Consider the following 144179-nt stretch of genomic DNA (forward strand, 5'->3'; position numbering starts at 1 on the left):
AAGGCTGATGTAGGGATGACAAGGCCTTGAGCATCCTGCCCATCGTCAGGGGTAGGGGTCAGCTGGCTGCTAGTTCCTAACACTATGGTCCTTGGTGACCTCTGCCTCCTGGTATTCCTGTCTCATGTGATCCACTTGCCTTACATTTGAACTAGGCTTTGCAACATGCTCCTGGCAGATAAACTATGGTAAAGGTAACATGTTTCCAAATTAAGTTTTAAGAACCTGTGCCTGCCATCCCACGGGCATTCTCTGGCTATCTCGTTCTTACATGCTTAGCTTGTCCTCCATTCTCAAGTTGCGCTGTGGAAAGGTCAGCATGACAAAGAATCCAAAGAGGTGTCCAGTCACTGGTGACCTCCAGCAGCAGATACAACAGTGAGTAAGGACATAGACATCTTCAAATGGAAGCCTTAAGAGATTCAGAGACACAGGGCACATCTAACTCACGCTTTGAATCATGGCCCATGGAAACAATGAGGGGTTGGCAGAATGGTTCAGGCTGAGGCCCCGGGGCTCTCTCTGCAGCCCCACAAGTAGGTGAAGAGATAAGGTGAATATATTAAAATAAGAAAACGGTGAGATATTATTGTGCTCTACAACCATCTGTAACTCCAGCTTCAGGGGATTTAATGCCATTTTTGGCATTCACTAGCATTGTATGGGCATGCTACACAGACATACATGTAGATCCATACATACACACATTAAAAAAAAAGTAAATACATCTTTAAAAAGAAAGAGAGATATGGAAGGGGATTAACTGCAAGGAGGTGGGGGAGAACCTTCCAGAATGATGAGATGGTTCTTTATCCTGACCATGATAGTAAATACATGAGCATATAGGTTTATTAACAACTCATCAAAGTACACATTTAAAAATTAGTGAATTTCATATAGATAAATCTTCCATTAAGCTGATAATAAAGGGAATGAGAGTAACATTTAAAAGTGATTGCAGCTTCTCTGTTTAATCTGTGTTAGGCCTAGAATCATGAGCAAATTTGCATTGGTTAGAATAGTTCCTCCCAGATGTTTGATGTTATTTTGAAGATTTCTAATTATCTGATACTGAATGGAAATTATTTTTGCTTCTGGAGCCCCAGAAGTAACACACCATGGATGAAGCTGTCAAATACTTTGATTTTTGAGATTCTTCAAACTTTCTTGAAAGAAAATAATGAATCAACAGAAACAAATAAACAACACTTATTGAGGGATAACACTTCACATTTGTTCTTTTATTAATGGGTCCAGCAAATCTGTAAAGTCGGGGCCTATTGTCTTTATGCCTTACTGTCTGAGTGTATATAGAACAGTCAACACTCAACACCGAACAGACTGGATAACTTTTTCTTAAATTAAAAACAATCTTGTTTTACATACCACTCCCAGTTCCCTCTCCCTCCTGTCCTCCCATTCCCCCTCCAACCTCCATCCCCCCCATTCACTCCTCAGGGATGGTGAGGCCTTGCTTGGGGGATTATCAAAGTCTATCATATCATTTGGGGCAGGACCTAGGCCCTCCCCCATGTATCTAGGCTGAGAGTGCATTCCTCCATAGATTCCTCCTTGTTTCTTAGCTTTTCTGAGATTGTGGATTGTAGGCTGGCTATTCTTTGTTCTATGTCTAATATCCACTTACAAGAGAGTACATACCATGTTTTTCTTTCTGTGTCTGGGTTACCTCATTCAGGCTGGTTTCTTCTAGTTCCATACATTTGACTGTGAATTTCAAGGTTTCATTTTTCCCCCCGCTGAGTAGTATACCATTGTGTAAATGTACTACATTTTCTTTATCCATTCTTGGGTTGAGGGGCATCTAGGTTGTTTCCAGGTTGTGGCTGTTACAAATAATGCTGCTCTAAACATAGTTGAACAGATGTCCTTGTGGTATGAATGTGCACCCTTTGGATATATGCCTAAGAGCAGAATTGCTGGATCTTGAGGTAGACTGATTCCCATTTTCCTGAGAAACTGCCATACTGATTTCCAAGTGGTGTACAAGTTTGCACTGCCACCAGCAATGGAGGAATGTTCCCCTTTCTCCACATCCTCTCCAGCATAAACTGTCATTGATGATTTTGATTTTAGCCATTTTGACAGGTGTAAGATGGTATCTCAGCATTGTTTTGATTTTCATTTCCCTGATGGATAAGGATGTTGAGAAATTTCTTAAGTGCCTTTCAGCCATTAAGTTCAAATGGATCAAAGACATAGATTCAGCCACATTGAATCTCTTAGAAGAGAAAGTGGGAGGTACCCTTGAACGAATTGGCACAGGATACCACTTCCTGAATGTAACAACAGTAGTACAGACACTGAGGATCCACAGTTAATAAATAGGACCTCGTGAAACTGAGAAGCTTCTGTAAGGTTGAAGGGATCAGACCCTCACTCTGCCCCTTGCTTTGGCAGCCATGACAAGCTACAGAACACATGTTGCTTAGTTTCCAGCTTTCTGCCCTAGTCCCTAGGAGGTCATATACCCTCCACATGGCAAGGAATCAATCAGAAGTTAGCTGGCAGCCTCTGGATGTGCTTTACAGTGCTTTATGGTAAAAGTGGTGTAACAGTGGTGTGCAGAGCAATAGCAACTGCCCTGGGTGGGCCTATAGGCCATAGCAACCAGTTGATCAATCAATACAGAATAGGTCGCCCAAACCCAGAAGACCGACAATCCTGAAATGTTGCATATCCTTAGACACTCCCCTTGCACAGCTCAATAAATTTCCTATCTCGCAGTTTCCCTAGGTCCTTCTCACGACACTTGCCACGTGGAACGGGCAGAGGGCCCAAGTTAATGGAGTTAACTCATTAAATACTGACTGACTCTTTGTTTTTACATTGGAATGGGTCTCTTGGTGATTTGGGGGTTCAGAATTTGGGCACAACAAGGCAAAGGACAACAAGAAAAAATGTCAGTCCATGGGATGGGCAAAGATCTTCACCAACTCCATATTTGACAGAGAACTGATCTCCAAAATATACAAAGAACTCAAGAAGCTAGTCACCAAAACACCAAATTATCCAATTAAAAAATGGGGTACAGATCTAAATAGAGAATTCTCAATAGAGGAATCTCAGACTGGATAACTTATTCAAGTGAAAACTGGCACTTGGTTTTGGACGCTCTAACACCAAAGCCTGTACTCTTTCTCTTTACTCTCCCATTTATTCCTTTTGGTTTGATTTTTTGAGACAGCTTTGGAGCCTTTCCTGGAACTCCCTCTGGAGACCTGGCCTGCCTCTGCCTCCTGATTGCTGGGATTAAAGTCGTGTGCCATCACCTCCCTACTCTCCCATCTATTCTAAACTACTACTGCCTCACTTGTTCAGACCCTGAATTGGATTTTCCCTAAATTGCTAGCTTAGGATCTACGTTGATCTCTTCTGGGAACTTGTGAGTCACAGAATCCTTTCAATTTCTGGAGATTTAGGGTGTCAAGTCCCTCTACTTACAGAAAGCCCACAAAAGTTTCCGATCACATTGAGCAATTAGTACCAGAGGAAGGATTTGCTTTAAAAATGAGAAACTGTTTTCTCTAGTTTCTAGAACTGTGAAATGGTGGATTGAGCAGAGCCATGTGGGGGTGGAGGGTCAAGGACTTGGCACTGCTGTGGCTATGAGACTTCCTCAGGGGAAGCCCTTAATAGCCTCAGGGCTGGTGGCTATACAGAACAAATGCTTAGTGATGATGCAAAGGAAAGGCATAGTGTGTGTGTGTGTGTGTGTGTGTGTGTGTGTGTGTGTGTGCGTGTGCGCACACACACACACACGCGCTCATACTGGGAATTAGTGTAAAGTTGGCCACCAAATATCTGGTTGCAGAAAGCACTGTCCAGCCATAAACCTTGGAATGGCTATAAATGATGGGTGGCTTTCTGCCAGACAATAGGAACCTACTTTAATTTTAAAGTATGACCAGAAGATTCCGAGTTTGTTAGATTTCTTCTGCTGTTAGGCACACAGAAGGGCTGCTTGCTCTGCAGTGCAAAGGGACCTAGTATTCCTTAGTAGGCCACTGTCCCCCAGGACTTCCTCCAAGTGCCTGACTCAGAACCACATTGAAGGAATAATTCTTACCAAAGCACCAGGCAGGGAGATGTTAATGAGCAAATGCTTAGAAAAGACTCTGGCATTCCTAAGAAGTGAAAGTGAGGCTGTTCGCACCTCCTAGGGGGACTTTAGATGCAGCTAGAGAGCTCAGCACTACCCCAGGCAGCCCAAGCGTGGAGGACTGCTGCAGATAGAGTATTCCTGACAGAGATGGTAGCAGCTGGCATGTCTGCTATTGGTGGAGACAAACTAAGGCCAGTCTATGGCAAGAGGTCACCACCAGGTGGCCAGATAGAGAAGAAACCTTCATTCCCCAAATTTCTAATTTGTAGCTTTGAAGCCACTGCTTGGTAAATATGGACTTCACATTCTGTTTTCTTTCCAGAAACATTTTTCTGAGCTTGCAGGGAGGCATGGTCTATGTGAAAAGATATCCTCATGCAGAATGTACTTTTCAAAATGAAAACATTAATGCTTCCTCCTGGTTAAGAAACTCAAATCTCCCCCAAATCCAAACTGCACAAATCACTACTAACAATAACAGCTGTAGCTCCCAGGCATTCAGGAAGCTAAGGCAGGGGGATCACAAGCTCAAGCTATAGTGAGTTAAAAAGCAAGCCCATGTAACTTATGAAGTTATATCTTGAAATATAAAAATTTAAGAATAACTAGAGGTATGATTTATTGGTAGTGTACTTGTTGCCCATATGCGAGGCCTTAGGTTCAATTCCTTAATACCCTCAAAAAGTATGGTGTATATACTGGAACCCGGCATTATGCTGACCCCGCCCCCTGACAATGGGCAGGGGATGCATACCTGCATTCAGGCAGATTCTCAAAGGGCCCTTTGTGGCATGGCCATGTCATGGCTGCAGAAGGACTCAGTACGCATGTGCAAGCTTCCCATTTAAGTGAGCACCTCCACCTGTTTGCCCCTTCTCTGCTTCCTCCCCCTCCCCCCTTTTCTTTTTCCCTTCTCTTTTCTTCCTCCTTCCCCTTCCCCATCCATCCCCCTCCCCCCCAATAAACTCCACATGGGTTTGATGAGCCTCACGGTTCATGTTCCATCTAGTGAAACTGAATCAAAGGAACAACATATGTCCTCCCAAACTTGTTATGTATACACACACTACCACTTACATTTTATGGCCTCAAACTCTGCAAGTAGCTGAGAATGACCTTGAATGTCTTATCCTCCTGCCTTTTATTTTCACATTGGGATTATGGTTATGCACCATTATGCCTAGTTTATTCAGGGCTGGGGGGCTGAGTCCATGCCTGTGTACACACTAGGCAAACACTATCAACAGAGCTACATCCCCAGCTCATAGCCCAGTGGCACTTAGCTAATGCATTTCCTATAGAGAGACATATAGGGTGTTTGTAAATGATAGTTAAAATAATGGTGACTGTTTTTATTACTGCATTATTTTACTTGTCTGTAGGTGTACATGTGTGTACTTATGTGGAGATTACAGTCGACATCAGGTACATTCTTTTTCTTCCCTCTATCTTAATTTTTTGAGACAGGTCCTTTCACAACCTGGAGCTTGCAAATTCGGCTGTATTTGCAGCTAATTAGCCACTGAGCTCTTTCTGCCCTTCTGCTCCTCAGCACTGGGTTTACAGACACACATATCACCATGCCCAACTTTTATTTGGGTGCTGAGGACCTGAACTCAGGTGCTGTTGTGTGTAGAACATACACTTTATCTGTGGGGTCATTTACCCAAATCCTGATAATCGCTTCTGACCATTAGTCTTCACATGCTTTGTCCTTTCTGATGGACAGATTCTTGGATGTGGACTGGCTGAAGCAGAGAATAGATACATTAAGTTTCATAATTTTGTCAGAATGTCATATATCGATTGACCAGCTCTCACTGTTTTTGGTATGTGAAAGAGTACCCTTTCCCTCAAGTCAGCACCAGCTGTGGACAGTAACTAATCTTTGCTGACAAAGAAAATGAACTTAAGTTAGTTTGATTATACATGTTTACTAAATAATGTATTAGGTTTGCTGTCATGGTTCCTGGACACATGCATTTTATTCTTCTGGAAATTCAATGTTTTCAGAAGAAGTATTTATTATTTTTTACCTACTGAATGATTTAGAGTTGCTCATCATTACAATCATTGTCACATTTTACATATGTTTAAGTCATTCTGATAACAGTAGAAAACTGTCCCCATGTTAAGTTCTATGACCCCTACCTACCCTCAATACAATTCCATGGAACACAGAGTTACCTACTTGATATTAGTACACTAGGGATATCAGAACCAAGTATCACAGCCTGGGTTGCTTGGAATAACAGAAATATATCCTGCCACAGTACTGGAGGCCAGAAGTACAAAATCAAAATGTTGGCAGGGCCATGTATCCTTGGAAGGGTCTAAGGGAGGATTCTTCCACATCTTTTCCAGCTTCAATTACCTCCACATATTTCTTGGCCTGTGGAAGCTTCATCCCAAACTTGTGCTTGCCCTGTATGTCACTTCTCCTCATTTAATGATTCCAGTCATTGGACCTCATCTTAATTTGATTGTATATGTATAAAATCTATTTCCAAATAAGGTTATACTCAAAGATAGTGCAGCTAGGATTTCAATGTTTTGGAGGTGGGACACAATTCAAGTTGCAACAAACCTACTAAGAAATAGATTGCTCTCTAGAACATTTGGAAGCTTAAACACCAAAAGATACACACGTTGTCAAATTGTTTTTTTTATTTAAATTAAAACTTGTAATTAAAATACAAGAGACCATCTTAGCTGCCAGATAGGGCCGGCTATGCATGTGGTGTAGAATCCTCTAGCACATGTCCTGAGATGAGCCTTTGAAAGCACAAGAACAAGCACTAGGACTGGGATCCAGTGTGTTCAACAGAATTGTTAGGTGGATAAAACTGGAAATCAGTTAACAGAATCTTTAAGAAATCCTTGCTTATTTTATTTTCTTCATATTGCTAAACATAATTGCCAGTTTTGGAAAACAGAAAAGTATTTTAATTTCAGAAATGTGTTTTCTAATATGTTTAAAAAATACAATCAATTGCCATTAATATAGGACTAACAGCTCCTAAAAGATGCTACAGAACTCCCTTAGTTGATCCTAAATGACTTGTTATACCCATAGGTCAGTATATCTCTGAATCCACATCAGAATGTGTCTCTTTGCAGTAGATGACGATTACCATAGAGACTGCACATGGCCATGGTGCAGAGATTAACAGCTTGCAGAATATTCAGCCCTAAATGGAATAGTTATACTGCGCCATCTCCTCTAGGCTCAGTGATCACACGAAGAGGGACCAGAGGGACCGTAAGAGACAAGATGGTGAACAAACACAAGAAAAGAGTGTCCTCTGGACATGGCAGGGTCACTGCACTGTGAACTTGAGACAGGTATGACTAGTCCCATGAAAGTTCAAGCCAGACCTAATCCCAGCAGGGAGAGCAGAGGTAGGTACAAGCCCCACCCCAGCCAGGAACTATTAGCAATTAATAGTTGCTGGGAGAGGAAAAGTTTGTTTTCTTTAAGAGTGTTGCCATGGATGGGCAAAAGAAAAAAAAAAAAAAAAAAAAAAAAAGAAAGAAAGAAAGAATATAAGTTGGGTGGATAAGGAAGTGGGGTGAATCTGGTAGAAGATGAGGGAGTGAGTGAATATGGCCAAAACTCATTGTACACAATTCTCAACAAACTAATAAAAATAAAACAAGCAATCTCCTGAAAATGATAGACTTACTATACTTAATTTGTTTTTAAATCAAGAGGTTTTTTCTAGTTGATATATTTTATCCATAATGACTTTTTTGCTTTTAAAGAGCATCACCAAAGCCAGCAAAGTGCAGTTGTATTGGACTAAGTCTACAATAGCTGCTTTGTGTCTTTTTTTTTTTTTTTCAGTCTTAGATACACATATAAGTTGTTTTGGCTTGACCCATCTGACCTGTGATCTGTGTTTTCTTCACTGAGCACTGAAGATAGAGATGTTGGAATTTACCCAGAGGCAGGAGGACCTCAGGTCTAGAATATTTTCAAAGGTGTGGAAATCACTGAAATAGATCATTTGCAAGAACTACGTGAAGGAAGCAAACATGCGAAGGTGAATTTTGCTTGTCTGCAAGTCTACGGAGTCGAAATTACATTCTTTGGAAAATGGAAGAACGAAACCCAATATGTGGTGTCATGTATTTCAGTTTTATAAAAAAGCTGGCTCAGTTAAAGAACTAATTTGTGTGCATGTGTGTCAAAAGCTTAATATAGATATACTGTGTAACTGATTTATCAATGACCATTTCAGCAATTCAAATTAAAGACAAAGTCTGTGCAAAATCTGCATGGCTCTTCTTTGGAAGCAAGCACAGGAATGACTTATGGTTGGAGTTAGAACACACCACTCTTCCTGCTCTTAGATTAGCAGGAACCGTGGTATGGAAATACCATAAAACACCTAACCTCCATCATAAAGAGAATACAGTTTCAGCATGGGGCATGGTCCTCTGCATAGGATACAGCATGATTTTAAAGGGTTAGTTGCCAGGAATAGGGGGTATTTTTGTAGATAGCTATGAGCCACAGAAGGCTCAGGGAGCAAGGAGAGTTACATACAGCTTCATGGGATGCATAAGGCTTCTTCTCCTGCGCGGTCAGATTCAACTGGAGTATGTAGAAAATGATGCCCAGGCTCATCTCACACTAATGAAATCCGAGAATGGGGTGATTTAAAAATGCAAGGGCATTTTTTTTAATTGTCCACGATGATGATTTTTATTTGAAGCAGAATTAGGTGCTACTTGGCTTCTGCAAACACATAAGAAAGGTTGGGCTCCATCTAAGTGAAGTAGCAATTTTGAAATTTTAAAAAATCAGAAAAAGTTGTATTTGATTATATTTAAACATGGACACCAATGACATAGTACTTTTTATGGAATTAATGATAGGTAAAGATATTTGATTATGTAACTTATTGATCTCTCTCTAAGGTAGATCAACACTAACAACAAACAGCATTAATATTTAAGAAATGAAAAAATACTTTAAAGGAAGATAGTTCAATTGTGTTTATGAACCCCAGAATGTCTCAATTGAACTGAAAAATGAATATGCAAGTGTGTTATAAGCTTAGAATGCATTGAAAGCAGTATCTTATTCCATTAAAAAAACAAAAACTGTTCAGATTCAAATGTAAAATTAAAGTGTTTAGAAACAAATACTTTCTGGAACCCATCTTTTAATAATATATATTTTTTTAAAATTCCATGCAGCAGTTCCAAAGGGTCCATTTAGTAACTTCCTGTTTCTGTGCCAGAGAAGATGACACTGATTGTATTAGGTTATTCACTCTTGGGAAAATGTCTTACTTCAGTTTTTCATACCCATAACCCAAGAGCCACACCAGCAGGGCAGAGTCAAGGCTCAGGCTTGGAGTTTGCTTTGAGCACCTGTGCATCCCAGTTGCACTCAGTAAGACCAATTGCTAAGGCACTCAGAAGGCTAACTTGCATTCCTTGCTTCTAATACACCACCAGCATCTGTGGGCATGGAGGGAAGAACGTAGTGGAGCTTGGCAATGCTTGCACTCCTTTCTGTCAGGAAAATGCATAGTAAACACGTGTGACAATCACCAATTATTCTACTAACGAACCTCAGGGATACTCAATACAAGATCATCAGGCATAATAAGCAAGTCAACAGTCTATTTAAACTTAGAATATTGGTCAACATTATGAAGACTGAGAGGGAGAAAAAAAATCAGCAAAGAAGCCACATGCTGAATATTAACCAAACCCATTAATGCCAACGTTTTTCCTCTGGTGAAGAAAGAGTTCAGCTGGGGGAAAAAACTGTATTTCTGAAGTGCCAGTGTTCAGAGTGTCCTATTGCATTTTAAATCTAAGTCTGATGACTGACACATACGGATTTCAAAGCTTTTGAATACAAAATTGCTTTTGGCTCTAGCACCGAATATTAAGCAGAGTGTTTCTCTCCTTGTTTGATGCCAAGAACGAGATGTAGGAACCAGTTAAACTGCACTGTCCATCCTTTGTCTCTACAAACTTCAATCTGATCCAGGAAATACTTCTTAGCATCCTCCTCATTCTTCCCCACCGTGAGAGCATCCCGGATATATTCAATGTCTTCTTTGCTTGTTAACTGGGGCATTCCTGTCATTAGCATCATGGAGAACAGGATGATCAGCAGGTTTGTGTGATGTCGAAGAGCTAGATAAGCCTTGACACAGACATCCTAGACAAAGAAGAGAAAGATGCTGTTATCAGTGTTCCCAGCTGGGGCTTCAATGTTCCAGTTTGATGATGCCTTTTGCTTTGGTCAAGGGTGATTTCTGAAGAACCTTAAGCTGAGTTGGAATTTATATGTTACTGTTCATGCAAAGGATTCTTTGTGAACAAGGCAGGTCTCTGCTTCAGGAAAAATCGTGGGGAAAACACGAACTACTGTAATCTTGTAAACATACCAGTGTGTTGCAGCTAGTGTGCTCAAGGTAAAGGGACTGACTCAGACATATCTCATGCTATTTGTTAGTGCACCTTTCAGAGTCAAGTTCTTCCCTGGGAAATTAAGGGTAGAAACACCTGTCCTTCCTAAAGAGACATGAGTCACTTTTGAATACCATATTGGAATCAATAGGCTTTATGTAAGCAAAAGTAATGTTTGCCAAGAGTTGCTGAAATCCAAAGACATATAGGAGATGTGTTCAATTTAGCCATCATATCTATTTTTTAACACTTTGTTGTATTTTAAAAGCAGAAGGATTTGCTTTTTACCATCTGATTTTCTAAATCGTTGAATGAATTTATAAATTTTAATACAAATTCCCAACACCGAGTGAAAGAGAGTGCTTTGAAAACTGATGGTGAGCCAAGCATGGTGGCTTAGGCCTGTCATCCCAGCACTCTGGAGGCTGAGGCAGGAGGATCATTGTGAGTTCTAGGTAAGCCTAGGCTACAAGGTAAGTTCCAGGTAAGCCTGGTCTACAGTTAGATCCTGCCTCAAGAAACCAAAAGGAAGGAAAGAAGGAGGAAAGGAGAAAGGGAGGGGAAAGAAAGAAGGGAAGGATGGGAGGGAGGGAGGAAGGGAGGGAGGGAGCAAAGGTTGCTGCCTCCATAAACACCTTTGGAGCAGGCAATGAGTCAGGCCTACCTAGTAAGCAACAGGCTTGTCTGTGCTGAGGCATATGAAAAGGTAGAGGATACTTATTCCTGTAAAATCAGTACTCAATCTTAACAGAATGACCTGGAAGACAGCATGTGCAGGAAACTAATGCTAATGATTATAGATATAAATATTTCATATAAGATACTGAAAAAAAGTAAAAAAAAAAAACCCTCTCACAGAATACTAAATAGGATTTATGTTCAAACTGCAAGATATGCTGACCAAACTATATTAACATCAGTTTCTGATTTTTATAAAATATGAAAATTAATATGACATTAAAATATAACTGTGAAATGCTGGATGTTATAAAAATAATTTAAAATTTTAAAATGCCAGAAAACATAAAATAGAAAAAGAAATAGTGTGTAAAATCAGAAAAGGGGAGATAAAATTATTACTATTTATAAATAATATGCTCTTTTCCCTGGAACTGTGAGGGAAAGAAAATTCAAATATTATTGTAACCAGCTTTTTGGTAAATTATGTTTTGTGTGTGTGTGTGTGTGTGTGTGTGTGTGTGTGTGTGTTGTGTATGGGGGCCAGATGTCAATGTCAAGGCATTGGGTGGCTTCCTCAGTCACTCCTGGTTTTACTGTTTGAGGCAAAGTCTTTCACTGTTTGGTCCTGGGGCTCAGCAATTCATCACTACTAGTTGGCCAGTGGACCCTAGGATCTACCCATCTCTGCCTTCTGAACACTGGGAAGTTACAGGTTTGTGCTACCATGCTTGCCTTTTATGTGGGTATCAGGAGTTGAACTTGGGTCCTTATGCTTGTAAATAATAGCCACCAGTTGGCAAGTATGATGAAAAACAAAAACAGTAGCTGTTGTGTGTATTGATAAGAAGAATACCATACCTAGAATAAACATATCACAAAAACATGCTGAACCCACTTAAAGAAATGTAGAATTCTACTGTGCTACATAAAGGAAAATTTATACATGGGATAACATAGCATGTTCCTCAGGGAGAAAACTCCTCTCAGTATATCTATTATTCTTGGGTTAATCTACAAACAGTGATATTTCAGTAAAATTTCTCACTAATTAAATTTAGGTATGGGTTTTAGTTTAACATAGTTAGGATCTGAGGAGACATTTTGATAGATTATACTAATGAGAATATGTGCTTGCTGCAGCAGATATTAAAGCATCTTATGCAGCTATAACACGGAGAAGGGTGAAGTTGTGTCTATTGTTTAAAAAAAAGACAAGAAAATTTGTGGGATAGAATAAAAAGTGGGGAGACACAACTAAGCAAATAATAAATGTGAGATGCAATTAAGACAAGTTCTGAAATCAATGAGGAAAAACTATTTTTTATGAATGTGATCTGGATAACTGGTTCATTACTTGAGGAAAATGAAGTTAAAAATTCACTCCCTGGGGCATGCCAAAAGGAATTCCAGATAAATCAAAGTTCATTCATGAAAAGGGCAAATACTGGACTAATCAGGCATTAAGAAGGCACTTTACAAGGGTAGAAGCAATGCAGAAATTATAGAAATGTAAATGCATGTGGTGAGAGCTACAAGCAATTGTTAAGAGGGAATAACAAAGAAAACATCTATGCAATGTGACAGACCACTCTCCTATCTTAATGCACAAGCCAGGATATGTGAAAATTCACACTGTCAGACACAAGAGCAGACAATAAATCTTGGAGACTATGAACATTATTAGTAAGCCAATGAACAAAGTGTAAAGCAAGACAGAAGCATTCGTAAACACAATGGATAAGTTTTGCTCTTTTAGTTTCTTACAGATAGATCCTGCTTGATCATCACAGACAGTCTGAGGGCAGAGAGTGGCTTTACAGCAGATCACTTGTTAACATAGCTGCTGCTATGATAGGACTTAGCTGTGGTGTGCATGTCATATTTGTCAAAACTCAGAATTGTACACTTAAAGTAGGTGAAAATTTCTGTCTGAAATAAGTTTCAAAAGCCCGACTCTTAAAAGAATCTATGTGCTTCCCCAGACACTTCTATTCTAGGAATTGAACTTTTACAAGGTTGGACTCCATTTCGATTGATTTACATTTAAGAGAAAGTTTTTGAGAGCATCATTCAAGGAGGTGGCAACCTCAGTGGCCCATAATTGGAGACAGAATAGAAGGCTGAAGAAAACTACCTTAGTCACCTATTCTAAGGCTCCAAGAACGGCTCCATAGGAGAATAAATAAACACGTGACAGCCTGTTATGAAGGAAAGATGTAGAACATATGTATCTTCCCATCTTCATCCTTTAACACAAGATAGCCTTTTCTGTACCTACTATTTTCCCTCTCCTCAAGAGTGTGAGAAAATGCCTGCAACTTAAGGGAGAGAGGCTTTGTTTTGGCTCCTGGATTCACAAGGTGATAGTCTATCACAGTGGGCAAGACAGCACAGCAGGAGCTTGTGATGGCTGCTAGCTCACAAAGCAGTAGACAGGAAGCAGAGAACTCTGGTTGGAATCAGAAGCAGATATAACTTCAGAGAGCCTGTGTCCTGTGTCCACTATCTGTACCTGTGTCCTCAGGTTCTACAATTTCCCCAACACTGCCATTACCTGGGGCTAAGTGTTCAGACACACGCAGATGGGGGACTTCTCAGTCTCAGACCACAGCACTGTATCATTTGCATGTAGTACAGCAGTAACCACGATGATAATAGAGGTCAGGCCTTTGTCACACCGGACAGGGGAGGGAGGACATATTATACTATAAGTAATTTTGATACTAGAAAGAAAGGCAACTTATATAAAACAGGCACAGAAGACTGCCCTGACTGAGGATGCAGGGTGTGTCAGTTCTCTTCCTTTCTGACCAGAACTCTGCATCTTTTTTTCTGATCACCATGGAGGAGGAGGCAACAGCAGTCCCCAGAGCTTGTCTGGGTTGTTCCAGCTGCAGCCCAGACTTCTCCAGTACATTAGTGCCCTTGCATTCTAAATGATGCCGTGGATGTCCGGAAATCATTTTCTTTGCTTATCCCCAACCCACTGAGGCATTTCGAGTTTCTTAGTAATTACAGAGGCTAAGTGCAGACATCACCTTGGGCTACAGACTCATTAATTTGCCAACTCCTACGATTTTCACACAGACTTAGGGAGACAACTTTTTATTTGGAACCAGAGTACGTTCTGATTTTTAATTATTTTCTATCCTTCTATACACTGGGGGCTCTGGGCAAATTTCCTGCTATGTGAGCCCACTGTGGGTTCAATCTCTTTTTAATGGAATATTTTCAAGGAGGGAAATTGACCCCAGGCAAAGTTATTGTCACACCAATCCATAGGTGCTCAGTAAATACTTTCAGGTGATGACACAACCATCCCTGTGTCCAAAGAGATACACAAAGGGAAAGGAGGGCCTGCTTCTCTTAAATGCTACCCCACCCTGACGACTTAGCATCTTCCTGTGGATGCTGAAGAGTGGACTCAGGGCCTTATATGTGCCTGGTGAGCACGCTACCACTGACCTGCATGAATAATTTTTGTTGGTTCTAGCTTATTCGAGTAGTTCTGACTTTCACATGCAGGCTCTTCTTTGAGAAAGAAGCATCTTCCCTAAAATTAACTGAATGTTCCAGACTTCGTAGGCTGGCTGCATAGATTTACAATGAGAGTAGATGTTACTGTTCTATGTGGAAGGGAGAGTGGAGTGGTTGCTAACAGCAGGTTCACACCTAGTTGTATGGACACATAGTTTGGCTTTCTTATTGACAATCAGAGAAGTCATTTAACTCCTCTGGACCTCAGTGTTTTCATCTGTAGGATGAGAACAATAGTAACAGCAATAGGCATTTCCTATGGTTGTGGTGAGATTTGAATGCTACATCACTGACTTTTACTCCATAAATACTTCATAAATACTATGAAGAGTTGCATCGTTGAACACAGTTCTCATCAGGGCATCAGTTTCTTATATAAATCATCTATCCAAAATGATTTCTTAGACAGTTGAGAGTTAGTGGCTGAAAGATGTGAGAATGGGTAATTAGGTTTTTATTTTTGTTTTTTGTTTTTTTCCAATGTGTATGAGCTGTCTTCACACTGGCCCGCTGAGGAAGGGTACATAGGATGTCATACACTGGGCATCTACAGCTGATTCTTTTGCTTTGGGGGTCATGATTGGTACTACTCCACCCACTGTAGCCCTAGAAGTTTCGTATCTGTCCTTTGTACTCAGTGACAATGCTTGTGAGCATGTCCTGGTCACACTACTTCAGCCCAGAGGACTATGGCTTGAGTGGCTACAAGTATGTGGCTTGGGAGCTCAGGGGAAAACCCAGAACACAGAAGTTACTGGCTGTTGAAAGTGGGTTTTTTTTTTTTTTTTTTTTTTTTTTTGTTTTCAGGGCTCAAACACTGTTCTAAACTGCCTGTGAGAAGTTGTGTGTTATTGAGTGAAGAAGGGAAATAGTCTGATTAGGGAATTGGTTTCATAAACTACTTAATGTGGAAAACATTCCATTACCACTGAGGACATTAGCTGGAGCACTCTCTATCAGTAGCTAATAAATAGGTTGAGCCTGCATAGTATATGTGCTCTTAATTTCATTGTTGTTTAAATGCCTTAATTGTAGCATCTAAACCCTGAAAGAAAGGAATGTTTTTTATAGGCTACCACCTCCACACATCTTAGAAACAAAGGGATTCATTACCATTTCAGTACCCCAACCTTGCCTCCATTTATTAACCACCCCAGCTGCTGGTTCATTAAGCCAACTAATTTTATACATGCCATCAAATAATTCTTAACCACTGAAGAATAGTTCTAGACTGCTGAAGATCATATGGATACTCTTTTAACAGCCAAAACCCTTGATTCTCCCCTAGGAATGAACTGGAAATGTTCCCTGAAGAAGTGACGTCAGGCTGGGAGGTGGGCGAGAAAAAGTGACAAATATTCATCTCTGAACAACAACAAACTGTTGTCTCTGCCAGCCAAAGGGTCAATAAAAAAAATTGTCCAGTCCAAGCATGCATTACATATATTTTAAAATAAAAGTCAAGGCATTGGCCAGCCAAAATTTTTAGTACTTATCTTGACAAACCAGAAAAGATTATTAATTTGTAGACCTAACCATGCAGGAAGAAGTATTCTATGGTGAGTTTGAACAGAGAGAGTATCTGACTCTTAGCTACTCATTTATTGAGATAGAATTAGTAGTTTCATTGACTCTCAAATTAGCTTCTTGCCAGGGAAAGGGATATACCATTGTCTCTCAAATATTTATATAAAAATTCATTAGTTATAAAAAGACTATAATTGTTTTCTTTTAGTCTGTATTAAGAATGGCCTCTCTATCTCTGTCTGTCTGCTCTATGTGTGTGTTATGTATATATCTTTCAGCCTTGTACCAAAAAGATTTGAGGTGGTCCATCTAGGTATATAAAAGTAAAGATAACTTGTAACAAAGGTAGATGGAAAAGGGGAAGAATTCACAATAGGCCACAGAAAGAAAACAAATAAACAAACAAAACTACCCACAGATGCCATAAATTTACAAAAAGTGATCTTCAACTTCATTTCTTGCCAAAGGGACTATCTAAGCCATTTCACTATGCAACTTTGAGAAGTTAAAAGCAAAGCACAACCTCATTTATGGGAAGCAGCACTTTTATAGAATCTGAGACCTTTGAAAATTTCCCCAGAGTGTTATTGTGGAGGGCACACTTTGAAGATAATGAAACACGTACCTCATAATGTTGCTACAGTACACACAGAAATCCTTTAAATGAAACTAAACATGTAGAGGATGACTTTCTTGACATGTTGAGTAGTGTTTAAAAGTAACAGGGTGCTAGTATCTTGGGTGTTGAATAACAGTCCATGTGGGTGGTGGAATAAGCCATAAATGTATTTATGGGTGTTCCAATACTACACTTCCAGTCTTAGATTTGTATATTTCCCAGATTAAGTTCAACAGATAAGCCAAGTCCTAAGAATATGAAAACCCCCTTTGTCTGAGGGAGATAGCACATCAACATATTTAAAGTCGTAGCCTTTTTTGCATACATCTTCCATGGAAAGATGGAAGTTCTCTGTCTTCATGCTGGGATGGGAGAGGCTGAGCTGACCTAGTTAATTGGCCAGAGTGAAAATCCCAAGAGGAATCCCTTGCCAGCTCTGCACATATAATGTAATAGATACACTTGTCATCTCCTACTTGACCTATATTAGGCATTAATTAGGGTAATTCGCTCTTAACCAATTGTGTTCCAAATGGCTTTTCTTTGCTTTGCTCTTTCTCTCTCTGTCCAGTCCAGGGCCTTGTTTCAAGTTGATGCACATTTCCTTTCTCAACTCAGATTCCAAGACTCACTCCACAGAGACCTATGTTGCATCCTAGCCTTCAGGGAGTTGTACTTCTTGCGTGCACTTCCCCCAATGTACGTCCTTGTTCATGATGTCTTTTATGCGTGGATGTTCCTTCTCCTCCCTGCATCTACCAGATAAGATGAAACTGAGTTCATTCCCAAGGGCCCAAGGGCTTCCTTCTAGGAACAGCCTCCTTCCTTCCTTCCTTCCTTCCTTCCTTCCTTCCTTCCTTCCTATCTATCATCTATCTATGTATCTATCTATCTATGTATCTATCTATCTATGTATCTATCCATCTATCTATCTATCTATCTATCTATCTCTATCAATTATCTATCTATCTATCTATCATCTATCTATCTATCTATCTATCTATCTATCTATCTATCTATCTATATATCTATCTATTTCATCTATCAATTATCTATGTATCTATCTATCTTTCATCTATAGCTATCTATCTATCATCTATCTATCTATCTATCATCTATCTATCTATCTCTATCAATTATCTATTTATCATCTATCTATCTATCTATCTATCTATCATCTATCTCATCTATCAATTATCTATGTATCTATCTATCTTTCATCTATTCTATCTATCTATCTATTTATCATCTATCTATCTATCTATCTATCTCATCTATCAATTATCTATGTATCTATCTTTCATCTATATCTATCTATCTATCTACCTACCTACCTACCTATCTATCTATCTATCTATCTATCATCTATCTATCTATCTATCTATCTATCTATCTATCTATCTATCATTTATCTCATCTATCAATTATCTCTGTATCTATCTTTCATCTATATCTATCTATCTATCTATCTATCTATCTATCTATCTATCTATCTATCTATCACCTTCCAGGCAGGATTAATTGTCCCCTCTGCAAACCACTGGCAGCACTCTCTTCACACAAAGTATTCCTTGGCCTGGAGTGGAGTGGTGCTAATCTGTTTCTTGGGCTGCTGTGCCTTTGCTTTGGATCACCTGTATGCAGCACAGTGTTTCATACACACAGAGAATCTGCCCCTGTGACATGACTGAGAACTTTCTGGGCAGAAGCCGAGTTAGGTCTTGGGCAAGGGTTACTGCTTTAAAATGACCAGGAATTGGAGAATAGTTCTATTTGAAGGCGATTAAACTGGACTGATCTCCTAGTCCTTTAAGAATGATACTGGCCTGGCCCAGTGCTCTGAAGCATACATAGCAGGGATTTAATAAGTGCATATTGAGTCCATGTCCTGTCTTACACAAGGTGAACACAGTTTGATGAAGCAGCAGGCTAGGGAAGTGTAGTCATCAAGTAATAGACATAATCAGGGATCAGACCTCCCATGCAAAGGAAAAGAAGTTCAAGAGGAGTAAGATGACCACACAGAAGACTGCCTGAGGGAGGGCAAGGTCTCCAGCCTGTCTGTGGCTGGCTTAGCGAGGACAGTTGTGTCTCCAGAGAAGCAAAGCAAGTAGTCAGCCTTTCCCTCCTAGAGCCTCATTGCTATACCAACATTTTCTGGGAGCCTTAAACAAGACTATGTGCGGACTTTGTCTAGAGTGAAGAGGCCCTGACTTCCAGTATATTCTAGACTTTTAGCCATTGCATCAACAACTCAGGAGCCATCCTGTGACCCGAGGCTCCTTAGCAACCTCAGAACTCAGCAGCAGCTGTGTATATGTTTATAAAGACCATGAAGGCCAGCTCTTAGGCCCACACCTGTGTCTCAGGAACGTGTCTTACATTCATTACGGCACCTTTCTTTTTCTTAATGGCCGTGCTTAAAAATCTACATTAAAATATCTTTAATTAACTTCAACTCTGCTTCATAGTTGCTTGTCCTCAGAATATTTCTGCACTGAAGCCAAAGGTCTGCTTTTGTCCGAGTTGCAGCCCCTGAAAGATGGAAGGAGTGTGGGAGAGATGGCTAAGTGCGTGAAGGTGCTGGCCCTGCAAGCCTGGTAACCTGAGTTTGATTCCAGAACCCTCATGAAGATGGGAGGACAGACCTGGCTCCCAGGAGCTGTTCTCTGAACATCATACACATGCCATGGCACAGATATATACACAATAATAACAAGTAAAATAACACCTAAGGGCTAAGGTAACTTCTTAAGCCGTTCTTTAGCACGACACTGTACTTCTGTCCCTGCCATTGCTGCCAGTATAAAACAAGTCACCAATGTGCTGAAAGCTGTTTGCTTTGTTTTAAAAACTATCTGGTCAGCCAAAGAGATGGACATTGTCATCACTAAAATACATTTGACCCCTGCCTGTGGGAGGCTGCCCTGGAGGCTGCAGATGTTCATGGATTCAAATGCTGAGCCTCAGTTTCATGTCTCTGCCTAACCACAGTTTGTCCCTAATGCCCCCTTCTCACCAGCTGCCCCGCTGAGGTAACTGGTGGATACGAGCCCAGGTTAGGCTCTGCCTTGGACAGAAGGGAGTGGGGCAGACGGAGCTCTGCTGTCCCCCATGGTTTCCCATTGCTCACATGTTTGTGTTGTGTATGAGGAAGGCTCACCTCACTCTTAACAAAAAGTGGGTCCTCTTTTCTCTACCCTGACTAATGGATTATTCATCATGCGGTTGAAACTAACAAAGGGACTTTTAGCTCAAAATGCAAATGTGTACATTTCCTTGTTTGCCTAAGCATGATGGCTTTCTTACACCAGACTCTGAGATATTGCTGACAGAATTTATGGATGTAGTTCCTGGGATAGAACAGCTTTTTTTTTTTTTTTTCAGTAACAAGTATAAAATAAAGAAACACAAAACCCTGAATTATCAGTATGAGAAAAAAGGAAGAAAGAGAAGAAAAGAAAGAAAGAAAAAAGTAAAACAAAAGCAAATTTGCTCAAGTCCAGAGTTAAGGATGAAGCTCGGTTGTTGGTCTGTATCAAGCATTGGAAATTCTTCATGTGGGTAATTTCCTGCTTCAATGGACAGCGTTCTCTTGATGTGAGTGAAGAGGGTGAATGGGGGTGGGGTGAGAACAGGTAGAGGTGGAGGAAGAGGGTGAATGGGGGGTGGGGTGAGAACAGGCAGAGGTGGGTGAAGAACCATCTTTAACCATAACAGGCTACTTTGTCATGTTTTATATATTGTCTGTGACTTCATTTCAAAAACGTTTCAACATTTCCAAAGTGTGATCATTTGTCAATAGAGTTTGTGCTGTTGTCGATCTAGCCATTCTGCAGCTTTCCCTGAAATAATGCTGAACAGCTGGCTCTGACACATGCTCCCATCATTGCTGCATCCACAGTGCTCTAGGGCTGATGGTCTTGGTCTGGGACCTTCAGAACTGTGAACTAAATAATAGCTTTCTCTTTATAAAGTTAACTAAATACATAATACCTAGAAAAGCCATAAGTAGGCCATGCTCCTTCTTTACAGATGAGAAAGCAAGGCTCTGAAAGGAGAGTAACTGTCATCCTGGACACAGCTGGGAAGCATACTCAAGTCTGCCTGATGCAAAGGCTACCTGTGATCCCTGTGTTATGGACATTGTGCAGGTAATACTCACAAGTGTGTAAAATGCTGGCCAGTCTTCTAAACACAGAGGTGTAAAGTACAGCACAATTCGCAGAGGAATGCTTTAGGTGATACACACTATATCAATATCATGTGACTTAGAGGGTAGAGGTTAATGGTTAAGAAACATGCGTTGGCCACAAGAGATGAAGAAATGTTCTTAGACCAAAGAGCACAAACTTGAGGAAACTTCCTGCACAGGTGCTGCATTGAGTAAATTGCTTGGAGGGGCAGGGAGCCTCTCCTTGGCTTCCTCATTATAAAAATCTTTTCATCACAAATGTTTTTTAAACTGAAAATCCATGGCAGAAGCAACAAAGAAAGCTAAAGGGAAGTGCTGCTGGGATTTGGTGGAGTGGAACTCTGTGTGGGTTCATAAAGATATCATCAACTGGACCAAGGGTCAGTCTCCTAGGGAACATCACTCACAGGCAAATACACAGGCTGTATATTTATAGGAAAGAAGAGACCCACCATGAAGGCAAAATTCCATGCATTTGTTTGATGCTCTGAGCTACTATTTGCTGTTGTCATGTCCTGCCCAAAGATAGTCAGATCAATTCTATTCTCAAGACAGCAAAACAGTGTTTTCCCTTCTTTAAATAGTGAAATTCTTCTACCATTCTCCTCCAAAATGTGTCCAGTTCCTGAAAACTGTCTGAAGCCCAACTGTATACAGAAAAGAACATACCCACATTCCTAAAGCCGTCTGACCAGAAGGGGTGCATCTCATCATTACCAATCAGACAACCAGGCAGTGGATCACAAACACTAGTTACAGATCAGCACATGAGTAGCTATTCCCCTGAAGTTCAAGGCTCATGGCATCTTCCACGAGTCATACTGGACTCTAAGGAAGCCTCATAGAAAGTTTTGCCCTTGAGATGTGGAGTGGAAATCAAACCACATTGAAGGCACATTAAGGAAAGTGGCTATGTGCAGACTACCCAAGGCAAAGGGACTTCTTAAGTAATCACTCTTGGTTTCTGTTTTGTGTTTGTATTGTTATAAAGTAGGTGTACTTATAACTTTTCTGAGTTGTGTTCATTTACACTTATTATATTTGCATGTATAAAATGCTCTCCTTGTGTGTTTGAATCTGAACATTCTCAAGTACACTCCTGTAGGTCTACTTGCAGGTAAGTGGAACCAGAGCTCACACTAAGAACCTGTGGTCAGCTGATGAGATGGCCAATGAAAAAGTGACTACCCTTTATGCAAACAAAACTGGTATGTGCAACAAGAATTCCCTGTTGGTAATACGATAAATGCACACACAGTAGCAAAAACCAAGTGAAACTCATACTTGTTGGTGAGCCCTGAAACATACTTGAAGTTTGAGCCTTCTAGTCAGTCTCGAGTGGTTCAATCTCCATCACTGCCCTTTCTTGAAGCTGTCCTCAGCACCAGCACCACCTTATGGGACAGTTTGGTTTGCTGATGGTTTTGATGAGCTGGTCCCTGGGAGCTTTGTGTGTACTCGAGGGAATAAACGGAGGTAAGGAGGAGGAGGAAGTAGGGTGATCACATCATGAGGGGAGGAAGAGGTGAGTTCTACAGTGAGTATGTTTGGTTGATATTGACAGTAGGTGTGGTAGACAGGGGTGACATACCTGAAATTTCTGGAAGTGAGGGCTTGTTTTCTTTCCAGAAGTTCCCATCACAAACAAGAAGTCTGGGGTTAGGACAAATGGCACTCTCTCTTTATTAATGCCCAGGAAACTTTTGTAATTCCCCAGAATGTGTCCAAAGTCTATGTGAAATAGGTTTCCTTAAGAGAAGAAATGCCCGACATCATTACATGGCCTAAGTGCTTACAAACATTTTGGTTTTTTGAAATAATTTTGCAGTTTCCTGGAAATGAACTATTTTGAGTGAAAACATTTTATACATTTATTAGCCTTTGGTACTTTCAGTCTTAGCCGGTGTATGGAAGCAGCAGCCACAAGCATACTTTAATAGGCTTGTTCTTTAGATGACACCAAATGTCATTAAAAAAATACGTGTTTCCAAAGCATTCTGGACAGATCAACTAACCTCTAGCTAATATATGAAGATCATGTTTAAGGGATGCCATGTTCTTCACGTAACTGACAGACTGATGTTGTATTTCATACAGAAAGTAGGATGTTAGCTTTTTACTTTTAAGTAGTGATATAGAAATGTCATTTTGGATCCCTTTTGGGTCACTTTCTACCACTACTATTATCATCAACAGTAGGGCCACATTAGTTTGTGTTTATTTTGTCTTTCATCAATTCCATAATCCACAAATGTACCATTATTTTATGTTTACCCTGTTCTTGCAAAGAATAAGTAATTAGCTCTAAGATCTAGTGCTCTATAATACTCTACTCTTAATAAAAATGTCTGTCACAGAATCTATATAGCACAGGCTAACTTTGAACTTCTAATCTTTCTCCTTCAGTCTCTGGAGTGTTGGACTTGCAGGAATTGATCACCATGCCAGGGAGACTATAAAAATGTGTTCAACTTCCACATATGAGCATCTTATTGTATGGTTGCCATTACTGGCTACTGTCAGAGTACCATGAACCAGTAAAGCTAAGGGTTGGGGACTCGGGTGTTTTAGACCGGAGGATCTCTCATGTGTTTTATTATGTGTTCTAGTTGCTTTTTGCAACATTTGGCAGTGTTGATCCCTCCTACCATTACCAGGTTCTACGATACACTCCCCACTCTCTGTTTCTACCTCTCAATGGAACTTCCTCTCTCTTTTAGTTTCACTTCCTGTCCCTTCTTCCCTCACCCATCAATCCTCTGTCTAAAGTGACCAGTGGCCCTATTCGAAATGGCTTCTAGACCTGGGCTCCACTTGGACTCTTACTCTGTGATGGGGGATGGGGTAGCATGGAGGCAATGTTTAATGAGGACAAGTGGTTCAGATGGACAGCAGTGATGGCTGCAAAATAATAGGACCATACTTAATGTCCCTTACTTAACCGAACACTTAGGAATGCTTAAAACAGACAGTTTTATGTTTATATGTATTTTACTACAATAAAATTTTTACTTTCCTGTGGGCAAACTCACCTGTCTCTGAAATCATAATGTTGTCATTGTGTCTGTCACCTATTCCAAGAACAAATGTCGCCACACAGTAGCCGGCACAGGAATAAACGAACCTCTCTACTGCTGCCTGAAACTGATGAGAATGATATGGATGTCAATTGCTTTCCAACTACAGATAGCAGCCAGAATCAACTACACATGTCCGCCAGAAAGACAGCATTCCAGGAGCCACTTCAGATAGCAAGTTAAGTCCATTCTCATTAGTTTTCTGTCAAGGAGGTGCCAACAGTCACATTGTTCTGCTTGTATTTTCAGCAGATAGTTAACTGAACACCATGGTATGAGGGAGACCCAAGAAGCAAAAGGCCATAGTAATTTATTCAAAGTTCCCAGCCTCTCCTTTTCTGCAACTGTACAGAACTCACAGGAATTTTTGCAATTGTGCTCTGCTTGTGACCACTTAAATGGATGGATGGTTTCACAAGTCTTCATGTGTAACAGATTAACAAAGGCTACTAATTATATTCCCTCCACCAAAGGCTGCTAGCCATGCTAATCTCGTGCAGTAGAACTTTAAGCAGCACCCAGACAGCTCAACTGGTTTGTGAAGGAAACAGCATATACACTTCAGCAAGATGGGCCCTTTTCACATCCATAATTTACTGTTTGGATCCATAGACACAAACTGCAAATTATTTTGTTTGGTATGAAAGAATGTATATATTTTGTGTTGAACCACAAAAATAGCCACAAAAGTGCTAACAAACTATTTCACAGAAACAAATTCTATGCAAAGCCTGACTGGTAATCAAAACTGAAGCAATGTTCCCTGGGTCTAGAACCAGGCACTCTGTCTCACAGATCAGCTGTGTCCTCGGGGGGAAAACCCTTGAAACCACCACTTCTTCAGCAGCAAAAGACTGCACCAATGTGCTAGGAAACAGAAACATCCATCGGGAGAGCCTGCCCAGACCAGAAGTCATGACTGTCAGACAGAGGGCAGGCTGGGGAGGGGAGAGCATACTCACCTTTTCTTCAATGGGGCATTTTTCCTTGAGCCAGTGGTTCAGGACTTCATCTTTGAATGCCCCTGTGTTACCCACTGTGCTTTGCTGAATCTGAGCGATGGTTGTGGCGTCCTTCACTATCTCGATCATTCCTACGGGGAGAGTCATAGTGTTCAATGGAGGCTGATTCTGCTGAGTCTTGGCTGAGTGCAAGAGGCTTTTTCTTTTATTTGATGCTCTTTTTGGGCAAAAGTCTGTTTTCCAGGTCTGATCTATTTTGTTGTTTGTTTGTGTTTTTAGAAAAGGTGATAACAGACAACAGCTACAGAAGTTATATGGGCTACTTTCTCAATATCCCTGGATAAGGAGAGGAAATGGCTGCTTTTGAGGAGTAACAAATTAAGACATTTATGTGCCAAGTTTAGCTTTTTGTTTTTTTCTTTTCCTAGTGATTGGTACCTTTTAAGGTAACATGGCCAAATGTTTTTTATGCGGTTCTCATAACAGAACCTTGAATAAAAATGAGTGTGATTGAAACGAAGATGTTCAATGCCTATAAAAGTACCTGAGTGGAGTATGTAATAGCTTCAGTAATGTGAATTCTGGAATTTAAAAAGAAGTGACAGCTCTTCCTGTCTAATTTTAAATGTTATCCACGAGAGAAAAGCTTAATGTGCAATGAGATGAGCACCTTTTCACGAGAGGTGGAGAGGAGTTAGAGGACAGAGCGAGTTCTTGGGTCGGCCGTTCCCATGTGTGGTCACAGGTCTGAGTCAGGTATCCACGTGTCTTCAACATGTCACTGTTGAACTGAGTTGCGTTCAGCAGCCTGGGGACACCTTTTGATTTAACTCTAACTTCCCAGCTAAGGAGAGCTTTCACTGAGCGTGTGTGCTCATTGCACTGGTGATGTAACTACCTACCTATTTTGTCACCAGTTGAGATGCAGCCATATGGCAGAAGGCACAGGTCCAGACATTCAGTCTCCCAAATGGACTCCATGATGCGTAGAATCTGGGAAACAAAGCACAGACACTTCCACTATACACAGCTGTTGGTCAATGCATTTTTCTTCTCTCTTAATAAGCCAGGAATCTTACCTGATTACACATAATATATGAGTAAATGTAAAATATATATCAACAACTCAACTTTTATTGATCAGCCTGATATTCAAAAATTTGCTGCCATTGCAAATGTGTCAATTTCAGCCCCTAGGTAGGATATATGTTGAAGAAACAGATGAAGAGTTTTCACTTGGGGGGAGGTTATTTTTTATTTGTTTTGTTTTTGCCACATTTCTCTATCTTATCAAACATTCCACTTTGTTATGTATGTTTCCCCACAACAACTGTAATGTCCTTTTACATGTTGACTGTTCTGTTATCTGCAAAACCATCTGCTACAACCAAGGCAGTAAAGTCAGTAATGATGGCATTAATACCAAACATTAGCTGGTTGTTCTTCTATGTGTGATTCTCGTATTAACCTTATATCTGGAATATAATTATTGTTTCCATTCAGAGGGTAAAGGAACAAAGGCTTAGAGAGCTTCAGTAAACACTGACCTTCAACACTCTAAGCAGTCTAAGCACAAATTGCCCCTCAGAATTAGAGGAACAGGAAAGCAACTTTTTTTTTTGTGACTTTGAAATGCTCAATTTTGCAAATTCAAAAGATTCCACAGATTTAATCAAAACTAAGTTCACATTTTAAAAGATTAAATAATTTATTTCTTTTTTCTTTCAAAAATCTTTCTTGGACAGAAAACAAAAACAAAACAAGACAACAACAATAAAACAACCCATTCTTGGAAAGAAAGCTGAGTACTATATTAGAAATAAGTCAAAACAGAATCTTAAGGAAAATTGAAACTATTATTTTTAGATAGCCTGCCTTTAACTTAGTATGCTTTGTCTTTTCTAAATAATAATAGGTTTCAGAAACTTTTACCTCTTCTATGATGAGGCACTAGAAGCTGGAGAGCATAGCTTTAAAGACATGTGAAGCTGAAGTCTACACAGAAATGTTTAAAAAATTCTGAAAAGGATGGGTGTTGATACCTTCACCATTCACTATCTCCCCTCATCATTCATCAGTGTGATCACGCCATTACCTGTCTGCTCATTTTTTCCTCCTTTGTATAAATCCTTCTTGAGCTTGTGTATGAATACCAAAGGGAATGTATTTAAGGAATATGCCTACTGGTGGGTTGGTAAGTCTGTGAACAGGGATAAACTGGGTACTGTAAACAGGTCGTACCACAGCCTATGTCACCATGCACAGAATGGAGTGCTTAAAGAGCCTACGTGATGTAGGTGTATCTGACTATTAGGGAATGTTGAATACTCATATTTGAAAGGATGGAGAGAACTATGGTGCTCATTAGATGGCATGTCTAATGATCCACATCTACATCCACCAAGTAAAACTTGTCTATTTAGTACCCTTTGATTGCTGTTTATCATATGGGAAAAATGGAAAGGAAGGCATATTTCGGACCAATACAGAATTCTTTCTGCAGATAATTGCAAAAAACCCAGTCCCTTCAAATCAGCCTACCTGTAAGATCAACATGTCTTGTCGAAGATCATCACCGTGTTTAAAGATGATTCCAATGGTTTCATTGGATAGGGCTGTAGGATCAGCACATTTAAACTCAAGCCACAGGGGCTTTTTCTTGGAGGCCATTACTTTACATTTTTCAATCTGCAAGGAAGTGATTGCAATATTACATACATTGAATACACATGGAGGGGGCACTGATTTTTTTTTTTTTTGTAGAGCATTTCTGTACACAAGTGCAAAGCCCTGGTTGGGAAATGATTTTCAATATTTGGATAAAAATATGGAAGTTGTTCTCATCTAAACAGAAAATGCTATCCATGTGTGAGAAAACTCACAATCCTTCAAACAATGGCTCTCAGAATATACTCCAAGGAACTCTAAGGGTCTGTGGAAAGCCCATGGATGCTGCAGGGACCGCCTCACCTCCAAGGGACAGTGGTACTCCCACACCACCATTAGCTCTGAGCACTTATGCTAGTATCTGTTTCTGCATTCTCTTCCTGAGATTTAATTTGAAAAAAAAAATGAGTTCTAGAGAGCGACCACAGGTCTGAAATATTATTACTCAGGAATCAGATGTAGGTCAAACCTAACTTAGGAAAATTTAGCAGCAGTAGATGGAAAATCTGGCACTTGGGCACAGGACTTGCAGTCCACTCCTCCCCCCCCCCCCAATATCAAAACAAAGCAGTATGACAAAAGTCCTAGCACCAAACCCAACCCTTTTCTGTGTGTATTTTTTTTATTGATAAAAGTGAATGCATGAATCAGAAATATAATGCAGGGGCTGGAGAGATGGCTCAGCAGTTAAGAGCACTACTCTTGCAGAGGATCTGGGACTGGTTCATGGCACCCACACAGGGCTGCTCACAAGAGCCTGTAATTCCAATTTCAGGGGGTCCACCACTCTGTTCTGGTCTCCTCAGGCAATGCACATACATGGAAAGCAGGCAAAAATACTCATACACATAAAATAAAAAGATAGATATAAAATATGATTTTTTAAAGTCACAGTTGGCAAGCTGCATCAAATATCATAATTTCTACTGATACCTAATCAATGACAGTGGATTGTATGTGCTTTTGCTATGAGGCCACCATACTAGTGACTGTTTATAAACTTAGAGATGTGAAGGAGATGTTTCTTCTTCTTTCCATGGGAGTTAACTGCTACAAGTATTTCTGTACTGTAAGCAACTAGACCAGAAAAAACACATGGACAACTCTTGTCAGACATCAGATGGCAGACAATGGAACTCTGTGGTCCCTGAGCAAAGAAGACAGGTGAAGGTATCCTAGCAGCTGCTTCAGCTTACTGTTGCAGCCATTTCCTGGTTAAAGTATGGAGAAAAGGCACAGATACTGAGTTTATGTCCTAGCAGTCTAGAGTGTAACAAAGAGAAGAGAGAAGGGGGTGGCAGGAAGTAATAATAGTTGAACAGTCTCCAAGTGTAATAGAGCTGATGCCCACAAGTCCAAGGAACAAAATAGCCTCACACTTTATACAAGAAACCTGTGCAAACACACACCATAATCAACCTGCTGAAACCCAGTGAAAGAAATCTGAAAAGAAACACAGGGAAAAGGACATATTATAAATGGAGCATCAAAGACAAAGCCAGAGTATTCTCATCGGGTCATAGGCAAACCAGAAGAAAATGGTACTGCAAGAGAAATATGGTAAGTTAGGTTTCTCTGTCTAGTGAAAACATTGCTCAAAAAAGAAATAAATGCATAGTAAACATTTTCAGCTAAGTTAGTCCTGAAAGATTGTATTGCCAACAGCTTGTAGAATTAATTGTTAAAGATCCAAGAAAAGTGGTATTGAGACAGTACCTAACATAATATGTGGGTAAATGTATAAAATGGTTAAATCTATTTAACTATACATATATATTTGTTTAAAGCAAAAATAATATATTATGTGGTTTATAATACATGTAGAAAGATGGATTAGTAGAGATATACTGCTGTAAGATTCTTATATGCATTCAAAGTCATTTGTCACTACAATGTGTGGTATTGATATGCACACAGACACTTAGACCAATAGAAGATATCAGAGAGCAAGGCATAGACCCACCTACAATATGGTCAGCTGATAGTGACTTGAAGAACGACTGTAACATTTTTAGAACAATGTTGAGTAACTTGATTTTGCTGGTAGTTGAACAGAAGCACTTATGTGTAAAAACACACTGAATTCATACTATAGACAACTGTTTATGTAAAGAATATACCAATAAGCTGATTTAAAATGCGACAGAAGGGGAATTATTAAGCAATGGGGTATTGGGTGCTAGTAATTACAGAAGGGCTTGACAGAAGCCCATCCAGGGGTGCTCCAGCTTCCTGTGTCTTCAGAAGATCTGGGTGAAGGCCCTGACTCTGGAAAGCATGCTAGACACTTGTAAGACATAAGGAATACAGATATCCCATTGATACCTACCACCAGGGTACCTGCTTTCAGTCCAGGATCATAGGGAACTCTAAAGCTCTTGGGGAGACTGGAATTCTGCAGGTTTTCAAGCTTTTGCTTGAGCTGTGAAATAACTGCAATTGTCAAAAGCATACAGAAGTTAAGTGAGCACGAGACATCAGCACTATCTCAACATCACCTGAGGTCGCATTTCCCAAGTATTCTACATATTTGGTTTGGAAAGTAGTAGTAGGAAAGGGGCTACAGAGCTCTGCCTTTGGGGATCTAATCATGAACAGACCAAGTAAGTCAGGATTACTGTCAGTAACTTAACTAGAAATGCCCCGTGCACAGGCAGAAGATACATGTGAACACACATGGGAAAACCTCCTCTGCCATAGCAGAGGAGGATACTCTGAGAATGAGTCTAGGGTGCTAACAATGTCGTTGTTTTCCAGCCTTAAGCTTTCAACGGCCATCTGGTTTTTAGAGTAGATGTTTGAACACTAAAAAGAGTTGGGTTGGACAGAGTTCTGTAAATTCTTCTCAAAAGAGGAAGTTAGGTTATTCACAAAAGATGTGGCAACCTCAAAATTCTCAAGGCAAAACACATAGAGTGCAGATTACTGCCTGGATAACAGGAAGAGGCCAGTCCAAATATAAGATTTTGGAGGGTAGCACGATCGATGTACTAGAAAAGAATCAAGAGGGAAGAGTAGAAATTTAAAACATCCAAAAGGCAGGGATGTTAGTGTCTATTTTAGGCTGTAGTGCTGGGTCCAGGCTTACTAAGTAAGTAAAATATATTTTCTAGGTATAAGCTTCATAAAGTTTATCATGCCAGAAAGATGTGTTAATGATGACAATTTCATGTGGTATCAAAACCTTGCAGGAGTGATAATTTTCCTAGAGCAGAGAGAAGGTATTGGAAATGGCTACAGAAAGGAGGCATGTGTGCATGAGTGTGTGTGTGTGTGTGTGTGTGTGTGTGTGTGTGGGTGTCTGTCTGTGTCTGTGTGTGAGTGTCTGTGTCTGTGTGTGAGAGAGACATTTACATTTGAGTATTATTCTGATATACAAATATATGTATGTGATAAAGTTTTAAAATCAACCTCCCCTCTCAATATTCTGACAATCTGAGACCAACAAGAACAGGTTCAAAGGTAGGGAAAGGAGGGTATTTGGAAATAACCTTTCATGATTTTTTAAATTTCTCCAAATTTCACATGTGTAACTTCTTTTTAAGAACATATAAATATATGGTCTTAAAACACCACATTATTGCAGAAGTAGAGCTTTAAATCTACTTCATGCAGACAAGAGACCCCCCTAATTGATTTCTTGGCTACCTTTAGCAAAGTACAACTATGATTCCAGAAAGAATCATAGTGATCGTAGCATTCAGAAAGAGAACTGAGAAAATGTAGCGGCTGTACCTTGGGAACTGACGTCATACTTCTCAGCAGAGAGTGACTTGATATCAATGGTGACTTTCTGTAACATCTCGATCACTTGGACCTGCTGTGTGAAGTCCTGCAGCATGGCCATGCCACAGCCCCGCAGGTATGCTTCCAGGATCACAGCAAACCTCTGCTGATAGTGTCTGGACTGGGCTATCTCACTTCGCAAGAACCAGAACAAGAAGTGACCAATTCTTTTGTTCTGAGATGGGCACAAGACGGTTGAGATCATCATGACTAATGCTGTAGGTTTATCAGAAGGATCCTGGTAGCCTAAAATTGTCATGCTGCTATCAAAGTGGAAATACTTACTCTCAAGCCACGCTTCAGTAAGAATCTGGCCAGAGCACTGTCGTGGTATGGTTCAAATTTCACAGCCTAAAGGAAGAGCACATCAGCATTTGAAGGATTATAGTCTGTGGTGGTCAGTCAGGAAAAAGGGAATGGAGAAAAGGCATGGTTCTGTGCAAGGGGCTCTTCCCAGTTAGGTGTCAAGAATCTCCCCAGCCACTCCCATCCAGTCCCACCTTTAGTGGACACTGGGGATGGAGTAACTGCTTAGCTCCTAGAATAAAAGAGGGCCAAATGGGCTGAAGGACTCCTGATGCTCAGTGCTGTGATCATGGCAAAGCTGAAGTTGCAAAGGCTTTTGTTCCAAGTTAGAACAAACTGGGTTTTTCCTTTAAATGAGAGAGCTCATTTAAAGGAAATGGACAGTGTCAATACAGTACTTAACAAAGAACATTAGATTCGAAGAAGTGGCAAATGTGAAGGTCCTAACGGCCTGCAGCCTCCCTTTGGGGGTAACCCTCCTTCTCACTATGGGTAAATCATACCCTACCCTGCCACTCCATGTACAGAGCTTTTGTCAGATATTCCTGGTTGTCTATGCTCCCTCAGGCAGAACTTGATCTTCACTATTAGTGTTTGATCGTAACACGGTGTTGGTTCTGGGTTGGATATTGACAAGTAAAATGACAGCTTTATTGCTGAAGAACAATAACCAATAAAAAGGGAAAAGTAAACTAAATCTTTGTGGGTTCATGTTTATTTTCATGTTTTATTTTCCAGTAAGCTTGAAATAGTTAATAGATTTAAAGGCAACAAATATTATTCAATTATCAATATTATTTAATTATCAATTAAGTTAGAATGTAGGTAATGTATATAACTCTAAAATTATTATAGTTCCTTTATAAGTAGGAATGGTCATTCTTTTCTCCCAAAGAATAGAAGATGCTTCCACCCCAGCATGTATTTTGGAGTCTGAAGTCTTCTTAGTATGTTCACAGTTCTCACTGTGGGTTCCCAGTCTGATCTAATCAATTCTGACCTTATAATGTTTTAATCTTACCCCCCCCCTTCAAATATGCTTCTCTTGGGTGTGATCAAGTATACTGGTGCCATAGAAGCTGAGTTTAAGTCGAGTTCTGAGAATGTGGTTTCTCAGTCAACAGAACTCTTTTTAAATGTGTTAAGTTTCTAACCCTCGAGCTGGTCTTTCTTCATTTGTGTTTCACTTCTTGGTTGCAGGTTGCAAACAAGAGACCATTTTAGCCAACAGGGAGTCATTCAGTTGGAGCCGATGTTTGAAATCGCTGCACAACAAACACTACTCTTCAAATTTAAGCCCACACATCTAATATTAATAAGACTGATTGACCTCTTTCACCCAAAAGTTCTTCCAAGAAAAACGTTATTTTTTGAATCCTACAAAGTTTATCTTGGAAAATGACAATTAAAAAATTGTCAAATCAAGTATTACCTACTCAGAACTTTCCCTAGATACATTAATCAAAATTGTTACCTGAGCCCCCACTTACTCATAGTGCTCTATGGCTTTCCCTGTGTGTGTGTGTGTGTGTGTGTGTGTGTGTGTGTGTGTGTGTGTGTGTGTGTGCACTGCAGCAAATCTGGAGGATTTGTTTTCTTACTGAAGAAATTGTTGAACGAACGAATGAGCACATTTATGCTGTACTATACCATTCCTATCTCATCTTTTTCTTTCCTTTCCTTTGTCGAGTAATAAAACATAAGTTGAGAACTACTAATGTGAGCAGAACTGTTGCTCCTTATTTTTTTTTTTTTTTTAACCAACTCAGCTACACTGCAAGCATATTGTTGATCCCACAGGATTACAGGAAGCATCATGGGAACTGAGTGAAACACAGTCCTATACCTGCTTAAAGAAGGCAGCTGTCAACAGTCTGCCAAGCACAACCATTTAACAAAACAATAGCAAGCTCTACCCTATGGCCTGTGACTTCCCCAGCTCTAGGCTTTTGACCAGGATCACAGCACCAAGCATGACATTTCCCCCGTGGAGCAGGCCTCAAAGCCATAGGATCTCACAGTGACTGTGGTTATCTGAACTGAAGTTCTGTCATAGGTGGGGTAGAGGATTTCTAGGCCCATTGCTTACTGTGGAGCTGTTGGCAGTGGAGAGTTGCTAGCAGAGAAAAGTCATGCTTTCTGGAAGATGTGGCCACTGGTAAGATTCCCATGCTCCAGTGGATGGCCCCACATCCACACACGTGGACAGTGATAATTTGGCTTTCAGTTATTACAAAAAAGAGACATTAAATCTGAGAAGGACATATATTAATAAGGACAGGAAGATAATTTGAAGAGGAACTAGGGGGTATATATGACCATATTTCAATATAGACCTGTGTAAAATTCTCAACAATAAAGAAAAACTTTTAAAAGTTTCTTCCCAGATATGACATGTTGTTCTATGAATTGTGACAAACACAGGCAGAGATTAACATTTTTCTAGCCTGAATTATCCTGCTACTAGATTTATGCAGGATATTTGTTGGCTGTGAAAATGATAAAGCTTGGGTTAGTCAGACCTCTAATTCTGGTCTATTTTTAAAAAAATACGTAGTCTTGAAGACATAATTTAGTCTCCTTGTATCTCAATTTCCATATGCATAAAATGCAAATCCAAATTCTAATTTGACCACCATCATAGTTATTGGTGCAATCAAATAACACAACACAACACACACACACACACACACACACACACCTAAATCATTGGAGCCTTGGCACAAGGATGCTTGCAACAAGTTCAGTCCATCACTAAAATAATTAATAAGGACAATTTGATTCCCATTGGGGCAATTCTGCTAAAATGTGAATAATAGCACTGGTGTCTTTTAAATTCTTGCTAGCAAACCCTCAAAGACATTAAAAAAAAAAAAAAAGTCAGCAGGAACGTTTACTGCTTTCTGACATGTGTTCATCAGCTCTAGTCTGACTGGTCATGAAACTGAACAAAGGATATGGGATGATTACTGAAGGGGTTCCTGTGAACATGCAAATAAGTTCTCTGAGATGGCAGTTGCTGTTGACAGCACCAGCGCCTACCTGCACCAGCTGGAGAAGGTAATGTAAAACATCATCGTCCTCCAAGCTCTCCAGTTTCTGAACTGCAATGGCTCTTACGTTTTCATCTGAAAAGTTGCAGTCCAAGAGCTGCATGGTTAAGCCAACATCCAAAGCACTTTGATCCCAGACCTCCCTTTTGGCTATCAGCTGGTATGTTTTGGCCACAATTTCTTGCTGTCCCCATTTCACTGAACTGAATAGCTTAGGGTATGCTTTCGGATGCTTCAGGCTTTCATATCTAAAGTGCCAGAGCAGTTCTTTGTCCTCTGCTGTGAGGGGGTTAAGGGGATCTGTGGCTATGATTGCCTCCAGTTGCTTGCGAAGCTGATTGGGCATTTCAGCTCTGACCCTGTCTCCTTCCGGGTCAGGAGTGGGCTGATGCTTAGGCAGGGCTATGGGGTGACAGTAGTTGTCCAGCAGGATGGAGATGGACATTGAGTTCTCCTTGTCAGGATTGGTTGCAGACGTGAGCTTGTCAGCATTGAAGCTGCCTTGTTCTTCTACCTTCCCAGATATTTGCCACATACAGAGCACATAGTCCCCATGGCGCAGAAGGAACCGGTGGTCTATTAACAGTAAGTTTACATAATAGAGAAGCTGGGCTTTGCCCTTGGACTCGGAGCCTGGCGCCTCTACAGAAGCCTTGCTGGACAGTGTTGGCGTTTTGCAGCAGTAGATCTGGAGGTTCAATAGGGCCCCTTTGGGCAAGTCTTTGATTTTGATGCCAAACTCTAGCCACACATTCCAGAGCACCTCTTCCGTGAAGGGCTTAGGGCTGGTTCTCCTTTGGCAAAGGACCTGTTGTCCATGCTGGATGTTTGCTTCCACAAAAACAGTGAGGTCGGTGTTCCGGGGCAGGACAGGGATGTCAATGCCTCTGATCTTGACCCTGAACTTTCGGTCACAGTCCCACAAAGACACTGTGAATACACTCTCATGGTCCTTGCCGTGGATGGTCAGCTGCTCGTGGTAGCCGGTGACTCCTGTGCAGTCATCTACCAGCGGCCACTCTTCCTTCCTCACCTCGTCTAGGGCTGGGTCTGGAGGCGTGTCGAGCACCAGGTGTATTTCGTCTCCGTTCTTGAGGCACTGCCTCACCCACTGGAAGTTTTTGAGGGGCGTTTCACCCACCAGGTACTCATCACGGCCACAGACCCGCAGCACAAAATCCTGCTCACTTTGGCTTTCTGGGATATTCATCAGGGACTTCTTCTTGGCCATCTTGGTGAAGAAGTTCTGGAGGATGGCACCAGGAGTATCATCTGCGGAGACCTTGATGGTTTGACTGGTGGTGCTGCGGTGGATGACGATGAAGATGCAATTGTTGGCAATCTTTTTGGACAGGTAGTCTGGGAGAGGTTTGGATGTCACCCAGGGGTGCATAGCATATAGTTTGGCATCACGGCCAGCCACCTCTGCCATGCGAGGTGTGACCAGGCGGCGGCGGGTGAACTCTAGCTCATCGTCGTGCACGTTGCTGATGTCAGTGACGTCGTAGCCAATCAGGGAGGTAAGCTGCTTCTGGAAAGCTACGGTCTCCTCAGAAGGTGCGTGTCGCTGTACCAAGTGAATCTGGCCCGGGCTCTTGTGCATCATCTTCCAGTAGTGCAGGCAGTCTAGGGTTTGTACCACCTGGTATCTGTCATAGATCTCATACCACTGACCTTTCTTCTGGTAGAGTAGGAGGAAGTGGTCTGGGCCCAACCGGTGGTAGAATTCCGCAGCCACGCTGGTCTCCAGTGCACGCAGCCACACCTGGGCTTTCATCTGCTCCACATTGCCATGGCCAGCCACGTGCAGCAGCGCTGTTTCTGGAGTCTTGCTGATGCGCTGGCTGGTGGGCAGTATGAACTCAATGGGGATGAGCTCCATGGAGGACAGACTGCCTGCTGCGCTGCGCGGCTTCATCCTCCGGCGCCGGCGGAGGTTGTCCTCTCTTAGAACCACCGGCTGTTCATGGTTGCCCAGCTCCATACTCTAAGCGACCTGGGAGTAGAGAAACAGCTTTGTCAGGAGACTGTATATTCCTGTATGATGGCTGAGAGAAGGTGTAATCGGTTGTGAGCCTAGAGGGACCAAGTATGCTGGAGACAGCGCTGTCTTGAACAGCATAGCTCTCGGCCAGTCACTTACTGTCTAGGTGACATGGCCTACTTGATCTCTGAGCCTGTTCCTTATCTGTCAATTTGGTTGCTTAACACATAGGGGGTGGAGGCAAAAGTTAAATAAGGCAGTATACTTCTTTTGATTGGGTGATGCTTACATGTTGGCACAGGCACATTTTCTCGTGTGTGTGTGTGTGTGTGTGTGTGTGTGTGTGTGTGATGTTTAATTAGCAAATGTGAAGTTTGCTAAGTACCATGGGACTGTAGAGATGGCTTAAAGGTTAAAAGTGCTTGCTGTACAAACATGAGGTCCTGAGTTCACATCCTACCACCCCCATAAGCCCCCACGAGCCGGTAACTCTATATATATCAGAATATATATATATATATATATATATATATATATATATATATATATATATGTGTGTGTGTGTGTGTGTGTGTATATATATATATATATATATATCTCAGAAGGAAGGAGAGCAGAGATGGGGGAAATGATTGGACCTTGTTGGTCATCAGCTTAGCTCCAGGCTCAGTGACAGACACTGTCAGAAAGGAAGAGAGTGGAGCGTGTCTTCTCTGCTGGTGTACCTGCACACGTGTGCCACACTTACACACATGTGCACAAAAACATGTAAAACATTCATCTACCATAGTGGTCAACATTTACTGGCTGAAAATGGTAACTGCTTGTAAGCACTCTGAAACACATGGGTAGGTAAAGCAATACAATCAAGGATGAAGTCCTAGTTTCCTGGGTGCAGTGTGAGAGTCTGAATATCACTTTGAAAATAAGCCAGCGTATTTCCCTTTTCAGTCTCACACTTCTTTAACTCAGGCACCCAATCTTGCTTCATCTTCTCTATTTTCAAGCTGTCTGAACCCAGAATCTTCTCCCTAGTCAACTTCCTGTCTTTTTTTCCTTTTCATTTTTTTTTTCTTTCTATTTAAGAGAGCCAGTCGTTTCATTCATAAAACCCAAAAATAGCTTGCTTGGCAAAGGCTGTTATCAAAGACATTTGGAGACACATACCATTTTGAATCATGGAATGTGGAACATTCTAGCTATCAATGCTATATTAGTGTGGAACAGTTGCCACACCTGGACTTCCACAATGTGACTTTTGGGCCATTTTTACTGAGCCCTTGGTTTGACCTGCCTCTGCTTTAAACAGAGGAACCACCCGTATAAGACATGAGTTCTGCCTTCCAATGACCTGCTGTTTAGACCCTAAACAATAATTCATTTTCCTTTTTGTTCTTCTTTGTGTCAGAAATTCAAAATTTATTTTCATCATATTACCCACTCTGCAAATATTTAATAAGTACTTGTCCTTATTTAATATTTAACAATTAACAAGTATTTACAAAGCATTTATGTAAGTATTATCTCTCCTATTAAGGAACTTATCAATAATGACTGAAATGCTTAGAGTACTAAAATTGAAAAATTATTCATAAAACACTTTACTATTAAGCATTGCTACATTGATACTACATTATACTTTAAACCACATTCAAATATTGTAACAAAATATTTCAGGATTATCATTTACTGATGTCAATGAGATCTATAATTAGTTTCCTCCTAAGGAACAGTGAAATATTTGTTATGTCTCCAAAAGGAGAATTTGATTAAAAGTTATAAAAGACAGATTCGTTGGATCTCAACTTATGCTCAATTCTTAAGTTGTTATTTTTAAAATCAATAATCACTCCTCTGAAAATACATTGATGTTATACTTAGTAAATAAATGAAATCAACTGTCCCAAACAACTGTTTCTGTAGCTTAAAGAATTACCATGGCAGTAAAATAAAAAAGTAATAAATTAATAAATAAAGAATTACTGTGGTCTTTTGGTACATTATAGAATAACTAACAAAAGAACCATAGGCTATCTTGATACTGACATAAACTTAAAATAAAACGTCGTATTTAAGTGTACAAATATAATTTAGTAAGTATCTGCAACAGTGACACCAAGAAATCATACTATATCATGACACAAAGTACAGAATAAGAGAGACTGACCAAATACTCACTGGTTTTCCTCATGGCTGGGACTAAGCAGCTTTGTCCTCTTAAGACAAAACAAAACAAAACAAAAAAACAAAGCACTGTCTGTATAGTACTCCTTAGTCAAGTACTTGTAAGACTATGAACCCTGCCTGTTATAGGGAAGCCACCCCCTTCCTCACAAACAAAACCAGAAAGAGCCTGTGCACCTGCGAGCCCTTGCCGGAACCTTGTGGATACACAGTCTAAACTGAGTGAGACAATGAAACCCAGACTTTCAGGGGTGGGCTCATCTTGAACTGGTAACGGTTCCAGATAAAAATATTCTAGCTGAGAAGGAAGTGTGGCTGTTCCGAGTCCGACCGAACAAAGAGCAAACAATAGAAAGCAGCAATACCTGATACAGCGCTGGAGGTGGTGGTGCTGAAAGGTCATTTGTTTACTTTATAAAAACAAAACAAATTCAAACCTACCCAGGGCACCTCTCGACTCTTCTTCCGCTTTTCTGGGGCTCCCTTCATATCCAGATGCAGAGGAAGTGTTACAGTTACCAGGAAGGAAGTTTTAACCAAGTTGATTATACATGTGATTGCTCATTTTCAAAGTGTCAGAAATGCATTTCCTGATTTCCCGCTGAAACACACACACACACACACACACACACACACACACACCACACACACACACACACACAGAGAGAGAGAGAGAGAGAGAGAGAGAGAGAGAGAGAGAGAGAGAGAGAGAGAGAGAGAGAGAGAGAGAGAGAGAGAGAGGACAGACAGCAGCCTTTACCTCACTGTTTCTTCTCACTCTTTGGATTAATTTTTCAGAAGCGGAGGGAGACTCTCACAAATGATGGAGATCCAAACCAAAAATACACAAATGAAGCATGCGTGTAACTCTATGTAGAAGAAGGGGCCCGCACACCCACAATAGCACATAACTTGCTAAGAAGAGTTAATAGCCAAGTGAAACTGGTTACCCTCTGAGAATTCATGCAGACCTTGGTGTGTGCTGAGACAGGCAGGGTGAGGAAGAACCCATGGACTGTTGGGCTCAGTCTGGATATTTGCAAAAGCACTGTCTGTGAGCTCCTCCTTACCTCTGTGGGGGATACTTCCCTCCCTCCCTCCCTGTTTCTGCTTGTGATACCATTTGGGTCTCAAAATATCAAAGGCTCAAACCGAAACTCCTGCGGTTTGCTTGTGCCTGTGGTTGCTGTGTTGGGGTGTGTGTACTGGTGTATGCTGAAGGTTGGGCTTACTGTGAGCACTGATTAATCAGATAAAATAGGAGGAGGCTGCTATCCTGGGCATACCGGGGAACAGAAAACTGTCAGCATCAGGTGGTAATTACTGAGAGATGGCTCCCCGTTCCCACAGGCTTAGAGAACATGGAGGAGATCAGTTCTGAAATGGTTTTATAGCAGTCCTGTATTTTCCAAGTACCCCCAATTCCTTCTAGAACCTTAAGCATAGCCAACTCTCCTGTTTCAGAGTCTCTCTATACCAGAGCTTACTCTCCCCACTAGACTGTCATGTTGGGTCCCAGGAACAGCCTCACCCGCCCCTCGGAAGCACAGCATTGTGAGTTTCTCTGAACTAGTCTGATATCAAGATAAATGAGTCCCTGATCTGTTGTCTCCTTTCCTTGTGATTTTTAACTTGATAGGATCTAGAATTCAGGAGACAAACCTCTTGACACAGCTATAACCCAGTCTCTAGATTTGGTTAAATGAAATGTGGGAAAACCTGCTCTAAACATGGGTGGGAACCATCAATGGATTGGAGAAAGTCAATGGAGTGCCAGCCATCTATCACTCTCTATTTCCTGGTGGTAGATGCAACATGAGCAGCTGCTATACTGGCCTGCCACCATGCCTTTCCTGCTGTGATGCACTGTGCCCTCAAACTGGGAGCCCAAATCAACCCTTTCCTCCTTAAATTGCTTCTGTTGGGTATTTTGTCACAGCAACAAGAAGAATAGTACAGGCCCGTTAGGTCTTAGCTTTTAAAACAGTGGTCTAAGAGTTAATATCAGCAGGCAAGTCTTAATTCAAAGGGTGCCTTCAGATATGTAGAGGGGGCATTCAGCTTCCCAAGCATATTTCTCTGTAAGAATACATCCTTGGGAGGTTGGTGTCTTTAGAAGCCTCAAGGTAGCCTTATTTGTTCAGAGGAGAAGACTTGCCAAGCTAGGCTTCACCCTCAGTATGTGTGGACTCATGGCTGCAGGTGGGGTGAGCAGGGCTTCTTCAGTGGGAATGTTGACCCGAGGGGATTGTCAGCTGACCAGTTCTTCACTGTGGGGGCCCTCACTCATATGCACTAGCACATGTGCAATTTCAGAAATGCTAGACTCCCCTGGGTCCCTTTCCATTGATTATTCAATTAAGTTCACTTGTACAAATTTTGTCAATTCTGTGACTAAACTACAGAATACTTGAGGCTTATTTGTGGTTTGAAATTAAAAGTACCCCGATCTTCCTCAATTCCTCATATAGCCACAAACATTTTACTATCTGTGGTTCTTAGGCTGAAGAATGAGGCATGTCTCATGCCTCCTTCCTTGTGGGCACTTCTCCACTCAAAGCCCAATTTTCCTAATAAGGGTATTTTGTCCTCGGAGTTTTTAGGTCAGCAGATCCCCAGGCTTCCTCCTTATTCTACTAGCATGCTGTGGCCTTGTCCGTTCTGTAAGTCTCACGCATCCAGCCCTGTGTTATAAATGTAGCAATCAAACAAGTAAGAAAATGCAGAGACCCCGTCCTACATAACATCCAGCTATCACAGGAATGACAAGATAGAACAGATTCAAAACAGAAAACATGGCGGCGGGGGGGTGGGGTGTTCATTGAGAAACAGATTAAGAAGTAGTTGTTCAATATGAGGAATGTTTTTTTGCACTTGGCCTTCAGAGATTCTTTATAGTATTGCTGGAGAGGTGGAACGTCATGCAGAAGGAAGGAGTGTATGTAGTGTCATTGGTACAGTTGTGTAGTTATCATCCTAGTACCATAGAAGCACTGATAGTTCTGGGATATAGATTTATTCCCGCTCTTCCTTTGGGGATAATATATGCCAATACATCTCTCTTAGCTTTCTAATCTGCTCAAAATGTCACAGTCCCCCTTTTTATATTTTAGGAAGCTTCTAGAAATCTTCAACTTTCAACAGAACAAAGCTAATCTAACTATACCTATGTAATATTTTACATGTTTTGGATGTGCTAGAGGACATGTGATTCTGGGAGTTGTAGTAGAGCTAGAAAGAAAAAGATCATGACATCTTGTGTTTTGTTTTCAATGAGGCACACTTTTCACCAAGTGTTCCCTCATGTTTCTGGTCAGAGTTTTGGCAAGGGCCCATCCATACTTCAGCCAGTCATTGGGGAGCTGGAAGAAATATTAAAATAGTTTGAGTTAATAAGGGGCTGAGTGATTGCTGTCCAGAACATCAGAGTATGACATTGTCACTGGAAAAGCAGACTATTATCATGGCATCTGGGCTGAGGGAAGCCACTTCAAATCCCAGCAACAACAACATCCATAGGAAAGCAGTTACTGTCAACCAAACCCCAGAGATCTGCAGTAGCCAAGGCCAAGTGCCTATGGGCATCAATCATACTTAATTTTCTGTTCTGATTGGCAGACATTGACAATGAAATGGCCTTCCCTTTGTTTCTTTGTCCAGTTCAATTTTGCTACCACAGCTTAAGGTTCAGTTCAGAAATATCCAGAAATAATTCTTTTATGAATGGATTTTAAAAATCCAAATTCCTTAACATGATCCACTGGACTCTTTATGATTTACCCTTAACTGTTAGGAGTAGGTTTTCCCTGCCGGTCTAGTCCCACTATTGCGCCAGCTCCAAATAACACAGAGACTTTGTATTAGATATAATTCTGTTGGCCTATTACTACTTTCTTATCAGCTAGCTCTGTCTTAATTAGTAACCCATTTCTATTAATCTAAGTACTTCCACATGGTCTTATCTTACCAGAGAGAGGGACTGGCATTCTCTCTCTGTCCTCCATCTTGGATCTCCTCCCTACTCCTACCTCTCTCCTCCTAGTCTCCTAGTCCCACTTGTCTTTCTTTCCTATTGGCCAACAGTGCTTTATTCATTATCCAATAAGGGAAACATATTTACAGAATGACATCTCCCATCACTTAACATATTACCTCCTTCTACTTTATTGCTGCCATCCTTCCATCTCCTCCAGACACTCAAGCTTTTTAAGAGGAATGATTGCATGTTCACAACTGTTCCCAGGGTTTGATACAAAGCATTAAAGGACCCAGATAAACGTTTGCTTGATGGGTAGTTTGTATTTCTGTACTTAAAAGAATGTTAAGGCCCAGTAAGGGATATTCCCACATCTTTTCAGATCAATCAAAATACAGATAGTTCTTTCTTTCCTTCTAGCCATCTGATGGAAGCCCTGCTCTGCATCCTCTTTCCAATGTCAGAACATGGAACTCAGGAAGAGTGTGGAATTAGGAGGGAACCCAAGTTCTAACACTTGAGGAGCCAAAAGCCTTTCAGAGCCTTTCAGTTGATGTCACCTGACAATCCTCAGTGTCATTCTCTTGTTAATGATGGATGAATTTAAAGACACCAGACTGCTGCTCCCGTATCCCTGTGAACAAGAACATCTCCTCTAAAAGGCTTCACTATAGACTCCCCTGGGACCTTGCCTTCAAGATCATCTGCAGAGTACTAAGGATTTTATCTGTCTGCTTACACACCTCTCTAAACCACTTCTTACCTACCTCTCCCTCTCTCACACACTCCCTGACAGAAAAAACTGCAGGAAGGGGCACTATAGTTTCCAAATCAGCTGTGGTTCCTTCACATGTGTTTTTTTTTTTTTTTTTTTTTTTTTTTTTTTTTTCCTATTCATGGACATTGGCAGAAGGAGGACAGGATGAAGCCTGCTCCCAGAGCTCTGGTAGCATTGTAACAGCAGCTCCTGCGCAGGCCTTTCTGCTTTCTGAGTGTTGTTCTTTCTAAACCCCTAGATTCTCTCTCTCTCTCTCTCTCTCTCTCTCTCTCTCTCTCTCTCTCTCTCTCTCTCTCATTATAGCAGGAGTCACATCACACTAAAAGGAAGCCAGAAGGACACTCAACCTCTCCAGGTTCAGAGGAAGGGCTCTAGAGAGTGGCTGAGGCTGGGGCTGAGGTGTGGGGGATGGTGCTGGCCAGAGCTGCAGTACCCTAGCTTTGAGAAGGTGACAGCCCCCTTCCTCCACAATTCCATAGCCAGCTTGGTCTTCTTCAACAGAGCTGGCAACACAGTAGACCCACCCTGAATGATAAACTTATTGAGGGGGTAACTAAGGGCCAAAAGGGCCAAGGCCTTGTCTGTACTTGCTAGCTTTGTGCTGTATCTAGGAGAAGTACTCTTTGTGCCCAAGCACAGCTTGGAGATACCCTTTCTCTATCTAATTACATGAGGAAGCTGTGAAGATCAGGGAATAGCCCACAAATGTGTGTGTGTGTGCACGTGCGTGTGTGTGTGTGTGTGTGTGTGTGTGTGTGTGTGTGTGTGCATACTTCAGTTCCCCAGAGTGGACATCTTGCAACTATGGTCCCTCTTCTCTCTTTGTAATGCTTGCTCTCCTTTCTCTTCCCTTCTTGCTGCTCTTCCTTTCCTTTTAAAATGGTGTGTTCTGACTTGAAGGGGAGGCCCTCTGGGCTCTGTGGTTTCCTGATGGGGCTACCTTCACTGGTGTTAAGTGAGTAAGATACATCTGACCGCAGTCACAATGGTCACTTTTCGCTATGAGTATTAGACACAAAGTCATTTTACTTGCAGCTGCCTAATCAGTAAGCTACTTCCAAACTTCCTTAAACATCCAAGTAACTACTGTTCTTGCAGATTCCTTTATGAGTTCTATTTCAACCAACTTTGACCTCTACACAGTTGCTACATTTTGTGTTAGCTGTAGACCCATGTGTTTAAGAAGGGTATCATAAAGGAAACAGGGGTTCATCTGGAGGGAAAGGGGATATTCCATTCAAACACATGCTGGAGAGCTCCACCCACTTATCCACTGGCCTATGCATCATTTCCTTTTGTTCATGCATTTTTAAACATTGATCATTGAACACCTTTAATGTGTTGATATATTTTTGCAAAGAACTGTGACTCAGCAGGTCAGAGATGATATTATTGTCTCATTGTCACCCAGTGTAGAGCATAAGATGTGTCCTTGGAGTGCCACAGGAAAGGGCTGGGGAGTGCATAGCAGGGTGCTATCCTTTTCAGCCAATCCCTCCAGAGGGAAATCCTCAGTGGGGAGGCAAAGAAAGCAGAATAGGAGTAGGCAGAGGTGATGGGAAGGAACATTCTGGCAGAGTGAATCATGAAAGAGTAATTTTCTGAAAGAAAGAAATCCATAATCTAAGAGAAGCTAAACGAGACTGGACTACAGCCAATTATTGTATTTTTAATTATGTTTACATGTGTGGATATGTGCATATGAGTGAAGCTCCCTGTGAATGCAGCAGAGGCTGTCAGAGACCCTGGAGCTGGAGTTACAGGAAGCCATCTGTAACACCCGGACATTCTCTCAGCTGCCTGTCATGAGTCTGGGAACTGATCTTGGGTTCTTAGGAAGAACAGTATACGCTCTTGGCCATTGAGCCATTGCTCCAGTCCAGGCCATAAGTTCTTGACAAAGCCATGACAAGAACTGTGAACTTCACATTGTAGGATACAGGGATCCATAGAATTCCCTGGCTGGCCCATGTTTATCTCATCCATGAGCAAAAAAACATATTTGAGTGGGTTGAGCTACTGAAATCTTAGGTCGTTTTGAAACTATTGTCCAATTTAACATGACACAATAGGTTTGAATAGGCTTGAAGAAGAAGGCCGTTTTTTCTTTTTATAAGGCTTCTTCAACATTTATAAGGTAAATTTTCCCTTGGTGAGATTTAAAGGTTAATTTTGTCTATGTGAAATTTAAAGCCTTTTTGGTGGAGGTTTGCTGAAATTGGCACTAAGGGATATAAAAATGTTTATTTACTCATTAAATACAACACTTCATCTCAAATACTCAGAAAGTACTATAAATGTCTTTATTATTTGACAGTTATAGTGGAGAAACAAACATTTTATGTGGTGTTTAATGTAAACGCTTTTGTAAAAATATTTAGCAAATGTCTCTCACTAGTGGCTTTTTTCAAAAGAGTAGACATTTCCAGATTTTGACAACTTTTTAGCAAAATTAAGTTATACCAAATTAAATTTTCTTTTCTTCGTGATATCTGTTCCCCTTCCTTACAAGGATTCTGTGTGTGGCTTTTCTTAGAACCTCCTCCTCCTGGCCTTTCTCCTTTTGGTTCCTTAGTTCTGCTTCGAAAGTCCTACTGCTGCCTGCAAGTTGCAGTATCAGAGGTGAGCAAGATGGCAGCTAAGGAAGAGCCTCTCTGTGGAAGCTGCAAGTTCATCTGCTTATGCACAAACAACCTCTGCTGAGAAAATCAGGGCTGCAGTGCTCAGTTCCAGTAGAAGAAAATGCAAGGACATACAGAATAAGACAGAAAGGATTGCCTGCGTAGGCAGTCCTGCATGCCACTTAGGGAGAGGGGGAACTGAGTTCAGGCTTTACACTTGAAATTCATTTCCAGGCCACCATTAGAACTTTTGCCAGTACTTGGGAGACTCTGGAACCGGCCCACTGTAGTTGCATTAGGGCTCCTCCATCTTGGTAGAAGAGCTGGGGGAGCAGGGCATTAAAGCTAGCCTATGCTTTGTTTTGGAGCTCACTGCTAGGCTTATCACAGGAAGGTTGGGTTCCAGTAGAAACTATGGACCTGTGTGCAGGGTAGACTTCACAGAAGGAGTTTCAGCTCTCCTAGCATAATGCAGAGACCTGTGTGACAACAGGGCAGGCCTGGGTACTGTTCTCCTAAATTCTGACTTTACCTAAGTCTGGGCCATAGCTACTCTATGTATGACTTCTGTGACAGTGAAAATGACCCAGTATAGTTTCAGCCTTGATGACTAAGCAACTGTCTTCACAACCTGTCATCCAATCTCAAGCAGCAGAGTTATTGCCAGTTAGGGTCTCCAAGTGAGCCTCTAGAACTGCATCAGTATTGGTCAGATGACTGCAACCAATGCAACTGACTAATTTCAAGCTGTTTCACATCTAGTGACTGGACAAGTCCCCCTGAGGCTCAGATGTAACCCAGTAGGGGTCAGCCTAGCATGGCAAGGATCTGACTGTCCAAGCCTTAGGAATCTTAGAATGATATAAAACCCTGTGCACTGTGGATAGAGCACTCAGCACCAGGCTTCACCCTGAAATGAGTGCCAGGCTGGTGAAAACTAATGGCCTCAGTTCCCAGGGATGCCTGGGTACCAAACTTCTGGAACAGATCCAGGACCTGAAGAAGAAACACAGATGCAGTTTACCAGGCTCCCATTCCAGATAGCATCACCTGTGACTGGCTTCAAAAGTCCTGGTTCACACCACTCAGCCCACACCAGCCTGAACCTTCCTTACAATCAGTGCTAAGCTGCTCATAGTGACTTGTCAGCCACTCACTGAAATCGACCTTCTCAATTTACCGTGTCTCCATATAAATTCAGGGGCATAAGAACAGAAACTACTGCTGAGGTTCTGTGGGCCTTGGGAGGGGACATCTCTCCACACCCATTCATAACTGGTAGTGGAACAATACAGGTTCCTCAGAGACAGGCCAATGAACTCCACCTGTGGCAGAGACCATTATGCCTCTGGGCTCTTCTGGTCTTTGGCAAAGACTCTGTTCACCTCTTCCAGCTTCCCAGTAGTCTCGTCCTAAATGCACTGTGTCTTCAGCTGTGCTGGCTACAGGATGCCTGCTTTTCCCTCGGCTTGTCCTCCTTTGCCACCACCTATAACCCCAGTCTCAGTCCTCATTCCCACCTAGTTTGTCTGTTTCACTTCCTCTTTTTGGACTTGAGGGCTGCTGACTTCCTGTCTCATGTGGCTGTTCTCTTTGTACCCAGAGACAATCCTACGTGACTAAGTCCTTCTCAGCTTGATCAGGTCAGACACCATATCCCACAGAGATCAGATGAAAAGCTGGCCAGACCCCTGGCTAGCTTGCAGACCACCCATAGGGGACAGCCTTAATATCCCTCTCCTGTTTAGAACCGGGGATGAAGATCTTTGTCTCCATCCTTTGATGACAAGGCTCTGGCACATGTCTTCCAGCTTCAGGAGTGTTGACTGTGGCTGGAATTTTCCAGTTTAACTAAAAGCAACATGGCTGTTAAACAGTATCTGGCTTTCATGAAGCATAGTGATTTGGTATAAAATTGTGAAAGTGCAGTACAACTAAAAGTCCACTCTGTTGGATGGCAGTCAGTATGCTCAGGGTGACATTTTGATGTACAAGATAATAATGAACGGACCTTTCAAACATTGCCACATCTTGTTAACCTGACCTGGGTAACACAGGTTATTAATGTGAGCCTTCTGAAATCCTTTCCTCTCTCTCTTCCTCTGTAAGGTTTTATCCTTCAAGAAGAAAATGCTCATTGTGGGCAAAAGAAGGCCTCCCATTGTTCTTCAGATGCTGACTATGCAGTGTTCCTGAGGATTCTAGAAAAACCTTGTGCAGTTTCAATTTCTTCTCCTTTAGACTACAGGTTATTCTGGGCCCGTGAGACTCAGCTGGGCAAGAAGGGTGTTTGCACAGTTGCCACAAGCATGTCACCAGGTCTACTCAATGCCCACGTGGTTCACAGAAGTGATACAGAGACCCTGGACTCTACCACCTTGATGGGCAACCCCACAGTGTGGTTTCAGCACCCAAGATATCATCAGTCAAGTGTAGGGCCTAGCAGCACCCTGACCAGTTCCAGGAGCTCTGGGTGCTTTGTTCAGATTGTACAGTTTCTTCTCTGACTTTTCATGCAGAAACAAACAAACAAACAAAACAACAACAACAACAAAATAGTTCAAAGTTGCCACCTGGAATTTCCAACAGATCTTGACTCTTGAAGAACTCATCTCAACAGCTCCCACAGTTGAGGCAGTCTGGAACAAGAGTTACTTTTTGAGTGTAATTATCCCTGTGGGCTGATGGGTTGAATTTGTGGCCTTTGGATGGAGGCACTGTTTCATAGTTCTGGGAGCTGTAAGGATGTGGGACGTATCTAGAAGATATAAATAACTGGTGTCTGTAACGGTCCTCTCTGTGTGTCTCTCTGCTTCCTCTCCTCTATGAGGCAAGTAGCCTTCACATCTACAGGACAGCCTGATATGTTTGAAACAACAAGCTGGTAAATTCTTTTATTCTGTTCATAATAGGTATCTGGTCAAAATGACAATAAAACTAATATATCCCTCCTCAGCAAAGGAAATCAGAAAGAACACATAAATGACCTGTAAAATAGGTAAAAAAAATATTTGGAAACTATGTATCTAAGAGGAGTTTGGTATCCAGACTGTATAAAGAACTTATAAACTTAAATAGAAAGCTAATAAAACCTAATTTGAAATGGGCATAGGTCTAAGCAAACATACTAGGAGCCAGTAGTATATGAAAAATGCAAATAAAACCACAATGAAACATTACACCCCAGTAAAAATGGCTATTCTTAAAAAGATCAATGATAATAAGTGTGGGCAAAGGCATAGAGAAAAGGGAACCCTATACCCCATTGGTGGGGATGTAAATTAGTATAGCTGCTATGGAAAGCATATGGAAATTCCATAAAGATTAAAATATAACTATCTTATGATTCAGCAATGCATATATATATAATGTATATATATATATATATATATTCATATATATGAAATTCAACTGTATGTCAAAGAGATATCTACATGCACATGTTCAGTGCAACACCATAATAGCCAAGATGTGGAATAAACCTAGCTGTTTATCAATAGATAAGCAAGCAGAAAAAGTCTATACTGTGTGGTGTTTGTGTACAATGGAATATTATCCAGCCATAAGAAGGATGAAATTCCGTGCTGGGGAGATAGCTTGGTTGGTAAAGTGTTTGACATCCAAGCTTGAAGTCATGAATTTTATCACCAGAGCCAATGTAAAAGGCTGGGGTTCAATGGCCAGCCTGCCTAGCCTAATTGTCTAGTCCTACTGACAGATTCTGTCTCAAAAACAAGGCAGATGGATCATAAGTACTGGCACCTGAAATTGACTTCTGGTTTACATACATGTGCACACATACATATGCATCTGAAGACAGACAAACATCCTAAAATAAAAGTAAGGATAAAGTCCTATAGTCTTCAACAACATGGATGGAATGAGAAATCGTTATCATGAATTAAAGACACATGTTTCATCATCTCGCTTACTGGTATCTCAAAATACTGATCCCATAGATATGGAGAGTAGGATGGTGATTCCTAGGGGCTGGAAGACCCATTGCTTGGGCAAGCAGGGAGATCTACCAATGGGCACTAATCATAGTTGGTTAACCGTCACATAGGAGGTTGGTTGCCTATAGACTACAGAAAAGGACTGTGCATTTCCAAAAGCCAGAGGAAACATTTCTCAGCATGGAAAGATGATTAATATTTGAGGAGATGAATATGTATAACCTGATTTAATGTATATACATATAGTAACAACACATGATGTCCCATTAAGATATACATATTTTATGGGTAAAGTTTTTAAAAAAGGAAAAAAAATCAGTTGCAGTATTACTATGCTTGCCAATGGTGAAAAGGTTCATCATGGATGGATGCCTTACATCCTGGACCCCAATAGGCCTCAGTCAGTACATGTGACAACAATACTAAGGATAGGAATCTTCTTTGGGTTAATAGAGCAGGAAGCTCTGAGCTTGATAAGGGACAGAATGGGCTATAGTAGTGGTTCAGGTTACTATGATCTCAGGTTTCATTACAGTCTCAAATCAAAACACCTGAAGAAGTATAAGGGTCTGAGTTGTCTAGACACAACTACTGGACACTGGATCTTTCTCAGCAAAGGCTATTGTGTCTGTATTAATTGCTAGGATGAAATACTTGAGGCTATATCACTGTACAAAGAGATTTATTTATCTAAAGTTGCAGAAAGTTCAGAGGCCTTGTCTTCAGCAGAACAAATCAGATATGAATGGTGAGTATGAAGGTAGGATATGACAAGAAGCCAGAGAATGCCTCAGAGTTGGGACTAGAGGTTCTATAACAACAGCGTTCATGAAAGTATAGCCCAAGTCCTACAAGGGCTACTCGAATCAATTCTGAGGCCATCAGTGGCCTAGTGACCCAAGGACCTCCCATTGGAGTCCATCCGCTGAGATTCTACCTGTGCTCTATGTGAGGGATGACCTGTAAAACATGAATTCTGTAGCTATATCGAACCCTGCAGAGTCACACCAGCCACAGAAGACTTCCCAGGAGTCAGAGCACTTGCCCTCCAGCTCTTCGTCCCTGAGAATCCACACATTCACCCATCCAAAGCCACCAGGTGGTAGGAGCCATGAGAGGAAAGAAACAGTTCTGGTGAACATTTGAACTTTGAATTAGTGAGATAGTGTTCCAAAGAGACTCTTCAAAGTTCCTAAGGCTAAAGTTCTCTAGCTAGTGATTTTAATCTTCTCTGTCAATAGGATCAAGAGCCAGATGAGACCAGTGACAGATGATGGCATTTTGTCTCTAAACAAAAGAATCATGGAACACACAGTTCAGTCTTTCACTCCTCAGGCAGCCTTGCTTTTCCAACATTTCTTTAGAATTAGGGTAATACTTTAGTTAAGAGTGAATAAAATTTTGTGGGAATGACTGTTTCCTAGAATATGTTTGGAAAAATATTGTTCCAGATTATTGCCCCCTCCCCGTGTGTGTTTACGTACACATCCCCACTTAATGGTGGTTTTGCTTTTTGTGTTTTCAGCTATTCATGGCCAACCATGGTTTGAAAAAGATAGTTAAAATTTCCAGAAGCAAACAATTTCTAAGTTTTAAGTTGCACACCTTCTGAGCAGTGTGAACTTTCCCCTGGTTCATTTCTGTCTGGGAATGAATCATCCCTGTGTCCAGCATAGCAAAGCCATACCTGTCACCCCCTTGCAGAAATGGAGAGGAAAGAACAGAGAGATGGGGCTACTGGTATTTACATGGCAGCATATTATTATAATTGTTTCACTATCATTGTTCATCCTTACTGTGTCTGATTTATAAATTAAACTTTATCATAGGTATGTTTATGTGGGAAACAATATAGTGTATAATAGGTTTGATACTATTCACAGTTTCATGCATTCACAAGAATACATGAATAATGAAGACTTGGGTGATTATAGAATCATATAAATTGTTACCATACAATAGGTGGCTTCCCCAAGGTCAGAGTCTTGACTATCTCTTAGCTGCTCTGATGGATATGCTAATTTGGGGTGCAGCTCTGAAAACTGGGGTGTAGGATTGAACAAATAGAATGGAAGGCTTGGAGGACTAGTTTGGATTCCAACCAAACAGTGAAGATGAAAACAGAGGGAAAGGATTTGAATGGAGGTAGTTTATCTGGGAGATGATTTCAGGGAACATTGTAGACAATTAAGATGATGATGGAGAGAACTGGGCAAAGTTGATCAAGAGCATATTGGCATGGTGGGGGGCTCAGTCCTTCTGGGATATTTCAAGACAATATGCAAAATATGTCTGAGAATCATCTTAATTGAGGAGGAAGCTGGTGTTTATCCTTCACTGGCAGGGAGTGAGTCCAGTGGTTGTGCCAGTTATTTATTCATGTTTGCCTGTGCTACTTGAATCATGCCATGCCCTTGGGCAAAAAGGCAGAAGTTGCGGGGGCTACACACAGATACAACCCAATGGCATGGGTTAGAACTATTTCCTGAAAACTTCTGGGGCAGTACCAAAGTAAAGGAGCTGGTTATTGAAATGATTTCAGTTATCCCCTGCCATGGTTTATATAGATTGCCAACTTGACCAGACCTAGAATTACGATGTAAGTTTCAAGCTTCCAAGAACGCTAGTGAGGGTTCTCTTGATTAGACTGAGGTGGGAAAACTAATCCTAAAGTGAACCATTCTCCAGCTTAGACTACATAGGAAGGACCAATTTTCATTGCTATCTGCTTCCTAATTGCAGATGCAATGTGACCAGCTGCCTCAAGCTCTTGCAGTCATGACTTCTCCCATCATGACTGAGAGCCCAAAATAAATCCTTTCTCCCTTAAGTCGCTTTTGGGAGGTTATTTTTATTACAGCAACTGGAAAATTAGCTAACCCAGCTCTCACATTCTAAATTTCAGTTTCTGTTCCTTTTGGCAGCTCTCTCACTGCCCCCCCTTTATTCTTTAGGGTTGTATTATCCTGTGCCACTGTTTTTTTCCTCTGTGCGGTTACTGTTACTATTTGATGCATTTTTAAAGACCTTGTCCTAGAAACTAATTCTAGAAATGTCTAGAAATGTTAGTGTTAGCATCCAAGCACATGCACCGGCCTCCCCTCCCTCCTTTCCCATTCCCTTCCCCCAGTAAAAAGCTCTCCACACAAGCTCTATCACCTCTCTCCTGCCATTTAAAAAATTATGGCATTGGTGTTGTGACTTGGATTAGATCTTCTTTTTCTACCTCACTTGTGCCCACTCAATCTTCTTCTGCCTCAGCCTTGTGAACTGCGACATACACCTCCTCAGTTCCACTGGGATGTATTTTGGAGACCCACTGACCATTCCTTCCAAATCAAATCAGAATTCCTTGGACCAGACAAAAATTCTCCAGTCTTTCTTTCTCTTTGCTCACAAACCTGCTTGTGTCTGCCTGTTGTCCCTCCTTAAATGCACTGTCTATGTCTGCTGCAATGTGCGAGTCAGAGATGGAGAAGCCAGCTTTATCTTGCTCAGCACTCAGTGCTTTTCCCTTTCTTTTAATTTATTCTACTCCTGTTTAAGATATATGTGTCTGTACTTGGTCTCTCACAGAAGGGGAAAGGGACAAGACCTGAGCAAATTGTGAACAGGCTGGGGGACAGGGAGAAGAAGTTAGGAGGAAGAGAAGAGGAGAAGAGGAGGGGAGAAGAGAACATGTGGGAACAGAAAAATTGAGCTAGGAGAAGAATAGAAAAGAACAAGAAGAGAGATGCCATAATAGAAGGAGCCATTATAGGTTTAAAGAGAAATCTCACACTAGGGAAATGTTCACAGATCTATTAGGACGATACCAACTAAGAATCTAAGCAATAGTGGAGAGGCTATCTTAAGTGCTCTTCCTCAGTAATGAGATTGATGACTACCTTATATGCCATCCTAGAGCCTTCATCCAGTAGCTGATGGAAGCAGAAGCAAACACACACAGCTGAACACTGAGCTGAATTCCTGGAATCCAGTTGCAGAGAGGGAGAATGAGCAAAGGGGTCAAGACCAGGCTGCAGAAACCCACAGAGACAGCTGACCTGAACAAGGGGAAGCTCATGGACCCCAGACTGATAGCTGGGAAACCAGCATAAGACCGACTCAGACTCCTGAATGTGGCTCTCAGTTAGGAGGTCTGGGAAATCTATGGACCTCTGACAATGGAACCAGGATGTATCTCTAGTGCAGTAATGGACTTCAGATCCCCATGGAGGGATACTCCCTTAGCCCTAGAGACATGGGGGAGGGCCTAGGTCCTAACCCAAATAATTTGACAGACTTTGATGATCCTTCATGGAAGGCCTCATGCTCCCTGTGGAGTGGATGGGGGAATGGGATGGGGGATGGGAGGGGATTTGTGGGAGGCATGGGAGGATGGGAGGGAGAGGGAACTGGGATCGATATGTAAATAAGAAAAAATATTAAATAAAAAATTAAAAAAAGATATGTGTCTCTGTAGGTGTATACATATGTGATTTGGATTTAATTCTGTGTGTGAATTTAAGCTAGCTTTAACTCTGCAAGTATGTGTATGTAACTTGGATTCAACAGTGCAAATAAACACATGTAAATATTGTTTAGAAAAACATGTTTTAAACAACAGCCATGTGGCTCTCCTCCATCTTGGCTGGTGACCTCATTATGATACAGGCAGCCATGTGCCTGGCAGCCATCTTTTTCTAAGGTTAAAGAGTAAACATCTTAGTCTTGATGAGCTCTCTGATCATTGTATCTCCTAGACTAAGGAAGCAACAAGTCTCAAATAGTTTGATTGCTATGAACTTTTGGATGATGATAAAAATATATGGTTGGACTTGTTACAACATATTGTATATGCGATTCAACTTTGCTTTAAAATATATTCTATATGATGACAAACATTTAAGGTTATGAAGATCTATTCAGATTAACAAAGGCTAACCTAGAGATTTATACCTAAGTACTTATGTCATTGCCAAGTGTTCAATACCAAATTTCTAGAGGACTTAAATAAGTTCTCTAGATGTTTGATAAATAAGGTATTTAATAAATACGATATGTATTCTTTAATGGGATGTCTGGTCCCCTGAGAGGCCTTTTTCCCTGAGTTGGGCAGAGGCCCCCATCATCTATCAAGGGCAGTGCTGGCCTCTGTGCTCCCCCAGTCCCTGCTCATGGGTCACACCCCAACTCACAAGCTCCCTTTCTCCTGTTCTCATTTTGACCTGGGATCCTTTCCCATGTCACCATTCCTTGCCATCCCAGGAGACAGCCTTAATGGCTTGGTTCAAACTTGTTTTGTCTTTACCCACAGAATGGCTATCTTGGTTTTTTTACTGAGCCCATTATCTATGATTAAAAGGTTTTATCTTGATGTTAAAGTTTCAATTCAAAATCATTATTTTCAAAGCTAAACCTGACAAAAATGTAAAGTTCTAGGCTTATGGAAGCTTCTAACTTATTGCAGACTGTTAAGAAACATAGTAAATAGTCAGTCATCCTTATAATGATCCAGTTCTTTAATTGTAGTCATGCTAGGTACTGATGTAATTAATTATAGGGATAAGCCTTACTTAGTCTTCTATATATATTTTCAGGGTTGAGCGTAGAGCAAGTAACTAAAAACAAAGTCTGTCTACTCAGATATACCTAATGGACAAATCTCATATGTTCAGAGGTCTGTAGAATATGATATTTAAAACATTTAATTAAAACGCTTTTCATGGTAGAGAGACATGCCAGCTCCTGGCATCACCCCTATTTCCTCCAAAGAAAAACCACCACTTGGAACTTGCTTCAAAAGTGGCGATGCCAGCCACTGCGCAAAACCTGCCTTTCACCTCAGCTGCTGCCAAGACCCTGCCCAGACCAGACAACAGGGCACTGCCTGGACAAGGCAGGTTGGACATTCCACAAGTTCCCACTCCACAAGAAAGTCTGTTGGGCCTTCTGGTGCCTAACAAGTGAAGACTGATGTTGTTCTGAGGCCTCTTCCCTCAATGACTATGGATGACCATGAGGTAGAGCTGTCTAGGTAGCCAGCAAGTTTCTGTCATTTTTAATCTCTAATATGGAAAACATTTATCCTTCTCAGAATCTGATGCTGTTTGATGACTAGGCTAGGGTAGCTTTCTCAGTTTAACAGCAGCAACCAAGGCTTCAGTTGCTGTTATGAGCAATTTTTCTGTCAGCCTGGTCCCATAGCCACGGCAGCTCCAAATAACACACAGAGATGCTCGCTGTATTAGATATAAAGCTGTTGGCTTGTTACTAGCATTTCTTATTGGCTAGCTCTGTCTTAAATATTTCTATTAATCTAAGTGTTTCCACATGGTCTTATCTTACTGGAGAGAGGGTCTGGACCTCTTCCTCTCAAGTCTCTACATCTTGACTCTCTCTACTACATCTCCCAGAATCCTCCTTATTTCCTAGTCCTGCCTATCTTGCTTTCCTATTGGCCAACAGGGCTTTATTCATTAACCAATAAGAGAAATATATTTACAGAATGACGTCTTCCATCAAGCTGCCTTCTCAGTTCTCTGTGTAAAGTCCAGGTCACAGGCCTTAGTCTCCTAGAGCTAATACTAAGTCTAGACACAATTTATCTTATCACCAGACTCAGAAAACAGATAACTCACCAAACAGATTTCAGTATAACTTCTTACCTTTCCTTTGTTTAAAGGAACTTACTTTGCATTGACTACTCTCAATGCCACCTGGATCTCCTGGTGAATTAGATAGAAGGTACTTTAAGTTTTGTTTATGTGAAGATAGGAAAGCTGAATTGATGATAAGGAGAAAGGGATTTGAGATTATAAGAGAATGAAACATGTCCAGACAAGTAGTCTGGACGTGAGAAAGTATGGAGCAAACAGAAGTGTTAAGTCTGTGATCAAGGAAATTATGGTACTTTGAACAGAACCGAGAAAGCTGGAAAATGAGCCCCCTAAAGGCAACTGAATTTGGGCTCAAGATTTTTACATTCTCTAAATTCAGTTTTATTTTAGACATGGTTTCACTATGTAGCCCTGTATAGCCTAGAACTTGCTATGCAGACCAGACTGGCTTCAGACACTCAGAGATCTACCTGCCCTGTCTCCCAGGTGCACCACCATACCTAGCTTGTTCATTTTGTTTTTTAACTGCTTTCAACTGACTCCACCCATCCTCCAACTAACATCACCTATCCTTCATTCCTTCAAACACTTTTTACTTATACTCCAGAGTCTACAATTTTTATATAGTCCCTTTAGGGTCTTATCACTCAAAGACATAAAGTTCAGGCATGTAGCAAAATAAGCATGTGTCATTCTCATTAAAGAAAATGTCTGAGCTAAATAGTGAAGTTGCTACCTTTGCTATGATTTCTCTGTAAATAGTGTTAATTAGCTTTAGTATGGCTGCCTTTTTAAATATGTAACTTCACACCCAGCATGGTGTCCAAAAGTTGGCTATTTAATTTTAATGTAATTTTACTTGAATTAATATTTTCTTAGTCAAATTAGCTTAGAAATGTTCTTAATCTGAATTAATTAACCAATCCTCAAATATTTCCCTCCAAATGCTTTGCTGATCTGGATCCCAAGGCAGATTTAATGTGAAAGTGTCTCCTAATGTGATGACTGATTTAATGGGCCAGGTGCATTATGTGTGAACTTCTGTACATGAGTATATTCTGCATCTAGTCAAAGGAGGTAGGAGGTTTTTGAAAACAAGAATAGAATGAACAAGGAACACTCAGTAGAGAGACATGAGGATGAAGAAGAGACAATAACAGTTAGGGGTATTTAGGAAGATCCAGCTGTTCACAGAAATTATAAAGCTAATAGAGACAGAAGAGCCCTATCTATACATCTAGGGTACCACACAACACAACATCCTAAGCTGGGAACCTTCAGAAATAAATTTGTTTCTCATGGTTATAGAGGCTGTGAAGTTCAAGATCAAGATCAAGCCAGTGGCAAATATGGTTCTAGGGGCTGATGGCAGTTTGACACTTTATCCTTAAACCAGGAAAGGGCCAAGTGAGCTCTCTATTTCTTTTATAAAGGTACCAGTCTGGAGTAGGGAGATGGCTCAGATGATAAAGTGCTTGCTGCCTAAGCAAGAGGACCAGAGTTTGATCCTGCAGAACCTATGTGAAAAAGTCAAAGCTGAGCAGAGCAGAATGCACATATAATCTATTGCTGGGGATGCAAAAACAGGAGGGGTCCCCGGGCTATGCAATGTAGCTATTCTAACAGAATTTGTGAACTTCTGCTTAAGTGAGAGACCCTGTCATAAAATCTCAGGTGTGAAGGAAGATGTAAGGAGTAAGGTTTTTCCGCCCGCAGCTGGTCTTGTCCTGCCATAGTGCCAGCCCCAATTAATGCACTGTGACACTGTATTTGATATACTTCTGTTGGCCAGGTACTAGTTTCTTATTGGCTAGCTCTGCCTTAATTATTAAACCATTTCTGTTATTCTAAGTATTTCCACGTGGTCTCATCTTACCGGGGAGCCGGCTGGCGTCCTCCTCTCTCCCAACTCTCCCTGTTGACCCTCCTTACTACTTCCTCTTTCCTCTTTGTCTCCTAGTCCCGCCTGTCTTGCTTTCCTATTGGCCAACAGTGCTTTATTCATTAACCAGTATGAGAAACATATTTACAGAATGACATCTCCCATCAAGAAGATATTCTTGTTAAATATCTGGCATGTGAACGCACACACACAAAGATCAACCCCATTGTGAGAAACCTTCTATTGCACCTGAAATTGTTGGTATACACATATAATCCCAGCATGGCAGAGGCAGAGGCAGAGGTAGAGGCAGAGGGCAGAGGGCAGAGGGCGAGGGCAGAGGGCAGAGGGCAGGCAGGTGGGACTCTGTGAGGACAGCCTTGTCTACAGAGCTAGGTCCAGGACAGCCAGTGCTGTATAGAGACACTCTATCTTGAAAAACAAAGAAAGAGAAGAAGAAAGGAAGAAAGAAAGGGAGAGAAAAAGAAAGGAAGAAAGGAAGGAAACACATTGCCTTGTTTCAGTGAGTACCAGGGTGTCTCTGGTTCCTTCCTTTCTGATGCCTCCATTAAGTCCCCTTGGCTCTTTTCTCTGCTGGATCCTCAGAGGGAACTTCCTTCCTGCTGGCATAGTCACAGCTTTCTTCTCACTTCAAGCATATTTCCAGAACATCACATAGCTTTGACTAGAATCTGAACTCAGGTGATCTCTATATGGCTAGTTTTATAGTCCCTGTGGAGCATGGTTGTACACACTTGTAATTTCACAACTTGAGTGATAGAAATGTGGAATTAGAAATTCAAGCTCTTTTTCTGATACATAATGATTTCAAAGCCAGTCTGAGCTATGTGAAACCGCTGCAAAACACTAAACCAGCAATATCAACACCCCCTAACCTATCTATTACTAGCTGTGCAGTGAGCCACTCACCTAAAAGTAGCCTGAATTTAAGTCCTAGGCAAGTCTCTCTGATTACCCAATGCTTCATTTCCTCCCAAACCTACAATGCCAAGTTGTGCCTAATTGGCTTTAATATTTCCCAACAGCTGTCTTTGTATCGGTATGTCATCTATCTGTATCGGTATGTCATATCTCATATGCACAGCTGTAGAAAATGTTAAAGCTCTATAAATATATCTATCTATCTATCCATCCATCCATCCATCCATCCATCTGTCTACACACACACACATACACACACATACACACAGAGGAAAATTCTAGGAAGAAAAACAAACCAGCAAGAGGGCACAAAGACAATGATAGAAGGGGTCTGTCATTTCTAATCAGATGAATTGATTAGAAAAGACCTCTCTGATGAGTTCCCACATGGAGATGTGTATGTTGAGTGAGGTAGTGATGCCTGTGAGCCTTTGTAACTCGGCTCCAGCATTGGTGTTGCCCCTGCTTTCCCCTACTAGATTTCAGGATGTGTGCTTCAGACTTCATACCTCTTGGTGTCCAGTGGCCTCTCACTCCTTTTTTCTGCCCTAGAACATACACCATGACACCCAGTGTGCTGAACTCTCCATGGTTTCCTGAATATGCCATCTGTTTTCATTTCCTGTGTGTGTTATTTTTGCTTGCAATGTCCCTTCATCAATACCTCTGTCTAGATAATCCTTATACACCTTTTCCAAATCCTTGTAAATTTCCTTAAATCTTTTCTTAAACCATTGTATTGCTAACAACAGCAGAGACATCTCTCATAGTAACCAAGTTAAGCTTGTGATACTAGTACACAAGGAAAGAGATTGATATGGTGCCAACACATTCACTTTGAAGTGAGTTAATAGAAGAGACACTGTTGCTTACTTCGAACCTGATGGTTATTGATCAATCAAATTGTCCTATTCATGATTGTAACACCCAGATATTGATAGCCTTTCCCCACTAGAACACCATCACAAGTAATTGTCATTGTGAGGACATATGCCCACACAATGACCATTGCTGTTGAGGATGTGACATGCAACATTATGCACACCACTTATTAATCAACATTAATCAACATTAATCACATCTCTTCTCTCATTTGTATTACAAGGTATACCAGGCTCAACCCAGCTCAGGGTTTAGAATTATAGCTTGAGAGGTGCAGGTGGATTAGTGTACATTGTCAAGGTGAAACCACCTAAGATCCATGAATTACTACGAGTTCTGATATCGGCTTGGGATAATCACTATATCCATTCCCTTGAGTGCCATTTTGTTTTGCTTCTCATGCTACTGAAAGACAAATTTTGATTTGCAAATTATCTTGGATGTGAAATTGACCTTTGTCTGTATTGCTGCGAAGTGTTCTGAGATTCTATAGCTACTCCATGGGAGATGTACAGGTTATAGCTAAACAATAACATGGCATGACACAATGGCATGAGTTTTCCTGTTTTATTTGTGGGCCTGGGTTGTGATGGGAAAGGAGGGCACTTTCCTGCCTCTTCAGAACCCCCTCACCTTTGCTGAGCTTAGTTAATACTATCATCATGCAGGGAAGGTTCCCTTTTCCTTCAGCGCCAGCTTTTCTAACACATGCTCCTCAGATATGTAACTCTCAGGGAGATAGGGTTCCTCAGGGGGAAAAAAAAATCACTGTAGACACGAGGCACATAGCTGGAAGGAAGATGTGTGCCAGAAAATGAAAGAAGTAAGCAGCTGTTGTTAGATTTGTAAAAAGGAAAAAAAGATTAAAAAGAACAATGTGATTAAAAATATTTATGTGGCACTGGGACTTGCCATTTTACTGTCTCTTCTGAGTCAATGTGTTCTTCACAAGCTTTAAGAGCTGTGGTATACTTTGTGAGGGGTCTGGATATTTTTAGTTAGTGTTTGTCAAATTACTAGAAGAGTGAGTAAAACTAAAACATTGGTGTTTTGCTGTATCTTGTGACTTGGTTTCCTGAAGATGCCTCCATCAAGTCTTAAGTCTATATATCTTGCTTATAGGCCCACTCAATTATGAGAACCTTAAGGGTAATACTAAGATTGTCTGTAAGTGTGGGATAGATAATACCTACTTTTTGCCTTATTAATGGCTGTTTATACAATATGCATATATGTATACAATATGCAATATGCATATATAGATTGCTATATGTGACATACAACAGTCATTATTTCTAGGTGTACTTTTAAACTTCCAGTTCATTATTTGTGCGTGCGTGTGTGTGTGTGTGTGTGTGTGTGTGTGTGTGTATGTGTGTGTCTGTGTGTGTGTGCATGTGCATGCATGAGTGTGTGTGTGTGTGCGCGCATGTGTGTGTGTGTGTGTGTGTGTGTTCATGCGGGTATGCATATGTGCATATGTGGCTGCTGCTTCTGCCATGGATGTCAAAGGAAAACTTTGCAGAGTTGGTTCTCTCCTTTACTTACATGGGTTCCAGGAATCAAAATATAAAAGTCAAAGTGTCAGGCTCAATCAGGAAGAGCCTTTACTCACTCAGCTATCTGGCTGACCTACTCATAACTTTGGTGTTCATGAGAAATTATGTAGAAAAAACATCACAAACAAAATATGTATACACTATTGTAAGCATTTCCTTCCAAACCACTCCCTTTAGTCCAGGATCCCTAATACTATGACACTACTGCTAATCTGGCTCAGTTTAGTTCTCAGTTCCAGGCAGCTTCTCACATTGCATCACAAAGGAGTCAGAGACTGCCCCACCTGATGGTAGAGAAGTCCCTGAGCCTCACTGGCTGTGAATTGTGGCTCTCCATTGCATGTCTCCATGGACCAATAGATAAGGATGGTTCTTCCCAGAAGAAATGCATTTAACTGAAATTAAATAAAAGCCAAGGAAAGATATTTTGAATCATCTGAATTACTGGGAGAAGTTTGGAGCTATAGTAAGTATCTGGGAAACTCTTGAATAAAATGTAAGCCATTGTGAACTGGTGGGACAATGCAAATCTAGAGATGACATTTGCAAAGCAAACATGGTATTCAGAGATAGTGCCATTTAATCAGTTAGCCATGTAAATGTGTGTGCAAGTTTGCTAGTGGCTCTCTGAAGAACACAAAGTGAACTTATTTTTACCTACATTTTTACTGAGAAATGAAGGTATCAGTGTTGTGAGAAGCAGACAAATGTACTTAAAAATGTTCTGTGTTATAGTTCTGTTGGTGAAAGAGAAAGCTTCTCAAATCAAAAGCATAGCTCAAAGAAGCCTTACTCTTCCCCTACTGGTTTATAATTACTGTTTTTGAAATTACTGATGAAGCTGAGCCCCTTCTAGAGTGTTCTCTTGGTATTTAATTGTAGCACATATTCAGGTGGTAAATCTCAATCTGTTACTGCTTTGAATAGAATCGAGAGAAAGGAGATGGAAGTATTCATTATTATTGAGGCATTTTCAAGGGATAATTTGTGTGTGTGTGAACTATTATTGTGTACTCACTCAGTGTCTTAGATAAGACTCCTCAGAGCAGAGCAGAATATGTGGGCAAGAGAGCGGAGTTCTTAGACTCCTAAATCAGTGGTTTGGCTGCAGGGGGCCCAGTGGAGATGTAAGTGTCCTGGGACTCTGTGAGAGGCAGCAAATAGTTCCAGTAGCCTCAGAGTTGAGTTACTAAAATGAACTGGAGGGTAGGGAGAGGCTTTGCAACCAAATAATGAAGGAAGGGACACAGTGATGTTGCAAGGGGAACATGACATGGCACAGTCAAGAATGAGGACTGAGGGCATTTCGTGGATTCAATAATCACACAGTTCTCAGTAGCCATGGATTCTTCACCCTCGTATTTCATCAGTCTGAGCCAAAAATGTTTAGAAAAAAAATGGCATTAGTACTGAACATGTGTAGACCTCTTTCCCGTCACTATTCCTCAAATCATACAGCTAATTATATTGCGTTAAGTACTATAAATAAAGCAGAGATGATGTGTGTATAAAGGAGAGTGTGTATAGGTTATAAGTGATTGCCATACCATGTTACACAGGCACTTGCACATCCTTGATCTTTTGATGTCTGTCTGAGGTCATGGAACTAAACACCCACCAAGGGAGGTAAGGCATGACTGTGTCAAGCACCTTCTATGTGTTGGCTACTGTTCAAAACTCTGGGAATTCAGTGGAAATGTAAGACAAGAGTTCCCATGCTCATGGAATAGACAGGTGATACATAAGAAGTTTAATAAAGGAATGACATATACCAGGACAGTCTGTGCCGAGATGAGCAATCAGGGGAGGGAAGAAAGAATGGTTAGAGGTACTAGGTTACAGAGTAATTAGAGAGGATCGAATAAACAAATTCTATAAAAAGTACTTCAGGCTTCCATGGGGAATTTCTGGCATTGTGTATTGTTCCTCCTGAGCCCTGGGAACTTCTCTACTAGAGATGGTGGAAGGGAAATGAACCTTCCACTTGAATAAAGCCTTCACAATAGGTATTCTTGACATGGAACAACAAACACGAAATTTATAACACCCACATCCACACACACTTGTTTCTAAATGTTTAGATATTTTGGGAAAGCAAGGGAAAAAGAAAACATGTGAAATTTTCTGAAAATACACAGTAGTGGTGATCCCAGTCTTGTTTAGGAACACACAAAAAGTGTGTTATGTGACAGGAAGTATCAACAAACAGCAAAGAGGAACATACAAATATCTTTTTTTTCCCCTGGGGGTTGGGCTTAATGGGGATTGGACCCAGGGCATTGTGTACACTAGGCAAACACTTTCCCACTGAACTGAATCCACAACTCTGTTTTTGATGTTTTTGAATTGAAAATCTAAGATTCCCATTGACAGACAAGACTTTAAGAAAGGTATATTGTTGCAGAAATGACAGCCAAGCCCAATCTTGGAGCTTTTTTCAGAGGTGACTTGACTCACTAAATGATTGCCAGTCCTTTTGCTTCTGGGTATTTTTGTGGGGCATTTTACTGCAAAGTGCTATTTGAGATTTTTTTCCCTCCACATTATTTTATCAGTCTGGTAACTTCAGGCAATAATTTCCTTATTACTTCCTAATTTCTCTTTGACTTTGGGTCAGGAAATGAACAAGGAGTAGTTACTGTCAGAACTAACAGGACCTGAGAGTGGGGGCAGGTACTGGCTCATCTCTCCCCTATGCTTTAGGACCCGTCTAGCAAGAAAAGAAGATGAGGCATAGGCAAAATTGTTTCACCATGTAATGTTTCATAGGTAACTTTTTGCAGCTTTTCTTTTTAAACATACATACTATGTTATAGAACATTCTCTGTTTCAACTACTCTGCTATTGAGGCAGGAAAATAGTGCTGGACAATACATGAATGAAGGCTCATGGCTGTGTTTCAATAATACTTTATTAATATTATAAAACAAAAAATAAAATCTCATCCTGTGGTGATAGCTCAACAGGTTAAGTGATTTTAAACCTCATCAATAAAAATTCATTATCGCTATCAACATATTAATAATTCATAATTCTAAAATTAAGTAGCATCTGATTAATCTATATAATCAAGCCTTAGATTGAGAGGAATTTTCAGGCAATGCAACCATCCTAAAAAAAATCACAATAAAAGGAGGCTGACATGTACAAGAGCACGGATCTCTGTTTAGTGCTTCTATGACAGAGTAATTGAAATTAAGTTGTTAGTGCAAAGCCAAAACTTACTTTTCCACTGTTTGGGAGCCAGAGTGGGCAGGAACAATGCACTGACAGGTATGCATGTCTGCTGTGCTTCCTGCTTCCAGGGAAAGTAGAAGGCATGCTAGCCAATGCAGAGTAAGTGGCTTGTACACCAGCCTGAACAGCCTTCTTCTTTTTTTACTTAAAGTAAAAACAATCTTATTTTATGTATCAATTCCAGTTCCCTCTTCCTCCCATTCTCCCATGACCCCACCAACTCCCATCCCATCCCTATTCTGCTCCATAGAAAGGGTGAGGTCTTCTATGGAGGATCATCAAAGTCTGTCACATCATTTGGGGCAGGGCCTAGGCCCTCCCCCATGTGTCTAGGCTGAGAGAGTACCTTTCTATGGGGAGTGGGCTCCCAATGTCCATTTGTATACCAGGGGACCAATGGCCTTCTTGAATCACCTTCTTGAGAGCAGAGCCTCATAACCTAGCCACCACTTACAGGCTTCATCTTTTTATAAATCAGTAACTGCTGCACACTGGACCTCCTACATTCACATCCTAACTGGAAAGGGTTAGATAACTGCCCTCTTTGTCTGTCTAACTCTTTGAATATGGGAAATTGCTGGAGGTTTTGAAGTTAGAATAAATTGAATCAGTTATCCCTCAACAAGTGTTTACCAACCACCTACTGATGAAGGTCCTGTACTTCCAGTGGTAAAGATATATCAATCACCTACGGATGAAGGTGCTATACATCCAGTGGTGGAAACTTATTGATCATCTACTGATCAAGATGCTGTACATCCAAGGGTGAAAAGTGCAGACAAAATAGCTAAGAAAAGGTGAATGTTGTCAGACTCAAAAAGGAGTCTCTGTCAGCCCTAACTACAGCATCCAAAGAAGAGACAAAGTTGAGATGTTATGATGGACAGGCTTCTACATGGTTGCCAGACATAATGCTCACAAAAGGCTGCTGTAGCCATAGTCTATACAGATACCACCACATCCTTCCACAAAAGGACACCTGTCCAGTAACTGCTTAATCTTGGGTCAACACTTCTCTTGTTACTAGTCACGGTGCCCAAGGATTATTGTTTCTATCTGACGCAAGCCTCTACCCATCTCTGAAAGGTCCCCATGACTCAATCTCTTTGATATACCCACAGTTTCCATGTCATGTCTTCCCATTGCAATGCCTTCTAGTCCCATTGTACCACTATTCCCAAGTGCCACTATTCTTTGGATATTATCTCGAAGACAGTTTTTTATTAGATCATCAAAACCCTATTGTCATGGAGCTTACGTTCCAGAACTAAGATATAGACACTCATGTAAGTTATGGCAAGTACTGTGATGGAAATAAATAAAATAATAGAATGAGCCTCGCAAACTTTGCCTATTAAGGGCCAGGCAGTAAGTATCCAGGTTTCTGGTCCTACATTCTCTGTTTCAATTACTCAGCAACTGAGACAGGAACACTATTGATGTTTAATAAGAATCAGGAGAAACAAATAGGCTGAATAGATGTTTATTCAGGGAGAAATAACTCACAACGTAGATGAACACCAGCAGTTTCCTGGTCCCAAGGATGCCTTCGGAAGTGCTCCTGTCCCTGTGCTGCAAGCAAGAGAGCTCTTTGAGCCCCCTCCTCAGCCTTAATTCCCCCAGGTCACGTCTGGCCCTGTCTCCACCTCCCATGGGTGTGGTCTATGCCACAGGTGCGGACAAGGTGAATATCTCACTAGAGAACACAATTATGGACAATACATTAATGAATGCTCATGCTTATGTTCCAATAATATTTTCATCAAATAATCTTTAAAATCCTGGAGAGACAGCTCAATAGGTTGATTGCACTATGAGCACCAGGACCTGTGTATGATCTCCAAAATTAAAAAAAAAAAAAAACAACAAGCAAGCAGAGGTGGCATTGTACGCTGGTAATCCTAGCACTGGGGATGGAGAAATAGACATATCCCATGGGCTTGCCAGCCAACTGCTCTAGTTTAACCAGCATGTTCCAGGTCAGTAAAAGAGCATGTCTCAGACAGTAAGGTGCACAGAGTCTAAAGCTTGAGGTTGACCTCTGGCCTCTGCATGCATATACACATGCACCCATGGGCTCTAGTACCTGAACACGCACACACACACACACACACACACACACACACACACACACACACACACACCTCAGATTTTGCCTGAATGTTGAATTTTTTGACTCCTAAAGTGGGAGTACATGTGGTTCTTAAAGTCACTATACTGTATGCCTGAGAGAGAGCACATTAGCACATGATAAATTCAAATGTAAAGTACACTTGATAGACAAAACTACTTGAATTTCAATTGACGATTAACACTGTATACTAGAAGATTGTCATGCTGGTGACATTAGGATGTTAGCTAGGACAATAGACAAGGATGTATGTACTCAGGGATATAAGTTGGCTGCACTGCTGGAATTGAACACTAAGGCTCCGACTTTATTGACAGTAAGGTCAGTCCTGGCAAATGACACAGGATAACTTACTACTTGAACCCAAGAAGGCAGAGTGAGTTATTGGCCTCCAAGGTAGATAGCCAGAAAACATGCCTGCATTTTGACTGTCCTCCCAAAGGAGAGCCTTTTCCTTGACACAAGCTAACTCCAAGGAGAACATGAATTCATTAGCAGAATGAAATGCAATTCAAAATGATGTCTAGCTTAGGTGATGCTGATTAGAAGACAGAGCCATGAGCAAGAGCTTACCTTGATAGCCATGGTCTATTTCTGTTCATTGATTTGACATGAAACCCACATAAATCCCCATTTTGAAAACTGCAATTTCTATGATCAGTCATCACAAACACTTCCCTCCATATCTCTCTTGATTCACACTTCCTGCACAGAAAAACCACAGCCCTGAATGGCTTCAACCCTACACATAACACACACAGACACACAGACACACAGACACACACACAGACACACACACACACACACACACACACACACACACACACACACACGAGGTAAGTACTGTTTTGATTTTTATCCAGAGTGGTTCCTCACTTCACACAGTGAAAAGAAATATTCTGTACCAATGCTGACTTTAAAAAGTGATGTGGGAATTGGCTAGATTCACAGTACCAGTCATGGCTTCCCTCTTGTTGATTGGATCACAAGTCTAATTAGAGGGTTGTTGGTTACTTCCAAGTTATACACACCACTACTGCACCCTCAATGTTATTGCTCCATGCTTGTCGTCGTTGTGGTTCATAGGCACCATACCTCGGCAGCTTTCCTCTTTGGAAGCTTGCTTGGTACCTTCTGGTAATCCTCAGGGAGAGGCTCTCAGGTCAGATCCAGCTGGGGTTGGGGAGGGACTATGGCCTCTATGTCTGAAGTACATGTTGTCCTCAGTGATAGGAATTTACTTTCTGCCTCTGGGAGACAATAGAGGACAATAGCAATACTTTTAATGTTAGGGGGTGGCGTCTCTTGGACAATCTTGTTCCACAACTCAAATGAGATTTTTCATTCCTAGTGTTGAAGTTTTATTAGATAATCTATGACTCTTGGAGGGAGCATTGTCAGGACAGATGGGAAAATTTCAATATATATACCGATGTAAGTATAGGTATTTGTAGATAGACGATTAGTAGTCTGCTTCCTTGCAACTTTTTCAGATATATTTATCTCCTCTTTCCATCTTCTGTATGTATCTCCCTCCTCTCTCTCTCTCTAATTAGAGTTCCACTGTTTTCCCCATTTCCCCTTCAGATATTCTGTTCCCGTTATTCCTCTCCTGTCCCCCAACTATGGTGCCTTTTTACTTTCCTGGCTTCTGCAGCTACTCAGGGTATATCCTCACTTCCAAAAATCTGGAGCTAGGAGCCTCTAATGAGAAAGAATATGTGATGCTTGTATTTCTGAGTTACCTCACTCAATAGGATCTTTTCTAGTTCCATTCATTTTTCCTGAGAGTTTCATATTTTTTTCTCTAAAGCTGAATAATATTGCACAGTACATACACAGCGCATTGTCACTTTCCAGTCATAGGCTGGAAAACATCTAGGTTGTTTCCGTGTCTGCTGTTGTCAATAGAGCAGCAATGAACACAGCTGAGTAAGGATCTGTGAAGTGGATTGTCCTGTCCTTTGGGCAGATGTCAAGGAATGGTAGGGGAGGGTCATATTGTAGATCTAAATGTAAAACCTGAAATGCTAAAACCATCAGAAGAAAACACAAGTGGCACCCCACAGGATATTGGTATAGGAAGGACTTTCTGAATAGACGTTCATATGTTCAAGAATTAAGACCAACGATTGACGGGCAGTATTTCATAAAACTAAAAAGCGCCTGCACGGCTGAAGAAACAATTAATTGAGTACAAATGAAACCCCCAGAATGGGAGGGAATCTTTGTCAGCTATACACCTGACAGAGGATTAATATCCAGAATATATAAAGAACATACAAAAAAACAAAGAGTCAAAAACTAAACAACCCTTGGGACCTGGGATTTGAACAAAGGGTTAGAAGGAGGAGACTCAGATAAGATGAAGATAAAGAAGAAAAGACAGGAGGATGGAGAAAAAGTGTCTAAGAAATATCTCAACCTCCCCCCCTAAAAAAAGTTCAGCATCCCTAGTAATTAGAGGGATACAAATTTGAGATTTCATTTTACTTACGAAGGCCAAGATCACCATACACACAACAACAAACTCACTGTTGGTGGGATTGCAAACTGCTGTAGCCACGCTAGATGTCGGTATGGAGAATCCTTGCTAGGCTAAACCTATGCTACTTTTAAAGTCACCCTGTCAGTTCTTCTTGAAGAACCCTTTTGTGGGTCAAATGTACTGGGGATATTTTGTTGAATATTGTCCTAGTTTGCTTTCTGTTGCTGTGATAAAACACTGACGAAAAGCAACCTGGGAAGAAAAAGGCTCATTTACAGATTATGGCCCTGTCATCAATGGAAGACAAAGCAAGGACTTGGGGACAAGAGCTGGAGCAGAGAACACCATAGAAGAAATCACTTGCTGCTTGCTTTCTCTGGCTTGTTCAGCTACCTTTTTAATCCAGCCCAGGCCCATCTGCTTCAGAATGGTACCTTCTGCAGTGGGCTGGGCCCTCCTATATCAATTACCAACTAAGAAAGTGCTTCAGAGGCATGGCCATGGGCTAATCGGATGGAGAACATTATTCAGTTAAGACTCCCTCTTCCCAGGTGTGTCCAGTTGCCAACTGAGATTAGCCATCACAAACAAGGAGACACAGACAGCAGGCCTGCCCATTTCTATTGTCCAGAATGGCTACAGCCTGAAGCCAAGGCATTTGTCTTTTAACCAGGCACATGAGTAATTCTTGGGAACAGTTCACACTGTGAGAATCCCTGCTACTATGTGAGTGCTATGTGAATTAAAATTGGAATTACTTTTGGTCCACATGGTGATGGGGACAGATAGTTTCATGGGGGAGAATTTGAACTGAGGCTTTAGTTGGTTTTACTAAGTAGGGCAGCAACCAGGAAGCATTCCAGAAGGGGAGGCTGGCTAGGTGACAAAGCACAGAACCTTGGTATCAATGAAGATCTGTCCAGGTTTCAAGCAGCCACCTACTTCAGGACCTGCCAGGGCTGTGTCTTCCTTTCCTCATGGCCTCTTCTGCTGTCTCTCACCCCACCTTCTCATGCGATGCTGGAGCGGGACTGAAGCATGCAAAGCTGATTTTTCTTTCTGCTCTCTTGTTACGGAGTGAGCTAACCTCCCTGGCTTTCTGCCTTCTGTCAAGTCTGCTGTTCTCTGAATCCAAGCAGAAGTATGAGTTTTTTTTTTTTGCTACTCTGGCTGGAATTCTGCTGTTCTCACTACTTTGAGAAAGCCACAAACTGACTCAATTTCCAAATGAAAAGCAGCACTCTCCACAGTACCCAGCAGGCCAGCATATGGCTTAAACAGCCCCTTTTGTAGTTCTGTAACCCTTGGGGTGAGTGTGTGGCACATAGTGGTTAGGTTGTCACATAACTCACATGCCTGAACCAGCTGTTGCACCTGGAAGTGGGTTCCTAACGCCCTTTCTAGGCCACGGGGAGGCTGCCATTAAAGTAAAAGCAAGTGCTTAATGGTTGGCTTCTTAGCCTTTGTTATTTCTAGCTGATGCTATGTGAGGCATTGAAGGAAGGTAGAGACACTCTTGAAGTCTGGGGACTGGCTTCACCATGCTGCAAACCTATCTTACCCTACTCTATAACACCATTAAGAATTGCTGCTTCCCCGACAGCCCTCCCTCCACGCATGGGCAGCATCAGGAAGCCCATGGTGAGCTTGGATGGGCTAAGATGCAGACACCAGTGTGATGGACATGGTGGTGTGCTGCTGGCTGCTCTCCCAGGAAGTGCAGCCAGTTATCAGCTGCCAGCTCTGTGAGGGTTCCTAAGCTCTATGCCCTGACCCCTGCCACTCACTTTGTGTCCATAGCCAGAAATGGATTGAGGCACAAGGGGGACCTTGATACATCCCATGGTGGGTGAGATGGGCGAGAGACAGATATGCCAGGCAGGCAGAACTTATATGGGGAGTTTATTGGGGAAAGGGAAGGGAGTAGGGGAAAGGAAGTGAGAGAGGGAGAGAAAACAGAGAGAGAGAGAGGCAGAGAGAGAGACAGAGACAGAAACAGAGAGAGGCAGAAACCTGCCTGTCTCCTCAGAGAAATAGAGGAAGTAAGTGGAGCTTGTCTCTTAAAGGGAACTTTTGTGCCTCTAGAGCTAGGGTAGTGCTCACCATTCAGAGGGATGATGCTTTCTGCCAGGTCTCCAAGGAGCAGGGCCAAGGTGTGGCTGGATGATAACAAAGTGGCGCAAAGCCTGGCCTTTTGGCCAATGTCATTGAGCCTCTGGTCCTGCTTCCCACCCTTGCTTCATAGGTGCTAATCCCACCAAAATGACCGTCTATATATAACCCTGGCTTGCAGAGAGTCTGACCCCTGACAACTTTATATTGAAGCTAGCAGGTTTACTAGTTGGTGACCCAGGGAGCAGTATCTTAATGCCCTCATTTTCAAAGTGGGAATACTAATTCCCAGATTGGCTCACTATGGATGTGTATGATTGGCATTTTGTGCAGAATAATCTTTCATGGATATTACACACTATGATTCCTGGCCAAGTTATCTAACTTTTTTAACCCTCTTTATCCCAAACTCGCAAATATTCTGGTAGTTCAGTGACAGAGCACTTGGCTAGTGTGCATGAGGCCTTAGAGTCAATGCCTATATCGGAAATAAAACTCAAAGCTGCAAACAGTGCCACTTACATCTGAAGATTTTAGTAAGGGTCGTATGGCATAACGCATGGCTATGTCACACTCCCTGTACCTTTATGTGTGTCACACTCTGAACAGACACACTCCTCCACCCTTATCCCTTTAGAACACCAGCAATAACTCTGAATAGTGAAGTTTTGAAATTTTCTGATTTTTCTCTTTATTTTTAAAATCTGAATAGACACAGGGCATTTGTATTTGACAAAGGAGCTCTGGATACAGAGAAGACATAAGGGGTCAGTTCTGTGCCTTTGTTCACTTTCTTTGTCAGGCATGTGGCCAATTCCTTCAGGAAGCTCTCCCTCGACACACACACAAACTGTTCTTACACTACTGATTGCCTTCTTATTTTCCTTAATTTGCTTTTATGATCCCAGGAGTGGTATATTTAATGGGTTTCTGTTTTCATATTGCAAGCGACCGAGAAGGAAAGACTCTTTTTATTCCTTAAAAAAGAAAACTGTACCTTGCATAGCTAAAATAGACAGAAACATCTGCCCTCCCTCCTAAGGTCCCACCAAGAAAGGAAAGCTTATCTGCTCCAAAGTTCACTCTTGGCTACTAATGGCTTTATTGAGCTTCCTTACAGAGCATAGGCCCACTCACAAGGTTGTGGGTATGCCTGCCTCCCCTCAACGGGCCCCACCTGGGAAGTCTTTGCCGAGCAGAAATGAGGGCTTCTCCAGAGCAGCACAGACGAGCCCTCCCCTAGGTTCCCTGGCCTAGGTACTAGTCCCTTTCAAGGTCACATGCAATTAGAGTAGGGTGGCAAATAACAGGTGATAAAGTGGTTGGATGCTGAGGAGAGGGTTTCATGATGCCCATTGACCCTTGCTGGGATAATTCATTTGCAAGAGGGCACAGCTGTTGCCAGGGGCTAAAGACAGACACTCACACATTTGCTATATACTCACCCCCTGGGCATGTTCACTAGTTACTATTCTGTCATTCCTTGCTGTTCTTGAGCACTGGGATACCTCAACCCCCATGACACCTAAACCTGTGGATGATATTCAGGTCCCTTATATAAAATGGAACAGTATTTGCTTGTAACCTGCACACATCTTATTGTATATTTTAAAACATCCCTGACTTAAGCACAACACTACAACTGGTCATACCATCGAATGATATGTAAATAACTCTAATACTGCATCATTGAAGCAACCATCTGGCAGGAAAAGTCCAAGGAGTCCTAGAATGTTGCCTGTGCCCCTCCTTTCAGCTCTCAGATAATGGATCTCAAGAAATTTCAATTTCCCCAGAAACCTCATGCTGGGGGAAGGGAAATCTGAAGTCTGATGATAGCCAGAGAAAGAGATTGCACATGGTTCTGACAACTTGCAGGGCAGATGGAGCATAGACAATAATGGGCCAATGGTGGGCGGGGCCACACTCAGCAGAACTGCTTTGTTGGGCATACCTTTGTTCTCTGTTTAAACCTAAACCTGATGTCAAAACCCTGAGGATGGACTTGGGGGTCACTAGACCTCTATTTATTTGTTCTTCATTTTCTGCTTTTCAATATTGCTTTCAGTGTTATTGGCCTAGTGAGGACAGGTGGTTCAAACCTAGTTTGTCTGGGATCTCCGGGACCATTCTGAGAAGGAGAATTGTGCATATGTTCAGTGTAGGTTCGACCCAGTGCCTCTGGTTCATGGATACTGGAGCCTGAGGGAACAGTACCCACTGTGCTGACAGCTGGATTTTGGAACTGAAAGACAAGGACTATACCTAAAAGCTGGGTGGGTTTTTTTCAGCCCTCTCACTTGAACTCTTACCATTTCACTTGGAATTGAGCCTGGCTCCCTTTAAAAATCACCCCATTTATAGGTTTACGTTGAAATTTTATCATCCTACCTTCATAACTCATCTATTTTAAGATTTGAGACGTTTTACTATGAACTCTATCAGTTCTACGAATATTGTCTTGTGCTGACACCTGCTGGGCAGGTGGAGAATAACAGATACCTGTAATTTACAAGACTCAAGAAATTTGTTTAATAAATTTAATCGCTCCCATTGAATTTCTCATAGTTTTAGGCTTGCCTTTAGCCCTTTCTCCTATTAAACCCAGAGGTCTGCATTAGAGTTTAGATTTTTGGAGTGTGGAAATTCTACTGACACATTCCATAGCACTTTAAAAATGCCATATGTATATCAGTATATCATATGCTTAGTGCTGAGCTACAATCATTACACATGGCTGTAGATCTGTATGCATGCCCTTAGACCCACTACCCAATCAAGCGGCCCAGAGAAATGATCTGGAATCATTATTCATAGTAGAGCCATATTAGAGCCACCCAGCCACTAAAATCATGAACAAGACAGGAAGGATGTCTATTACCTTAACTTTTAGTATAGTATATGAAGTCTTAGCTAAAGCAATAAGGCAAGCGACTTAGTTAGGGTTTCTATTGATTTGAAGAGTCCATGAGCACAGCAACTCTTATAAGGGAACCATTTAACTTAAGGCTGTCTTACAGTTTGGAGGTTTAGCCCCTTATCATCATAGCAGGGAGTATGGCAACATGCAGGCAGACATGGTGTTGTAGCTGAGAGATCTAAGTCCAGATCGGCAGACAGCAGGAAGAGAATGCCATACTGTTGCCTGGCTTGATCATCTAAGACCTCTAAGGCCACCCCAGTGACACATTTCCTCCAACAAAGACACAGCTATTCTAATAAGGCCACACCTCCTAATAGTGCCCCTCCATATGGGCCAAGTATTCCAGTCTATGGGGATCATTCCTATTCAAACCAACACATTCGACTTCCTGGGCCCCATAGGCTTGTAGGCATAACATTAATGCAAAAATACATTTAGTCTGACTTGAAAAGTCCCCATAGTTATAAAGCACTATTTAAAAGTCCAAAGATCAAAGTCTCTTCTGAGATTCATAAATCTCTTAACTGTAACCTCTTGTAAAATCAAAACATCCAACATATAAGGCAGAGAATATACATTACCATTCCAAAAGAATGGAAAGGAAACATAATTAGGAAATGCTGGACCAGAGCATGACCAAAACCCAGCTGGGCAAAGTCCACACTGCATCTCCATGTCTGATATCAAAATGTTCTTAGATCTCTAACTCCTTTCAGTTTTGTTTCTTTTTTCTTTTTTCTGCAACATACTTTTTTCTCTCTTCTCTCTTGGGCTGGTTCTACTCCCTGTTACCACCTTTACTCAGCAGGTATCCCATAGCTCTGGCATGTCTAACACCTTGGGGTCTCCAAGGCAATCCAGGCTTCAACTTTACATCTTCACAAAATGGCATTTCTGGTCCTCCATTCAGGGACACCCTGATACATGGCTGGCCTCAGTGGCTTTCATTATGTCATGAGGGGAGTCTATAACTTCTTTCTTCCATCCTTGATTCTAAAGCCAGAATCACATGGCTGAAGCTGCCAAGTTCTGATGCTTGCTGGAGCTGGAATGTTGCCCCCTTTGTTCAATTACATCTTCACCAGCTTCCTGTTTTCAAAGGTTTCCTTCACTACGTTAGCTTTCCTGTTCTGGACCTTACTCTATTTTTATTTATTTATTTATTTATTTAATATAACAAAGTCCATTTAAATGAAAACAAACATTTATAGACAATATTTGGGAATTTGGGCGTTGTTCTTTCCAAACTACTTCCTGCTGGTAAGAGGCGCTGTCATGGGGGATTCGAAGAAGATTCAGAAATCCTGGCTGTAGTCTGTCAGGCTGCTTTGTCCAGCTGTTTTGAATGTAGGATCACCTGGTACTCTGTTTCAGGTGGACTGGCTTGATCAAACCACATTAGTCTGGAAGGAATCCACATCTTTTCATTTTCTGTGAAAACAAAAATAGAAATCCATTTCCCCAGTAACTTGTCCTTGAACTTAAATTTTGGAGTCAAAGCATTTATTTTTTAAATTTATTATTTTACATGTCGATTCCAGTTCCCTCTCCCTCCTTTTCTCCCTTCTTCCCTCCCTCCCTCCCTCCCTCCCTTCCTCCTTCCCTCCCTTTTACCCTCTCTGCCCTCTCACATGCACTCTAACCACCCTCCCCTCCCAACCCCCACCCCAATTCCATATGTAGGGGAATGCCATACAGTTGGGGTCATGTAGATCTGACAGGTCATGTGAAGTAGGGACTAGGGCTTCTCTCCTGTCTCTAGATTAAGGCAGGTATCCCTCCATGGGGGATGTGTTCGCAAAGTCCTTTTGTGCATCAGGGATACATCCTGGCTCCCTGAGTCCCTTAGACTGCTCAGTCCTTCTGGCTGAGACCCATATTCAGGGCGGCCTGAGTCAGTCCCATGCTGGCTTCCCATCTATCAGTCTAGTGGCCCTTAGCTCCTCCTTGTTCAGGTAAGCTGTCTCTATGTGTTTCTGCCGCCTGGTTTTGTCCTCTCCATCTGCATCTGGGTTCTACTTTGACTCAGTGTTTATGTATGGGTGTTTGCTCCTGTTTCCAACAGGCATTAGTTGGGGGCTCCATAGATAAGTTAGTTGTTGATCTCACTCTTGGGGAAGGGCATTTATGGTAGCCTTTCCACGGAAGCTCAAATTGTCATTTGGCAGCAGTCTTGTAGTTCTCTAGACCTTTCTTTGTGTTCAATTTTATCTTCAAACCAATATTGGCTCCCTCTTTTATGCTCTCTCTCTCTCTCTCTCTCTCTCTCTCTCTCTCTCTCTCTCTCTCTCTCTCTCTCTCTCTCTCTCTCCTGTCTTCTATTCCTAACCAGGCTCAATCTTCCTGGTCCCACATGTTTTCCTTTCCTCCCCCCTCGTTTTCTCCTATTTCTCTCTCCATTCGCTGCCCCCCCACTTCCCCTGAGCTCTGGGGGACTTGTCCCTTACCAGTTCTGTGAGGGACTTTATATATCTTAGAATACACCTTGTATCCTAGTTCCTCTGGTGGTGTGAATTATAGGCTGGTGATCCTTTGATCTAGGTCTAAAATCCATATATGAGTGAGTACATACTATGTTCCTCTTTTTGTGACTGGGTTACCTCATTCAGGATGGTTTCTTCAAGTGCCATCCACTTGCCTGCGAATTTCAAAATACCATTATTTTTTTCTGCAGAGTAGTATTCCATTGTATAGATGTGCCACATCTTCATTATCCATTTATCAATTGAGGGGCATCTAGGTTGCTTCCAGGTTCTTGCTATTACAAATAGTGCTGCTATGAACATAGTTGAACAGATGTCTTTGCTGCATGGATGTGGATCATTTGGGTATATGCCTAAGAGGGGGATTGCCGGGTCCTGTGGTAAACTAATTCCCATTTTCCTGAGGAACCGCCATACTGATCTCCAAAATGGCTGTATGAGTTTGCATTTCTACCAGCAGTGGAGGAGTGTTCCCATTTCTCCACATCCTCTCCAGCATGAGTCATCATTGGTGTTTCTAATTCTGGCAGGGGTAAGATGGTATCTCAAAGTTGTTTTGATTTGCATTTCCCTGATAGCTAATGTTGAGTGCTTTCTTAAGTGTCTTTCAGCCTTTTTGATTTCCTCTATTGAGAATTCTTTCTTCAGTTCTGTACCCCATTTTTAATAGGGTTGTTTAGTGTTTTGTTGACTAGTTTCTTGAGTTCTTTGTATATTTTGGAGATCAGCCTTTTGTCAGATGTAGGATTGGTGAAAATCTTTTCCCAGTCTGTGGGCTGCCGTTTGGTCTTGTTGACTGTGTCCTTTTGCCTTACAGAAGCTTCTAAGTTTGAAGAGGTCCCGTTTATTAATTGTTGCTCTCAGTGTCTGTGCCCCTGGATTTATGTTCAGGAAGCGGTCTCCTATACCAATTTGTTCAAGGATACCTCCTACTTTCTCTTCTAAGAGGTTCAGTGTGGCAGGATTGATGTTGAGGTCTTTGATCCATTTGGACTTGAGTATTGTGCATGGCGACAGACATGGATGTATCTGCAGTCTTCTACACACCCTCATCCAATTATGCCAGCACCATTTGTTGAAGATGCTGTCCTCGTCCCATTGTATAATTTCAGCTGTTTTGTTGAAAATCAGGTGTTCATAGGTATGTGGGTGTAGGGAGCCGTTCCAGCATTCTCCATTATAAGATGGAGCCTGCATGCGGCTGGCGTTGAGAGTAAACAAATCAGTGTGCAGGTGCAGGATGATTTTCCCTCCCTTGGCCTCTGCATCTCCATGGCGTCATATAGGCCAATGGGCTGCAGCCAATCAGGAGGTGACATGTCCGAGGCGAAAGTTGTAAACCTATATAAGGGTTGGGTTTTGGATGTTTGGGGTCTCCACTCTGTAAGCTTATGCTCTCCCTCTCAAGATGCATTAAAGCTTTACTGCAGAAGGATCCTGAGTGTGCTGCATCGTTCTTGCTGGCGAGATGGTAGCACGGGACATGTGGGTTAATATCAGGATTTTCAATTCGATTCCATTGGTCTACCTGTCTTTTTTTGTGCCAATACCAAGCTGTTTTCAGAACTATAGTTCTGTAGTAGAGCTTAAAGTCAGGAATGATGATGCCTCCTGAAGTTCTTTTATTGTATAGGGTTGTTTTGGCTATCCTGGGTCTTTTGTTTTTCCATATAAAGTTGATTATTATCCTTTCAAGGTCAGTGAAGAATTGTGCTGGGATTTTAATGGTGATTGCATTGAATCTGTAGATTTCTTTTGACAAGATTGCCATTTTTACTATGTTTATCCTACCTATCCAAGAGCATGGGAGATCTTTCCATTTTCTGGTATCTTCTTTAATTTCTTTCTTTAGAGCCACAAAGTTCTTACTATATAGGTCTTTCACTTGTTTGGTAAGTGTTACACCAAGATACTTTATGTTGCTTGTGGCTACTGTAAAGGGTGATGTTTCTCTGATTTCATTCTTTGTCTCTTTGTCATCTGAAAAAAGTAGGGCTACTGATTTTTTTGAGTTTATCTTGTATCCTGCTAGTTTGCTGAAGGTGTTTATCAGCTGTAGGAGTTCCCTGGTAGAGTTTATTGGGTCGCTTATGTAAACTATCATATCATCTGCAAATAGAGACAGTTTGACTTCTTCTTTTCCAATTTGGATCCCCTTAATCTCCTTTTGTTGTCTTATAGCATTAGCTAGAACTTCTATTACGATATTGAAGAGATATGGAGAGAGAGGGCATCCTTGTCTTGTTCCTGATTTTAGAGGAATTGGTTTAAGTTTCTCTCCATTCAGTTTGATGTTGGCAGTTGGTTTGCTGTATATTGCTCTTACTATGTTTAGGTATGTTCCTGTTATCTCTGATTTCTCCAAGACCTTTACCATGAAAGGGTGTTGAATTTTGTTGAAGGCTTTTTCAGCATCTAGGGAGATATCATATGGTTTTTCTTTTTCTGTTTGTTTATATGGTGGATCACGTTGATAGATTTTCATATGTTAAACTATCCCTGCAATCCAGGGATGAAGCCATCTTGGTCTTGGTGAATGATTTCTCTGATGTATTCTTGAATTAGGTTTGCCAGTATTTTATTGAGTATTTTTGCATCGATGTTCATTAGGAATAATGGTCTGCCGTTTTCTTTCTTAGTTGTGTCTTTGTGAGGCTTGGGTACCAAGGTTATTGTGGCCTCATAAAAAGAGTTTGACAAATGAACCTTCTGTTTCTATTTTGTGGAACAGTTTGAAGAATATTGGTATTAGTTCTTCCTTGAATGTCTGGTAGAATTCTGCGCTGAATCCATCTGGCCCTGGACTTTTTTTGGTTGGAAGGCTTTCGATAACTGCTTCCATTTCTTTGCTGGTTATAGGTCTATTTAAGTTGTCTGTTCTTAATTTAATTTTGGTAAGTGATAGTTATCCAGAAATTTGTCCATTTCCTTTGAATTTTCAAATTTTGTGGAATACAGGTTTTCAAAGTATGACCTGAAAATTGTCTGGATTTCCTCTGTGTCCGTTGTTATGTTCCCCTTTTCGTTTCTGATTTTGTCAATTTGCATGTTCTCTCTCTGCTTTTTCGTTAGTTTGGATAAAGGTTTGTCTATCTTGTTGATTTTCTCAAAAACCCAAGTCTTTGTTGCATTGATGTTTTGTATTGTTTTCCTGGTTTCTATTTTGTTGATTTCAGCCCTCAAGTTGATTATTTCCTGGCATCTACTCCTACGGGGTGAGTTTGCTTCTCTCTGTTCTAAGGCTTTCAGTTGCGCTGTTAATTCTCTTATGTGACTATCCTCTGTTTTCTTCATATGGGCCCTTAGTGCAATGAACTTCCCTTGTAGCACTGCTTTCAAGGTGTCCCATAAGTTCGGGTATGTTGTGTCCTTAATTTCTTTCTTTATTTCTTCTTTGATCCTGGAGTGGTGCAATTGCACATTGTTCAGTTTCCATGAGTTTGCAGGTTTTCTGTTATTTGTGTTGTTGAATTCCAATTTTAAAGCATGGTGGTCTGATAAGGTACAGGGGACTATTCCTTTGCTGCTCTTAATAGTCTTTCTTTATTCTGTATGCTAGGTGTTTTGATTATTATATGTCGAGGGGTATTTTTTCTTTGGTCCAGCCTATTTGGTGTTCAGTATGCTTTTTGTACTTTCATGGGCATGTACTTCTTCAGATTGGGGAGTTTTCCTCGATGATTTTGTTGAATATGTTTTCGGCATCTTTGAGCTGGGCTTCCTCACCTTCCTCTATGCCTATTATTCTTAGGTTTGGCCTTTTCATGGTGTCCAACATTTCCTGGATGTTTTGTGTTAAGGATTTGTTGGATTTATGATTTTCTTTGGCTGATGAATCTATTTCTTCTAGTTTATCTTATGCACCTGAGATTCTTTCTTCCATTACTTGATTTCTGTTGGTTATGTTTGCATCCATAGTTCCTTTATTTTTTTGCCCAGTTTTTCTATTTCCAGCATTCCTTCAGTTTGTGTTGCCTTAATTTTCTCTATTTCAATTTTCAAGTCTTGAACTGTTTCCTTCACCTGCTTAATTGTTTTTTCTTGGCTTTCTTTATTTTCTTTACTTTCCTTAAGGAATTTGTTCATTTCTTCCACTTTTTTGTTTGTTTTTTTTCCTCCCTTTCTTTAAGGGATTTTCTCACATCTTCTTTGAGGGCCTCTATCATTTTTATGATGGTAATTTTTAAGTCATTCCCTTCTGCTTCCTCTGCTTTGTTGTTGTGTTCCATTCTAGTTGGTGTAGATTCCCTAGATTCTGGTGGTGTCATGCTTGCCTTTCTGTTGTTAGGTGTTTTCTTGTATTGCTGTCTTCCCATAGCTTCTTCCAGTAGGTGTAGTGAGATAGTCCTTCTGTAGCACTGACCACACCCATTGGGGGGTGGAGCCATGGGCGGAAGTGACCTGTGGAAGGAGGTTGGAGGGGGCCAAGTAAGGCGTTCTCTTTCTGGGGTGACTCGGACAGGAGAGGATCGGGTTGAATTTCCTGGTGTTCATCTGTCTAGGTTGTAAGTTATTTCTCCCTGAATAAACATCTATTCGGCCTATTTGTTTATCCTGATCCTTATTTACCGCGATAAGTAGGTGTTGGTGGGGTCTCCCCCTCTCTCTATGGTACTTCCCCGGTGGGCTTATGTGGGTCAGAGATTCAATATCTGTAGCTCTGGGTGGTCCAAACTCTATAGGAGGTGTCTCAGCAGACAGGGACCCAGGGATGGGGTCAGGGATGAGGATCCAGTAGAAGATGCCTCTAGCCAATGGCTCTAGCCAATGGCTGGTGGAAAAGGAAAGATAAACATACAAAGGCTGAGCTGGAACTTGGGAAGTTTCTGTACGATAGTCAGATCTCACTGGAAACTGGCACTCTCCAGCTGAGGCCTCTTTCTTTAGCAGAGGCCCTGCTTTAGGGGTCAAGGATCTTGAGGGTGGGAACTCAGAGTGGACCCGCAAAGATAGACGGATTTCTGGGAGGGGCCCGGGCCTCCAGCAGAGGACTGGAGGTGGGGTCAGAGACCAAGCAGATGGAAATTATGGGTGGTCCCGCATGTATAGGCAGGTCTCTTTTGTTCAGAATTGCTCTGAGAAGTCTCTGAAGTAGGGTTGACTGTTGGCTCCACCCTCTGTCCCAGTGCTCAACCAGAGCTGCAGGACTGTGGGCAGGGTAGGGCACAGGGTATGGGGGACATGCTCACGGTGGGGATGGGTGAGGGTGTTGCTCTTTCTGATAGTAGGATTTAATTAGTGTATGTTTATCTTTCCTTTTCCTGGAGTACTTGACACTTATTATTGTATATAGTTTTTGTATCATGCTTAAACCTTCTTCTTTAGACTAAAAGGAGAATTGTAGGTGTCTGGTCTGTGGACCTGTAATGGTGGCCACACACCTTTGGGTATGATTTCAGCAGACAGAATTGGAAAGAAAGTTTGAGGCATAGCTTTCTTTGTGTCCTCTTTGTGGTGGGTCAGTGGATCCTGTAGGAAGCACAGGGAAACATTCCCATGGTTCTTTGTATTTTTCTGAATTATCTATATTTATAGGCTATCTGATTCTAAATCTGAAATATCCTAAGGATTCTACCAAAAACCTTAGTTCTGGTTAAAACCCAGCAAAACACAAAGGAAAAGCTTTCAACAAACAAAGAGCCTACAGATATCAGTTGCTTTCTTTTATTGTCAAGAAAGAAACCAGGGAGAAGAAACCCATTCACAATAGTTTCAAAACAAAAAACCAATCAATCAAACAGAAACTCTAGGAGTAAACTTAACCAAGGAGGTGAACAACTGCGATGGAGGCTTTAAGGCACCAAACAATAGGAAGTTAAAGACAGCAGGTGAAGAAAGGGCATTTCAGATCGTGTACAGGAAGCATTAACGCTGTGAAAATGGCTGCATTACAAACCTAACACCAAGCCTGAGCAAATGTAGGCTCATAATACTTCAGAATGATAATTATTATTAATAGTAGAGATAATTCATTTGGGGATTGGTGAAAATGTATTATGACTTGGAACTGAACCCCAGGTTCTTTCCCACTTTCTTCCCTTCCTTCTCTTTCCACATTCATCTGACAAGGGACGTGACCAGGCCCTTATCTTTTTCAACTCTTCTTTACTAACCCTCTTCTACCTTATAGCAGAATCTCTGCTTTCCATCTGATCCATTCATACTATTGTAAGATATGTTGCTCCTGGTCTAGAAACATCTGGAATGCCAGAGGCAACTCAAACTATGGTGTGTGGGGGTAGGAGGCAAGGTGCCTTTTTTTTTTTTTTTTAAATAAAGATGCCATTAGAACCAAAGTTACAGGACAGGGCATCTCCCCCTGGCTTGTGCTTATCAGTGTTGGGGAAAGCATACCTTCATCTGATACACTGATCCACATTGGTACTTTGTACTTTAGATGAGTGGAAATCAGGGACAATGACTGAGTTTCCATTCTCTGTCCTTACCACTGGCAAAAATGCTTTTTATTCATATATATATATATATATATATATATATATATATATAATTTTTTCTTATTTTACATATTGATCCCAGTTCCCTCTCCCTCCCTCCCTCACATGCCCACTGACCTCCTCCCATCACCCCCCCCCCCCCACTCCACAGGAAGGGTGATGCTTTCCAGGAGGGAGCATCAAAATCTGTCAAGTCATTTGGAGTAGGAACTAGGCCCTCCCTCCTGCCTTCTAGGCTAAGGGAGTATCCCTCCATGGGGAATGTGCTCCCAAAGTTCTTTCATGCACCAGGGATGCATCCTGGTTTCATTGTCAGAGGTCCCTGAGACTGCCAAAGCCTTCTAACTGAGACCCACATTCAGGGGTTCTGAGTCAGTCCAATGCTGGTTTCCTAGCTATCAGTCTGGGGGTCCATGAGCTCCCCTTTGTTCAGGTCAGCTGTCTTTGTGGGTTTCTGTAGCCTGGGCTTAACCCCATTTTCTTATTACTCCTCCCTCTCTGCAACTGGATTCCAGGAATTTGGCTCAGTGTTTAGTTGTGGGTTTCTGCTTCTGTTTCCATCAGCTACTAGATGAGGGTTCTATGATGGCATATAAGTTAATTGTCAATCTCATTATCATTTACTGTTGCTCAGATTGTTAGTTGGGGTCATCCTTGTAGGGCTCTGGACATGTCTCTAGAGTCATTTTTCTCTTCAAACCTGTAATGACTCCCTCTATTATGGTCTCTCTCTCTCTCTCTCTCTCTCTCTCTTTCTTTCTTTCTTTCTCTCTCTCTCTCTCATCTATTCATCCCCAACTAAATCTTCCTAGTTCTCCTCTTCTCCCCTTCTTTTTCTCCTAGCCCCCTCTCCACTCACTGCCCCCTCCCAATATGTTCTTTTCCCCTTCTGTGAGGGACCTTGTATGAATCCTTAGAATTTTCCTTGTATCCTAGTTCCTCTGGTGGTGTGAATTATAGGCTGGTGATCCTTTGCTCTATGTCTAAAATCCACATAAGAGTGAGTACATACCATGTTCCTCTTTTTGTGACTGGGTTACCTCATTCAGGATGGTTTCTTCAAGTTATATCCATTTGCCTGTGATTTTCAAGATTCCATTGCTTTTTTTCTGCAGAGTAGTATTCCATTGTGTAGATGTGCCACATCTTCTTTATCCATTCTTCAGTTGAGGGGCATCTAGATTGCTTCCAATTTCTTGCTATTACAAATAATGCTGCTATGAACATAGTTGAACAGATGTCTTTGCTGCATGGATGTGGATCATTTGGGTATATGCCTAAGAGTGGGATTGCTATGGAATAAACATAGTAAAAATGGCAACCTTGCCAAAAGCAATCTATTGATTCAATGCAATCCCCATCAAAATCCCACCACAATTCTTCACTGACCTTGAAAGGATAATAATCAACTTTATATGGGAAAACAAAAGACCCAGGATAGCCAAAACAACCTTGTATAATAAAGGAACTTCAGGAGGCATCACCATCCCTGACTTCAAGCTCTACTATAGAGCTATAGTCCTGAAAACAGCTTGATATTCGCACAAAATAGACAAGTAGACCAATGAATTGGAATTGAAAATCCTGACATTAACCCACACACCTACAAATACCCGATTTTTGACAAAAAAGCTAAAAGTAGACAATGGAGGAGGAAAGCATCTTCAACAAATGGTGCTGGCACAACTGGATGATGGTATAGAAGACTGCATGTCTATGGCCATGCACAAAACTTAAGTCCAAATGGATCAAAGTCCTCAACATAAATCTAGCCATACTGAACCTCTTAGAAGAGAAAGTAGGAGGTACCTTTGAACAAATTGGTATATAATAACAGTAGCACAGACACTGAGATCAACAATTAATAAATGGGACCTCCTCAAACTGAGAAGCTTCTGTAAGGCAAAGGACACAGTTGACAAGACCAAATGGCAGCCCACAGACTGGGAAAAGATCTTCACCAACCCCACATCTGACAAAGGGCTGATATATACAAGGAACTCAAGAAACTAGTCAACAAAGCACCAAATAAGCCTATTAAAAAGTGGGGTACAGACCTGAAAAGAGAATTCTCAATAGAGGAATCCAAAATGGCTGAAAGACATTTAAGAAAGCGCTCAACATCCTTAGCCAGCAAAGAAATGCAAATCAAAACATCTCCTGTCAAAATTACAAACACCAATGACAGTTTATGCTGGAGAGGATGTGGAGAAAGGGGAACACCCCTCCACTGTTGGTGGGAGTGCAAACTTGTACAGCCATTTTGGAGATCAGTACTGCGGTTCCTCAGGAAAATTGAAATCAGTCTACCACAGAACTGGCAATCCCACTCGTAGGCATATTTTATTTTTAAATAAAGAAGAGAACACCACTTAGACATGGCGAGGATGATTTCTGTCATTCATCCAGGGTGACATATTCACGGGCAGTGTCTACTTCATAAGTTTTGAGCTATTTAGGGTTATTAGAATGCACACCAGAAAATAAATGCCAATCCATGTGAATTGTACTTCTTCCACAATTTCACCACCTCTGAGTGAGAACAACATGTTTACATGTTTTGAATGGGAAGAGGCCTACAATTTGTCTTAGCACATCAATGTCCCAGTTTCTAATAAAAGAAACATGTATTAAAGTTAATTAATGTATTAAATTTTCTGAAATATAGTCTCATATTCATAAGAGAAAGATTTGCATTCATGTTAGTTACAATTTACCAAAGTATGAAATTCATATTCACCTTTAATTAGGATATAAACTTCTTCTCACTGTCACTTTGCTATTCATATGCTAATTCCCACCAGGTACTTCTTAGTGAGCTCCAGTAACAAAGTACCAGTCTGGGGCGGCCACCCCAGGTGCTGAGGAGAAAGCAGGGCCCTGCCCAACCACGTGCCAGTCCATGGTCTCTCCAACAACAAAACCTTACATTCTCAAAATTTTGGGGAGTGTTACGGCTAACTGATCAGTCTCTGATTGTACTCATGCCTGGTACTGGAAACAAGTAAAATATGTCATAGTCATATGACTCATAGATGTGGGAAAAGGCCTGTCAGGAAAAATTGGCATTAATGTGAGGTCAGAGGGTATGAGGAAAGAGTAATAAAGCTGCACCTATACAAATGTATGAAATTATCAGGGAACAAATAATTAAAAAAGAACACCTGTTACACAGGCAGACAGGCCCAAGAACCTCTTCATTATTTCATGCCTCTAGTTTTGTGTGGCATTAGCAGTCATGATTTATTTTGGTATCAGCAACTTTTCCAAACCAGAACTTCTGGAAGGTCTCACTGTACCTTGGTTCCAGAGGGTCAGAAATGTAGAGGCTTGAGTATGAGAAAAGATAGATATTGGCATGTTTTTGTGAGCCAGGGCCAAACCGTTTTGTAAATGCCTCCATTTCAGTGAAACTGTGACAATTCTAGTAACTATTGTAATTTGTTTTCTAGAAGTAGATTAATTATTTTTCTAGACTCTGACTGCCCTGCTCCATGGATCTTAGTAATGGCTACTAGGAAAATGGTCGTAGAATATTATTTTAAAATGTGGGAGATTTGTTTAATGATTTAAAAACATGTTGCATTCTTTTATGTAATGCATTTTTAAACTCTGTGAAGCTGTGTTACTGTGTCTAAAACATCTGATTGGTTTAATAAAGAGCTGGGCGGTTAATAGCAAGGCAGGAGAAAGAATAGGCAGAGCTGACTGTCAGAGAGAATAAATAGAGGAGAGATCTAGGAGTAAGTAGAAGGAGTGAGAAAAGATGGGTCCAGCCACACAGCCAGACACAGAATAAGAAGTAAAGAAATAGAGAAAGGTAAAAGCCTAGAGACAAAAGATAGATGGGATAATTTAAGAAAAGCTGACTAGAAATAAGACAAGCAAAGAAAGGCTGGGCATTCATAAGAAAGAAAAAGTTTCTGTGTCTTTTTTTTTTTTTTGAGTTGGTTAGTGCCCCCCCCCCCAAAGAATAAGAGTCTACTAAAAAAAAATGCCAACAACGGTTTTGTTGTACCAATGTGCAATGTGGGGCTCTTGTTTTCCATGTAGGGTCTGAGGAAACTTTAAGAAAAAAAAAAAAAAAAAAAAGATACAGCTCCTTTAAGAAACTCTGCAGACAGCAGAGCACTTAAATAACCTTTTCCACATTACATAGGAACAACACAAAGCTAAGTAAAAAGACACCTGTCACAGTGCAGGGCACCAGTTGGGAGGTTGAATGCAGTTCCTGGTCATGTTCCTCCAACAAGCCTGTGAACTTTAGGTTTGACTTTTAGAACCAGAGAATTAGGCAGAGTCAGCCGCCAAAGCTGAGGCCAGAGGTTCATGCCACTTAGTTGTTCAAAGTTTGCAGTTTGTGGTTAAAAAAAAAAAAAAAAAAAAAAAAAAAAAAAAAAAAAGGCCAAAAGACACACAGTAAAAGAGGTCCAGATGGAGAAACCTCTAACCAGGTTCCAGTGTGCTTTAACAGTGTATGTAGGTTTAAGAAAGAAAGAAAAAGGGTATGGACAGTCAAAGAAATAAATAAATAGTTTAGAAATAGCAAATAGTCTTTAAAGAGAGAAGTAAAGTAATATAAAAAGAAATAGGTCACCAAATGATGAAAAATACACAGAGAGTCCAGATCCTATATAGTATTGTATTTTATTTATTTATTTATTTATTTATTTATTTAGTTTTTTTGATTGCTGATGGGCAAGAGACAACTACTAAGAGACATGGGATTGTGAACAGGATTGCAAAATTGAACTAACCTAGATACTTTAGGGATATCTTCACTTTAAAAAGAAGTAAATCAATGTATTTGTCAAATGGAAATAAAAAATGTTTTGGAGATTTGTTCCCACAGGAGATGAGAGCTATGGGTTCCTTCAGGAATAATATGGATCAGGTTTGATAAAGGAAGATTTCCTGAAACCTGGCAGGTGGTATATAACAACTGGTCTTCCTAGGATGTGGCCATTATCTCAAATTTTTCTCAAGGACCCTAAAGATGCCTTTGTTCACAGACAACAGGGAATAGTCTAGAGAAAACAGTGTCCACAATCCCTAGGGTTGGGTTGTGGGAGGCTTTTAGTTATTTGGTGGGTCATGGATGTTTGTTATAATTTAGGGGAACATATTATTAAAAGACAATTATTAATCTCAGATATTTTACATTAGCATGGATTTTGGTACTTTGATGCAAATTTAAAGTTACTTTTGTTATACTGTATGTATGTTTCTACTCTTAATGGAAGTATTATGCTTATGCAGCTCATATAAAAATGCAATATGTATAATTAAGAAATGAGGTTAGTAGTTAATCTGTAATAATCAAACTTGTAGTCACATTAGGCATGTTTTCAAGGTTAAACACATGCATCTTAGACAGATGATTTTCAAACACTTCAAAGACCTACAGAATATGACACTTAAAATGTTTAATAACCTGAGGCTTTTCATGACAGTGAGACATATTTGTCCCTGGCAGCACCAATTTACTTCATAAAATGATGATGGGCATCACAAAACCTCCATATGGAATTTGCTTTCATTGTGGCAATGTTAGCCCTTGGTCAAAGAGCCTGCTCTGCTAGCTACCTTTGACTGCTGACAATGTGCTGTGCAGACTGGACACAGAGAACCCACAGGAAAATGACTGCTAAACTTCACTGAAACAAGGCATAACAGTTCTTCAAGACTCCTGCTTCATGGAGGAGTCTGCCAGACATTCTGAAGGACACCAAAGAAAGTGACTGATGAACTTTGCCAATACAAGGTGGGAAAGTCCTTCAAATTTCCTGATTCACTGAAAAGTCTGCCAGATACTCCAGGCTTTTACACTTAAGATGGGTGATCCAGGATTGCAGAGGAACTTTGGGTGACTGTCCAGGCAGCAAGAAGTCTCTGTTGTTAAGTAATTTTACATCCTTCTGGAGTCTTGAAAGGAGTGGAAGACTAGTTAGTTATGGTTGGAGTTTTCCTTAACTATGACAGAAAGTAAATTAGGTACAAAGCTTTGGAGTCACTAAGATGGGGTAAATGGTGGACTGTTTTCTCTGAATTTGCTAAGTATAAATGAACCGAATATTGTAAATGTAATTCTTACTTGACAACTGTTTTTGTTATATATAGTTTTATTATGTTGAAGTTAAAACCTTTTATTTTTATTTAGACAAAAGAGGAAAATGGTGTGGAACATTTGTTTTAATGGTACAAAGATGTGTTGCATTCTTTTATGTTGATTTGTTTAACTCTGTGAAGCTGTGTGCTTGTCTAATACACTTGATTGGTCTAATTAAGGATTGAACAGCCAATAGAAAGCCAGGTGAAAGGACAGACAAGGCTAGCAGGCAGGAGAAGACTGAGAGCAGGAAAAGCAAGGAGAGGAAGGCTCTAGGGGCCTTCCATACAGCTAGTCATGGAGTAAGAGCAAAAGTGAGATTATAGAAGTAAGAAAAGGAAAAAGCCCAGAGGCAAAAGGTAGAGGGAATAACTTAGGAAAAGATGGTTAGAAACAAGCCAAGCTAAGGCCAGGCATTAATAAGTAATAATAAGACTCCCTATGGGAGGGGAGGGTGGTTAGGGTGCATGTGAGAGGGAAGAGAGGGTAAAAGTGAGGGAGGGAGAGAGGGAGAGGGAACTGGGATCGGCATGTAAAGTAATAAATTAAATAAAAATAATAATAATAAGACTCCATGTGTGATTTATTTGGGAGCTGGGTGGCAGGCTTCCCAAAGAGCCAAAAGAGTAAAAAACCAACCAAAAACAAAAGGTGTTTTCCAATCAGTTAACACTCTTTAACTGACTTCTCACCATTACCTAGCATTGGCCAACAGCCAGCCAGGAGAGGAAACTTTGACCTCCTTCCCCACCTCCTCCGTCTGCCCTATAGCTACCCCAGATGATAAGGTACCAATTCTTACAGAAACCCCCCCCCATGGCTCTCCCTTCCCCAAATAAAGGCCTTTATTGTCTTAAGACTCTGGTTCTGGGTCTGTTTTTCCTTCCACTGACCTTTCAGTTTTGGACAGAGCCCAGGGTTTATAAGAATGAAAATACAACCTAAAGAAGGAGGATGTCAAGGAGACGGAGGAAATGGTCATGTGGGGACTTCTGGCCCTGGACGAGTTGGCTTCCAAAGAATTTTTCCTGCATCAGCTTTCATGTTTTGACTTTTGAATTTTAGGCATTGGACTTGCTCTTGGGGGAGATGAAAACATGGAACATGTCCTTTACGTTGTTCTTTTGTGTACTATTCCATACCTTTGCTGGTGGTCATGCCATTGCATATTACTCCCCTGGAAAGCTCTTCTTCATCTTAAATAGAACATGGAAAAGGAAGCAAACAAACATAAAACTCAAGGTTGGCTGTTGGCGGCTGGCAGTCTGTGTTCTGGCAAGGGGTGAAGTCCATTGCCTCTCACATACAAACAGGTACTTCTCCCCACACTAGAGATTATGGTTGTTTCCCTCATTCTCATTGTAAAGGGCACAGGCCTGTTAGATTACTGCCGTATATTCTTGTGACTCTATTTAATCACACACACAGACACACAAACATACACACTAAGGAAACGTAAAAGCAAAGAAATAAATTAAAGAAAGACGTATTGAGAATGGGCAAGTGTCTTAGCCAGGGTTACTGTTGCTGTGAAGAGACTCCATGACCATGGAAACTCTGATAAAGAAAAATTTTAATTGGGGCTGGCTTACAGTTCAGAGGTTTAGGTCATTATCATCATGGTGGGAACATGGCATCATGAAGACAGATTTGGTGCTAGAAAAGGAGCTAAGAGTTCTATATCTGGATTTGCAAGTAACAAGGGAGAGAGTCTTGGGCCTGGCTTGGACTTATAAAACCTCAAAGCCCTCTTCCAGTGACATATTTCCTCCAATAAAGCCATACCTACTAATTCTTTTGAATAGTGCCACTCCCTAAGCATTCAAATATATCAGCTCATGGGGGAATTCTTAATCAAACCACTACAATATGGTTACCTAGTTCCCTATTTTAGAGGAAATACTTTTAGTTTATCCACATTCAGATTATTGTTGGCCATTGTTTTGTCACATATAGCCTTTACTATTATATTTTTTCTATTTTTAGTGTCTTCAGGGCTTTTACCTGAAGAAATATTAAATTTTGTCAAGAAAACTTTCTGAATCTATTGAAATGATCATGAGATATTGTCTGTGATTCTATTTATGTCATATATTACATTTATTGATAAATAGTGCTTTCACTTTTTTTTTTGATGTTTCCTGAATGACCCACTCATTATTCAAGAGTATATTCTTCAATACTCATTTTAATGTATTTTTCTTATAAATCTTAAGGGTCACATTCTTTCTATTGTTGACAATTTATATAAGATATTTTAAATTATTGCTAAAAGAAGAGCATTTATTTATGTTAAAAGACAAGCCAGGCAGTGGTGGTGCACGTCTTTAGTCCCAGCACTTGGGAGGCAGGGCAGGAGGATCTCTGTGAGTTCAAGACTACCCTAGCCTAATATGTGAGTTCCAGGGCAGCCAGAACTGTTACACATAGAAACTCTGTCTCAAAAAACCAGAAAAAAAAAAAAAACAAAAAAAACAAAAAACCAAAAAACCAAAAATTTCCTCAAAAGCAAATCTAGTATTCTGTGACTACATTAGGCAACTGGCATGATTCAATCAAGCTTAATCTTTCCATTTTAGACGTTAATGTGCTAATTCCAATTCCTTCAAGTACATAATTACCTAAATCTAATTGTATTGTATCATCTTTTGGAATAAAGTGCCAACATATGTAGGCATGTGACCAACTGTCATTGTTTGCCTTGCTTGTTACATAAAGATGATGATGTATTTATGAATGAAATTTGGCATTGTGCCCAACTTATACGTCCATCCTTTTGACTTTATTTCGAGCTTTGTTTATTTTAGGCCTGAAAGTAAAAGAGGAGCAGCCACAACAACACTCATATGCTAGGACTTAAGGCTTGCCTGCCTGCCTGCCTCCTTCCTTCCTTCCTTCCTTCCTTCCCTCCTTCCTGTTTTCCTTCCTTCCTTCCTTTCTTTTTCTCCCTTCCTATCTTCCTTCCTTTATTCCGTCCTTCCTTCCTTCCTTTGTTCCTGTGTTGGGGATAGAATCTAGGGCATTGGGCATGCTAGCAAACACTTTACTACTGAACTACACTCTGAGATTGATTAAACATTTTTAAGGGTGAGGTTATACTTTCTAGAAACAGTGATAAAACTCTAATAACCAGTAAATATTTATCTCATCATCTGTTTATGTATCTCAACCAGTTGTCTATCATCTACTTATCTTGCAAATTACATGATTTTCAATTTTTTATCTTTAATAAAATTCAAAGGAGACCTAACAAACTTATCAATGAATATATAATTTAAAATGTTTTTGGTAATAATGTACTATGCTCCTTTTGACTTATAACTAAGAAGTAATAAAAGAGTAAACAAAGACTAATATTTGCATGAGAAAACACCTCACACCCCTAGTACTTATTTAGTTGAATGGCTTTCTTAAGACCTCTAAGTACAAAAAGAAAAACAGAAAGAGATCTGATGCTGACTTACGTTATTTCTTTTAACCAGTAATAGACACAAACACACAAACTGATTTTAAAAAGATACATCTGTTCAGTCAGTTTAAATTTCTAACAAAGATACTAGGTTTTAAAAATAATAATAATGTATCAAAATTCCTTATATATTTAAGTTGATTACCAAAATTAATGTAAATATAGTCTATAAAACTTTAAAATTTCAAATGGGTACATATGCATATTTTCAAGAAAGTATTTTATCATATTTCAAGTTTTCAAGAAAGTATTTGTTCATTAATTTCTTTCTAAGTAAGCAAAGTATGGCACGTAAAACCCAAGTATGGAAAGTTTATTAGCAGTCGTTTAAACTTGGGATGAAAAATTTGAGTACCTACCAAGAAGGTGCAGATGGGGGTTAGAGGTCCAGTGGGAAAGGTGATTTCTGCCAAACCTTTCAAGCTGAATTTGTTTCCTAGGATCAACAGGGTGGAAGGAGAGAGCTAACTCCTACAAATTGTCCTCTGACCTCTACACACACACCATCCCCACATGCACACACAAATAAATAAGTAAAATGAGACAAAAATCCCTATATAAAAAAAAGATATACAAGATGTGTGGGGAATACACATTTTCCAATATTCCTTTAGGAAATATGAGAGAGAAAAAAATTGAAGACCAGAGATTATGTTCATCAAATCTTTACAATTTTCACAATTGATGATAACAGACTTAATAGAAAGGAAGAAGAAGTACAATGGAAAAACTACTTCATAAAAGGCACATTTAAATATGATATCGATAGTAATTTTTATGAAAGAAAAGTAGACCTGATTTTTTTTTTTCAAAATAGAACGTCATCTGCAGTTTTAGCTCTGGCTAGCAGCAGATTTACATTTGCAAAGTCAGCTTTCTCTTTTGATGAGTTTAATTATATTGGAGACTAACATCTGTTATAAAGTCACGATTACTACAGTATGTGCTGGCTTTGCTGGAGATATGGGGATGATTGAAAAAAGAGGAAAATCTAACACCTTAGGGGCCAGAAGGAAATGGAAGTTACTGTAAACTGGAAGGCAATGCCAAGGCGAGTGTATGTAGAAGCCAGAGGCTATGGCAGGTGTCGTCCTCTTAGTTTTTGAATTAAGCTACCTCTCTGAAGCTGGAGCTTGCAATGGGTCTAGATTGGCCAGTGCACCCCAGGGATCCCCTTGACTCTGCCTCCACAGAGCTGGGACGACAGGTATGCCCTGCCTGCCACACCCATCTTTTTATGTGGGCGCCAGGGATTGAACTTGTCTACTCATGCTTGTGTGACAAGTACAACTGAAACTCTTTACAGGCCTGACAAGGAGCTTTGGATGAAGCTTCCCCCCATTTCTTCCACATGGTTATGTTATAAGGAATTTGAAACAATAAAGAAAACCACCCTCAACCATATGTGGGTATCACTCACTCTATTGAGGGACCAGATAGTCCAAAGAAGTGGAGCAAAGTCGAGTTTGCTCTTTTGGAGTTGGGACACTTACTTTTCTTGCTCCCTTGGCACTTCTAGTTCTTAGCTCTTTGGATTTGGCCTCTGGGCTCTTCTGGATTTCCAGTTTCTAGGTTATAGATGAGGAGACATAATATCCTTATTTGTTTAAATTGACTCCGTTATCTATCTACTTATTTGTCCATTTGTCCACCCACCCACCCACCCACCCACCCACCTGTCCCTCACTCCCTCCACCCATCCATCCACCTACCCATTCATCCATTCATCCTTCCCTCTCTTCCTCCCTCCCTTCCTCCACTTGTCCGTCCATCCATCCATCCATCCATCCATCCATCCATCCATCCATCCATCTATTCATTCCTCCACCCTCCCATCCATCTATCTACTCACCCCTCCATCCCTCCCTTTCCATCCATCCACCCATCCATCCATCCGTCTGTCCGTCCGTCCGTCCGTCCATCCATCATCTCCCATTGGTTCTTTTTCTCTGAAGAATTCCTAAAAAAGGATTACACTATAAGGTTCTCTGAATCCCTGAGGTTGAGATCTTGATATTTAAAGCTATGTTTCTGATATTTAAAGTTAGTCTCTGAAGTTTAAAGAGTGAGAGAGAAAGAGAGAAAAGAAAAAGAAGCAACCCTCTTCTGTTCTCTCAAAGCCAGCCTTTTGAGGCTGTTATCCATGGATTTGTTCTGCCTGGGTTATCCTACACTGAAGGTGGTGTATACAGAAAGTACATGTAACTGCTGAATGGAGGAAACAAGAAAGGATGATAAAAAGCAATGCCTTGGGCTTTACAGGAGTAAAGTAAAAAGCAGTTTAGAAAGTCAACCATGAGAAGTCATGGTTCTGGAGTAACTCTCTCAACAGGAGCCTGCGGTATTTCCAGGAAACTGGGTGAGGAGATGGCTGAGGTAATAGCATGTTGAGTTATCTAACAGCTTTCAGGAATTCAGTCATGGGTCTCCTGGAACTGTGGAGCAGGAGTCATCGGTGTGTATGTGACACTGAAGAGTCCAGGCCATGAGGATCAATGGGCTGTCTGGATGATCATGGATTTAGAATGGGAAGCAGCCCATCCAGTGGTCTAGTCCTGTGGGACATGGTGTTGGTGGACTCCATGTGAGACAAAACCCTTAACAGCTACTTCTAGTTGTTTAATAGAGTTCTCAAACTTTAATGTGGGTCAAATGATTGTTTAATAATGTAGATTCCTGGAAACTCCACCCAGAGAATTATACTAATGGGTCTTTCTTGGGGCTGTTCCTGAACCATGTTGTTCAAAGACTAGATTTCTATTTAAAAAGGGAAGAATAAAAATTCAGCAATCAGGGGGAACTACCATCCTTAGATCCAGGCCAGAATGTTCTTTCCCTCTGCTCTGGGCCTTATCTGACCATGTCATACTCCACATGTGAGGAAAGTGAAGGCTCAAGGTGCCTCTGGCAATATGTAGACTGTGACTAGCACCCTAAACCAGGTACTTGAAGAGGAGAGGAATATTTAATTTATTATAAGATTACAGAGGCTGAGAAGATTCACTGCCTGTGGACTGTTGGGGCCCAGGGAAGCTGGGGCTATAACTTAGTATGAGACAAAATGTCTCAGACCCAGGGCCACTAATGGCATAACTCCCAGTTAGAGGCCCAGAGAAGAAACCAGGGAGAGATGTTTTGGCATAAATGGCAGGCAGGAAGCAAACAAAGATTAATTCTTCCTTTCTCTTATTTTTCTGCTCTGATCCTCGGTGGACTAGGTAATATACATCCAAATATGGGAGGACAATTGGCATTGCTGAGTCAACCCATTCTTAGCTAATTTAGAAATACCCTCACTAACACACCCAGAAATAAAGCTTGATCTAGGCTAGTGGCACATACAATCACCACCATGGTCTCTGAGTTGGTCCCTCCTAGTGTATGGACTTTGCTGGTCTGACTGTCAGAGAGCACATCTTGCTGGGCCTGCCTTTAGGCTTAGCAGTGATTAAGAGGCAGGTATTTCTTGGGTTATGTCTATTAATGACCAGAGGACTTGTGCTAGCTTTCTAGGTTGTTTGATACCAACTACTCCCAGCAATTCTAAGAAAGTTCCTGTGTTGGTGTTACTACAGACCTTTAAGTCGTGATATCCATTAGACAATTTCTGTCTTCATTGTATATAGCCTGGAACTAGTGTTTGCCACAGTTGATCATGCTCTCCTGAAAATAACTTTCCTCTTTCAGTGCCCAGAATGCCACTCTGATTTCCTGTGACTATTCCACATGTCCTTTTACAGTGATGTCCCTACACTGGTCCCTCCTGTTCTCCCAGCCTCTAAGTACCCAGGGCTGTGCACTGTAAATATCTTGTCTTCTCAATCAATATTCACTCCATTGACTAACTCAGCCAGCCTTGTGTGTTTTCTATTAACCCCCAATTTTGTGTGTCTGGCATTGCTTTTTCTGAACACATCCTATTCCTTAACTCTCCATTTGAAAGTCTAAAATCTCAAATCACTATGTTCATGTTCTGCAAAGATTAGACTCCCACTTAAAGAGGCTATCATAGAAAATTTAATAATCAGGGACACTACCAGCCTTAGATTCATGCTTCTCCTGCTGGCTTGACTGACCATCATTTCCTCCCAGTTTAGTTTGCCACATACATCTTCAGCTCTGCCTTTCCACTAGCTTGGGTCAGACACCCTGGAGTCATTGTCTCTTTCTCTCATGACTCACAAGGATCTCTGCTCTACTTTCTTCAGAAGAGTGTGTCTGAGGTTTGGTCCCACCCCCGTTTTACCAGTACCCGTATAGTGATCCAATCCACCTGCCATCACCCTGATGAAGCCAGCATCTTCCCATTCCTGTGGACAGTTTCAGAGATGGCAGCCATTGTGGCCTGCAGGCTTTTCCCATAAATTCAGATGCCTCCTCTTCTAGAACCCTCCAGTGGCTTTTTGTTTCTCATCGAATGAGGGCTAACAACACCAGGAGGCTACTTGGGGTCTTGGACATGCTTTGACTTTCTAGCTCTTCTACCTGCTTCCCCTCCCTCCCATTCTCTCCTGTACATTGGACCCTTCCTCCCCAGACTGCCTTTTCCTTAAGCTCCTGTGTGGTTTACTTATTTCCCTGCTATGTCCACTGGTTGATCAGTTCCCCTCCAGCAGAGCCCAAGTTCCCACATTTAAGTGTGATTATTCTTCACTGAGTCAAGTGCATGTCTAATATCTTGTGAGTTCTCAACACGTGTTTGGTAAGTGAATGACTTAAGAATTATTGGAAAACAAAAAACAAAAGGAGCAGAACACACTTGGCTATGAGCAAAACAAAAAAACAAAAAAACAAAACAAAACAAAAAAAAAGCCTCCAAGAAACAGGAAAGCTATCCTGGAATTTTCTCTGGACATTAAGTTTTTTGTTTTTGTTTTTGTGATAAAGGGCAATGTGTAATTTGATTGTTATGGGAACTAAATGTTGTTTACTCTTTTAAAAATTTAAAGTTTAAAGATGGCTATGGTGGCACACAATTTTAGTTCCAGAACTTAGGAGGCAGATCTCTGACATTATGTCTAGCCTGGTTATGAAGCAAGTTCCAGGACAGTCAGGACTATACAGTCAAACCCTGTCTCAAAACAAAACAAAGTTAAATTAAAACATATTTATGTTTATGTGTGTGGGTGTTTTGCTTGCATTCATGTCTGGGTGCATAATATATATGCCATGCCTGCACAGGCCAGAAGATGAGGCTGGAATTACAGACCCCTGTAGGTGCTGGGATTTGAACCCAGGTCCTCTGGAAGAGCAGTTCATTCTCTAAAGCACTGAGCCAACTCTTTAGCCCCACATTTTTTCTTAAGTATAAGTCAGCATCTAAACTTCTGCTGTTCTCACAAAGTGCTGAATGGCAGAGGTTACCCCTCCCATAAAAGCTCGTATCTGCAGGAGAGAAGCAATGAAGAGTGGAAAGGACATTAGCTGGAGTACAGGGACTGCAGATGGACAGACTATTTTGTCCCCTGCATGGTGGTGCCTCAGTTGTGCCCATGCATGTCAGGGTCACCTTCAAACTGCACTCTGCTCTGCCCATTGCAGGAGCAAACTGCCTGCAAATGGAAATTGGTGCAGTGGCAGCTTCTATCTAGGACATTCGATTGTTTCACGTGTTTGGCCAACCATCAGTTTCCCAGAGGATGATGGCTCCAATTTCAGCTGAGAGAGGACTGGAAATGGCTAATGCCATGGTGCTGTTACAGGAGCCCCTTCAAGAAAATGTTCTGTGAGAATAGGTGCTGTTGAGTTTTGAATTTATAAGTCATCATTTTAGGCTTTGTGGATTACTGAGAGTCTGCATAAAGAACACATTGACAGCAGGTATCACTGAAACCTTGCCAAAGACTAGGCAGTGAGAAGTCCCTGAGCTGTGTGGTTGTCTCACACTGTGTGATTTCCTGATCATTTAATCCAACATCTGCACATTTGCTTTGGTGTGACATTTGCATTTTCAGTGACAAATGGTGTGCCTACTTGAATGATGTTTTCTGTGGGTGTGTGGGGATATATATATATATATATATATATATATATATATATAGTGTGTGTGTGTGGTTATATATATGTGTGTGTAGGCATATATATGTAGATATATATATATAATTTGTGTACATATATATGTATGTATACATATACATATATAGTGTAGAGGCCAAAATGTCAACAACAGGTGTCTTCTTATACCACCTCCACGTTATTTTTTTTTTCTCCACGTTATTTTTTGAGACAGTTTTTCATTTAACCTAGAGCTCATGGATTCTCACTGTTCCTAGAGCTCATGAATTTGGCTAAAAGCTCAGGCATTGGCCTATCTCAGTAAATCTCTACTTCCTTTCTCTATGGCACTGGGGTCACAGAAGCATTCTGCTATGCCCAGCTTTGATGTGGATACTGAAGATTCAAACTCAGGTCCTCATGCTGTACAGCAGGCATGGATAGACTGAGGCATGCCCCAGCTCCACAACTGATACTTCCTCATGCTGGTGAACTCTCATCCAGGAGCAGAGATGAAGTTGAAACATTAAACTGACTTCTATTTTTTTGGGTGTCCTAATGGATAGGGTTTGCTCAATCTCATGAAGGAAAATAATGGGAACATGAAAACATGAGCAGTGGGAAAATTGATGGGGAAAGCAGAGTGAGGAAACTGGAGGAAACCAAGTGTCCACAGAATGGCCTGTCTCAGGGATTTCATTGGCAGCCGTTGGTGTCTAGCTGAGCTGCTCAATTGTAGCACATGGATGGATTTACAGTAACCACTGAATGTTCCCTTTGTGCAACTTTCCTGACTCACACATGGACCTGAATGAAGGACCAAGCAGAGGGAATGGCATCAAGGGTGGAGGTAGGAATGGTGAAACTAGGGATGAGAGGGAAGAGAAAGAAATCATAGACTGAGGCAACATGTCTGTGGATACTAATTAAGTTAATAAATTGCTTTCCATGCTGCTTATTAGAAATAAAAGTTCAAAGCATATTTTACAAAAATCATCACTTTGAAGGTGGTTGGTGTCCATCTTTATATTTTATAGGCATTCTTTAAATTAATATGTTCAAATTTCTCCAAAGACACAAAAGAAAAGCAGGAGCATTCCTGTGATGCAATGGTTGGGTGGAGGCAGGACTTTTGATTTGGAAGATTCATGAGCTGATTCAGTCTGTGTTTCAATGCTATTGAAACCCAAGCTCTGGGGTGTTTGATGCCATGCAGTCAAGGGGAAAGGGGACTTTAAAACGCCAGAATGACTAACATGTTGGTACTTAGTTACATCTTCTCCTTGCTTGATATGGGCTAGCAAAGTTAGGGAGTCACAGAGAGGATGGGTGCTAATTAAAAGCTACTGTCTGAAGTCTTTAAACCTCCAAAGAGCCAACAATTAGCTCTTACACAAGGATTTGTTTTTTTACTTTAAATGTAATATGACATTTATATTGGTTGTTTTTTTGTTTTGTGTTGTGTTCTCTCCATCTTAGAGTCTAAGTACTTTCTTAACTGTGGAACGTACTGAATGGTAATATGAACTAGAAACAGTCTAGGAATTCACAAGAACTCAATTGTACTATGATTTTATCCATGGTAATTTTACAGGCATGTATTCATCCGTGTCTATGAGTATTCCGCAAGTAATAGTAGAGACATCTGTAAAATGGCTCTCCTCCTCTGAACGGTAGACTGGTGTTTCGCAAGCCAAAATCTTGCTGCTGGTGGCTAACCTCTCCTTGTCCTGAAAGATTAAAGATACAAAGCCATGCTGACAAGTCATGCACTAATGTCACGACTCCCAGTTCAATTATTTCCATTGAACTATAAAAGTAAATAACTCAAATTATGAAAAATTACAGGTATTTTGTCCAGAACACTTGTACTCAGTTAAAAGAAAAAAACATTACATTAGCTGCTGGCACGTAGTGTCTGGATAGTAGATGACACTGTATATTGGGTCCCTGGTACTCATTTTCACATTGACATAGCGTGATCTCTCTTCCCCCTTCTTCTGTTTATGACCAATTCCTTCCCTTTTCCCATTTACTTCAACAAACTCCCTTCCCATTATTTTCTAGCAAGGATATAGAACAGGCACAGAGAGTACCTTCATCTTTAACCATCAACAAACAAGTACAGTCTTTTATTATAGTGTATCAACACTCAACAATAAAGGAAATACAGTATGCAAATGCTAACTATAGCTATGAAAGCCATGCGATTAGTCCCATGCAAATAATGGCAATACTTCTGTTTCTTATTTCGAGTCTGTCTCCTCTCCTGTGCTTGCACCTGCTTAGCAGCTCTAGTGTCCAAGGCTCCGAGAGAGAAAGAGGCAGAGGGGAGAGCCATGCTGCCTGGACCATCATACTTCTTATCTTGCTCCCAAGAAAACTATGATTCTCTTTTGACACTGAAAATGTTCTAAACTCAATGTTTCTTGTTTGTGTACATCAGTTGTATTAATGGGTTCATCACATTTCCATATATATTTAGGTGGTTTGCTCAGATTCACCCTCCTTATTTCTCACACTTGCTCTCCCTCCTGAAGGGACACCTCATTTTCCCTCTCCTGCTTTATTTAGCATTTTCTCCCTCAGGTTATATGTCTATGAGAAAAGGTCATATTCTGGCTCATTGTGCTTCATTAATTAGAAAAGAAAACAGGAACTGAGACCTGTAGTTGCTGCTGTTATAAACCCAGACATGTACTGTTAGGCTTTTGGAATATCCCACCCTCATATTTTATATTTATTCATTTATTTATACATGTATTTTAAAGACAGGGCTTCTCTGTGTAGCCCTGGTTGTACTGGTACCTGTAGACCAGGTTCACTTTGAACTCACAGAGATCCTCCTGCCTCTGCCTCTCAAGTGCTGGGATTAAAGGAGTGTGTCCCTACACCACTCTTTGAACTCCCGTTTTTACTGTACTCACAAAAGCAAAGAAATGTAGACACTGAAGTGTTTGCCAATTGCTGAGTAGACAAAGACAAAGAAGATGTATCACGGTTTAATAAGGATCAGGATAAACAAATAGGCCGAATAGATATTTATTCAGGGAGAAATAACTTACAACCTAGACAGATGAACACCAGGAAATTCAACCCGATGCTCTCCTGTTCCACTCACGCCAGCAAGAGAGCTTTTCCTGGCCCTCTCTCCGACCTCCTTCCACAGGTCACTTCCGCCCATGGCTCCACCCCCAATGGGCGTGGTCAGTGCCACAGAAGGACTATCTCACTACAAAGATGTAGCTTATATATACAATGGACACAGATGGATGGAATTTCATCGTTTTTGGCAGTGTGAATGAAGCTGGAGGCCATTACCTTAAGTGAAATAAGCCAGGGGCAAGTGGAAAGAAGTTACTTCACATCATCTGTGGAATCTAAAATTATTGATGTCATGGTCCTTCAGAGAAAGTGGTGGATACCAGAGGCTGAGAGGAATGAAAGGGGAGGAAGGAATGAGGAGAAGTTCATTAAGGGGTTCTGAGAGGTAACACAGTTAGATGAGGAGAAGATCTGGAGTTCTGCTTAACAGCAGGGTGACTACAGGAGTGGATAGTGTAATATAGATATATGCAATCTACACATGTACCAGCTAATCTGTTAATTAGAAGCTCTATCTATCATATATTTATTTGCTATTTATTAATATAACAAGCTAAAAAAAGAGTAAAGAAGAACATTTGAAAAACTCAGTATTCACTTATAGGAATAACACTTATAACAACAACAAAATAACTATGTATAAGCCAGGAATGAAAGGAAATCCACCCACACAGTAAACATTGGGGACTAAACATGAGCAGTGACGCCCCGTGTCTCTGCTAGAGACACAAACTCAGTATCTCTGCTTCCCGTTGATAGAAAAGGAATAATGTTGGAAATAGTCATCATTTGCATGTGATATTTTCTTACCCAGAAAATCCAAGAGGTTTATTGGCAAAGCTATTCAAATTCATATAAAAGCTCAAAGTTAGAGAACAATTAGAAATCAAGGAATGCACACATATACAAAAAAGAGAGAAGAGAAAATCAGGAAACAGAAGCAACAATTAGCAATAATGATTATAAAACTGCAATGGAAAATGATCACAACGGCATTAAAGACCCCAGTTTCAGAGTAGGTTTAAGTAACATGTAATATGAAGACAACAATAAAACTTACTGGGATTAAATAAAGAACGACCCCAAGCCAGTGGGGGAAACACAGCATAACATGTGGAAGAAAAATGTAGGTGACAATCTGGATGGTGGCACATGCCTGTAATTCCATCACTTGGGAAGCAGAAGCAGGGGTATGCTGCAAGTCTGAGGCAAGCTTGGTCTACAAAGGGCATCTTGGGCCAGCCAGTACTACGGTATCCTCAGTAAGCTGGTAAGTCTCCTATATTCTCTCCCTCTTGTAATAAGCAACCCTAGTTTAACCCATTGGGTTTACAAACACACAGTCATGAAGATAAAAGAGGAACTAGTTGGAAGGAGTGGGGGCATTCATGAGAAAGTAATGGGAGTGAATGTAATAAAAGAAACATGTGCACGCATGAAGATATCAGTGAAATCCATCTTGCAGGTGATTAATACATGCTAATAACTTTTTAAATGGAGAAAGAAAGACATAGCCACTTATCACTTAATAAAAAGCAGGAAATTTGTGTTATGGAGTGCCCTGTAGCCATTTAAAATGAAGAAAACTTCTATCCATCAATTGGAAATAGCTTTTGCAAGTTTTGTATGTGAAACGCTACATCAAAACAGCACTTACAGTGCGTTCCCATGTGCCGCAAGACAACTGGTATAGTGTATGTGTAGACAAAAGAATCTGGACTACTGCTCATGGAACTTTATTTATTTAAATTAATTTTTGTTATGGTATGCAGAATGTTAGCCTGCAAGTATGTCTGTACACCATACCTTTACAGTGTCCCAGGAGGCCAGAAGATGGCATTAGATCCCTGGGACTGGGGTTACAGGTGATTATGGGCTGCCATGTGGGTGCTGGAGTCAAACCTGGCTCTATTAGAGAGTAGCCTGGCTTCTTAATGGCTGAGCCGTCATTCCAGCCTAGAAATGCAGCAATGCTTGTGAAATGTTTAGAAGGGAGGATTGGCAGGCTAGAAGGTGTGTGTGAAGTTTAATCTACTTACATATAGAAAAATTTGCAGGAAGATTCGCATATTGCTTACATATTTTAGGTGAATTCTTTCTTTTGAAATCAGAAGTTAGTAATTCACCAGATTCAAGATGGAAAACTGAAGATTTTTCAGAAGCTACTCTTTTCTCTTTAGTCCCTATTGAAAGCTTAGAAAAATTCACTTTAAATGAACAAAATCATTAAGCATACAATGATTATATAAACTTGTGGGGGCAGTATGAAGCATGTGATTGGTGTACAACATGTAATTATCAAACCATGGCAACCAGTGATGGGGATGTCCTTTGTATATATGTTTCTCTTGGTTGATGAATAAAACACAGTGTGGCTAGTGGCCAGGCAGGAAAGATAGGCGGGGCTACCAGAGGAGGAGAATTCGGGGAAGTATAGGCAGAGAGGAGCCATCTTGTGAGCTCAGGGAAGAGAGGACTCGAGTCAGGCATTCTCTGGTAAGATAAGGCCATGTAGAAATACATATATTAGTAGTTATGGGTTAATAATTAATCAGAGCTAGCCAACAAGAAGCCCAAGCCACCAGCCAACAGTTTCATAATTAATATAGCATCTATGCGTTGATTTGGGGCTTAAGGGCCACGGGACCTGTCGGGCCAGAAAAGAAAACTCATGCTTACAAACCAGTGTTTTTATCCCCTAGACATTTGTCATTATGTGTGTGTGGGCATTTAAAAGCTTCTCCTGCAGCTATTTTGAAATATATATGTAGTTTATTTATTCTCCCCACTGCTCTGTGAAACAGTGAGAATGTTTCTCCTCTTACAATTTTGTATTCTCTCCTCCCAATCCATCTGGCCACTAGTGAACACTTTTGCTCTCTACTCCTGTGATATTAATTGTTTTAACTTCCATGTGTGGAAAATTACATAAAGGGATGGTGTCACAATTGAGTAAGAGAGAGTATGGGCTAGACAAGACAATTTGACAAAGTCCTAGAAGTTAGACATCAGACAGTATCAACATATAAATCAACAGAGAAAGCAGAATAAGAATCTAAGCAAAGCTCATAGATAGTGGAGAGTCTTCCCAAAGACACAGGGAGGCTTTCAAGTCAGAATTTATGAATATGACCAATGGGGTGACTTACAACGCTTCCACGGAGCCATAAATTGGTATAAATGGGCATTTAGGACACAGGAGCATCTTGATTTCACGTCCCCCCAAATAGATCCATGGATGCTCCCCTCTGATCAAACATCCAAAGCTCCCCTCTGAAGGATGTGGGGGATCAAGCTGAGGAGGAAAGGGGCTGTGCTGGCTAGGAGCTACAGTCTGATGAGTACACAGAGCTGACCTTGAGCTAATTAATACCAGTGGCCATGACAACAGCAAAGGAAAGGAAGATGCTCCTAAAAACATTCTACTCAAGATTCTCTCACTTTGGTATTCTTGACCATGACCTTGCAGGGGAGTCAATCTAATGAAATCCAGAGACAAGGAAACTGAACTCATGTAGAGAGAAATAGGACTGACTCCTTTGGGGGAAATCCAGACCAAAGCTCCTGCCAATTTATCTGGCCCTCCACTCCCACAGCCACAGGCAGATATGAGCTTCTCAGAAGGTGCTTGAAATATGGGAACTGGGAGGCCATGGCAACCTGTGTGTTAACATGATGGACAAATAAAGATGCAAGAAAATCCACAGCAGTGCAGGAATGCTTAGGTAAGACACAGAGATCTCATATTAGCAAACTCCAGTGCTAAACACTCAAATACATTGGTGTGGGAAAACATCTGCACTGCATTATTGTGAAATGGAAAGCAGTTTGTGACATAGCATGCATGCGTTTTGTGACACTTCAAAAATTATTCATTTATTTAGTGTGTAGGCGTGCAGCGGTGTGCAAGTACCACAGCCCAGGTGGGGAGGTCACAGGGTGAGTTTTTAGAAACTGGTTTTGAGACAGGGTCTCTCTGTTGGTTTCTGTGGCTGTGCAGCATATGAGAGTTTCTAGCTGATTCTCCTGTCTCCATCACCGTCTTGTACAAGTGCTGAGATTACAGGTACACACTGCTGCATCTGGGGTTTACACGGGCTCTTGGGATCAAACTGAAGCTGACAGGCTTGTGAAACAAGTACTCCTATGGGCTGAGCCATCTCCCTGGCTGATGCTGCCTGTGTTTTAGAGAATAAAACTTTTAGAGGGAAAACTTGCTGGAAAGCCAGAAAGAGTATGACACATACCAGACACTGCCGAGGAGTTTGGAACAGGGTAGAAAAAGGGCAAGGTGAGTCCGCCATTTTGCATAGACACAGATATTGTTTGAAATATTTCCATTGGTAAATGGTTTTTATAAAAATATTAAAATAATAATTGCACTAGAATATAGATACCCCTCCCCACAATAATAGCAGAGGATTTATCCTTAAACCAGTAGGTTTACAGTAATGCTTTATATCCTTTACACTTTTCGGCACTGTGAGACTTTTTGGAACTCTGCTTTTAAAAATAGTATTTGGAACTATTTGAGGCCTTCAGTCAAGCATTGGATGAAATTAGTGGGGTCTGATGCTTGGAGATGGGCGTAATCAGCTCAAGAATCCTGGGAGTGCAGGGATGAAATTAGCAAGAACAACACCTCTAGCCTCAGCTCCCTGATTGGTAATGGTACTGATTTCAGTATAAATATCCTGACCCTATGGCACTGCATCAGTAACGCAGAACTTGAGCATCCTGTCTGGCATTCCTCCCACACTAACCTGATGATGAAAAAGTTCTGGGAGTTGGGATTTCTCTCTTCAGCATACCAGACTCAACTTCAGTCTTGGTTCTGTGGAGTATGGTTCTGGAGAAGAGGTGGAGCTGGGGGATGAGTGTAGAAGAGTCAGGAGCAGTGCGCCCTCTGGCCTCATGGAGTGAAAAGAAGGGTTGGTCCTGGTTGCCTTGATGGTAGGAGCATCTTTATTTTATGTTTTTGCCAGAAAGTTATCTGTGCACCATGTGCAAGAATTTTCTCCAGATTTCGAAAGAGGTTGCCAGGGTCCCTAGGATTGGATTTACAGACTGTGAGTTGCCCTGTGTGCTGGAAACTGACCCCAGGTCCTCCGGGAGAGCAGCCAGCACTCTATTTATTTATTTATTTATTTATTTATTTATTTATTTATTTTACACGTCAATCCCAGTTTCCTCTCCCTCCCTCCCTCTTACCCCCTTGTCCCCTCACATGCACCTTAATCACCCTCCCCTCCCTTCCCCCCCAATTCCACATGTAGGGCAATGCCATCCAGGTGGGGTCATGTAGATCTGTCAAGTCATTTGAAGTAAGGATTAGGACCTCTCCTGTCTCTAGGTTAAGGCAGTATTCCTCCATGGGGGATGTGTCCACAAGGTCCTTTGTGCACCAGGGATACATTCTGGTTCCACTGTCTGAGGTCCCCTAGACTGCTCAGTCCTTCTGGCTGAGACCCATATTTGAAGGAGGGGGGGACTGAGTCAGTCCCATGCTGGATTCCCAGCTATCAGTCTGGGGGCCTTTAGCTCCTCCTTGTTCGGTCAGCTGTCTCTATGTGTTTCTGCAACCTGGTCTTGTCCTCTCCCTCTGCATCTGGATTCTAGTTCCACTCAGTGTTTAGGTGTGGGTGTTTGCTTCTGTTTCCAACAGCTACTAGATGAGGGCTCCATGATGGTGGATAAGTTAGATGTTGATCTCACTATCAGGCAAGGGCATTTATGGTAGCCTTTCCATGGTTGTTCAAATTGTTAGTTGGTGGCAGTCTTGTAGGTCTCTAGTCCTTTCTTTATGTTCAGTTTTCTCTTCAAACCAATAATGGTTTCCTCTTTTTATGCTCTCTCTCTCTCTCTTGTCTTCTATTCCTACCCTGACTCAATCTTCCTAATTGCACGTGTTTTCCTCTCCTCCCCCTCGCTTTCTCCTACTTCTCTCTCCATTCACTGACCCCCACTTCCCCTGTGCTCTGGGGGACTTGTCCCTTCCCGCTTCTGTGAGGGACTTTATATGAATCTCTTAGAATACACTTTGTGTCCTAGTTCCTCCGGTGGTGTGAATTATAGGCTGGCGATCCTTTGCTCTAGGTGTAACAGCCAGCAGTCTTAACCATCTTTTCAGATCCCGTCTTTTTTTTTTTTTTTTAATTAGGAATCAATCAGTGATTGACCTTCTCCTCACAACCATGCTTCTAGATTTCAGCACCTCGAGGCTCTGATGCAGACAAGGCTGTCTGAAGGGAGTGGTACTCAGCACTTATTTTGTTGCTTGACTTAAACAGTTTAAGGGAAGAAGGGTTTGTCTTGATTTACAGTCTAAGTGTACAGTGCTTTGTGACAAGGGAGCCATGGTGGCAGGAACTTAAGGCAGCTGGCCTCATTGCATCCAGTCAGAAAATAGAGGGAGGGGGAGGGAGAGGTTGGTCTAGCACCCTAGCCCATGAAATGGCACTGCCCACAGTTAAGTGGGTTTTCCTACATTAGTCAACATAAATTTAAATAATTCCTCACAGTGTGCCAGGAGGCTTGCTTGTTGATCCTGTCAAGTTGACAACGTTGATGCTGTCAAGTTGACAACACTAACTACCACAGAAGTAGAGGTGAGAGTGTTAGGAGCAGAGAGATGAAAGCCAGAGTAGAGGATAGTGCAAGGCCTGCTCTTCGCATTCTAGTAAAGGCAGTCTGGCCAGAACGTGTTCCTGCAACTCTACTTTCATCTTGGTTGGGTCTGGTTCCTGGCCACATTCTGTCATGTTTATCTTTGGAGTTGCCTTTTGTCGGGTGGACTAAGCTAGAACATTAGGGCAGCTGTACCTTAAAAAGTATAAACTCGTGAAAAGAAGAGTCAGATACAAGTCTCTCTGCATATACCAGGCCCCCAGGTGGAAACTTTCGACCTTCCATGGGCTCTGCACCTCACATGACAAGAAAGTCAGTGTCCTCTTGTGTTCTCTTTGGTGTAGCCGAAAGATGAGACAGATCACGACTGTGGATGCAAAGCAACTGTGAGGGAAGGTAGTGAGGATGTGATCACCTACACAGAAGGGAACTACAAGAGGGAATGTGTGGCTGGCTTCTGGGGTTTTGTAGCTCAGGTCAAGAATGGCCATAACTTTAAAAAGTAAAAGCCTTGGGGGCTTGGCAGATGACATTGACTTGCTCTTCCAAATCCAAGTTTGCATCCCAGCACCCACATGACAACTTGTAATAGTATATAACTTCTGTTCCAGGAGATTTGGCACTTTCTTCTACCTCCCGGGGTACAAGTGATGCACGTACACACATACAACAACAACAAAAAAAATCATAAACTTAAACTTAAATAAATCTTTTAAAATATTTAATTCTTTTTTGAATTTTCAACACCTAAATAACATTAAAATTTTCTTTGGGTCAACAACTGCTAAGTTTACATTTTTAGCTTTATTATTCCTTAAAATAATATTTTATTAATTCTTGGAGAATTTCATACAATGTATATAGATAATACTCATACCCCTCCCCAACTCCTCAAATATCCTCTCCCACACATCTTCATGTCCTCCCCAGCCTCCCATAGGGTCTAGTTTGTGTCAGCTGACTACTCGTGGTATGGGGCCTGCCCTAGAGTGTGGTCAGGATACCATTAAAGAAAACTCACTTTTGTAGCAATTAAATGGCTACTCAGCTAAGGGTGAGACTTCATGCCTCTCTCTTCTCCCTGCAGGAATTCTGTCTGGCTTGAGCTTGTGACAGTCTTGTGCATACTGCCATACTGCCACGACTGCTGTGAGTTTCTGTGTGCATCTGCCCTATGTGTTTGGAGAACCCAGCGTCCTTGAAGTTATCCACCACCTTTTACTTCTTATGCTCTCTTTTCCCACTGGATTGGCTGGTTTTGTGTGTCAACTTGACGTAAGCTAGAGTTATCATGGAGGAAGGAGCGTCAGTTGAGGAAATGCCTCTATGAAATCCAGCTGTAAGGCATTTTCTCATTTAGTGATCTATGGGGGAGGGCCCAGACTACTGTGGGTGGTGTTATCCCTGGGCTGGTTTTCCTGGGTTATTTAAGAAAGCAGGCTAAGCAAGGCCATGGGAAGCAAGCCAGTAATCAGCTCCTCCCTTCAGGTTCCTGCCCTGTTTGAATTTCTATGTAATTTCTGTGTAAATGTAAGTCAAATAAATCCTTTCCTCCCAAACTGGCTTTTTGATCATGATGTTTTCATTACAGCAAAGAAACCCTAACTAAGACACCCTATCTTCCACTTACATCCCTAAGCCTTGAGTGGGCTGAGTACTTCTAAGTCTCTACTCTATGAATCTTGACCAGCTGTGTGTCTGTTAATTGCCATCACTGCAACAAGAAGCTTCTGTGATGACAGTTGTTAGTCAAGGGAGTCCAAGAGACTCCTAAAATAATATAGACTACTGCTACTGCTTTTGGTTGCCTGCCAGAGTTTGAAGGTAAGACCCTATCACTGAAGGCACCATCCTCCTCAGACACAGGACTTGGAAGAATTGAGCTAGAACTGACTGGAAGTGTCCCTGAGGACTACTAGCTATCACAGTATCTGAAGGTGCTGTGCAAGCTGCCAAGAGAGAAAAGCAACCAACAGTACTACCCAGCCATGAAGCCTAAACAGCAAGATATGTTTAGCATAGCAAGGTATCCCCAAGGGTGCAGAAGTGGCTCTTACTTATTGGGAATAACCGATATAACTATCTCATTGGACTTAAGGCCCACATAGTAGGAAGGAATTCATTCATAGTATTGTAAACCTTGCCATCTGCCCCTGACTAGTGGGGTCATAGCCTCAGAGGAGAACCTATTACTATCAATTCCCTAAACAGTATAATTTCTGACTGCATTCTAAATATTTATTTTTATACTTACAGATAAGTGTAGCTCTTATCCCTAATAGAAGAAGTGTTGTGTGATATTTTGATCATGTTCTGACAAGCAAAACTTGCTTGGAGTCAGAGAGCAGTAGCCACTAGCTAACCATTGAGGTCCGGAGGGCTGTAGAGAGAGGAGACAGGAAGTGGTAAGGTGGGGCTGGGAGAGGATCTTGGTCCTTTTTGGACAGAGGACTGAGAGAAGTAGGAAGAAACTGGTAGATACTCCCTGTTCTCTGATCTTTCAGGTTCTCACCCCAATATCTGACTCCTGATTTTGTATTGATAAAAATTAATTAGATTAATGCTTCACCTGGTGTCCAAGTTTTATTGTGCAAATGAACGACATAACCACTTGCCTCTGACTTTGCAGCCACTGGCACTCTTCAGAGCTGCATTAGGGAGTTGCACCTGCTGAAGTCACCATGCTGCTGGCTTCCTCTTTTTTCCCCCAAGCCTTCTGAGCAAGTACTTATAGGATATTCCTGTTGCAGCCTCTCTGCAGCAGTCTCCAAAGCCCCATACTCCACAGGCACCTGGGCTCCAGATGCCTCTAGAGTTGGCCCCTCACCACCGGCCAGCTCTACCTGCAGGCAGCTCTGTGCTCTCGCCACCTGCCCACCACAGGTGCTTCTTTCACAAGCTCCCTCATGTCTGCCTGTCAGACTGCTGGCGGTTTGCCTAGTGGGTTGTGTGCTTTTCCTGGCCCCTTCCTCAGGCTGCTGACACATGAGCAAGGCAGCTGTCCTCAGCCAGGCTGTGCCCCACCTGTGTTCTCCACCCAGATGTGCTACTCAGTATCAGCCAGACTTCACTGTCAGCGTCAGTAGATTTGGAGAGACAACTTGGAATTCTTAAAGGGGGGGTTAAAAAAAGAATTTTCCCCCCACATTAAAAAATAGTAAACAGTATTATGATGGAGGGAGTTAGGTCTGTGTATGATTCCACAATGAATGGTGGAACAATTAAGTGAGGGGTTAATTACCATAGCTGGGATTTACATAATGCCAATTATAAATATTATCATTATGTAATTCTTGTTTTATCCCTAAAAATGTTGGTTGATATGAGTGCCAAGATACAGGTCTTAGAAAAGGTTACAAAAGAAAATAACACAATTTTGCCTGATAAGTTGCAAGCATAGGAAAAACCTACTAAAACAGATAATAAAGATATTTAGATAAAGGAGAACAAACTTGTCTATTACATTATGAATTATAAAAACAGAGGAACAACCCAAGATTATCAAAATACCAACCTTAATTTATCCAGTCACCCTAAAGGAACAACTGCCAAATGACAGGTATCCCCAAGGCTGTGGAAGAGCTGACTGGATTCCTGTGGAAATGTTAGATTTGAAGAGATTTAAGGAAATGATAGTCTCATATGGTATACATTCATCTTTTGTGAGGGAGATGTTAAATTCATGGTCAAGTAGTAACAGAATTGTCCCACAAGACTGAAAAGACTCGGTTACAGCAGTACTGAAACCTGATCCTCAATTACAGTGGGGGATCTGGTGGAAAGGCTAGTACCATTGAATCATGAAGTAGGGCTAGAGGTATGAAAATTTTCTAAGACCAACTTCTTGGAGAGGGAGATTATGCCGATGTGCAAAGATAGTCTATATAGGGTGACTACACCTTGGCGACAGGAACCAAAAATCAAGTGAGTGGGGCCTCAAGGTGGTTCTGTGTGGATAGGCAGGTCCAGTGTGCTCAGAGCCCACCTAGGAAGTTCCAAGGAGGTGGAGGGGGTGTTGTACCCACACTCTGATCCGATGCTCGCCATGAGCAGTGGGCCTCGCAGGACCAAAGGTCAGAGTTTATTTTCTTTGTGGCAAAGTTAGTTACTGGGAAAGAAAGTGCCCTTGCCTTGAATGTTGACAGTATCCTGTCCAAAATGGATAATCAGGACACAAAAGAGTGTTTTGGCTGAGTGGCATGTTTGTGTTTGTGGCCCTGCTGTGGTCTGTGTTGATGTCTGTGGCTCCTGAGACCATCGAAGACCATGTTGGCATGCACAGTGTCTGGGCCATTACCTGGGGCCATGTTGGTGTCCTAGGGCCAAGCTGCTGTGGGGGCCTGCACTGCCACCTGGGACCATAGTGACATACAGGCCTGGGCTGCTGCCTAGGACCATATCTTTGTCCATGGTCCTACCACAGCCAGGTTTGTATTGATGTATTTGGCTCATGTTGCCACCAAAGGTCAATTGATGCCCAAGGTCTGGGCTACAATCTGTGTCCATGAGGACATCCAAGGGCCATGCTGCCACCAGGACATCCAGATCTGGTCCAGGGATGCTGCAGAGAGATGTTGCATGTCTAGGTCCATGGCCCTACTGCAACCAGGGTCTGAGTTGATTTTGGGGGCTCCTATTGCCACCAAGGATCATGCAGATTACCAGGATCTGGTTGGTCACCTCAGACCATGTTGGTGTCCTAGATGGTGCTCTGCCTCGGGCTACGCTGATCTGGGTGCTACCACCTAGAGCCATGGAGATGTCTAGGCATGGGTCACTGCCTACAACCATGTCTGGGTCTGTGGCCCTGGGGTCACCAGGGTCTGCCACCTGAGAGCATGTTGGTCTCTGGGGGTCATGCTGCCACTGGGGCTGTGCTGATCTGGGTGGCCTTGCTGCCACCAGGGCCATGGTGGCATCTAGGCCTGAGCTGCTTCTGAGGGTCACATCTGGGTCCAGGGTCCTGCTGCAACTGGGGTCTGTGGTGATGTCTATGTCCCATGTTAGCATGGGGGGGTCATTGGAACCATGCTGTGCTGAGCTGGCCCTGCCCTTCACTGGACTTTGGATGGCTTGCCCTGTTCTTCACTGGTTACTGCAGCAGGTGAGCTGGCCTTTCATCTCTGGGGAAAGCTTACCCCTGAACTCAGCAAAGATAGCTCCACCACTGGTCACAGATGTGCACCCTAACTGGGTAGCACATTAGAGCTGACCCTGTGGTTAAGGATGCAGGGGAGCTGACTCTGAGGACATGAGAGCAGGATGGTGACCCTATCCACTCCTCCCCCATCTGCCATGTGGTGGCATGGGTGAGAGAAAGATGCCCTCCCTGCTCCATCCCTTGCTGCCTGTGGCAGAAGAGAGCTGATCCTGGGATCAGAAGAGTGAGAGAGAGCTAGCCCTGCCTCAAACCAGCTACAGCACACAAGCGAGTAGGCTCTGTACCCCTGCTTGGGCAGCACACTAAAGCTGACCCTGTTGTTGCGGGTGCAAGTGAGCCAGTCCCCAGGGCATGAGAGTGGAAGAGCTGATTTTGCCCCCACTCACCTTGTATCCGCCCCCTCCCATAGCAATGGGAAAGGGAGCCCTACCCCTCACCTGAGCAAAGCAGTAGAACTGCCCTGGTGGTGTGAATTTGGGTGACTGAGATCTCAGGAGCTAGCTTAGTTAGGCGGCACTGGAGAGCTCACCTGGGTTTAATGATGAAGAAAAGCTGGTAGGCTAACCATCCTAGCTACAACCGATGCCCAGGGCTATGAGATAGCTCAGCCCAGCATCTACCTCATCTATGAACTATTGGAGCATGCAAAGGGGGATGAACCTGTACATCCAAAACAGCAGGATCTCCACGATACAGGACAACAGGATATCTAAGAGTAGTCCCTGAGAGAGCCCTTTATTGGTGGTGTGGCAGAAACCAGAGGCCTTGAGCCAGAACAATGACTTGTGGCAATGAACACTTATTTTCTTTTTTGTTTTTTGAGACAGTGTCTCTCTGTGTAGCTTTGGAGCCTGTCCTGGAACTCACTCTGTAGACCAGGCTGGACTCACTCACAGAGATCCTCCTGCCTCTGCCTCTCAAGTCCTGGGATTAAAGGCATGCGCCACCAATGCCCAGCTGGCAATGAACACTTATTTTCAAGTAAAGATAATGGACTAAAGGGTAAATTGTAGGACTCAGTGAACAACAATATAGCTTCCAAGACAAGATTTTTCTTCCTGTTTTTGTTTATTTGGTTTGGTTTTTGATCTTCCTTTTAAAATTGGTTTTGATTTGGATGGGAGGTTGCAAGGGCAGAGAGCAGATCTGAAGAGACAGGAAGATGAGTAGGATCAATGCATGCCGTGAAATCCTCAAAGAATTAATAAAAGTTTAAAAAAAGATCATATACTGTGACCAAGTTCTTTTTATCCTGAGATGCAGAAATGGTTCAACATATACAAACCAACATGTATAATACAACATTTACATAGACTTGAGATAAAACACACACACACACACACACACACACACACACACACACACACACACACACACACCTCAATCAATCCAAGAAAGACCTTTGGCAAAGTTCAACATCTCTTCATGATAAAACTCTAGGATAATCCAGGGACAGAAAACAGACTTAAACAGAATAGAAGATCATTGTGTCAAACCTGTGGTCAGTATTTACTAAGTGAGGAAAGCTCAGAGCATTTGTCCTGCAATCTGGAAGAACTGAAGAGTACCCACCCCTTTTTCTTATTCTATACACTACGCAAGGGCTCAGCGAGGGCAATAAGGCAGGAGAGCTATGTTTGCTCTATTTGTCTACATGAACAGAAGTCCCTATTACTCTTGAAGCATACTGCCAGGACTGAACTTGCTGGGTTATTGAATGATTTTATGTATCTTATATGAATTTTGAATATGAGAGGGAAACTGGTAGTCAGGAGAATAACAATGTGATAAAATACAGCGGACAAATTGCTGTGACTATTGTTTTTTCAGTGCTGTGGTGAGAAAGGAATGTTACACTATACAACAGAACTTGGGAGGTTTATTGGTGCTGGTTGTGTGGGAGGGGATAGAGAGGACGACAGAAGAGGACCCTAGGACCAGAAAAACACAGGAGGGGGCTGCTTTTTCCTAAGGTGAGTAAGGCATGCACATAGGGAGTGGCTGTAGCTGATGATGTGTCCTTTTAGGACCCCTTAGTGCTGGCCAGCGTGAATGCCTGAATACTGCCAAGTGCATGCACACAAAGAATGCCCTTAGTGGCTGCAGCAGAAGACCCTAAGGGCATGCCTGTGTAATGTTTGAATGCTAACTGTAGGTCTCCTAAATTTCACACTGTATGCTGCTGCTGAGTAAGAAATCTAGTTCACAGACTGTTGAAGAACTTCCACCCAGGAGTACTGGTTTATCAGGCTCACATTCCTAGGGTGTAGGCTAATGAAGATTGGGCTAGAGGTGATGTAATATTTGCAAGATTGGAAAAGCAAACAAACAAACAAACAACAACAAAAACAACCTGATGGAAATATAAAAACAAGGGAGGGCCAGTGAGTCAAGGCGGCTCTAGAATCCACAAGGTGGTCTGAGAGAATCACCTTCTGCAGCTGTCCTATGAGAACAACGAGCACACAACACACAATAAATAGATAAACAGAAAACAACAACAAAAACAACCCACGAAGAGAATAAAAAGCAGATGGTCAGCGGCAGTAATTGCTCGTCACAGGGAAGAACTGTGAATTCTTTACTAACGCAAAGACTTCTACAGCTGCAAGCAAATAGAGCACAGGTTAAGAGCCTACAGGAACCGAAGAAGTGATGAGTGAACTAATGAAACAGGCTGCTGTAGGTGGGTGTCCTGCTTCAGAGAATGGGAGAATGTGCTAGACTCAGATCATCTGCCACTCAAATCCAAACTTCCTTAAAACACAACCAAGAACAATATACTGGCGTGTGAACCTGGCTCTAGGCGACGATTTGTAAACCCTTGCAATAAAGAAAGAAGAGTGGGAAAGAAAGGGTGAGGGAAAGTGGCCGCAGGAAAACGGGAGACATGCAAGCCGAGGAATAGACAAGTAACCAGGGATGTGAGCAAAAGCAAGCTCCAGGGCACCTCGGTTTCTTATACCTAATTATCACCACACGGTGGCGCTCTCGAGAAGTTGACTCCCTAGACAACCCTGCTTCCTTGAAGCTTTGTTTGCTAAAAAGTGGGCTGAAAGAGGTGAGCCAAGCAACGCTGTGTTGTCTTCAAGGCCTGGGGCATCTCTCTGGCATCCAAACCACTACTTCTTGTGTGAAATCCTTTAGAAACAGAGCTTGGTGGGGCAGTCTGAGTCGGTGCTGCTGACCCCCACATTCCTCCTTCAATCCCTTCCTTCCTTTTCCCCCTTCTCACTCGCTTTCTCTCACTTCCTTCACTAACAGAGTCTCACTAGGTTGCCCAGGCTGACCTCAAACTCAGGATGAACCTGCCCCACCCTCCTGAGTGCTGCTATTGAGGCCCATGCCCAGCTCAGTCATTTGTTTATAGAGAAATCTAAATCTGTAAATTTTAAAAACTGCTGCTATTCAGGGTCTGACAAATGTAGGCAAATCACAGGAAACTGAATGGCTTGTACTAGTGTCTGGCCCTTAGGATACTATTACAGGAAGCTTGTAGAAATTTCGAGCTTGTACTGAGGACCAGACACTAGATGGCGCTTTCAGAAATGACTCTGGAAACCACACTGCAAAATGGTAGCTGCTGTGCCTGCCATTTCAGAGTCCTGGTGAGGATGTTGCTGTGAGCAGGAAGTTGTTAGTACTGCTTCCTGCTCTGCTCCTCGGGCCTTTCTGAAGTCTGCACCAGGGAAACAATGCTGTGTGGATTCATGACATCCACAACAGAAGTGACTGGCACAGAGAACCAGTTCCACAGGTGCCTGCCAGCTGAAGCTTGCAAACTCTAAGTTTCACTTAAAACCAAATCTAGGCCCATCACCGGAAAGACCTAGGCAAGAGGGTAAAGATCTAACATCATACTTGGATACACGGTGAACTTGAGGCTAGCCTGGGTTACATGGGACCCTATTTCAAAAAACAAAACAATATGGGAAATGTAGTTTTCAGCTTTCTGGGACTCTGAGATTCAGTAAGACATTGTGCCAAACCAGGAGAAATCTGGACTACTATGCCTTCAACCTTTACAGTCCATCCAGGAAAAAATAGAGAAGAAACATAATGAAAAGGTATTGGACTGAAAAAAAGAGTAGGTAAATGAATGGGTGTTATAGGTCAATAAATGCAGTATGAGATTCAACTGTTGTGGTGGTTTTGAAAGACCCCCACTATGCTTATTGCCTGTTTAAATTGCTCTTGCTAATTTACCAAGGTCAAGCTATGAGAAAAGTACAGGAGGGAACCAGGTGCTACTCTCATCCAACGCCAACCAGATATCTGTGGTCTGCAGCTTGGACTAAAGCAAGGTCAGCAGGACAGTGTCCAGTATGCTGAGATAGTCATAACTGAATTCTTTGTATTCTTTGTGCCCAACCCGAATAACCAACTGTCCTTGGTTAACTACAACTGCTACATTTAGATGAAACAATGAAGTCCCTGTAACCATGCTTCTGCTTCTGTAAGCCTGCTTCTTGCTACACCAACCTTGTATAAACTGCATATGCTTTAACCAGGCATGCTCTCTCAGTCTCTCGAAAGACTAGGGCGTCCATAGGTACCTGTGTGTAAACAATAAATAACCTCTTGCACTTGCATCCAGTGGTCCGGTCTCGTCTCTTGGGGGCAAGGGCCTTCCCCCTGACAGGCTCCAAACTCTTGGGGTCTTTCAGTTTGAATAAGAATGGCCCCTTTTGACTCATATGTGGACCCTTAGGGAATGACATTAGGAGGAGTGCTTTGTTGGAGTAGATGCGGCCTTGTTGGAAACCACACTGTCACTCAGGGGTAGGCTTTGGGGTTTCAAAGGACTGGTGTCTCTCTTTCTTCCTTCTGCCTGCTGCTCTGAATGTAGAACTCTCAGCCACCTCTCCAACACCATGTCTGTCTGTACACTGCCATGCTTCCTGGCATAACCACAATGGGCCAAACCAAACCTCTGAAACTATAAACCAGCCCAGATGTGTATGTGTGTGTGTGTGTGTGTGTGTGTGTGTGTGTGTGTGTTTATGAGTGCTGTTGTCATGGTGTTTCTTTCCAGCAAGAGAAACCCTAACTAAAACAACTCTAAAAATTCAGAATGTGCAAAACAGCACTTTAAAACAATGGGTTAGGAAGGGTCTTCCAGTAAACAGCAGTATATCAACTGGCGTACCACTTAGGACATTTTCTGAGAACAAACAAGGGAAATTCCACAAAGACTAATAATGTAAATATGAACTGCACATGTATAAAATATGAAATTTGTGTGGTAAAGGTATTTCTAAGATTAATAAAGAATTTTTTTTTGGGGGGGAAGGGGTTGAATGCTTTTGTGATTGTTTGTTGAGATAGTTTCATGTTGTAGTTCAGACTGGACTGGAATTTACTATGGAGGCCAGAATGACCTCTAACTTCTAAATTCAATACCTCATTTTCAATAATGGCTAGGATGTATAGACAAAACCAGTAAGAAAACAGTGGACTTGAATATAGACAAAGACATAATAGACACATAGAAGACAGTGCACTCAAAGAGAATGGGATGCACATGCTTCTAGGTACACTGATCATAGTCTAAGACAGATCACAGGACAGGTAAGAAATAAGTCTCAAAGATGTAAGAATATTGAAATTGTACAAGGAATCTTGCCTGGCCACAGAGGACAAAATTAAAACCCATTAACTGAAACAACATGACAAAATCCTTACACATAAATGCATTTAGGAGGCACTGTATGGATTGTCTGTCTTCCTCACTGTACAGGCCTAATCTTAATATGCATTAAACTCCAATATAAACCAACTTACTTAGGATGTAAGATTTGAAGGCAGGAGCAATCATTTTGTATTTTTAGTGTCTCACAAGCAGCAGCTGGTAGAATTCAGTAAGTATTTGGAGAACAGAGGAATCATTCTTATTGTTAAATCCTACTACTGTATGTAAGAACTCTAAGCTCCTTTATTTATTTGGAAAATTCTACCATTATGCCAAATTCAGAACTATCATCTGTGGGTAACCCATTCCAACTCTAAATAGGCTGAAGGGTGTTAATTCTTTTGTAATTTGCATAATTCATTTAAGAGCATTCAGAGCTTTAGACTTTTGATTTTTAAATTTTTAGTTGTATTTTTAAAAAATCCACAGGACAGAATATTTACCATCTTAGTAAATTTGAAATGTTTATTGTTGTTCAGTATTTTCATATTCTTGTGTGACAGATTTCTAGAGCCTTTTGTTTTACAAAACTGAACCTTTATACATAAAAGCTTTATATATAAAAGCTTCCCCATTTCTTCTCTCCACGAGGCCCTGACTAACATGACTCTACTTCTCGTAAGTCTGATGTCTTGAGAGTAGAGTTATATGGTGTTTATCTTGACTGGCTCAAATCTCTATTGCAGTAATCTCAAGCTTATCCATTTTGTCCTGTGCTAAGGATTTCTTTCTTTTTCAAGGTTGTATAATATTCTCTTACCTATGTGTTATACTCTTGATCATTTGTTATTGATATACATCTGTACTGACTGCTTTCATCTTTGGTGACTGTGAATGTTGCTGTCATGAGTATGGCATATCTAGACATTCCTTTGAGGTCCTGTTTTCAATACTTTGAAGAAAAATATAGTGATTTTAAAAACAAACCATATAGTGTGGAGGGAGGGAGTAGCTGCTCCTTAATTCCTCCCTCAGAGGAGAGGACCAGGGAAAGTTGAGTGTGCTGTCTGCCTGTTTCCCAGACCCTGCCCACCTCAAGGACAATCAGACATGACAGGGGCCTGTTCCGGGCAGCAACTTGTTTTATTGATCTGGGCAGATGTTTAAGTAGGCTTCAGGGTAGGGGCAGGGCTCCAGTGGGAGAAATTTGATTATAGTGTGTGGAGAGACTAGTGAGGGCCAGTAGCGTTGTTTCTAATCACCAGTTACCAGGCAGAGGTTACTTTCTTTTGAACCCTGCTGAATTATTGCTGTATGGAAGTGCAACTGAAGACAGGTCTCCAAACTCACGGCAGACTTGGGTCGTGCCTTTAGTCTCAGCCTGGGGGGGTCCCAGGCCTGACATCTCCACATCTACCCCTTTTTGTTTTAATAGTGCTCCTCCTGAATGGGTGGATTCCTGTCTTAGGTTGGCCCTCCGGCCAAGGACAACTTACATTAGCTGGGACATTAGTTAGAGTATTCATCTCAGAGCCTGCCTTAGGTTGCCCCAAATCCATTGGGATCTTACCCATCATCGGCCAGCTGAAGGGTAGAAGGGCTTATATTGGATGTCCCATGAGGGAGAGGGTTCCATTTTGGACTGGACAGGCCTCAATTCAGGTTTGAGCTCGCAGGATTGGAGCCTCTGATACAGCACTCGGGCCTGTTGAATCCTGACATACTCAATTCCTCTGCTAGATAAACTGGGTAATTTTATTAAAAACGCAGGGCCTGGAAGTGAGGATAAGAAATAGAGTGAGGAGGGGCCAAGGAGATGGAGCAGGTAGCAAGAAGCCATAGAGTTGTCTTCTAGTTCTTGCCTCCTTTTTTCTAGGTCTTTTTGTAATTTCTTAGTCTTATTTTGGACAATGCCAGATTTGTTGGCATAGAAGCAGCATTTTTCCTATAAAAACAAGCAGATGCCACCTTTCTCGGCTGTTAGAAGGTCAAGCCTTCTCCTATTTTGGGAGGACCACCTCTGCCAGTGAATCAGTCTGGTCTTGAAGATCCCAAATAGTGGATGCTACAGTGTGCATGCCATCAATCAGTTGTTGGGAGAATTTGGTGAGCTTGTGGCTATCCCTAATCCAGTGGCTCCCATGAGCACCCCCATGCTTATGCCAAAGGCCACCAAGAGGGGGATCATTTGGATGGCTCTCTTATGACATCTGGCCCAATAATCAAATGAGGGAATGGGAAAGGGTTCATCTCCTGGAACTTGACTAATATTGGGAAATGGACTGCCCAAGGCACATAGCCCCATCCAATTAATAGGGTGGAAGCTAAAGGCTTGTCATCCCTCACAGACAAAAGTTTGTAGTGAGGTAGTCCTTCTGTAGCACTGACCACGCCCATTGGGGGGTGGAGCGATGGGCGGAGGTGACCTGAGGAAGGAGGTCGGAGGGGGCCAGGAAGGCTCTCTTTCTGGCGTGACTCGGACAGGAGAGGATCGGGTTGAATTTCCTGGTGTTCATCTGTCTAGGTTGTAAGTTATTTCTCCCTGAATAAACATCTATTCGGCCTATTTGTTTATCCTGACCCTTATTTACCGCAATATCTGGTGTCAGAAGCGGGATTTACCTGGGTTTTGCCCCCAGGCGGCAGAAGCCGCCCCCCTCCCCCACCTTCCCCAACGGGCAGGGTTTAACCAGGTGGACTCACCACAGCTTTGGGACATTTGCCTCTTCCTTACTGCAAAGGAGATCTTTGCCGCTAAAGCAGACCTGAGAAGGCACTTACCGCTTAACATTTTTTGCCCATTTCCGCACGGGACTTTGCATTCGCGCAGAGCCTCTCGGCGGCACCCGCCCGGCGGCACCCGCCTGGCGGCACCCACCCGGCGGCACCCGCCCGGCGGCACCCGCCCGGCGGCACCCGCCCGGCGGCACCCGCCCGGCTTGCACGCGTTTCGTCTTGTGTTACAAGTAACTCCAAAAGTCCCCTTTTAACAAAATTCTGCTTGCCATAGTTTGTTAAGAACTTTTTACAGGAACCGGGATCAGACGAGCCTGGGCGGCTAGGCGCTATTTGATGACACACCTCCAGGCGTAGCTACCACAAGCGGAGATATACAACTAAAAGCATCAAAGTTCCAGGACAGCAGAATTACACCTAAGGTAATTGTAACATCTTTTGCAATTTAAGCTGATATAAAATCTGAGATAAATTGTTCTATAACTATGGCAGATAATTTTACTATGCAGAACTTTAGGAATTATTTTACTTCATATGTAGAAGGGATTTTAGCAGAAGAAACTTATGACTGGACCAATATATACTTTTATTTTGTAATAGCAATGGGTTTCATCATTAACATGATATTCTTAAAGAAATGGTTTGAGATTACAGCAAACAATAAGGAACTTGTACAAACTATGGGAGACTTAGTAACAAAGATTCGAAACATTGAAAATGATAGAATTCAAAGCATAGAGACAAAGATTCGAAACATTGAAAATGATAGAATTCAAAGCATAGAGACAAGGATTCAAAACATTGAAAATGATGGAATTCAAAGCATAGAGACTAAGATTCGAAACATTGAAAATGATAGAATTCAAAGCATAGAAAATATAGAAAGAAAGATTCAGAATATTGAAGATGGCGTTGGCGAGCTGAAAGGTATAATTTGTTTAATGTCAGATACTTCAATAACCAGAACAGAAACAATGCAATGCATTAACAAACTAGCAGAAACAGCCCACTCCTGGTCGGAGGAAGCTACTAATAAGTTTAAAAAACTGGAACATCAGATAGAAAGACTAGATGACAGAATCTCTTCCATGTCTGAGGATAATGACAAGCTAGCAGATAGAACATTGTTTCTGGAAGGCAGTTTACACGCCATTCAGATAATATCTAAGGATGATAAGATTAAAAACATGGAATCATTTGTAGTTGGAGAAAGTAAGAAACTGACTGATACAATGAAGTCTCTAGAAAGTTATTTGATTCAAGAAGTTCAGACACTCAAAGAAACAATGGTGAATAGATTTCAGGCTTTAGAAGACCTTCAGTCTGATACATCAGAAGAAGAACTACAGGTAATAGGGCATGAAAAAGATTTAAAATTTTCCACACCATTTAGGGTCAGGGGAGCTTTCCCTGTATCTATTCATGAAAAGCCAGCAACGAAGAAACATCCAAAAGGTGTCGTTGCATATCAGTGGGAACCAATACGTATGAAAGATTTAAAAGGTATAAAGGAAGCAGTAGTCTCTTATGGCATGCATTCACCTTATGTGAAGCAATTAGTAGAATCATGGGCATGGAATAACAAGGTAACCCCTAAGGATTGGGATCAATTAATATCAGCTGTCCTTGAAAGCGCCTCTCAAATAGAATGGAGGGCTTTATGGAGAGAGGAAGCAAAAGCTCTTGAACTTCAGGGCTTAAAGAAAGGGTATAAAGCTCCCCAAGATAAAATTCTTGGTGAGGGTCTCTATGCTGACCCAGAAACCCAAGCTGCCTATGATGAACACATCTTGTCTCTATGCAGTACAGCAGCTTTGAATGCTTGGGATAAGGTTCATGAATTAGGAGAGAGGATAGAACCTTATACCAAGATAAAGCAAGGACCTAGAGAACGTTTTAGTATCTTTTTAGAAAGATTATCTAGGGCAGTACAATTAGAGATAGCAGACATAGATGCTAGGCGAATACTCATAGAATCTTTAGCTTATACGAATGCGAATCCTCAATGCAAACAGGTGCTTTGGCCTTTAAAAATGCGATCAGCACCCTTGGATGAATGGGTCCTATATACAGGCAACATTGAGTATAATGACAATAAGACTGAAGCATGGATAGGAGAAGCCATATCTAAAGGTCAGAGAAGATATCAAGATAACAGAGTTCCTTACTATGGTGACTTAGAAGCTTGGGTAGGAGAAGCCATCCCCAAAGGTTTGAAAAGATATCATAATGTCAGATGTTATAACTGTGGTAAGATAGGACATCTAAAAAGAAATTGTAGGCAAAGCTTCCCTAGAAGTAACACCCCCAGGAATGAATCAAACAGAAGGCCTCAGCCTTCTGGGTTATGTAGAAGGTGTGGCAAAGGCAGACACTGGACAAATGAGTGTAGATCGACCAGAGACAAGCAAGGAAACCCTTTACCATCGGGAAACTCCTTGGGGGGCCTCTCGAAGGCCCCCACATCACAGGTGGTTCGAACATTCCCAGTCACAGTGGAAGACAATCTCCCACAGGACAATTAGAAAATTCTGTGCCTATTATAAAAACTCATACTGCTCTGGATGACGAACTAGTGACGGAAGTTGAATCAAACATGACAGAAGGAAATGAAAAACGTATATTTTGGCAAACTGCTATAAATAGTCATAGGCCTAGATTGATAGTTAAGATGAATAATAGACTGTTTGAGGGTCTGGTGGACACTGGAGCTGATGTAACTATCATATCTAATAAATCTTGGCCTCAAAGATGGCCCCTGCATGAGGTAAATGTTCAATTCTTAGGGATTGGAACCCTGGCTCAGGTAAAACAAAGCACGAGATGGATTGACTGTATAGGACCAGAAGGACAGAGAGGGAGGTTGAGACCATATGTGGCTGATGTAGTGATAAATTTATGGGGTCGTGATCTATTACAGCAATGGAATACACAGATTAACATTCCTCCTGTATTAGATGGGAACCATAGACGACCTCATGATTGTGGAAAGAATACTGTTAAGTACTATACAAGACAGAGACCAAATATCCAGGCAGTACAAAAACAAAATACAAATGCTGAACAAACAGAGGAACCAAAAGCCCTACCTTTAAAATGGCTAACAGAGGAACCTGTCTGGGTAGGACAATGGCCTATGACCTCTGAGAAGTTAGAAGCTTTAGAAAGCCTGGTTCAGGAACAGCTAAATGCTGGACATATTGAGGAATCAACCAGCCCTTGGAATTCTCCTGTATTTGTGATCAAAAAGAAATCTGGTAAATGGAGAATGCTTACAGACCTGAGAGCCATCAATAAAGTTATCCAGCCAATGGGCTCTCTACAGCCTGGAATGCCCTTGCCTTCTTTGATACCCAAAGAATGGCCTATTATAGTTATTGATTTAAAGGATTGCTTCTTCACTATACCTTTACAAGAACAAGACAAAGAGAAATTTGCCTTCACGGTACCTAATTATAACAATTCTCAACCGGTGAAGAGATATCAATGGAAGGTTTTGCCACAGGGAATGCTAAATAGCCCCACCCTGTGCCAATATTTCGTACAAAAGCCGTTAGAAATAATTACGTAAACAGTTTCCACAATCCATAATCTATCATTACATGGATGATATATTGTTAGCTGACTCTAAAGGAGAAATATTAGAAAAAATGTTTGAGAAAGTAAAGGAAGTTTTACCTCGATGGGGATTACAAATTGCACCTGAAAAAATACAAAAAGGAGAGTCTATCAACTACTTAGGATATAAAATAGGTCTACAGAAAATTAGACCACAAAAAGTACAGATCAGAAGAGATCGCTACCAGACTCTTAATGATCTTCAAAAATTACTAGGAGAGATTTCTCAACTGCAAACCATAATTGGAGTAGAAGGGCATGATTTGAAAAACTTGAAAATGGCCCTAAAAGGAGATAAGGACTTGAATAGTCCACGAATACTATCAGCTGAAGCTGAGAAGGAATTAGAATGGGTAGAAAAGAGGATACTAGAAGCACATGTGGACCGTGTGGATCCAAACCTAGACTGTATTCTGGTTATATTACCATCTAGAGAATATCCTTCAGGGATTTTGATGCAGAGAGAAGATATCATATTAGAATGGATATTCCTACCACATAAACAGAATAAAAAACTGAAAACATATATAGAAAAGATCTCTGACTTGATTATAAAAGGTAAATTAAGACTTCGTCAGCTAATAGGAAGGGACCCAGCAGAAATTATAGTACCTTTAACTAATGAGGAAATTTCTTCCTTATGGAAAGATAACGAATATTGGCAGAGAGCTTGCAGTAACTTTTTGGGAACAATTAGCAACAACTATCCCAAAACTGAGAGAATCAAATTCATAAAGAAAACGATTTGGATTCTTCCACGCATTGTAAGAAAAACACCTATTTCTGGAGTTCATACATTCTACACTGATGCAAATAAATCAGGTAAGGCAGGATATAAATCAGGAAATATTAGTAAAGTGGTTCAAAGCCCTTACAATTCTGTACAAAAGGCAGAATTGTATGCCATTCTCATGGTACTTATGGATTTTAAAGAACCCCTCAATATAGTTACTGACTCTCAATATGCAGAGAGAGTCGTTTTACACATTGAGACTGCAGAATTTATTCCTGACAATACAGAATTAACTTCATTGTTTATACAGTTACAAGATACTATCAGAAAGAGGACTCATCCTATATATATAACACACATCAGATCCCATACGGGTCTGCCAGGTCCTCTAGCACAAGGCAATGATGAAATTGATCGTTTATTGATAGGAAGTGTGCTAGAAGCCTCAGAGTTTCATAAGAAACACCACGTGAACAGCAAAGGTTTAAAAAAGGATTTTTCTATCACTTGGGAACAAGCCAAGGAAATAGTAAGGAAATGTCCTACTTGCTCATTCTATAACCAAACTCCTTTACCACCAGGCAGTAACCCTAAAGGTATAAATAGGAATGAAATATGGCAAATGGATGTGTTTCATTTTGCAGAATTTGGAAAATTAAAATATGTACATCACACTATAGATACATTTTCAGGGTTTCAGTGGGCTACTGCTCTGAGCTCTGAAAAGGCTGATTCTGTTATAACGCACCTTTTAGAGGTAATGGCCATTATGGGCATACCTGCACAAATAAAAACTGACAATGCTCCAGCATATGTCTCCAGCAAATTGAAACAGTTTTTTGAGTATTACAAGATAAAGCACATAACTGGTATACCACACAATCCTACAGGACAAGCAGTGGTTGAGAGATCCAATCGTACTTTAAAAGAAATGCTCCATAAACAGGCAGGAGGAACCAAAACACCCAAACACAGATTACATAATGCTTTATTAACATTAAACTTTCTTAATGCTGATGAAAAAGGAAAAACAGCTGCAGAAAGACACTGGACAATAGAAAAAACTTCTGAACTAAATCAGCCAGTGTATTTCAAGGATGTACTGACCTCAGAATGGAAAGCAGGATATGTGTTACGTTGGGGTAGGGGTTTTGCATTTGTATCTACAGGAGAAGAAAAACTATGGATACCATCTAAGTTAATCAAGATCCGAGTTGAACAAGAGAAGCATCTTAATGAAGAGAAATGACAAGTCATCCAACAAACTAGGTCCTATGAGGTGTGCGGAGGCCTCTCAAAGGTAGGGGAAGTGTTCTGTTCTTGTTTTTACAGGAAAACAGAGAAAACCTATCATCAAACAGCCAAAAGACACTGAACATGTAGGTGCCTACAGAAGAGAAGACAGCTTTTCAGAAACAATCATTTAAGGAAGCAGAATCTGATATATGGTAAAAAAAAAAAAAAAAAAAAAAAAAAAAAAATTTAATTGTAGTAAACTATTTCTATATAGAAATCTATTTCTCTCTATTATCTAGTATTCCTGAAGTCCCAAATTTTGTAAACCAATGCTGGCTTTGGAGTTGGATTTGGCTTTCCTTCTCTAAATTCAAGCATGTTGTTAAGATTAAATTCATGGTTTCTGCCTTAAATCAAGAAGCCAATTGGTGTAAGGCAGAAGAAACAAAATCTGGGGACTCATATCTTATGCAATTTTCTCTCTGAAATCCTAATTTTCTCACATACTTTTAATGCTTATTGTTGTCTTTCCCTAATGCATACCTTAAAACTTGAAAATTTTACTTTAATATTGATGTGTAACTTTTCCACAAGGAATAATAACGATTCCTAACAGCAGTCTTTGAACTTTCCGGAAAGAAGATGGGGCCCCACATCATCATTTCCACTTGACTCAACCTGATGCATCGGAACTACAAACATCACCCTAAAACCGGTTTGAGACTGTTTTGCTCGAGACAACTCATGACTAGCTAGCTGTAATGGTGCACCTTTTTATTACACCCTGGCCAGTTTCAAATAGAACTACAGTCAAGAATTTTCTGCCACACAGTGACTAACTACATATGTCACAGCCAGTTCTGTTGAGAAATTTGGTTGCTAAAAATTTTCTTCCTACAGGATCCATTGGAGCAATCATCGTCCCATTTCAGCAGGAAGTAATCTTAATATGACTACGCCCCCTTTCCCTACCCTTGGAAATTTGGGATAATAGTCATCGTCTTTGGGTTGGTTTTAGTTATTTGGGATTGGGTGATGCTTACACTCGGGTTTATCTTTTAGACAGGAATAGGGAATGGTGGGTAAAGGTATGGTTTAGATGGGATATAAGTAGATTAGCCTATTTCCTTGAGAATTTGAGTATGAATGAGATAGTATTTTACAGCTTACATTGTTATGTATTCCTATGTGGTAAGCTATGTAAAATTAAGTTTATATTTTGTTATATTGTGTTAAATGTTTCCACTTATAATATTTATGCACATTATTTTTTACCATATTCTATGTATGTATACTTTTCTTGTGTTCAAGACATTTTGTATATTGATACAATTTGGGATATTTATCTTGCTGCCCTTTATAGTTCTACCTCTTGTCTTGACACTTATACTCTACCTCTATTTTAGGGATTTACATGTAGGTATATGTAAATAGTTATATTGTTTAAGTATTTGTTCCTGCTTTACTCAGGAAAGTTTTAATCAGTCTTTTTAGCTAAGTTCCCGAGTATTATAGATTATCTTCACTCACATTTCCTGTACCTATGAGATTAGTCAGATATAGATGCTTAATCTTCAATCCTTCATAGACATGCAGAACATGGCATTTAAATGTTTTAATATTAGTACTCCTTTGACATGAGACACTGTTGCTCCTGACAGCACCGTGCATTTTCCCGAAAATATGTTGGACACTGTTGTTGCTCCTGCTGGAGTTCAATCTCGCCTCAGCTAATGGCCTGTTGGGCATAGAATTGCCCCCACCTTGACCACTGATTTGGACATGCAGTCCTATGTGCTTGCAGGAGACAAATATAGAAGACTGCTTGACCTTGCCAAGTCAGGGTAAGACAGCCATTCTATTTCCCTGCTGTTGTTGTGGTCTGTCAAGTTCTCTTGGCCTTAGCCAAATCTGGGTGTACCAACGTCGCTGTGAGACCTAGGGTGACTGTTCAGGTGGCTTGCTGTTTCTGTCCTTGCTGCACCGTTTTGGAAGTTGTCCATCCGCATTTCCTGTCTACTCTAGTATTGTTATTTTCCTTCTCAGGTCTTGATGAGGTTGAAGATTAAACTATCACAACTATTATTCTCTCTTCCTAGTTAGATATATTAGGTACTAGACTTACGTTTTCCAGCTTAGGACAACTCTATTGTAAACTACATTATGCCCTCACCCTAGGACTAGATATGTAGGTCATTTTGTTCTCGATTTTCCTTTTCTTAGAGCACACTTGTTATTCACTGTTTTGTATATAGTTTTGTATTAAGCCTAAATCTTTTCTTTAGACTAAAAGGGGAATTGTAGTGAGGTAGTCCTTCTGTAGCACTGACCACGCCCATTGGGGGGTGGAGCGATGGGCGGAGGTGACCTGAGGAAGGAGGTCGGAGGGGGCCAGGAAGGCTCTCTTTCTGGCGTGACTCGGACAGGAGAGGATCGGGTTGAATTTCCTGGTGTTCATCTGTCTAGGTTGTAAGTTATTTCTCCCTGAATAAACATCTATTCGGCCTATTTGTTTATCCTGACCCTTATTTACCGCAATAAAAGTTAATCTCTGTAGGGGACAAATAATGGAGGTAAAATCAACGGTTATATTAAGGTGACAGTGGGAAGGGTATATTTGCCCAACATCTATGCGAGTGATGTTTGGGAAAGGGGGTGCCAACAAGCAGAGAGAACCATTGGATAGGTCAATTGTCTGAATGGAGACAGGAAATGTAGGTCACATTGGTGTTTCCTGTAAGAGCCAGGGGCCCCAGCGGGCCCATTTGGAGGTATAGCTAGCAATCTTGTGCCATCTCTAGTCTTGAATAATTTAAGAGGGAGAAAGTATGGCTTAGGAGCCCCTCAAGGCTGGGGTCAAGATCTAGTTCACCTCAGGTCTCAGGGAGGACCAGGGGGTGGTAATTGAGTTGGGAGGTGTAGGCTCTGAATAATAGTATTAATTTTTTCTTGAGCATCAATTTCTCTTGCCCTATCTTGAACTCAGCCTCCCCCCCATCTGAATACCCTAAGGGAGTAATGAGATTCTGGTATACTTGTTCTCCTGCCCCACCATATCAGGGAAAAGTGACCTGGCTGGACATCCCTGTGCCTGTGAAGGGAGAAGTACCTATGCCCTGTATGGCCATCCAACATAAGCCTTGAACAATAAAAGGCCTGATTTTCCCCACTCCGGATCAGGACCCACCCATCTTAGGTAGGTGGTCGTCTCTTTGGACTTGGTATTGCCTCCCACACCCAATATGGTAGGCTCGGGGCACAGATCCCAAGAGGATGGCACCTCCTCTTAATACCATCCTGTCAGCCCCAGTGTCTATTAATAAACAGTGGAACCTCTGCCAGCCTATAATGATACTCATCTTCGGGTGATATCCCTCTATGATAGGCACCATCCAGTGGGTGGCTAGGTCCATCCAATCTTTGGGAACACAAGGGTTGTAAGCTATTTCTTGAAGGAGGCCTAGGCCCATGGGGTATTAGGCCCATCCTCCACTACTGCCTTCCTCAACTCCTTAAGGTCTTTGGCCTCCCATGGATACCATTCCACAGGCCTGTTAGGATCAGGAGCCACATTAACAGGAAAAGCTCCACCACACTTGGACACATCTATCCCTCCATTTCTCTTTATAGGTAAGAGCTGATAATTAGATGGGCTCCATCTGCATTTGTATATCTACCCCTAAATTTAATATAAGGAAATTTTCTTAGTGCAAACATAGCAACCATTTCTAAATTTAAAAGTTATTGTCAATGCTCTCTAACAGTACTTGCAAAGGAAGTTGTTCATGATTCAATTTCACAAATGCTTTCCATGGATGTTATGCTTATGACATCTTATGATTCTGGAACCCTTCCCTTACCCTACCTTGGACACTCACTGTCATGAAACAAATTTATTAGTACTTGGAGCTTGGGAAGTTAGACACATACATACAGGAATCTCTTAACTATTTTTATTCAAATCTCTCAAATTATTATAGTTCCTACTTCTTCCCCTTATGTTAGTATCAGAAAGCAATTATTTCAAATAAACAACCAATGAATACATGAAAAATGTTCAGCATCTTTAGGCTTCAGGGAAATACAAATTAAAACTATATTGAAATTTCATCTTACCTCAGTCATCAAGAAAAACAAACAAACAAACAAACAAACAAACAGCAAACTTTGGAAAAGTGGTCTTGGCAGGTACCCTGATAGAACTGCTAGATGATCTAACTCTATCACTCCTGGTTGTATTCCCAAAGGAATCCAAGCCAGCATTACAACACTGAGACTTGCACACCCATCTTGAGGCACCGTTTCCAAGAGCTAAGTCCAATGTTTTCTCATATGTGGAGTTTAGGAGGGAACTAAAAAGACATGAAGGTAAAGTGCAACTACTAGGAATTTGAAGGGAGAAAAGTGAATGTGGGAGATCTGTTTTTGAGAGTTCAGTTCCCAAAGAGGATGTGTGGAGTTGGGGAGGGGGGCAGGAAGGAGGAGACAGAGGGTGAATCTGTTATGAGCAGTTTTTCTGACAGCCTGGTCCCACAGCTGTGTCAGCCCCAAATAACACACAGAGATGCTGTATTAGATATAAAGCTATTGGTCTGTTACTAGAATTTCTTATTGGCTAGCTCTGTCTTAACCCATTTAACCCATATTAACCCATTTCTATCAATCTAAATGTTTCAATGTGGTCTTAACTTACCAGAGGGAGCGCCCAGACTTTCTTCTCGAATCCATACATCTTGAATCTCTTCCTACCTCTCCCCGAATCCTCCTTGTCTCCTCATCCCACCTACCTTGCTTTCCTATTGGCCAACAGGGCTTTATTCATTAACCAGTAAGAGAAACATATTTACAGAATGACATCTCCCATCATGAATTGGAATGGCTACCAGCAGCATTTAACTGAAAACAGACTACACCTTTCCTTTTTTTCTTTTTCTTTTACATATCAATCCTACTTCCTTTTCCCTCCTTCTCTCTCTCTCCCTCCCTTCCTCTGTCCCTCCCTCCCTCTTTCCCTCTCTCTGACACTCCCATGTCCCCCAAACACCATCCTCTCCCACCTGCACCCCCCACTCCACATGTAGGGTGATGCCTTCCAGGAGGGGTTATCTAAATCTGTCAAGTCATTTGGAGTAGGGAATAGGCCTTCCCTCCTGACTCTAGGTTAAGGGAGTATCCCTCCACGGGGAATGTGCTCTCAAAGTAATTTTGTGCACCAGGGATACATCAGGTCAGCTATCTCTGTGGATTTCTGTAGCCTGGTCTTGTCCTCCCTTTGGATTCCATTTTGGCTCAGTGCTCAGTTGTGGGTGTCTGCTTCTGTTTCCATTAGCTATTAGATGAGGGCTTTATGATGGTGGATAAGTTAATCATCAATCTCATTATCAGGGAAGGGGATTTATGGTAGACTTTTCACTGTTGATCCAATTGTTAGTTGGGATCAGTCTTGTAAGTCTCCGGACATTTCTTTAGAGTTTTCTCTTGAAACCCATAATGGCTCTCCCTTGTATGGTCTCTCTCTCTCTCTCTCTCTCTCTCTCTCTCTCTCTCTCTCTCTCTCTCTCTCTCTCTTCTCTCATCTATTCCTCCCCTGACTCAATCTTCCTCTCCTCCCCTTATTTTTCTCCTAGCTCCCCCCAATATGTTCAGGAGATCTTGTCCCTTTCCCCTTCTGTGAGGGACCTTGTATGAATCTCTTAGAATACACCTAATTTCTCTGGCGGTATGAATTATAGGCTGATGATCTTTTGCTCTATGTCTAAAATCCATATATGAGTGAGTACATGTTACTCTTTTTGTGACTGGGTTACATCATTCAGGATGGTTTCCTCAAGTTCCATCTATTTGCTTGCGAAATTGTTTTTTTTTCCCCCAGAGTAGTATTCCATTGTATAGATGTGCCACATCTTCTTTATCCATTCTTCAGTTGAGGGACATCTATGTTGATTCCAAGCTATTACAAATAATGCTGCTACAAACATAGTTGAACACATGTCTTTGTTGCATGGGTGTGGAACATTTGGGTATATCCCTAAGAGAGGGATTGTCGGGTCCTGTGGTAGACTGATTTCCATTTTCCTGAGGAACCGCCATACTGTTCTCCAAAATGGCTGTACAAGATTGCACTCCTACCAGCAGTGGAGGAGTGTTCCCCTTCCTTCACATCCTCTCCAGCCTAAGTTGTCATTGGTGTTTCTAATTTTAGCCATTCTGGCAGGAGTAAGATGGTGTCTCAGAGTTTTTTCTATTTGCATTTCCCTGATAATGTAAGGATGTTGAGCATTTCCCTGATATGTAAGGATGTTGAGCACTTACTTAAGCGTCTTTCAGCCTTTTTGATTTCCTCTATTGAGAATTCTCTATTCAGTTATGTACTCCATTTTTTAATAGGAATATTTGGTGTTTTGTTGACTAGTTTCTTGAGTTCTTTGTATATTTTGTAGATCAGCCCTCTGTCAGATGTAGGGTGAAGATCTGTTCCCAGTTTGTGGGCTGCCGTTTGGTCTTGTCAGCTGTGTCCTTTATCTTACAGAAGCTTCTCAGTTTGAGGAGGTCCCATTTATTAATTTTTGATCTCAGTGTCTGTGCTACTGGAGTTATGTTCAGGAAGTGGTCTCCTGTACCAATTTGTACAAGGGTACCTCCTACTTTCTCTTCTAAGAGGTTCAGTATGGCTGGATTTATGTTGAGGTCTTTGATCCACTTGGACTTGAGTTTTGTGCATGGCCATAGACATGGGTCCATCTGCAGTCTTCTACATATCATCATCCAATTGTGCCAGCACCATTTGATGAAGATGCTTTCCTCCTTCCATTGTATATGTTTAGCTGTTTTGTCGAAAATCAGGTGTTTGTAGGCATGTGGATTAATATCAGGATTTTTGAATCGATTCCATTGGTCTACCTGTCTATATTTGTGCCAGTACCAAGCTGTTTTCAGGATTATAGTTCTGTAGTAGAGCTTGAAGTTGGGGATGGTGATGCCTCCTCAAGTTCCTTTATTATACAGGGTTGTTTTGGCTATCTTGGGTCTTTTGGATCTTTTGGTTTTTTTTTTTTTTTTTCATATAAAGTTGATCATTATCCTTTCAAGGTCAGTGAAGAATTGTGGTGGGATTTTAATGGGGATTGCACTGAATCTGTACATTGCTTTTGGCAAAATTGCCATATTTTACTCTGTTTATCCTACTTAAACAAGAGCATGAGTGATCTTTCCATTTCCTGGTATCTTCTTGAATTTCTTTCTTTAAAGACACAGAGTTCTTGCTATATAGGTCTTTCACTTGTTTGGTAAGCATTTCCCCAAGATACTTGTTTGTGGCTATTGTAAAGGGTGATGTTTCTCTGATCCCTTTCTCAGCCCCTTTATCATCTGAATATAGTAGGGCTACTGATTTTTTTTTTGAGTTTATCTTGTATCCTGCTAGTTTGCTGAAGGTGTTTATCAGCTGTTGGAGTTCCCTGGTAGAGTTTATTTGGTCGCTTATGTAAACTATCATATCATCTGCAAATAGTGAAAAATTGACTTTTTTCTTTCCAATTTGTATCCCCTTGATCTCCTTTTGTTGTCTTATTGCTTTAGCTAGATCTTCAAGTATAGTATTGAAGAGATATGGAGAGAGAGGGCAGCCTTGTCTTGTTCCTGATTTTAGAGGAATCACCTCAAGTTTCTCTCCAATCAGTTTATGTTGGTTTACTGTATATTGCTTTTATTATGTTAAGGTATGTTCCTGTTATCTGTGATCTCTACAAGACTATTATCCTGAAAGGGTGTTGAATTTTGTCGAAGGCTTTTTCAGCATCTAGTGAGATGATCATATTGTTTTCCTCTTTCAGTTTGTTTATATGGTGGATCACGTTGATAGATTTTCGTATGTTAAACCATCCCTGCAACCCAGGGATCAAGCCTACTTGGTCATGGTGCATGATTTTTCTGATGTGTTCTTGGATTCGGTTTGCCAGTATTTTATTTAGTATTTTTGCATCAATATTCATGATTTTTATTGGTCTGTAGTTTTCTTTTTTAGTTGTGTCTTTGTGTGGCTTGTACCAAGGTAATTGTGGCCTTGTAAAAAGAGGTTGGTACTGAAACTTCTGTTTATAATGTGTGGAACAAGTTGAGGGGTATTGGTATTAGCTCTTCCTTGAATTTCTGGTAGAATTCTGCACTGAAGCCATCTGGCCCTGGGCTTTTTTGGTTGGAAGGCTTTTGATGACTGCTACTATTTCATTAGGGGTTATAGGTCTATTTAAGTTGTTTGTCTGTTCTTTGTTTAATTTTGGTAAGTGATAGTTATCTAGAAATTTATCCCTTTCTTTTGAATTTTCAAATTTTGTGCAGCACATGTTTTCAAAGTATGACCTGAAAATTGTCTGGATTTCCTCAGTGTCCATTATTATGTCCCCTTTTCATTTCTGATTTTGTTAATTTGCATGTTCTCTCTCTGCTTTTTGGTTAGTTTGGATAAAGGTTTTTCTATCTTGCTGATTTTCTCGAAAAACCAACTCTTTGTTGCATTGACTTTTTGTATTGTTTTCCTAGTTTATACTTTATTGATTTCAACCCTCATATGATTATTTCCTGGCTTTTACTCCTCTGGGGTTAGTTTGTTCTAAGGCTTTCATTTGTGCTGTTAATTCTCTAATGTGATTATCCTCCATTTTCTTCATATGGGCACTTAGTGTAATTAACTTCCCTCATAGTATGGCTTTCAAGTTGTCTCATAAGTTTGGGTATGTGGTGTCCTCATTCTTGATGAATTTTAAGAAGTATTTAATTTCTTTCTTTATTTCTTCCTTGGCCAAGATATGGTGCAATTGTTCATTGTTCGGTTTCTATGAGTTTGTAGGGTTTCTTTGATTTATCTTGTTGATGAATTCCAACTTAAAAGCATGGCAGTCTGATATGATACAGGGGACTATTCCAATTTTTTTGTATCTGTTGAGGTTTGTTATGTCGCCTGGTATGTGATCGATTTTAGAGAAGGTTCCATGTGTAGCAGAGAAGAAAGTATATTCTTTTTTGTTTGAATGGAATGTTCTATAGATGTCTGTTAACACCAATTGAGACATAACTTCTATTAGTTCTTTTATTTCTTTGTTAAGTTTCTGACTAGTTGTCCTGTCTAGCAGCAAGAGTGAGGACCCCAGGCACATTCTGTTCTATCACCAAATCCTTTTGAGAGACCTAGAGTCAGACTAAGCCATCCAGCATTTGCCTCCATCTTAGTCTCAGACCCATACCCACTGGAAGAGGTGAAGGCCAAGCCTTCTCCTGTTCACTTTTCCCTGTTGGAGTCCCAGATGTTCTAGTTCTGTCCATCCACTTAATCACTCTGGAGGAAGACCAAGTCATCCAATATCTGCTGCCATCTCAGTCTTGGACCTGAAGCCACCATAAGGGTTCTGTCTAGTCACTGAATCCTCCAGAGAGACCTAGAGGCAGACTGAGCCATCCAGCATTTGTGACTATTGGAGTCTTGGACCCACTTTCACCCACCAGGAGAAAGCCTTGGACCTATACCCACCAGGAGAGAGAGAGAGAGACCCCACATATACTCACTGGAAGAAGGAATGGGAAGATGACAGTATAAGAACAAATTCAACAACAGAAAAACTAATATGACACCACCGGAGTCTAGGGATTCTACACCAGCAAGACTTGACCATCCCAATGCAGATGAAGCAGAAGAGAACAACCTTAAAAATAATTTGCAAGGATGATAGAGACCCTCACAGAGGAAATGAGAAAAATCCCTTAAAGAAATGGAAGAAAAATAAAATATGGAGGAAAAGACAAACCAAACATGCAAGAAATCAACAAATATCTTAAAGAAGGCAAAGAAAGCCAAGAAAAAACAATCAAACAGATGAAGTAAACAATTCAAACAGTTCAAGACCTGAAAATTGAAATAGAGACAATAAAGAAAACACAAACTGAGGGAATGTTGAAAATAGAAAATCTGGGTAAATGATCAGGAACTACAGATGCAAGCATAACCAACAGAATACAAGAGATGGAAGACAGAATGTCAGGTGTTGAAGATACACTAGAGTAAATAGGTTCGTTGACCAAAGAACAAATCCTTAACAGAAGATATCTAGGAAATATGGGGAACCATGAAAAGACTAAACCTAAGGATAATAGGTATAGAAGAAGGTGAAGAAGCCCAGCTCAAAGATGCAGAAAACATATTCAACAAAATTATAGAAGAAAGCTTTCCCAATCTAAAGAAGGACATGCCTATGAAAGTACAAGAAGCTTACAGGACACCAAATAGACTGGACCAAAACAAAAAATTCCCTCAAGATATAATCAAAACACTAAACATACAGAATAAAGAAAAATATTACAGGCAGCAAAGACAAAAGGCCAAGTAACATATAAAGGCAGACCTATCAGAATTAACTCCTGACTTTCAATAGGCAAAGGACAAAGTCAAAATGACAAGACAGCAGGCCACAGAATGGGAAAAGCTCTTCACAAATCCCACATCTGACAAAGGGCTGATCTCCAAAATACACAAAGGACTCAAGAAACTGGTCAACAAATCACCAAATAACCCTATTAAAAAATAGGGTACAGAACTGAACAGAGAATTCTCAATAGAGGAATCCAAAATGGCTGAAAGTGCTCAACATCCTTAGTCATCAGAGAAATGCAAATCAAAACAACTTTGAGATACCATCTTACTCCTGCCAGAATGGCCAAAATCAAAAACACCAATGACAGTTTATGCTGGAGAGGATATGGAGAAAGTGCAACACTCCTTCATTGCTGGTGGGGGTACAAACCTGTATAGCCACTTTGGAAATCAGTATTGCAGTGTCTCAGGAAAATGGAAATTGGTCTACCCTAACATTCAACAATTCCACGCTTAGGCATGTACCCAAAGGATGCACATTCATACCACAAGAACATCTGTTAACCTGTGTTCATAGCAGCATTATGTGTAATAGCCAGAATCTGAAAGCAACCTAGATGCCTCTCAACTGAAGAATGGATAAAGAAAATGTAATATATTTACATAATGGAGTACTCTCAGTGGAAAAAAAACAGTGAAATCTTGAAATTCGCAGGGAAATGGATGGAACTAGAAGAAACTATCCTGAATGAGGTAACTCAGTCACAGAAAGACAAACATGGTATGTACTCACTCATATATGGATATTATACATAAAGCAAAGGATTACTAGCCTACAATCCACACCTCTAGTGAAGCTAGGAAACAAAGATGACCCTAAGAGAGACATTGATGATCTCCTGGACAAAGGGAAAGGGACAAGAGCTCTTGAAGAAATTGGGAGCATTGTGTGTGAGTGTGTGTGTGTGTGTGTGTGAGAGAGAGAGAGAGAGAGAGAGAGAGAGAGAGAGAGAGAGAAAGGATGGGAGAAAGGAGAAACAAAAGGGGAGAAGAGGAGGGGGAGGAGAACATGCGGGATCAGGAAGATTGAGTCATGGGAAGAATAGAGGAGAACAAGAAAAGAGATACTTTAATAGAGGGAGCCATTATAGGCTAAAAGAGAAATCTTCTTATTTTTTTTATAACCTAGTCCATTTAAATGAACACAAACATTTATAGACAATATTTGTGAATTTGGGCATCGTTCTTTCCAAACTATTTCCAGCTGGTAAGGGGCACTGTCATGGGGGATTCTAAGAAGATGCGGAAATCCTGGCTGTAGTCTGCAAGGCTGCTTTGTCCAGCTGTTTTGAATGTAGGATCACCTGGTACTCTGTTTCAGGCCGGCTGGCTTGAGAAAACCACATTAGTCTGGAATGAATCCACAGCTTTTCATTTTCTGTGGAAACAAAAATAGAAATCCTTTTCCCCAGTAACTTGTCCTTGAACATAAATTTTAGAGACAAAGCATTTTTTTTATTTTAATTTATTGTTTTACATGTTGATCCCAGTTCCCTCTCCCTCCCTATCTCCCTCCCTCCCTCGTTCCCTCACTTTTACCCTCTCTGCCCTCTCACAGGCACCCAGACCACCCTCCCCTCCCATCCCCCCACCCCAATACCATATGTAGGGGAATGCCATCCAGTTGGGGTCATGTAGATCTGACAGGTCATGTGAAGTAGGGACTAGGGCTTCTCTCCTGTCTCTAGGTTAAGGCAGTTATCCCTCCATGGGGGATATGTTCGCAAAGTCCTTTTGTGCACCAGGGATACATCCTGGCTCCACTGTCTGAAGTCCCTTAGACTATTCAGTCCTTCTGGCTGAGACCCATATTGAGGGGGGCCTGAGTCAGTCCCATACTGGATTCCCAGCTATCAGTCTGGGGGCCTGTTAGCTCCTCCTTGTTCAGGTAAGCTGTCTCTACCTGTTTCTGCCGCCTGGTCATGTCCTCTCCCTCTGCATCTGGGTTCTAGTTTGACTCAGTGTTTATGTATGGGTGTTTGCTCCTGTTTCCAACAGGCATTAGATGAGGGCTCCATGGATAAGTTAGTTGATCTCACTCTCGGGAAAGGGCATTTATGGTAGCCTTTCCACGGATGCCCAAATTGTTAGTTGCCAGCAGTCTTGTAGTTCTCTAGACCTTTCTTTGTGTTCAATTTTATCTTCAAACCAATATTGGCTCCCTCTTTATGTTCTCCCTCTCTCTCTCTTTCTCTCTCTCCCTCTCTCCTGTCTTCTATTTCTAAATGGGCTCAATCTTCCTAGTTGCATGTGTTTTCCTTCCCTCCCCCTCGTTTTCTCCTACTTCTCTCTCCATTCGCTGCCCCCACCCCACTTACCCTGTGCTCTGGGGGACTTGTCCCTTCCCGGTTCTGTGAGGGACTTTATATGAATCTTTTAGAACACACCTTGTATCATAGTTCCATTGGTGGTGTAAATTATAGGCTGGTGATCCTTTGCTCTAGGTCTAAAATCATCATTGGTGTTTCTAATTTTAGCCATTCTGGCAGGAGTAAGATGGTATCTGAAGATGGTTTTGATTTGCATTTCCCTGATAGCTAAGGATGTGGAGCACTTTCTTAAGCGTCTTTCAGCCTTTTTGATTTCCTCTATTGAGAATTCTTTCTTCATTTCTGTACCCCATTTTTTAATAGGGTTATTTGGTGTTTTGTTGACTAGTTTCTTGAGTTCTTTGTATATTTTGGAGATTAGTTCTTTGTTGGATATAGGATTGGTGAAAATCTTTCCCAGTCTGTGGGCTGCCATTTGGTCTTGTCGACTGTGTCCTTTGCCTTACAGAAGCTTCTAAGTTTGAAGAGGTCCCATTTATTAATTGTTGATCTCAGTGTCTGTGCTACTGGAGTTATGTTCAGGAAGCAGTCTCCTATACCAATTTGTTCAAGGGTACCTCCTACTTTCTCTTCTAAGAGGTTCAGTGTGGTTGGATTGATGTTGAGATCTTTGACCCTTTTGGACTTGAGTTTTGTGCATGGCAACAGACATGGTTCTATCTGCAGTCTTCTACATGCCATCATCCAATTGTGCCAGCACCATTTGTTGAAGATGCTGTCCTCGCTCCATTGTATTCCTTTAGCTGTTTTGTCAAAAATCAGGTGTTCATAGATGAGTGGGTTAATATCAGGATTTTCAATTCGATTCCATTGGTCTAGCTGTCTATTTTTGTGCCAATACCAGGCTGTTTTCAGAACTATAGCTCTGTAGTAGAGCTTAAAGTCGGTAATGGTGATGCCTCCTGAAGTTCTTTTATTGTATAGGGTTGTTTTGGCTATTCTGGGTCTTTTGTTTTTCCATATAAAGTTGATTACTATCCTTTCAAGGTCAGTGAAGAATTGTGGTAGGATTTTAATGGGGATTGCACTGAATCTGTACATTGCTTTTGGCAAGATTGCCATTTTTACTATGTTTATCCTACCTATCCAAGAGCATAGGAGATCTTTCCATTTTCTGGTATCTTCCTTATTTTCTTTCTTGAGAGCCACAAAGTTCTTATTATATAGGTTTTTTTTACTTGTTTGGTAAGTGTTACTCCAAGATACTTTATGTTTCTTGTGGCTATTGTAAAGGGTGATGTTTCTCTGATTTCTTTCTCTGTCTCTTTGTCGTCTGAAAAAAGTAGGGCTACTGATTTTTTGAGTTTATCTTGTATCCTGCTAGTTTGCTGAAGGTGTTTATCAGCTGTAGGAGTTCCCTGGTAGAGTTTATTGTGTCGCTTATATAAACTATCATATCATCTGCAAGTAGAGGCAGTCTGACTTCTTCCTGTCCAATTTGGATCCTCTAGATCTCCTTTTGTTGTCTTACAGCTTTAGATAGAACTTCCAGTACGATATTGAAGAGATATGGAGAGAGAGGGCATCCTTGTCTTGTTCCTGATTTTAGAGGAATCGCCTTAAGTTTCTCTCCAATGAGTTTGATATTGGCAGTTGGTTTGCTGTATATTGCTCTTACTATGTTTAGGTATGTTCCTGTTATCCCTGATCTCTCCAAGACCTTTATCATAAAAGGGTGTTGAATTTTGTCGAAGTTTTTTTCAGCATCTAGGGAGATGGTGGGTCATGTTGATAGATTTTCGTATGTTAAACCATCCCTGCAAACCAGGGATGAAGCCTCCTTGGTCATGGTGAATGATTTCTCTGATGTATTCTTGAATTCGGTTTGCCAGTATTTTATTTAGTATTTTTGCATCGATGTTCATCAGGGATACTGGTCTGTAGTTTTCTTTCTTAGTTGTGTCTTTGTGAGGCTTGGGTATCAAGGTTATTGTGGCCTCACAAAAAGAGTTTGGCAATGAACCTTCTGTTTCTATTTTGTGGAACAGTTTGAGGAGTAGTGGTATTAGTTCTTCCTTGAATGTCTGGTAGAATTCTGTGCTGAATCCATCTGGCCCTGGACTTTTTTTGGTTGGAAGGCTTTCGATGACTGCTTCTATTTAATTGCAGGTTATAGGTCTACTTAAATTGTTTGTCTGTTCTTGATTTAATTTTGGTAAGTGATAGTTATCCAGAAATTTGTCCATTTTCTTTGAATTTTCAATTTTTTTGGAATACAGGTTTTCGAAGTATGACCTGAAAATTGACTGGATTTCCTCTGTGTCCGTTGTTATGTTCCCCTTTTCGTTTCTGATTTTGTTAATTTCCATGTTCTGTCTCTGCTTTTTCGTTAATTTCGATAAAGGTTTGTCTATCTTGTTGATTTTCTCAAAAACCCAAGTCTTCGTTGCATTGATGTTTTGTATTGTTTTCCTGGTTTCTATTTTGTTGATTTCAGCCTTCAAGTTGATTATTTCCTGGCGTCTACTCCTATGGGGTGAGTTTGCTTCTCTCTGTTCTAAAGTTTTCAGTTGTGCTGTTAATTCTCTCATGTGACTATCCTCTGTTTTCTTCATATGGGCACTTAGTGCAAAGAACTTCCCTTGTAGCACTGCTTTCAAGGTGTCCCATAAGTTTGGGTATGTTGTGTCCTCATTCTCGTTGAATATTGGAAAGTCCTTAATTTCTTTCTTTATTTCTTCTTTGACCCAGGTGTGGTGCAATTGCACATTGTTCTGTTTCCATGAGTTTGCAGCTTTTCTGCTATTTGTGTTTTGTTGAATTCCAATTTTAAAGCATGATGGTCCGATTAACTACAGGGACTATTCCTATTCTGTTGTATCTGTTGAGGTTTGTTATGC

The 144179-nt window shown here is 41.3% G+C and overlaps 1 protein-coding gene across 1 annotated transcript; it reads right to left on the reverse strand.

Annotated features, from left to right (window-relative positions):
• Positions 1-9112: 9112 nt before the first annotated feature.
• On the reverse strand, positions 9113-39714 carry Pik3cg (phosphatidylinositol-4,5-bisphosphate 3-kinase catalytic subunit gamma). The gene is made up of 11 exons (XM_051175130.1): positions 39508-39714; positions 34964-36970; positions 31901-31966; positions 31565-31790; positions 30159-30262; positions 27704-27850; positions 26065-26155; positions 25163-25293; positions 24156-24267; positions 22715-22872; positions 9113-10313 (listed from the first exon to the last, which is right to left on the reverse strand). Exons 2-11 carry the CDS (start codon positions 36956-36958, stop codon positions 10035-10037), a joined length of 3309 nt encoding a protein of 1102 aa, XP_051031087.1. The 5' UTR covers positions 36959-36970; positions 39508-39714; the 3' UTR covers positions 9113-10034.
• Between the last annotated feature and the right edge of the window lie 104465 nt (positions 39715-144179).

This window comes from Phodopus roborovskii, unplaced genomic scaffold, assembly GCF_943737965.1.
Source record: "Phodopus roborovskii unplaced genomic scaffold, PHOROB, whole genome shotgun sequence".
NCBI lineage: Eukaryota > Metazoa > Chordata > Mammalia > Rodentia > Cricetidae > Phodopus > Phodopus roborovskii.

Bases quoted from the DNA above. Each gene is read 5' to 3' on its own strand.
- Pik3cg (XM_051175130.1), bottom strand. From the start codon at position 36,958: ATGGAGCTGGGCAACCATGAACAGCCGGTGGTTCTAAGAGAGGACAAC. The intron at 30,263-31,564 runs GTACAGCCGCTA...TGACAATTGCAG, and splicing joins GTATGACGTCAGTTCCCAAG to TTATTTCACAGCTCAAGCAA. The intron at 27,851-30,158 runs GTAGGTATCAAT...ACTTCCTTGCAG, and splicing joins TGAAAGCAGGTACCCTGGTG to ATTGAAAAATGTAAAGTAAT.